This window comes from Macrobrachium rosenbergii, chromosome 10 (genome assembly GCF_040412425.1).
Source record: "Macrobrachium rosenbergii isolate ZJJX-2024 chromosome 10, ASM4041242v1, whole genome shotgun sequence".
In the NCBI taxonomy this organism is placed as follows: Eukaryota; Metazoa; Arthropoda; class Malacostraca; order Decapoda; family Palaemonidae; genus Macrobrachium; species Macrobrachium rosenbergii.
Window position 1 is genome coordinate 22,655,570 of NC_089750.1, and position 144,179 is coordinate 22,799,748.

Below are 144,179 nucleotides of genomic sequence, written 5' to 3' on the forward strand. Positions count from 1 at the left end.
AGAGTTATAGCCTACCAATGATGATATGTATCTTCATGGTATTTAATTCCTAAAATGGGTGGCATTTCGATATTATGTGAAAAATGACCGCAGTACCTCATTTGGAATTTTCATTAATTAGAGGGAAATTTGTTGGAAGCGGTATCACAGATGTTAATACAGCCAAGGTTTACAGATTACATCTATAGACCATTGTGATTACAACATAGAGGAAAAGTAGTCTGGCGTACCTAATTTACTGCACTATTTAGAAATATGAGACTTCTAAATCAGACGAGAAGATGCAGATCGACATAACTAGAGGAGGTTGTTGTTGCTATCAGTTTTATCTGGCCATATGCCAGCGATGGCCTTTAAGAGAACGTAATAGCCTACATTTGACAGATCACACTGGCTAATAAAGAAGCGAGGTTTGGTGGCAGTGGCCAGCTTACCTGACAACAAAAGGTATTAAAAAAAGTTCAAAATGTTACTAAAACTCAATTTATATCTCATAAACTGATATGCCAAAAGACTGCCACGACTGTCGTTATCTATAAGATGCATGGATTCATGGTCGTTAGCCATAGTTATTTGGGTCTCATTTTCGGCTCTCATTTATTAGTCAGATACATTTGTCTGTTTCCTAACCATGTTTGAATAGATGTTTCCCTGCTTCTTCTTAAAAGTCTGCAAGACACATTTTTTAGGTTTTGGGAAAACTGACTGAATACACAGGGTGTTATGCATTCAAAGATCCTTTGCTGCGTCTTGGCACCATCTATGTATATTTCTCCGTATTCCTACTTGTATTTATGCTTTTGGTGAATATTTTTATAGGATCATACGAAAAGCCACGATCACCATCTAGTGAATTTTTCACTAGTTCATTCCCAATATCCCTTAGGAATAATTCACAAGTACAAAACATGACCAAATCTTCTCCGCTTAAGATCATCTCTACTTACGATGACTTTACTTGTCTTGGTAGCCATGTTAGCGCAAGGGGGCCTTGCTCTTTTCATTTGCTGTATAACATGATGACAGTGAAAGTACTGCAAATCGGAGTCGGCATTTACAGACGGAGAAAGGCCGGACACCATTGTATGGCGGAGACTGACTAATTTGTTTCCATGACTGTTACTGTAGCTGAGCATGATGCCACTCTTACACGAAAGTTCTTTGGTTCAAAGTTAATCATAAAATTTTGATAAATAGACTTTAGCCAAAGGAACTTTATGCATAATCATTTCAAAATTTAACGGCATGCTCAACGCCCAAGCTAATGCGAGAAAAAGAGCAAATAATTAAAATGAATCGTTTCAAAATTTAGGATCAGATTTTGCTTTGCATTTGACTAAATAGATAGGCACCCAAGATTTGCTATTTTGTTCAAGATATTTTCGATTGATTTTAGCACCAAAATGTCCTTGGGTGTTATATGCTACAGTTATTTTATGGTTTATCTTTTTTTTTTCTAATTTCCTTGTTTACATACCCGACTACCGGTCCGGTATTCCCCTTGTTACTTCCTTATACACAGCTTTTCTAACTGTTTTCTGCTTCTGCTCACAAAATCAGTTTATCCCAAGTTTTGAGATCTCGGCCAGTTTCCTAGTCCATAAACACTACATCCCTCAGCAAAGTCATTGTAATAATATCTCCATTTCCTTGCAAGTATTCGCAATTCTACTGTAAAGAGAAGTATAGGCCCTGTGTAAGCATCAGGAGGAATACAGTACTCTATATTGCTACTACCAATCTCTTACTGCTTCATCCGTGCCAGTGCTACTCTTCCTTGACGGCCTCTCAGACTAACCTACAAAATTTTGTATGCCATCATCGTAAAAGAAGTATTCTCCCTCCTCCATCCCCTGCCCTTCCACCTCACTCCTCTCTTCACCCTTTGCTCATCCCAAACATCCCGGCCATTCAGAATCCATTACTCCCCGGGATTTTTTTTTTCTTTTATTTTATAAACCAGCTAATATAATAGACTTGAAGATGACGTGGACAACACAGCTATCCTACTTCCTTGAACTTATAAAAAATGTTGCCTATAACTCTAATCACAGTTTTGGAGAGACAGCCCTTTCAAATACTCAAGATTGAGGAACTGGGCAAATAAACGTCAAAGAGATTCAAGAAATCTGTATAGAAGGGTGCAAGTCAATTAAGCTGAAAATTACTAATAAAAAATTATGACCTCTCCTGGTTGTTGTTTTTAACAAATGCTGATAAGTTGGTCTTTGGCCCATCCGAACTCATTCCCTTAGGTTCCCCAGACCACCCTCTCGAAACAGTTGGCTCTTACTAGAACTCAAATTATATTGAATAAAATGCAGTTCTTTAAATTGGCAAGTTGAAAATAAGGATCCTCTAAAAATTTCCTTAAATGATCTACTCAGGGGCGTCGTTTCAGATTTTTGTTGGGGGGGGGGGAGGGGGCAAAGATGGTTTGGCGAGCGAAGCGAGCCTAACCAGCTGGGGGTTTTGATTTTGAGCTATTGTATGTGCTTTTTGAAGCCACATAAGCAAGGTATTTCAGCAAAATAGGCAGACAAACATTGTGTGTGATAGACAGATAGATAGATAGATAGGTAGATAGACAGATAGATATAACAATGTGGTGACACATTTGAATTTCGGTAGGAATAATGGAAAACCCACTGCTGTTACTTCTTGGGGCTTGGGGGTGTGAGGGGTGGGCAATCTGAGGCTGGGGGGCAGTTGCCTATCCCCCAAATGACGGCCCTGGATCTACTGTATATCCAAAACTTAACATATGCTGTTGATATGTTTTAACATCCACATAAAATGTGAGTGAGCAGGACTTATTGGAAGGGATGGAATTACTTCGACATGGTACTCTTTTTGTTTTGAAGAATGGCACAATGTAATTATGACTTTGATCTGGTTTATTATTATCAGACTCTTTACTCATAAAACTGCAATTTATTAAAGATTCTGGGTTTCAGAAACATCAGTTAGTCATCGACAAGAATTGTTTTCAAATTGGTCACATTACTGTAGTGTCAAATGTTTAGTTTGGTAAAGAAACTTGTTTTATTAGTAAATCCTACACAGAAGTGTAGTTTGGTAAAAAGATTTGTTTCATTAGTGAATCCTATATAAAAGTGTTGTTTGGTACAAAGAATTTTTTATTAGTAACTCCTATGCAGAATTGTTGTTTGGTAAGATTTATTTTATTAGTAAATCCTGTACAGAAATGTTATTTGGTAAAGAGATTTGTTTTATTAGCAAATCCTACACCTGCCAAAGATTAGGAACCTTTAGTATAAATTGCTTGGTGTGAATCCTTGTGCCTTGTATGTTCTAACATGTTTGTTAGTGAGGTCTGTACATAAATCATTATCCAAGAAGGATGGATGGATGAAATATAATATATAGGCCAAAGGCCAAGCACTGAGACCTATGAGGTCATTCCACGCTGAAAAGGAAACAAGAGTTAAGGTTTGAAAGGTGTAACAGGAGGAAAACCTCGCGGTTGCACTATGAGACAATTCTAAGAGATGGTGAATAGTCAGATTGAAGAAAGAGTATGAATGGAGGTATAGCACAAGGAATGAAAGGGGTTGCGGCTTGGGGCCAAAGGGATGCTGCAAAGAACCTTAAGCAATGCCTACATTGGTTCACTGATGGCACTACCTTCCAAGAGGGTATCAAAGAAGGGAACAGTTCCTGCAATGGTCAAAAAACTGTCTTCCAACGAGGGAAAAGACTTAAGGAGTCAATTATAGCTCTGGCTGGAAAAAGAATAGTTATCTTTCTTGAAGTATCCTTGATCAAACACTTCTGGAAGGAGAATTAGGCATTTTAATTTCTATTGTACTTTGAATACTAGAGAAAGAGGCAGGTCATTAAATTTAATTTATTGATTTGATTGGAGATTTAAAGGTTTGAAAGAATTTTCTAAGTCCTTCCATATGAATTGGATCATACTAATGTTGATTCTGATGCTGATCCATATATTTAGCATCCCAATCTATCCTGGATTAAACAGTTGCTTTATAATGCAACTTTATGAGCACTATAAATAGCAAACATGCAAATTATCAAATCTACTCAACATAGTAGGCCTCATTTTGCTTGAATAGGGTTTGATAAGTTGAAAATTGGGTAAAATTTTTGGTACTTGCTGGTTGATCACTGTAGCTGTTAGTTAACTATTAACAACATGATACCCATGAGGCAAGTCTAATTCTCCTCCAAGGTTTCTTGGTAGGGAGTAGCACCTTATTAGTATGGCGCTTATTAGTTTTTTTAGCCAGCCCACTGAATCAGCTTCCCTAACTCCTTGAAGGATGGACGCTAAGAATTATTTCCTATACATATATGCAAACTGTACTTGTAACTAAATACATAAGTAAGTCTTTAACATATTGCAGTTGCTTAAGCCTTTTTAAAATACAGGTGGTGGTTTGAAATGTCCCTCAGAGAATCTAGCCACACTGCGCTTCGATCTCACCTCACTTAGCTGTCCAATTTCTTTATCATCTAATTTCTCCCTTTAAGACTGTACTCTTTTGAGTTAGTAATGTTAGAGTACAAAAATGTTACAGTATTTTGCTTAAAATACTTAAGAATTACTAAATAATCAAAGACAATCCAGATCACTATCTCAATTTGGCCCACATACAATGAAAACTAAAATAAGGTAACCAGGCACATAAAGCCAGAATCAACTTCAAATTCAAATTGTTTAATGGAACGTTAGTCTATTGTAAACAATTTGAACACAAAACAGTCCAACAACCTTAAAAAGTATATTTGGCACTGCAAACTGAAGAGAATCTTGACTAGGGTCACCTTTGCATGTACATTAGTTGGTAATAAAAGCAAATCACTATCATGAAAAATAAAATTTAAGATGTACAAAGTGATTTTGTGTAGTTTTCACTTTATATACATTTTCAGGATACAGACAACATACCAAACCAGTAATGACAATTTACCCTACCTGTATAACACAAGAACGTGATGCAAATAAATGAAACTCAGTCAACTGTCCGACAAACACAAATGGCTCACCTGTCATCTAGTTTATAAAAAAATTTACCTAGGTTCAAAAAATTATCCCATAATTACTGTATACTAGATTCAGTAATATTAGGCTTTGTCAGTAAAATAACTTTTGTATCCTATTCTTCAATAACATCGTTCAGTAAAATAACTTTTGTATCCTATTCTTCAATAACATCGTAACACTCAAAATTATTGACTCCAGTGTAATCTCGAAGATATATATTTTTTTACAGTAAGTGATCTTTATAAAAGTGGGGTTGGTCTATCATGAACAATTGACCATTCTGTAGTTGTTGTTTTTTTCTCATTTTCATATCATGTAGTTAGGTGACATTGCATCCTGTTTTTTGGGTTGTCAGCAGTCAGGAAATGTGTAAATACATAAAAAAATATTTACAATTCCAATTTCATTTTTTCTGCTGGCAATTTCCTTCTGTTATGAATGTGAGCTGTATTTGTGACTTAAATCAGCAGAATGGTTGGTCAATTGTATCGTTGAAGAGTTGACCATTCAATCATTTCTTTTTATTTTTACTAGTTTTTATATCACGTAGTGTAAGGTGTTGTTGTTTCCTGTTTTTTGGGTTGTCAGCACTCTGAAAAGGTGTAAATACATGAAAAACTTAATGTATTCAGTTTTATTTTTCTTGCTGGTGATTTGCTCATATTATTTTCTATCATTAGTTAGTAATAAATTGGTTTAACCAGACCTCAGAGCTATGAATCTTGTGTGTCCCTTAAAAGCAGCCAGCACCTTCATCAGAAATATACACAGCCTAATCAAGGGCACCAACTGTGAGCATGGCATATGGCAATATCAAAGGCAACTTGCCCAAGACAGTAACTACATAACATATATATATGCAATATTTGCCTAACTTGTTTCACTCTTTCCCTCAAAATTAAACATTGGAATTCTTTCCCTGCTTCCACTTCCAATATTTTTTCTAAGCTCTTCACCTCTCAAAACCTGAAATTATCATAATAAATACTTTAAATAAGACCACAGGGATGGGGCTAACCCTTTGGTTTTATTAATTAATATATTGGATCCTATTTAACATGTCTTATAAGTCTAGCCTTTTGTTCTTACAAATATATTGGACCATATTAATAAACTGCAACACAAATACACTAAGAGGCTGAAGATTATGACAAAACCTTTTGGATCCAATTTGTTTGTTTAAAATTAGATATTCACATGAAATGTTTTAACTGTAATGTGGGTTTCTTATTAAACATGAGTCAAACAAGTGTCACCAATTCCAATGCAGTATTAAAATTTCTTCAATGTAGCTTTTTGTCACTGATCCATCAATGGGTCTATTAGTTATTTGGTTCATTATTCCACACAGCATATCATCTGTTCATGATGAGGGGACTTTAGAGATAAGATCATGTTAGCTGGGGCATTGGCTGCTTGATCAGCATCTTCATTTCCCTTAATACCTACATGAGCAGCAATCCAACATACGCCAGTGTTTCTGTTGGCTCTGTACGTTTTATTCAACAAAAAGATTCTCCTGGACAAAAGGATTTTTATTTGTCCTTGAGGGTTAGGATAAAACTCATTCAATATGTTACTTTTCTTTTTCCTTAAGTCTCAAGCATCTCAAGTTCACTAAAGTTTACTAGGGGAAGAGAGAATGTGTGCTGTACTACATCCACTTGATCAAGTGTGAAGCCCAAGGCTTTTGCATCACAAATTGAAATTCAAAGGCTGACTTCCCAAAACAAAGATATGTCTACTTAAGCATAGCTCTTACTCATCTGAGGTAACTGCAGGCTTATTACCACCTGCTTTAGCTTTCCTTTTCTTTAACTGCGCAAGGGGTACGAAAACAATATCCTTTATCCAGTCCTGTACCTTGGCACCTCATGTGGAATATGGTTCATGTCACCTTGGGTTGATTTCATAAATAAATGGCACTGCAAACAAAGGCTGCTATACACCAATGGGAGGAAACAAAGGTTCAAAAAGACCAGAAAAAAGCCATATACCATATTCATAAACCCAAACAGTAAATGCTTGTGTTTACAGGGGAGAGTACAAATAGTCAACGCTTGTGCTTACAGGAGAGAATACAATCCATCAGTTGTGCCATAAGGATCCTGGCAGTTAATGCCACAATGATTTAAAATTTAGGCAGCTGTTCATCAGGTTACTTATAGCCTTGCTCAAGGACAATTTATATGTATCATCAATACAAATACAATACCAGAGTTTGTCATTTGTCCACCTCTTGAACAAAATGGATCACTTACAAGACACAGCAACTGAATACATACTGCTCATTCCAATAGCTACCAACTGTTTTCAGTAGACCTTTATTTGTGGGTTACATGAATAAACAGTCTAAGAATTTACTATGAAGGTATGTATACAAAAGGTAATCCTTACCAACAACAGGGGAATATACAGGTTCTCCAGTGAACTGAAGTACTGGATACCAACTAAAGCCAAAGCCCCAAGCTAATTGCATGCATTTCACTAAGGGCAAGGTTTGCATGAAAGGGTATACGAAATCTGATGCAGTTTCAATTCTACTTCAACTAGATTATCTACCACTACCCAGTTTTGAGACAACTATCAGAGAAAGTGTCCTGGAAAGTATGTATGGTAAGTCTGAAAATATCTAACTGGCAAGGGAAATAATGTTGGATTTTAAAACGTGGATATAAATATTACAGAGACCTGGGATACACTACAATAAAAGCAATAATACGAACCAATTCAACTCATATTTCAACTATAGATACGCCAACTACAATACTCAGGTCACATCACCATGTTAATGTAAAGCCTGTACAGATTTAAACAAGAATCTGCACTAAAGGGAAATTAAACACTTAATGATTATCGACTTCATTAGATACAAAATAATCTTAATGTAAATAATGGAAATGTTCACTTTACCATAGTTTCAGCAACAAGAAGCTCATCAACCAAAACATGAGACACATGCCATTGGCAAAAGAAATTGTGCTTGAAGTTAAAAAAGTCCAAAAAGTGATAAACTTTGTTTGCTGCACTATGATTCCTTTAATTTTTCTTTTCAATTTCTCTCCAACCTACTGTATTCATCAAGTGTCATTTGGTTTAAACCCTTCTGTCATGCAGAAAACAAACAGTATAAAACCTAATTCTAAAAATAGAAAACTTGCTAAAGCAAAAGATTTTAAAGAGGTACTGAGTAAGCCAAGATTATCTGAAATTGAAACAATTATCATGAACTGCCAATAAATTTGGTTTATAAAACTGCAAAACAACCAGTTATAAAAAATCCTCATAAGCTCATTTACTTTATCAGTGAAAAATTACATCTACATTCAATTCACTCTCTTTGGGAAATTATAGTCTAATCTAAATGCCAATAAACACTGTACAGTACTAACAGTGAAGTGTAAAATAATACAAGTAGTTTCCTTTCATTATCCAATCATGACAACTGTGACATTCAGTCACTTCATTTTCTCATACAGTAACTTGTTCATGTAAACATCAAGTCAGGTGAAAATGCTATGCTACTTTCCAAATTTTGCTACTTTACCCTAGGCACTTCCACATCATTACAAGACCATTCGTAACACTTAAAAGAGAGTGCATCGATGATACACAAGAAAAAGAAAGCAGTTACACATATGGTAATTGTTTTGCTAACATATAAGGCATGAGAAATACAGCACTTGTTTACATTTAGCATTCAAAACAGCAATATCAAACTCCACAAGATAAAAAATTTGCTTTGGTTTGAAAATGAACAAAAGGATATCTTGTTATCAAGGCACAAGAAGCAATAGAAAAACACAAGACCTCAATAAATAAACAATTAAGACCCAAGTAGCAACCAACACTGCATACTGCAAGGACTAAACTTGACACAGTATGTAATGTCAAGAGGAATGCATTTGTGTAATCTACACAAAGATCATAATTGTCCCATTATTTTCAGGACAAAGCGTTACCAAACTCAGGTCAAAATAATTATCAAATGGTCTTAATTTTGTGAATTTCATGAGTAGAAAATAAATAAATACACCTGAAGATGTTTTTGTATTTACAACACATGATATGTGAGGACATATTTAGCATTGTATTTAACTAAGTACAATTTGTTTTTACATATGGTATAGTTAAAGCTTAGATTTACCAAAACACAGGGCCTTACAGAGAGTAAATCCCATAAATGAAGAAATATGGTGCACCTTTCGTATGATAAGAATATGATACAGCTGCCCCAATTTAAACGCCAGTCACCAGCGCTGATAGGGATGCTCATAAATAATAGCACAAATAGCATGTGACATAAAGCTGCACATCATTACCAGACCAAGCAATGAAATCTAATGTATTAGATTACCAAAAGAAAAAAAATTAATGAAAAACATTCTTGTTTTACTACATTTATTTTTTTTCACTTTTAGTGTCCTTAGTAAAAGAATTCATAAACTATAAGGCAGTGTTACATATTTACAACCACCATTTATCTTGAATGTAATTTCTTATACTGAATATATGCCTATAATATAGTTCACTTGAACCAATTTGCAAAATCACAAATTGTTTTTCTCAGCATTTTACCAAGTTCTCAAAAACTTATGAAAATAGCCATCATAAAATTTTCCTAGAATTTAGTTAACCATAATAAACAATATAAACAGATAATATTCTTATCATAACATTACTCTATAAGCTACTGTAGTACATAATAATTAGAAAGTTTTCCGATGCACTGCCCTAGCACCGTCTTCTTCATATTCTCGTTTGCTTATCCACATCCGTTTAAAGGTATCTAACGATGCAAGGATAGATCCTCCAATCCACGTGGAATACAAACGCTCTGCTGGAGCAGATATCTGTAAAAAGGAGTTACTTAAATATACTTGAAAAACCCATTAAGATCACTCCAGAAACATAACAAATTGAAAACAAACAACATGTATTTTTCCTAACATACTCCCTACACCTTCATATATAAGAGATTTCAATGTGCTTCGCGTGAGTCGGCTGAATGTAGACTCTTTCTACTGAAATCCACTAGCTTCTTGCTTGCCCTAGTCTGATCCACCATGCATGCTCAATTGCTTTCCAGCCGAGTTCGTTATGAGGCGTTCCTAGAGGCTGCTGCGTCTCGTAGTCTTCTCAACTTTGTGTGTTTTTACGGGGTTGGTTCTTTTCCCCTTGACTTACTACTGACTGATATTTTGTTGTTCTACGACAAAGTTTCGTTACTAGCTCATTAGCTATTCAGTCTCTCAGCGAGCCAAAGAGAAGATAACCAGAGAGTGGCTTATCACGTGATCAAGACTTGGCGGAGTGTTATTCAGTCATGCCCCACTTTCGAGTAAGATTCGATGGTGTGTTAATAAATGTTATTTTAAAACTTATACAAAACACTGTGGAGTGTAGTGTTGAGAAAATTTACCAACTTTGTTGGGAAAAGTGCAAATTACATTTTCTAAGTGCATTCCCATTCCTACCCTCACCATGGAAGAATGGGAAACAAGAATTATGTCGATGCATGAGTAAGTCACATCAGGTAGAATTCATGTCGCCTGTGTTAGTCAACTCCCATTCAGTTTGTATTTCTTGAAGTATCTTTTACATTGACCCCTGTTAATCTTTATGAATTTATGGCCAATGAATGACTAAGGAAATTCAGAATATAAATCCAAGAACTGGGGCACTTTCAGCTATAAACCAGCAGGATCATTTCCAGAAATAGTAACTTTTAAATTGGCCCTTTTCATAAAACAATACAATCACTACCTGACTAATGAAGCAGTTACTTTCCAGATGGCCATTTGCATCTTGAATTGCTTGTAAGTTGGTTTTTAATATGAAGCGCATAATTTTTATGTTTACATTCCCGAGTTAACTCAGGAGTCAAAGATTATATCAGATTCACTTCAATTTTAAATCATGCAGTATTAAGAAGAATTACAGGCAGCCCCCGGTTATCAGCAGGGATTCAGTTCTGACGGCGAGATGATAACTGAAAATCGCCGATAGCCGAAAATCGCTGATAACCGAAAATCACCAGCTTTTTCAGTGATTCGGCACTTATCAGTGCCTCTGTTAGGTATGTATCAGCACCAATACCCAATTATCGGCGCCAATAAGTATAAATCGGCAATTTTCAGCACCAAAAATTCGATTTTTATCGTTAGACGAGTGCCGTAAAACCGGGTCAGCAATAACTGGAAACTGCCTGTACTTTCGATGCTAGAAAGGTGCAAAGAAGAAAATAAAATTTACTGTAGATTAATCCAAAACTCAAAATTTAATATTTTTTCCATGCTTTGAAAGTTATGAACTAGGAATTTAACAGGAGCAGCACCTGATATTGGAAGTTCAAAAAGTAAAGAATGCATACCACCATTTATTGAAAAAAATACAGTATATACTAAATGTAGGAAATACTGTATAGAAAATGGGAATTCATCAAAGGAGTTAAATTGGGAAGATATTTTATGAGTATGAACGAGTATTCTCATGACTGTAAGAAGAATACATGGTAGTTAATCGAGAGAATACTTGGGATAATCAGGGAAAGGGTTAAGGAACAGGTTCTTCTTCTTCATCGTGTTCTGCTGTTCTTTGCAAAAATTCTTGCTAGCAAAATAGGTGTGCAGAGAAAAATCTTAATTTGTGACCCTGCCTGTTCATATCTCCAAACGTTCGTAACTTGAACGTTCATAAGTAAAGTAAGGATTTTAGGTGAATGAACGAATCACAAAACTTAGGCTAAAAGGCCAAGTACTGGGGCACTTTCAGCCACTGAGCACTTAATACAGTGAAAAGGAGGAGTTGGAACTGTTGGACATTTAAGACAAAGAGATCAAGAAAATAACTAAGATGAAAAACAGGGCTCTACAGGTAAGTCTGAGAGAAAGCCCCACATTATACTATAAAGGAAAAGTTCGGAGACTGGACAGAAACATGGAAGAATGGAAACAAGAATGAATGTAAAATGACATTTTTATAATAAAATAAAATTTTATATGTACTTACCATTGATTACTTTAAGAGTTTCTACTCGAACAGCAGCTTGAATTTTGAATTCCGCGGTATTGATTCTTTTGTTAGTGTAGGTGAAAAGACCCTGGCCACTTTCGGGGTAAGAGAGAGAAACAACACAGCCAATAGCTCAATATGGTCATGCTTAAATGTCCGTGAGCAGGGAGGAGGGCAGGCTCCATCCATAATTACTGGGTAAGTATATATAAAACTTCATCATAAAAATGTAATTTTTATATAAGTAACTTACCCAGTAATTGCTTAGCTAATTCCACATTGAAAGGCAGTGGGGAAATCATGGACAATACTAAAGTCCCCAAAACACTGAAAAAGTTAATGAACTTTAGTGAATAAAAATTAGGCTAGCATTGACACACTGCTTGTTGTTTCCTTATCTGGTGAGAGAGATGCCGCAGGTAGGTACTGCTTCTGGTTGGCACTCATCTCAACCTGTAGCGGCGTGGCGGTATAGCCAAGAAGCGCCTCTAATGAAGTGGGAAACTTATCAGCGAAGGAGTATTCCGAAGGCTGACGAAGTATAACACAAGCTTTGTGGCGGAGGTTGTTACCAAAGGCCAACAAAGCACATAGATATGCCTCTGCCCAGGGCACAGTACCACAATACAAAAAATACCAGACAACAAAGTCACCTACACCACATAATTAAAAACAAAGTTAGAAAACATGACCACTACCCAACAGTAAAAACTGGTGGGCACTCCAGGTACCTTGTAACCCCCAGGCTCCCCTAAGACCCAACAGCATGTTCAAGGCAAAAAGAGACAGAAATAAGGTAGGGAAACTTCCTACACTTCCTCACCCAATACTGCAATTCTCGTAAATTGTCTCGACGTCTGTATGTAGTGCATCGCTCGTGCACCTCCAGTATGTTGCTTGCAGAGTCGAAGAGAGGGGGAAGGTTGTGCTTAAAAGCTACCGCGGTAGCAATTGCCCTCACATCGTGTGCTCCAACTTTCAAGAGTGATAGTCATTCTCCGCTATTTGGGAGTGTGACTCTATAATGAGATGACTCAAGAAGAAAGAAATAGTGATCTTCAACAAGGGTCTAGAGAGATTTTCCACGGAGCACCACAGATTACTAGACTGCACTCTAATCTTCTCAGTTCGATGTAAATAGTACCTGGGGGCTCTCACCATGCATAGGTCTCTTTCCTCCTCTTCAGTACCTAGAATCTCTGATAAGCTTTTAATGGTAAAAGAACGAGGGCAAGGTTGTGACAGGTTTTCGTTCTTTGCTAAGAAACCTAAGGAGAGAGAGCAAACTGTGTCTCCCTGAGAAAAGCCAATCCTCTTGTAGATTGCGCAAAGTTCACTGATCCTCTTCACAGTGGCCAGAGCCACGACAAGAATAGTCTTCCTTGTCAGGTCCCTCAGAGAGGAAGAGCGCATACGCTCAAAGCGTGGACTTGCAAACCACTCAAGGACTACATAGAGATTTCATGAGGAGGTCTCCTCCTTCCTAGATTTGGAGATATTAAAAGACCTAATAAGGTCAGACAGATCTTGATTAGCAGAATTGTCAAGTTCTCTATGGCAGAAAACAGAGCTAAGCATTGCTCTATATCCCTTCATTGTAAAAGCAGACAGGCCCCTCGAGGATCTCAAATAAAGGGGGAAGTATGCTATTTGAGCAATAAATGCTTGAGAAGATGAAATGTTGTTTCTCCTGCACCAAAGTCTAAACACTGACCACTTTGCCTGGTAGACTGTTGGAAGAAGTACATCTACACTTAGCAATAGCCTCCACCGCCAATCTAGAAAATCCTTTCACTCGGATGTCAAAAACTTGTCAGGGCCAGAGTGGATAGACTTTGATAAAATTTCCTTAAGTGGGACTGTCTGAGATGACTTGGAATTGCAGGGAGGAGTCTTGGGAAGTCTACAAGGAGATCAAACAGGTCCAGGAACCACTCCTTCTGCAGCCAAAAAGGGGGCCACAAGGGTCATCCTTACATTGTGTCATGAGCAAAACTTCTTCAGCACTTCTCTTATCATCCCGAATGGCGGGAAGGCATAGAGATCCAGACTGGACCAATCTTGGATCATTGCATCCGTCGCCCATGCTAGGGGTTCGGAAAAGGGGGGCAGAACAGAGGGAGGAGGTGATTTCTCGATGTAGCAAATAAGTCTGTGGTAGGTTGTCCCCATAGGCTGGCACAAACATGACTATCCAGAGTCCATTCCGTAGGGAAGATCTGCTTTTGTGGCTCAGTTCGTCCGACAAAATATTGCATATGCCATGAATGAATGCATGAATGAACCAAGTGACCACTTGGGTCCAGTTCTGATCCACCCAGCACAGAAGGTCTCTAGCTATCTTGCAGAGAGAGAACAAGTGAGTTCCCCCGATGTTTTATATACACCAAGGCCGTGGTGTTGTCTGTGTGGACCATTACCGTCCTGATGCGGACCTCTGTTGCTAAGTGCTGTAGTCCCAGGTGGACTGCTTTCAATTGCTTAAAGTTGATGTGGAGCCCTTTCTCCTTTAGGGACCACCTTCCAGAGACTTCTAGGTTCCCGAGGAGAGCTCCCCAACCTAGATCCAATGCGCTGAGAAAGATGTCTAGGTCGGGACTCACAGGAAAACGAGATTTCCCTTCCATCAACTTTTCTTTGGACCTCCACCAACGCAGGTCCTCCTTGATCTCCGGAGTTATTGTCAAGAAGTGATGGTCTTGATGCACTTTCCAATCCCAACAAGCTCTTGGGTAAAACTGCAGCGTTCATGTGTAGCCTCCCCAAGCCGACAAACTACTCCAAGGAAGCCAGAGTACCCAAGATACTCATTCATTGAGTGGCAGAGCAAGAGCAAAGGGAGAGAACAGGTCGACTTTCCTTAGGCAGTCCTCCACTCTCTTGAGGGACATAGAAGCCCAAAAACTCAAGAGTGTCTATCTGAATCCCCAAATATAGAATCTGAGTGAGGGTCATCTGCAACTTCTCCTGGTTCAACAATAATCCTAATTCTTGTGTCATTAGAAGCGTCTTCTGCAGGGCCTCCAACCAAAGCTCCTTCATGGGAGAATGGAGGAGCCAGTCGTCCAGACAGACTGAGATATTTACTCCTGCTAGACGGAGCCATCCCACCAGGGACCAAGTACGCGAGTGAATACCTGTGGGGCAGTCAAGAGGCCGAAACAAAGTGCTCGAAACTGAAAAACTTGATCCTTGAATACAAATCTGAGGTACTTTCTTGAATCTATGTGAATGGGAATATGAAAGTAAGCATCTTGCATGTCAAGGGAGATCATCCAGTCTCCCTGACGGATGGATGCAAGAACAGAATGAGTTGTCTCCATGCTGAATTTTGTCTTCTCTACGAAGACATTCAACACACTCATGTCAAGCACCGGTCTCCAGCTCCCCAAAGACTTGGGCACTACGAATAGACAGTTGTATAATCCCTTTGACTCAATGTTCTTGACTAACTCTATGGCTCCCTTGATGAGAAGAGAGGAAACTGCCTTTGAGAGGGCCAAATGTCTCTCTAATCCTTCAGAGTAAGCCATCAATACAACGGGAGTATTGGTCAAGGGTGGCCTCTCCCTGAAGGAGATGGAAAATCCTTCCTTTAAAATTTTTATAACCCACTGATCTGCCCCTTTCCTGCCATCTCTCCCAAAAGAGAAGCCTGGCACCAATTAGGGCACGGAGGACTGGAATCTCACTTGCGAATAGTTGGCCTCAATGCATATTTTTTTACTGCTCTACATGCAAACCGAATGGCACCTCGAAACCTGGACTGGGACCTCTGCTTGCACCCACAAAAGGGCTGCAGCTGAAAGTGACGAGGACTTGGCAGAGAATGTGGGTCAATCTCTCTGGCGCTTTGTCGATTGGGTCAGAAGATCTTGAGTTGATTTTTTATGCACACTTGAAGCGATCTCACTTATCGTGGGTTGAGGGAACAAATGATGCTTGTCAAGAGGGGAAAACAGAAGAGCCGATTTCTGCGAAGCTGTTACTCCCTTAGATGTGAAGGAAACCCAAAGTTCCCACTTCTTAAGAATGCCCATTGCAAAAAAGGCAGCCAACTCCTAAGAATTATCTCTAACTGCCTTGTCAGCTCAGTAAAGAAAGTTAAGGAAGTCTGCAGAGCAGTCTCTCGGGAGAGAGGGATCATGAAATTTCTTGGCTAAAGCTCCTATGCCTCAGTCATGAAAGCAGAGTACTTCAAAGGCTTTAAAAAGACTCTTCACTAAATGATCCATTTCTTGCGCTGAAAAGAATACCTTGGCAGAAGAGAGAGCGGATCTACGTCCAGCGTTAATGAGCCCTGAGAAGTCCCCCTGCGAGGAGGCAGCCACTCCCAGGGAAGGAGCTTCTCCCATGATGGCTTTGTCTGCACACAGAACTCCAAACAAATCCGTCGCAAAGTGCTGATCCAAGTCCTTGTGGTCTTCAATCTTCTTAGCAAGGGCGTCTACTGTCCAGTCGAGGAAGCTAAAAACCTCGAAAACCTTCAAGAGGTTTTCAACTAGGTGGTCCAGCTCTGTCGAAGAGAACGTAATCTTCCCCGAAGTGAAGGCCAAGTGACGGGAAGAGTTGATGAGGCCAGAGAAGTCCCCTTGGGAGGAGGCAGCGACTCCCAAAGAGTGAGCTTCCCTGGTGGCATATGACAGGTAGCTCCTCTTAACCAGACGAGAGGGAGGATGGGTGAAAGTAGCTTTACCTTGCTCCCTCTTGATTGCCTTTTTAGACGACGAGGAAAGAGACATCTTGGGAAGTCTGGAGCTATCTTCTGGGAGGTTCCTGATCAGGAGGGCAGTAGCAGGCAAGACCAGAGCAGCTAGAGCAAAAAAAAAGATGGAAAACTTGCCAAAAGGTAGAGAAGGAGAGCTGCAAAGCCAAAGGAAGAGCATGGTCTCAGTTGAACTCCTCCTCTTCTTCAGAAGCGATGGGAGACAGGGATAAGTCATGAGCAGGCCTGGAGACGGGAGCTTTCTTGAGGAAGGTTAAGATTTCAGTCAACTGGCGTCTGATAGGTGCCAAAGAAGGCTCATCTTGCTCCATGGTGGGCACTTGGTGCTCAGGAGTAGACAGGTGATGAAGGGTTGGTGCCGGGTGCTGGGAAGCTGGCACTGGGCGCTCGGCAACTGGCGCTGGGCGCTCGGGAGCTGGCTCTGGGAGTTCAGGAAGGGACCGGTGTCTGAAGTGGTCCTTGGGTACTTGAGATCCAAAGGAGGGCACTCGGCAGAAGGGTGTTCCTGAGAGAATACTTCTGGTGAATCCCATGGGCGAGAAGGAAGTCGTGCCAGAGCAAAGACAGAGGGATCCACAGTGTAGCTGCAGGAAGGCTGTGGACTGTAAAGCACCTCCTTGTACCACTTAACAGGCAGTGGAAGAGAATGGCCGACGTTGTCTGCTTGCCTCTTCAATGGCTGGGACAAATCGAGAAAGTGCCTGGAATTGGAATCAGAGGACTTTCAGGGATGCCCCTATCACAGACACAGTATGCATTACCAGGTTTAACTTCTTACCAACCTTGGCTCAAGGTTAGCAACAGCATCAGGGTGGGAAGCATGGGAGCCAGGCAAGGCAGTAAGCGGATTGATGGTAGGAGGGCTGGGAATAGGAGAAAATGTGGGAACGGAGGAAGAAGGAATAGCAGGACTAAGATCTGACTTAGGTTTAGGGGAAGAATCTAGGATAACAGGCTTAGGGGAAGAATCTAGGCTAACAGGAGCCCTACGCTCAGCCCTAGAGGCTGCCTTTCTCTTCTTATTCCTTTCAAGCTTACTAAGGTGAGATTCAAGAACCTTCCACTTTCTCCCATCCCAATCCTTGCACTCATCATAAGTATTCCCCTTAGAACATACTTGCCCTCTACAATTACTAAACATAGTGTGCAAATCATAACATACCTTAGTCAATCTGTTTCTATGGCCTTTGCTACCATAGCAAACACTAGAAATACTCGAATCAGTCATATCTAATCCCAAAAAGCTGAAAAAAGCAAACAAAAGCTTGAAGGCTACACAAAATCGATAATACTACACCTAAATCCAGCGAGAAATAACCAAAAACTGGTGGAAAAACCTGCAGCAAACACAACGATGTTGAGCATGTGCGGCAGCAAAACAGAATGAAGCTACCGGCTACGTCGTTCCAACACTATCCGTTAAGTGGAAGGGGATTGTCACCTACACAACTATCAAGGTGCTACCACGATTTTTAAATAAAAGGCTGCCACGCAAGGTTAAAACTGTAACTATGTAATTACTTGGTAAGTTACTTATATGAAATTAACATTTTCTGGTCACACATTTTCAAAATTTCCATTTTCCTTAACAAACCCCATGTTTCTGCTGCACAGAGCACAGTAGCACACACCTAATGTACCCCTGCTAAGTCTTTTGCTCTCTCTACTATCTACTAACAAGTCATTTTCATTTAAGTGTAGTCTAGCTAATTCTCTCCATTTCATCCTTGCTGGAGGAAGTCTCTTTCTCCTACTGCTCTCTAAACTCCAAGGTAACAGGAATGCTCTATCTTTTCTAAGACCTGACTACCTACCACTCCAGAAGCTCCCCTCTTCCCAATTTGCTTTTCTAATGGATTTTGGGCATAAAACATCTTACTGCTTGTATATTTTGTAATCCTAGGCAACTCTTATGACATCATCTGTTACATTTCGTACACAGTTCACCCAACAACATTCCCATAACCACAAGGACACTTTCTAGCTTAAACTTTTTCCTTTGTTTCCCTCATGTTGCCATGCACTTTGTTTTGCTTACATTTTCAGTATTCTCCTTTCTATTCTACTCTCCACCTCTTGAACATTTCCACAACCTCTTACTCAAACTCTATTGTAAGGAACAGGTCATCTGCATAAAGCAGCTCTCAGGAGCCCCCTTTTCTGTACTCCTTTATATCTTCCTTCATTACTATGATAAATAACAAAACAATGGTGCTGACCCTTTATAGACACCAATATAAGTCTAAAAATCTTCAGATACACCTACCACTGTCTTGACTAGATCTAGTTTTATGGTAGAGTAACATCACTAGCTTTCTGAGTCTTCTGGATAATCTCTGCCTTCTTAATATGTGTCAAATACTTTTCAAGATACATAAATATGTGGTGTAATTTCTTCACATTTGCATGGTACTTTCCCTTTAGTAGCCCCATTTACAGGCTGCTTCTGGTACTGATCTCTCTAGCATGAAGCCAAACCGACAATTATCGATGTGAACAAATTTTCTTAGCAAGCTCAGTCTTTACCACTGTAATTTCCACTTTAGTGCTAATCAACTGCTCTTTCCAATCTAATTATCAAGAAATGATCCACTAACTTCCATCTTTGTTAACTTTAATAACAAGGGCCTCAAACCAAAAACAGTCCAGAACAGCACTAAAACTCAAACCAATTTCATGAACTTCATGACCAGAACCTATGGATTTCTTTACAACGCTGGAAGCTGAAAGATGATGCTAACAAAAAGCATTATCAGTCACTAGGGAACTAATAACTACAGTTGTTTGTAACTTTGTGATGTTTGAGGCATGCAACAGAATTACGTTCGTTGACAATATATCCCTTCTGACAATATGTATTATAATATTTTGACAATATTATAATACAGTATTCTAAGGTAATATTATGTATGGATGATGAGTAAGTAAATTAGCAAGTTTAAAATAAAACAGCCACAGAGATAATTGCTTACAGTATAACTCTACCAGTGCTGGCCAGTATTCAAGATTACTGTATTTTGATTTCTACTAATTTTCATTTGTTTTCTTTGGTCTCCTTCTTCTACACAGCTGTCCAACTTCTGTAACTATTTTGCTCCAATTTTCACCTCTCACATACAAAACCTTATGGCAGCCTGGAGTGTAGTGTCTAGGAATTACTCAGTACCCTAGTTAAACTACTTCAAAATAATAAAAAACACCTTGGTCTAAAACATCTACACAAGGCAATTTGTTAACCACAACTTAACCAAAACCTTGACTCTCAGAGGGTGGGCCACAACACACACCTACCCGAAAAATCCATGGGGTAAATGATTTCATGATGATATCAGTACCAACAAAGATGCTTGTGTTAACTACAAAATCCAACATTTATGTTTGTTAACCACAAAAATCTGAAACTTCATTTCATTTGGTAAACAATAGAAAAAATACCATGGACTAACATGTCATATTAACTCTCTGAAGACTGTTTCATTTTTGGTGAAATTTCTCAAATGCTGTTAATTATTTATAACTTTCAGATTAGCTGAAAGCAGGGACACACAGAGAGAGCTGAGACTTCTGGAATAACTCACTCATATTTAGCTATTCCCACACCCAGTGGCCAACAAAATCAGCAACTTCATGAGGGGAATGTGGCATGCAGCAAGTCTTTTAGGAGTACAACTGTAGTGTTTTATGGATTTCTTTATGACATATATTCACACAAACATTCAATTTTTTCAAACTGTCCCTAATGAATGCTTGTGAACATTCAAGTGACAAATATTTGGCTAGTGCATATGACTATGAGAGTTCATAACGTGTAATCTGACTGTGAATTTAGCAAAATTAAATATGAGAAATTTTAGGGAGAGATACTGTAGTGGTTGAACAATGGTGTTATATTACTTTCCAAATCATAGGCCTAACCATAAACCTTCGTTTCACTGCACTCTGCACTGGAAATAAATCCTTTTCTGATCCCAGTGGTTGCATACAACTTTGTGAAGACTGTAGGATAAAATCACTTTACATGCTAATGTGTAAGATAATGGAATAAAAATATATAACTTTTTTTTTCCTAGTCATTGTTGTTATTCTTGCCATTTCTTGTAATCACTAAGCCATAATCATGTTTTGAAAACTAAATAGCAATAAACTTAATTCTAATAAAAAATTGTGGCCTTGGGTAGTTTTTACTGTATATATGCTAGATACAGTATCTAAGGGACTAACGTACAGTACATCTGGTACCAAAGGTGTTAATGAAAAGAGTAGTTAGTACAGAGTCTCTTAAATTAATTATACACAACAAATTTTAACCTTACCCTTATCTTGATTTCTTTAGGGGATGATTTCTTCAGTTCAGACAACAAACGGTCACCAAAACCCTTGAATAACGTAGAGCCTCCAGAAATTACAATATTTTGAAATAGAAGTTTCCTAAGGTCCATATCTGATTTGTGAATTGCATATAGTAAAACTTCATGGATTCCATGACTTTCATCACCAATTAGATCAGGTCTGAAAAGAACTTCAGGCGCTCGGAATCTTGCTTGACCGATCTGGAAGTTGAACAAGAGCATAATTAGGTTATAAGAGAAACAGCATACATGATCTTGGAAGACTATCACATACTGTACACTAAGATTTACCAATATTTATTCTTGACAAAATATGGTCCTTACAATTACAGATGAATACACACAAACTTACAAGTTCACTGGTAAATATCTTTCTTTAAAATAAATATAGTGAACAGCAAATGCCACTGTTTTACAACTAATGCTTATTTCCATGTGGTATAGCTGTTTGAAAGCACTAAGTAATTCTAGGTATTGTATAAAACAACATGGTAAGGAAATCACTCTAAGGATGAACTCATCATAAAGGCCTACCTCCACTGATGATCCATCGGGTAGACTGTAAGATAATCTTTCAGTGTCAACACTTTCTTCTCGTTGTGGATTTGTTGCTAAGTAACATATGCGTTCTTTTATAGTCTTCACAACCTCAAATTCTGCAGTCGTATACAAACTAAGTCCTTCCTTTCTCAAAAGCAGCTTTAGATAACTGAAAAAGTAATCATTACATATAATAACTGTACTAAGAAGCTAAATATATTTACTTGAAAAGCAATTTAACATTATTTCTTTTTATATACAGTATCACCCATTTCGATTATAGAAATAGCAATTCCAAAACCACTGGTCTCTGAGATGACTGAGCATAAAAATTCAAAATTTCTTGACCCAAACAACTTCAGTTCTTTTTAATTCTATAATTAATAATCTGAATACCTAAAAATTACATTAAAAAACTGACCAATAATCTTATCATAAAGAAATGGGAAAAAATTAGCATATCAAATCTGATTACTGTACTCTCTTTACTAAAATGATAAAAAGCAATCAATTTAACAATACTGTACAGTCAACACCCCTTTTTCTGTGCACTTGCATCAGCACATTCACTTTGCATTCACAAATTCTTGGCAACAATTAAGAACAAATGTTAAGTTCCAAAAGAAAATCCTAAATAATAATGAATAATTCTTTAAAAATCCATAGCAACATCCATAAAAAGCTGCACAAGATATAATTTCCATAAGAATAATTAAATATTCTTAATCAGATGATCTGGCTCTGTCAACGAAAACAAACTTTGCTGATAAGAAGGCTGATCCACGAGATGAATCGATGAGTCTGGAGAAGTCCCCTCCTGTGGGAAAGCCAAGAGGAGGGGAGAACATAAGATGGCCTTGCCTTGTTCCCTCTTCTCCTAGAGCCAAACTCCAATTTCGTTCTCAAGGCTTTCCTTGAAGAGGAGGAAAGAACCATCTTGGGGAGCCTAGAAATATTGTCAGGCTGGTTCCTCACCATGAAAGTTGAGGCAGGAGAAGCTGGGGCAGCTAGAGAAAAGGTCAGAAAGCTCAAGAAAAAGTGCTTAAGGGGAGCTGAGTGCTGAATGAGCAGGTTCCTGAGCTAAAAATTCATCATCTGACGAGATCGGTGAGGGAGGGGAGACAAGTCTGAAGTAGCCTTAGCTACAGCAGGCACTTTTTGTAGAAGGCCCAAAATCTTGGTGAGTTGGAGCTGGATGGGCACCAGAGAAGAATCATGTACCGCAGAAGCAGAAGGACCCAAAGTAGATAGCTGAAGACGTGGTGCCAGGCGCACGGAAGTTGTCGGCGGGCGTTTGGCAGCTGGCGCCAAGTGCTCTGGAGGTGGCACTGGGGACCCAGAGGTTGGCAGTGGGCACTCAGGAGCTGCTAGGTGCTCAGAAGACACAGATGGGCGTTCATGAAACAATGGACACTTAGCAGAGGAAGATGGGCGCTTACAAGAGCTAGAAAAGCACATGGGCGCCAAATACTGGCACTCTGGAGAAAAGTGTTCAGGACTGTCCCAGGCGCTGCAGGAAGGCTGGGGGCAGCGGAAAGGTTCCTTGAACCACTTACAGGGCAGAGGAGAGGAGGGGTCAGCATCGACTACGTGCCTCTTCAAAGGCCGAGACTCGTCCTTAAAGTGCCATCAGCGCCTCATCTGGACTGGAACCCTCAGAACCAGAGGATAATTGATGCACATCCACATGGACGCCTTTCCAAAGGCTGTCCATCGAAGCCTGGAATCAATCAACAGGCTTGACTGAGGGGGCAACTGCACTGTCACTTTTGTCACTCACTTTGTCCATCATGACTTTAATGGACGCCCCTAATTGGGTTACAGTATTCCCTGTAAGACCAAGTTTCTGGTTAAATCTGGTTTCGAGACTGGCAACGGGATCGGGGTCAGAAGCATGGGAGCCAGGTAAAGGAGTTGGTGGCACAGTTGGAGGGCTGGTGATGGGAGACAAGACAGGTATAGAAGAAATAATAGGTATAACATTGGCTACACCAGCTGCCTTACTCTTCCTGTCTCTATGAAGTCTGTCCAAATGTGACTTTTAAAACCTTCCATTTTCTCTCATCCCAGTCCCTGCATTCATTACAAGTCAAATCAATCATGCATACTTGTCCCCTACAATTAGTACAAATGGTATGGGAATCATAAGAGGCCTTAGTCAGTCTTATCTTGCAGCCTTCGCTGCAATAATGAATACTAGATGAACTAGAGTCCGACATATTCAGTGAAAATACATCTCAAATCAGTGAAAACAGGACTCAAAAACAAACTACCACTAAATAGTTCGAAGGGTAACAAAAGCAAGCATACTTCACCAATCCTGGGGAAAATATCAACCAGTAATCAACATGAATTCAAAATAAGCTGCTTCACCCAACCGATGTTCAGTCAGAAGCCAGCAGAAATGAATTGAGCTCTTCAGCTGTGTTGTTCCTATTGTTCCCTGAAAGTGGGTGGGGCTAGTCACCTACATGAAAACGATAGAAGTGCTGCCCAGAACTTTAAAATTTAACCTGCCACACGAGTAGAATCTATAGCTATGTAATTACTTGGTAAGTTACTTATATGAAAACATGTTTTTTACATCTAACTTATAAATCAAAATTAAAAACTAAAGGCAATACGGTATAAATTTAGTAACAACCACTCTATTAACCTTAAACAATGGGACAATGAGATAAATCTCAATTCCCATAAACAATGAAAATCACCCTGAACAATGAACAAGTTTTAAATCTAATTGAAAAACTCTGACAGTTAATTTCTCTGACTCTGTACTGGACAACATTTAAATCAAATAAACAAGGTTTTTCTACTGACTAAACATAAGAAACAAAAATTCACTATCTTTGAGCTTACCGTGTGACATCTCTACCAGCAATATCTACCCTCATAATGGAATGTGGCATGGCAAAACCTTCATAAATGGGCACAGCATGCGTTACTCCATCTCCAGAATCTAGAACCACACCAGTAGTTCTACCAGTTGCATACCTGCAAGATAATACTTTCACGTAGTCATATGTTGCTTTAAAATGTAGAAAACATTTAGGCCTAAATTACACTCACAATAAAAAATATACAAAAATATCAATTTTTTATTAAGTATACAAACCAGAGCCCTTTATGTATGAGTACTCATTATGAGCTGAAACCAGTCACTGAAACTTGCTAACTAGGTAGTTAACCGAAGGTCAGCTGATGAGTCGGGGGAACCTCCTCCCCACTTGCCGTCATCAAGCCCTTTACCCTTCGGCATCAAGGACAATGCAGGATGACTGAGGTGGGAATAAGATATAAGGCTTTGGTTTTTTTACCTATTAAAACAAATTATTTGAAAATTTTTTTATTTTTTCCTAAGGGAATACAACCCATTGTGTTTTATGTAGGAGATTCCCTCCTTAGTTGAGAAAACAGTCTCTAATTTGACTGGCAAGTTGAATCTCCACCTGGAAATGCCACTCACCTGGTCACAATTGTTAATGCAGGGCAATGACTCCTGTAACTTCCCATACAATGTGGCATATGGATGTCAAACTTATAGGGCCCTGAGTCTGGGTGAGATGTATCAGAACTCTCACTCTAAGAAAGCTTCGGAGAGCCAAGTGCTGTGTTAAAGATAGGGTAGCACAGGCTGGCAGTCAGCTAGTATTTATGTCAATCACAATTTGATGGGTTCAGATAATAGCTTTACCTCTCTCCCAAGTTAAAAGCAATAGCAGAGGGAGTCACATCTTATAAGCCCATAAGAAAGGATGCCTGACTGTGAAGTCTACTTGCATTCCAGCTTGTCCAGCATGCACTTGGCTTGACTGCTGCCTTGCACAAGCAGGAAAAAAGAAAGGGAGAGAGAACTAATTACCCATGCAACTTTCAGCTTTATGCCATCCGAATACCATTCCTTCTAGCCACAATGTACAAGGGTGACAGCCTGACTGCTTGACTGTGTGGCAACCACCCCTGTCATGCATCCACTTTGCAAACTGACAAGAGGTGAAAGAGAAACCATAACCCCTTGTCTGTTGACATTAGCCACAACTGTTACACGTTGCTCATCCACACTAAAGAATGACCCATCACATGATCGCAGAATGATTGCAAGGCTGGCAGTGCTGCTCACATTTCCAAGAGAAGGATATGCAGATGATGCTCATCATCTGTCCATGTCCCCTGGAGGTTGAGTTCAAGGGATCCACCACAAGAAGGTTCCTGTTGACTAGCCACTAAGCAAGGTCCTCCCTTCTCTGCTAAAAGGCACGGGCAAGGAGGGTAAGTTGCTTGAGGCTCAGCAATGTCATTTCAATTGAACCAAATGCAGGCAGGTGGAGGGACCCATGTAGAAAAAGTTTCTCAGGAGACAAAAGGTGACTCAAGACTAACTGCCAAAGCTGAGCTGATTGTTCTTGTCAAGTTAGGAATTGAGCTGAAACCTCCCAGCTGTCTGATGCAAGATTCTGTCATCATGCACACTACTCTGCCTGAGGCTTGGGCAAGAGTTCCAACTTCCCCAGCTTATCAAAATCCCAAAGATCTTGAAAAAACGCAAGGAGACAGCCCCTGTTTGGGAGCAATTGCACCACCAAAAGATGCCAGAGCTACCTAACCATTAAAGTAATACAGAAAGTGCATTCCTTGCAAATGGGCCCAAGCCAATACCAGGGTGAACATTGGCATGAACACCTGGGGGATGTTGCCAATCCAAAGCATAAAGCTTTGAACTAGTAGACAATCTCACTGCAGACAAAGTTGTGGTACTTCCTGGAGGCCTGATGGCTGGGCATCAGGATGTATACATCCTTCAGAGCCACCAAAGGCATGAAATTGCAGACTGTCTGTAGTCTGGACACATACTACCAAGGGCCCACAGGCATTGAATTGAACTGAATATAGAATTTTGGCCAAAGGCCAAACACTGGGACATATGAGGTCATTCAGTGCTGAAATCAGAAATTGACAGAAAAGGTTTGAAAGGTGTAACAGGAAGAAAACCTCGCCACTGCACTGGAAATTGACAGAAATAGTTTGAAAGGTGTAACAAGAGGAAAACCTCGCAACTGCATTATGAATCAATTGTTAGAGAGGGTGGAAGGTAAGATGGAAGAAAGGAGGTACAGTGAAAGGAACGAAAGGGGTTGTTGACAAATCAAGGTTGACTCACAAGCACTTGAAATCACTGTCCACAATCCCATTCTTTGTGTATTTGGTTCATACCAATTTAGCAAAAGCTATAGGTGAGTGCTCACATTCACTATCTTGCACATGTACATCGGGAGTATTGGATGAATACCCTGAGTGTTTGTACAACCAAGTGCACATGGCACACAATGACAGTGGTACTGCACATGGCACACCATGACAGTGGTACTGCAGTGTGGCAACCTTCCATACACGAACCCCAGTGCACATCCATGATCTTGGAATCAAGTACATGTACATCTGGAGTTCTGGATCAACCAGGTGCTACCCAAAGGTTCACATGACCACATCCACACAGACCAACACAATGCAAAATACCCAGTGGTATTGTACAGAGGTGACCTATTGCATGTGAATCTGCTTGTGGTGCACAATCCAGGGATCGTTTACATGTAGAGTAAGAAAGCAGCACCAACTCTTCTCTGTGTACCTCAACAGAAGTACAAATGGGAAAGGTCCAGGATTGTCCCAGTGTTTTGGACATAATCAGGGAGACAGTTCAGGAGCAAGCTCAGGGAACCTGATGTCAACCCTACATACAGCAGACATCCCAACCCCCAAAGAAAATGAAGGCACTTACTCAACATCCAATGGAACTTCTTCTAAGAGGGCTTCCAAGACCTTCTTCCCAAGGCTGGAAGCGGCAGCAAAGAAGATGAGGAAGAGAAGCTTCATGAAAAGGAGGAGGAAGGACATATTGGCTTGTGTTTCTTCATCTTACTAGGTCCACAAGTCTTACTCCACTTTGCTGCAATAGAAGTGACAGAGCAGGGAGCAGCTCTGGCAAGATGATGATTACAGATAGCTAAACAGAAGTAAGTCCCTTGGTGGAAAAAGCAGCAATAGACAGGTTGCTCAGAATACAGAGCTGGAACATCAGTCAGTATTCCAGCAAAGCCACCGATGAAGCTCTGGTATGTGATGGCAAACCACAACAGTGCTGCTTTCTGAACTAGGTAGAGCTCAAGATGCACATCTGGCAGTTGGAAAAGTGCAGGGTGGCTGACTACCCTCACAAATATAACCACCTAACAAGCTAGAGGAGAATGAGCAAAATGACAGGGGAGAGAGAGAAAAAGAGGGCAGTCCAGAAGGGCAGACCAAAAAGATACAGCAGTATTAAAGGCAGCGTTATCCCCTCTGAAGGACCCAGCATGCATCTTTTGCCCCTTCTCTGCTACTGTCAAACCTCTCCACTGCAAAGGCGACCAGTCAGCATAATCCTTGCACCAATGCAGAACAACAAAATTGGTTACACAAGCATCAAAAACATGGAGCGGTCAATCACCTGCTAACATCCTTTGCATCTTACATTGTTCACTTTTCTCATCCAATTCCATGTTGAACAAAACAAAAACACCATACATACAACAAAAATGATGAAAGAAACTGCTAATTTTAATAGTTCATTACCTAATTTAATAGCCCAAACAAAAATATACCTTCAATTATCATACTAAAACAATTTAATATAATTTCAAACATAAATACACCCCAAACCATCATCCCAAAACACCCAAGTCATCTTATATTACCCTCCTGAAACTGTTACTCTTAAGTATATACACCCCTAAAATGCTTGTAAGAATGACTTACTAGTTTTAAAATATTAACATATTAATAATATTAATGTAAACGTAGTAAAATATCTACAAAATATTTAATACAAATTCAATAAATCTTTAATACAAATTAAATTAATGTCTTACAGAAGTGTGACAACATAGTATTGAAGTTGTTCCATTTTCCATTTTGCTATAAAGTATATTTATATAAACAAAAAGTACCCGTAAAGTAAGATAAAAGCCTTATTATTAACCTGTTAAGCATCACCGCCAGCATATCTCAGTCAGCAGCATCCCATATCTTAACGCCTTCAACGGAGTAACACATCCTACCTCTTTCAAGGATGGTGTGCTGCTGAATTTGGTCCGAAATGCTCTTCCCTCCAATACAAATTAGCGGTAAAAGGGAACTTGTTTTTGGTAAGGGAAAGAGAGTATGATAAGAGGACAACGACCTCATCCTCCTGCAATGCTTCTGGCATTCACTGATAAACAATTGATTTCTTTTTGTTTGATCCAATTTATCCCCCCTTAATGAGCAAAGGAAAAACCTTTTGCCTGAAGAGATATTCTTGTTGCAGAGAATGATGACAACTACGATGTAAGGAAATAATAGTACCTTTTCCATAGTCCGCACAAAAATTTCTCTCGCTCTCTCTCTCTCTCTCTCTCAGGGAAATCCTGTGGAGTTCCCTTCACTTTTCATTCACCCAAAGGTGTGAAATTTAGCGTTCAGGACAAGGGAAACCCTGTGGAGTTTTTTTTTTTTAGAATTTCTTTTTTTATGACAAAGTCAAGGAGCATATTGCAGTAGTAACAAACGGATTTTCCATCCAGTTTCTAGATGAATATATAGAAAGTTTGCCTACAATATCAAGTGCATTAAAATGGTATGCCACAAATGAAAATAAAATGAAACAGTTCATTAATCTACTGGCTCTATGTTTCAAGAAATGGCATTCGAAAGAGTAATTTTTTTCCTTTTTATGTTTCATGCTTATACAGTAATCTTTAGGATATAAAAATGCAAACTAAATTCTTTCATCTTTTCTTATTCTACACTATTTATTATCCTAATATCTTTATATAAAAACCAATATCAATTTTAAAAAGAACGCATGAAAAGCACAAAAATTAGCATAGACCAAATGACCGCTCTGTGAAATAGAAAATGTGATATGAGAACGGCGATATCTCTCATAAAGGACAGTAAACAGGTTAAATATATAAACTGCAGTTCAGTATAAAGTACAGTATTGTAAAGTGAAATTACAGAGTACTGTAAGCATAAACATGTATTACTCATGTGTAGGTGATGCGCTTTCTCCCTCACTAAAACTCCCAGCATTCCTTTTTGGACCTGATTTGAAAAAATAGTTCGGCACTCAATCTGGTGGCGAAAACCTTCAAATTGATATTTCCACTTCACAATGATATATCTGCAAGTATGATATACTATGGTCCGTTATCTCAGTGCGTTACTGTACCTTGTTACCAAGTTTCAATGCCCAATTCCTGCTCGCACTGTAAAACACTCCTACATAAAAAGCAATGGCTAACATTAATACTTTTAGTGTGCTACTTTTAATACATCATGCTATATAACTTCAGAGTAACTCCTAACACTCCAAACTTTAAAATTATTTACACCAAACAGAGCAATATGAATACTTACAAACTTAAAACAGCTTGCATGGAGACAAAAAGGGCAGGAACATTGAATGTTTCAAAAAATATTTCTGCAGCTTTCTCTCTATTTTTTCGAGGATTGAGAGGGGCTTCTGTTAACAACACTGGATGCTGTAAAGAATTAAATACAGAATATCATCAAATCAAGCTACTGTTACATATTTCAGAAACTAATTTCATGAGCTACTATTTTGCACTAAAAACCTTAACTGTAGCAAGAGAAATATAAAATGGATCACTTCAATTTAGTGAATGATATAGTACAAGCAAAACTTTACATTGCAGTATTTGGACATTACTGAATTGATAGTTCTCTACTTTTTTTATATTTTTGGGCCACAGGACTTGGATCTGTACACAATGACAGTTTTTGTGGAAACCAACTGACTCATGAATAATATGGAATGGTTTGACCAAATGTTGCCCACGCCTAAAGGAAACATTCCAATTCTCAAGAGTACCCCTTCACCCCCAACACAACACTTCTCCATCTTTACACTATTAGACCCTTCCTGCATTGAAACTTTGCTGCCCTGATAATCAATTTTTAATGATACCATTAGATATATATAATATACATTATACATACATTTATGTATTCACCAACCAATCATAAACTATAGCTACAATGGTGCAGACTGTCTTCCCCTTACCTTAGAGAGAGAGAGAGAGAGAGAGAGAGAGAGAGAGAGAGAGAGAGAGAGAGAGAGAGAGAGAGAGAGAGAGAGAGAATAACAAAAAACTGCATACTGCTATCTCTAATCCAACACCATTTTCCTGCAGCATTTAGTTTTTCTAAGCTTTATCGTTGCATCAGTGGTTCCTAAGCTAAGGGTCATACGAAAATAATGATATTGTGCTAGATGAATCATTTATAACGAACAGCTATATTGATCTCTCAAGGCAATTTCATGCAGCATAAAACCCCCTTAAACTTGCTGCCATTTACAGTTTTAGTTTCATTACTGAGATGGTGAGAACTGAGACTTTTATTTTATAAGGTTATATTTTATCATAAAAGCACCTTAATTGCTAGTCACTGTAGGGATGTTTGATTATAATTACCGTATATTATTACAAATGCAAACTCTGAAAGCAATCTGAGTTAAATATAAAATTCAAAAGACAGAACTCAAAAGACAGAATTGATTCTTAACTCATGAACATAAAAATGAAAAGACTGTCAAATAGACATCATAATTAAATACAATTTTATCATTAACAAGATCTTATGTCTTCCTATTAACAATGTCTAACACTACTGTACATATTCTAATCCTAAGTTTGAAATAAATATAGCAATTTTTAAAAGTAATTTGTATTTTTCCTAACATACAAACCTGAAGTTCTTTACATAGGATTTAGCTTGCGAACACGAGCTGGAACAGCCATTCAAACTTGCTGACAGAGTAGTCAACTACCAACAGGCAGGGGGAAGCCCACCCACTGTCAAGTCTGCACCCCACTTTGCCTTCTGGACCAGGCACCAGAGATAAGGGTGGTTGAGGTGGGCCACTAATGTCAAGAAATTCAGGTTTGCATGTTAGGAAAAATATAAACTTCTTTTAAAATTTGCTATTTGTTCTTATAAAAATACAAACCACTCTTTACAAAGGAGACTTACCCACTGGTGGGATGAATCAGGGTACTCTCTGAACTGACTGGTATGTTCACCCAACCTGGGGTCTTATCTTCCTGATCCGTTAGGAGCAGAGGAAGGGACCCTGCACCTCTACCATACTGCACATAAGGGATGTAGCAGATACTAGACTCCTGGACCATTAAGTAAAGGCTTTGTATGACATTACTCAATCAGGCTGTAAGAACCCATACTGAAGTGTTAGAGACAATGTAACAGGTGAATACGATCAATGGACTTGCCTTATTGTCTGTCCTCCTCTCCCCTTGCCATGAGGGAAGGGGAACTTGCATCCCCTCGCTGTCAATGAAAAGACTGGTGTTCACACTATTAACCTGCACTCATGTCCATCAAGCTTGCACATGGAATGGCACTCTGACTATCCATTTGCCAGAGCAGAAGGAAGAAAAAGAGAGCGGGAGGAGAACCAGTCACTCCTACCATCTCCTGCCAACCAGATACCTAGACAGAGTGCTACCTGCTCCAAAGCTTTGAGTGTGTCCAAGGCTATGCCAACCAGATACCTAGACAGAGTGCTACCTGCTCCAAAGCTTTGAGTGTGTCCAAGGCTAGAGGGCAACATTCTGAAGGTAAAACAACATGCAGGTAATAATATCTGATCACCTCTCCGCACATAATACCTGAAAGCTGACAGGTTCCTACCGAGTGCAAAGTACAGGGTGATGCCCCTACTATCCTGAGCTCTCGTCTAGGCTGCAATTCTCCTTCCACACTGAAGAGACCATGCCCACAGATCAACTTACAGAGCCAAGAGAAAGTGTATCTGAAAAACTCTTTCCTGAACTTTGTTAGTACTAACCAAAGAGTTGTCGACATACAAATCTGAGGTGTCGAGTTCCTTCAAGATAATACGGCAGCACTCAAACAGAACTCCATAGTATCTCACAAGAGTCACTACTGAAAAGCCCTTCAGTGAGAATAACAAGAAAGGTTCAAACTGACGTGAACAACAGTTCTGAATCTCATTACAAAATTTGGGGCAATTCCAAACAAATAGATCTCCATCCTCCTCAGTGCCATACATACTGGAGTCCAGATAATTCCCCTATGCCTAAGCCAATGTCAGGGCTAAACAAGACAATCTCTGAGTTCACACCTATGTCTGACAATCCTCAAAATGATTAGTACAGGCTACGAGTCAAACTCCTAAAGGAAAGTATCATTACAGGCTACGAGTCAAACTCTTAAAGGAAAGTATCATTACAGGCTGCGAGTCAAACTCCTAAAGGAAAGTATCATGACCCTCCGAGGTTTGAATCCCCGAGAGAGAAAGACTGTTACAGCTTCTCAGTTCCAAAGATCTCCCTCAAAAAGGCGAGATCTACTCCTAGAATCAAACCCTGCTTGAAGGCTGACCATGCCTTTCAGAAACTGGAGCAGATAGAAGCTTCACAGCAAGGATAAGTGAGCAAAACACCACTACCTAATGGCAAGAGTTCTAACCAAAGAGGTATCTCATCTCCAACACCAATAATTGGAAAAAATTCTAGTCTTCAGAAAGCTGCTCAAGGAACAGAAGTATCTGAGAAATCCAGTGGAGAGCGAAGAAAACATCTCTCGTCAGGGGTGAGACTGGAAAACATCTAGGTAAGAAGTGCCAGAACTCTCAAAGCCTGGAGATACCAGTCCATGAGCAGTTAGATCCAAAATTTAACTAGAGAGGAATATCTCTTAGAACCTCAAAAAAAAAAAGCTAACAGGTCTAGACATTACTCAGCATGGACACATGGAAGTCCCAGATTTTGCCAGGGTATAGAAGAAATCAACTTGCTCTTGATTACCTACTAGAAGGTGAAATGGAAATAAAGACAAAGTTTGAAATTGCCTTCCAGGGATGAAACCTTTCTCCACGCTTAAACCAAGGCAAGCATGGAGAAGAAAGAACCCCAGAGCTACCTGTTGTACTGAATGATAGCCAGGAGTAAGCCGAGAATCTGGAAATGTCAAAATACTTCTGCACCATACAGGTGACTGTCACCTGTCTCTGATTGTAGAACTGGTGTCAAAAGGTATCTGGACATCAGCCCTAAAGCAAGACTTACCACTCTGAGCAATGCCCAGGTGTTCAGCCTATTCCTCATTGGATGCAACCAATCACAAAAGAATCCCCGGGTAAAAAACCTACTGGCATTCCCATGTAGAGTTCCTGTTGTCCTGCCATAGTCTCAATCCCCTGAAGATACAACTTGAGACTCAAAAATCGCGAGAGGAGGTGAAACTGCTCTTGGAACCTGCCTCTACAAGGACAACAGGTTAACCCTTAAGGGACAGGCTAATTATATATCATGCAAACCCCCAAGACCGGGCAAATTTTAAGGTTGGCCAATTCAAGAAAAAACAAATCAATGGAAAGAGGAATATTTGCAAATGCACATGGTGTATGAAAAAAATTTCGAAAAAATTTTCCCTACCTTCCACGGGAAGTTGAAAGTGACTATTTACAACCCTGTGTGGGGTCTCTGACAAAACACTCATAAATTTTACCAAGTTATACATGTTTTTTCTAATAATTTATTTTATTTTATTTTATTTTGTAAAATTATAATTACAGCTCACACAATATCATAGCAGTTAAGAACTAAAATCAGTGACAAATTCTGAATATATTTATTGTAAAATATTTTCGTACATTTACTGAGATTGGGGGAGACAGTAACTTTTTTGGAGGTATACGTTTTTTCTAAAATTTCTTTGCACTTTTCTCCGCAAAATTACAATTATAAGTGACATCATTATAATAAAAGATAACAACTCAAACCAACAGCAATCCCTGGATATATTTATGAGAAAATAAAAACACGTCATGGGAGAGAGAGGAGCAAGACATCCCCCCATCAAGTCAAGAACAACACTGATCTCTCTGAGAAGCCCACTTTCTGAGCTTGAGCTGAGTCTAAAGTTGCCACCATTTATTTATGGGCCATTGAAGTGATGGAAACTCTTTTCCGCTCGATACAGCCTCATATGAGGATTCCCGACCATCACCCATAACCTGTTATAGATACTCATACGAGGATTCCCGTCCATTAAAGGTTAATCAAAGAACGGTGAAAACACCAAGCGAGTTGTCCCTGATACAATAGGAACTTGTGTGCAACCTTCCTGAGTTTGCCAAGGCAAGAATCCTACAAAAAGAATCTTGTTATTGCCATAAACCAGCAACCCAAGTGCTCATTATCTGGTCACGAAAGAGGACAAAATCTTAAAGTTCAGCATCAATAAACTCAAGAAAGTTATCCTATGGCCAAAACTGCAACAAGTTTGCTAGGACAAACCAATACTCAAATACATCCATTATACAGTACCACTCACGAAAGAGCGTAAGTTAACACCAGTGTATACCTTTCGTTAGGCCTTGGAGGAAGGCAACTGAAAGTCCCGTGAAAGACCTTCCTCCCAGAGAGTAAAGCTGAGGTATTTCCAGAAGACCAATATGTGCATATATGAACAATACCCACCCTTCTAGTCCATCGGAAAAGAGAGAGGTTGCTCTTCCGCACCTTCTAAAAACAATCTTCATCATCGCACTCCCCCTACTAAGGGAGAGGCCCCACTGAGAGCTGCAAATAAGGTGTGAAATGGACTAGAAAAGGGTACGAGGATGTCAGGGACTCTAAAGAGATGAGCAATCTCTTATAAACGGCAGCCACAGAGAAAAATGTCACCCTTGCATTCCCCCTTCTCTCCTTCCCCTTACCACCTTTTTGAAAATGGAAGAGTAATTAAAGTTGAGACAAAACTCCCAACTGGAGATGATGTGTGGGAGACTTTACTGGAAAAAATCAAAGTTGAATTTCCGCTGTCCAAAAGAAGAGATGGCCAACTGAACATCCAAGATGGCAAAATCAGGTGCTGTTTTAGCCAACTGCACCATTCTTGCCACAGCCTCTACTTTAACCTAAAGGAACTGAAGTAGACCACATAACCAGACCAATGCTCAGTGTCAAAATTTTGATCAGGGAGTGGGCCAAGTAAAAGAGAGAGAGAGAGAGAGAGAGAACATCCAAGATGGCAAAATCAGGTGCTGTTTTAGCCAACTGCACCATTCTTGCCACAGCCTCTACTTTAACCTAAAGGAACTGAAGTAGACCACATAACCAGACCAATGCTCAGTGTCAAAATTTTGATCAGGGACTCATGGCAACACTGTATCTCATCCCACCCCCTCCACACACAAAATGGGCTCACAGGAAGTTGTCTGGTGGGCCAAGTAAGAGAGAGAGAGAGAGAGAGAGAGAGAGAGAGAGAGAGAGAGAGAGAGAGAGAGAGAGAGAGAGAGAGACTGTCTAGTAATGGGGTAAAACAAAGCTAAGAGAGTGAGACTAATGAGACAAGTTTACTTGTGGTATCGGTTTGACACTGACCAAAATAATGAGTTCTTTTGATGAGTCTGAGTTGGCACTAAGTGAATTTCCAGTAGAGATACAGGTGAGATCATTTAGCTCAAACACCACACTGACCAAAATAATGAGTTCTTTTGATGAGTCTGAGTTGGTGGTAAGTGAATTTCCAGTACAGATAAAGGTAAAATCATATAGCTCAAACACTACTAGTAACTCATGACCAAAGCAACTAAGCTTGAGCTTAAGCTCTCTCAGTGGTAGAGAAAAAACTGCAGATAATGCCTAGGCACTTCCCAAAGGCCATCTGGCTTGCAACCGAGGTTGATGGCTCCTAGAAACAGTAGCCTCTGCACCTTGGTATCTGAATCCTGGTGTACAGGACCATCCCCCCTAGGGATCACTTCACACTTTAGTTCTAAGACCAATATGAGTACATACTTCCTCATGAAGAAGCTCAAGAAAAAGCATAAGAGCTTCCTATCCTAGCCTAACCAGCTCGTCTCTTGGAAACTTCCAAAAGAATAAGGGAAAAAAAGGGGAATAGCCCCTGACACCTTGCCCTGTCTAGTAGAGGCAAGGCCTCTGGCAGGTGAACAAGGTCGTGTACAGTTGTCAAACTAAGTTGACAACAAACCACAAGTCTTAGAGAGCATACTCACTCATGAAAACGTGGGCAAGGGCTATCCATGATCATGTTATTACCTTCCTAGAATACAGACTTCTACAGGAAAGAAAGGAAGGAAGGGGGGAAACATCCTGAAGTCTGAATGACAGGACCATTTAGACCCTGTCGCTTCCCTAGACCCCTGCATGCCAAGGATCCCATACTTGTAGTACAGGTATCTGGGCTGGCCTAGATAGCCCAGCTAGCTAGGCTGGCCCAGTACTCCTGGGTCCAATGAACCCTGGCTAGCAGTTGAGCCTGTGCATGGAGCATGGGTAGCAGCAGGGGGGGGGTCATGGACCAGTGGTCCAAGAGCCCTGACTGGACCAATCAGCTTGGGTAGCAGTTGCACCTGTACATGGAGCATAGGCAAAGTCAGGGGGTCCCAAAGCAGTGTTTCAAGGGCCTTGACTGAGCCAGTACTCCAGGAACCAGCTAGCCTGGGGATAATGGTTACACCCATGCTCCAAACCACAGGTGCATTGGTACCATTAGCGTGAACCAAATCAGTCCTCTTCCTCAGAAAAGGAATGAATGGTGGAAGCCTATCCAGACTTCTTTCAAGGACAGCGAGATGATGTGGCCTTCTTCCTTCACTCAAAAGTATCAAAAGAGAAGGATCAGGGGTGATGCAAAAACTCAACAATGCCCGTCACTACCAAGCAACCTGATCCAAAGATCGGACCCGTCGATAGTACCCGAGCCACACATGCCCCTCTCTAACAGGCTGAAGAGCCAGAGATAGAAGGGGCGAAGTGCTACCCCCCGGCCACCATGGCTGCCCGACCATGGACGGACTGGGAACACTGGTTCATTGCTCCCTGAAAACTCAGTTCAAAACCAAGAATTCAGGAACTGAACGAGTATCGCACGAACAGGTGGCACAAGCTCTTCTCTGGGCAATCCCAAAATATTTCTGGGGAAGAGTCCCAAAATATCTCTGGGGAAGAGTCAAAGTGTCTCCCCATCACCTCAGTTGCCTGACCCGGGAAAGATAAGGAGAACACCTCTGGACCATCAGAAAACCTAACCCGTCCCATAGGTAGGGTAATGAAAGCCAACATTCTGTGCAACAAGCCATGCAAACCCGTGTGATCCTGAAGGACTGCTGCGAGAAGGGTTGAAGTGACTACCTGTTACTACAGTCATCTGACCATAGCAAAGCAGGGAGAAGACTCCAAACTCATTCCCACCCATAAATCCAGTCAGCAGATTGGGAAAAGGAGGAGTGAACCTTATTGTCATGAAACTTCCAAGGGGCTATATCAACAGTACCTGAAAGGTAAATATATTATACTATATCAGAAGATAATAGTCGACCCCCACTTTTTCATGAGGATAAGTTCCAGAAGCCAGTGCAGAAATGCAAAATCACCTCTAAAAATGCTTATACAGTAACTGCCAAATATCCTGTACCCCTTAAACTAAAATGCTTACAATTGCCTACTTTAACAGTTCACTGCCTAATTTAATAGTTCAAACGAAAACATATGTTAAATTACCATACTACAACAATTTAATATTTCAAACAAAAATACACCCCAAACCATCATCCCAAAACACCCAAAGTCATCTTACATTACCCTCCTACAACTGTTACTCTTAAGTATTTGCAGTACACCCCTAAGATGCTTATAACTGCCTATTTTAACAGTTCATTGCCAAACCTGACAGTTCAAACAAAAATATAGCTCAAACTATCATCCCAAAACACCCAAATATTTCAAGGTCATCTTACAACATTACATACACACCTACAACTGTTACTCTTAAGTATCCCCTATAATTCAGGCACGCACGTTTTCTTTTGCCTAACGTAACTTTGCGCATTGTCTACTGTACTGCGCATAATGTACATACATTTTATTGATATTTTCCTGTGTTGTAAGATGATTTTTATTGATATTTTGCTGTGTTGTAAGATGATTTTGAAATTATATTTACTGTACAGTACGTATTTTAGGATAGTACTACTGTATAGAGCATATCTAAAATACATGAGTAGTTTAGAATGACAGTGAACGTTCCTCCAAACAGAATGCTGGGTTATGGCATGTTAGTATTTTCGTGATTATGTACAAATATTTATGATTAAAAAAATTATTTAGTAAGTTCTTACTTTGTCTTTATGCTGTACTCGACCTAATGGTTTTGTGGTTAGTCCTCACTGTCTCCCATAAATTTATTAAAAAATTCTTGTTCCATCATTCTCTCTCTCTCTCTCTCTCTCTCTCTCTCTCTCTCTCTCTCTCTCTCTCTCTCTCTCTCTCTCTCTCTCTCAGTATATATATCCTTTAAAGAATAAAAACAGCAAAATATCATAAAAAGGTTACTTCACTTACAGAATCCATTTATACTGTATTATTATACTACTGATCTAATCACCTTAAAAATATTTAAAATCCGAAATTCATAAGTAGGCAACTCAAAACCACCAGTAGCAAGTTCTCCAACAACAGAATCTCAGCTCTCTCTCTCTCTCTCTCTCTCTCTCTCTCTCTCTCTCTCTCTCTCTCTCTCTCTCTCTCTCTCTCTCTCTCGTAAATCAGCACTGTACTGTACATATCCTTTAATGAAATATCAATTACTGGAACATAAGCATACAAAAAACCACAAAAATAAACAAACCCAGGAAGTTCACTATGAGATCGAGTGGGCGAGTGCATATGTACGTACGTGTTGCCATATTTTTTGCTGTGATTTATTGTACTCTACTTCATTACAAGTTTAGTTGACTATGATTATCACACATAAACACCTTAGTTCTCTCTCTCTCTCTCTCTCTCTCCATATACATATCCTTTAATGAAAAAGCAGCAAAATATCAATAAAAATGAGATTTTTATAATAAAATTAAGTTTTACCATACTTAACAATTATGATAGCTGATCAGTTCCTAACGGTAGCGCTTTTAAATTGCGCGCGATTGTACTGCAATTGCTGGTAACTGGTGTCGCCATCTACCGCCATCCCGCTCGGTAGTCCGAAGGATCACATACTGGTGAGTCAATTTCTGTTCCTCCCGTTCATGGGTATACACCTGCGTTCGAGTGTTCTTCACATGCGCTGCGTATTTTCATCGTTTTTCACTGGATTTCGGCGAAGTACAATATTGCAATTGTTGTTTGACTAGAATCATGTCTGATTCAGGATCGTCAGTTAAGTTTTGCACCAGTGGATGCAATGCTAGGCTTAAAATTAAGAGTTGTTACGACCCCCACACCGAGTGTGTGTAGATTGTAGAGGGGGATCAGCTTGTTTTTTGCTTTGTCTGATTTATTGTACTGTACTTCATTACAAGTTTAGTTGACTATGATCATCACACATAAACACCTTAGTTCTCTCTCTCTCTCTCTCTCTCTCTCTCTCTCTCTCTCTCTCTCTCTCTCTCTCTCTCTCTCTCTCTCTCTCCATATACATATCCTTTAATGAAAAAGCAGCAAAATATCAATAAAAAGTTATTTCACTTACAGAATCCATTTACACTGTGCTTAAACGTCTATGTAAACTCCACAGTTCTCTCTCTCTCTCTCTCTGTGTATATATCCCTTCATGAAAAAACAGCAAAATATCAATAAAATGTTATTTCACTTACATAATCCATTTATACTATGCTTAGACTTTGATGTAAACACCTCAGTTTCTCTCTCTCTCTCTCTCTCTCTCTCTCTCTCTCTCTCTCTCTCTCTCTCTCTCTCTCTCTCTCTCTCTCTCTCTCTCTCTCTCTCTAAGCTTACATATCCTTTAATGAGAAAATACAGTAATCAGTGAACATACAGTGTTGCTTTATGAAAAAATGCGAATAAGTGTTAATTTTAGAGATAAGGTCCATAGAAAAATTCCACAACAAAGTGAAGCGTGAAAAAGTGAAGAGTGTAAAAGTGTCACTTGTCCAATGAAAACAGTATTAGTAGTGTCAAGGGAAAAACAAACTTAATTCTTTGCAAGAAGGCTTATTTGACGGATGGGTTTGAAAAATTGCAATACATAGCCAACAACCAAAAAAGGAAAAGGAATACTCAAAGTTTAATCAACAAAAGTTTGAACAACAAAAGTCAGACAGTCTCATGAAAGATGTCTGGACTCGAAAGTGACCGGAAGCAAAGTGGAGTGCAGACTGACAAGTGGGTGGGGCTTCCCCCCTTGCCTGTCCATAGTTGTCTACCTTATCAATAAGTTTCAATGGCAGTTCCAGCTCACATTTGCAGGCTAAATCCCTATGTAAAGAATGAAGGTTTGTATTTGTGTGGGAACAAATAAGATTTCCATAGCATTCACTAATTTTTACTGATTTTATCAACTCAACTATACTACTGAATCTAAATTCGTAATAGTAACTCAACTCTTTTCAAGAGAAGAAGTCTAGCTACAAGATAAGTAAATAATTTTACAGTTAAGTACAACAACTTTTGGTAAAAATATTCCCCAATTTTTTATTCATCTACTTTGTCATGTTACGTAATCACTTCAAACTATTAATACTAGATGCTGATAAAACCCAAAGATTGTTCTATTCCATAAATTTCAAAGCACAAAATGGTCTTAGACTCTCTCTTCACTTCTTTCATTATTTACCTCTTTCAATTAAATTTCAAATGCCTTTCTCTACTTTACCTCTTCAGCAAATGTTTGAAGTTGGTCTTTGCTATAAATATAATGCCATATGCGTTCCATGTCATTCCAGTCGGTTACTATACCATGTTCCATTGGGTATCTGAAAAAAAAACAAACCAAATAAATTCCAAAACATGGAAAGCAAAAATAAAGAGTCCTCACCTGGATCATGAAAATTTAGTGGTTCCTCGGCATACAAATGATTTGTTGTTCATATTTTCATTATACGAAGTAAAATTTTTTAAAATTTTTGTTTGTGTACTAGATAAAAATTCGATTTATGAGCTGTTTGGTGGAAAATGGCACGCAGGTGGTCAGGACTGAGGGAGGAGACACGGGATCCCCTCGAGGAAACTGAAATGGTTGCAGTAGGCAAAGGTTGATAACAAAATCAATTTTATTCACATACTGCAAGGATAATCAAAGGAGTAGTGTGTGTGTGTTTGTGTGAGAGAGAGAGAGAGAGTAATCAGTGTCCAGCAGATGTGAAAACAATTCCTTATGCATATATGATTGTCAACGTGTTTTTTACACATGGATCTTCAGTGCAAGGAGGAGATTAATTATGCCACAACACAACTTACTGTTGGCAAACAGCAGAATTTAAAATTATAATCCAATAAACATGAGGATTTTGCAAGCAAATAAGTAATAAGTAAAGAACACAAGCAAGAAAAGAAAAGAGATCAAATAACTTTTCGCAAGGAAGTCGTTTAAACAAACAACCCAAGGCATGCAGAAGCTGAACACGGTGCCAGTGTTTCATGATGTGGGGATGAGTTACTTTTACAGTGCTAAAAGCCTTTAAAATGCAAGTGTTACTCAACAGGTATTTTACCGTAACAAAAAGAAGTGCTTCGGGTGAATCGAGGCGAATCATGTATAAGTGAAAGAAACAGGTGAAATGTACTGAAAGATAAAAATCATCTGATCCCAGACCCAGCTGGGAAGTCAGTGGAAGCAGAGCCCCATCTCCCACCCAATAACCCACCACCATCCCATCCCTTCCTCTCTACTGTCTCACTCAGTGCAGTCCTGAACATTCGCCCAAGACTCTCTTTCGATGTTTTATTGTTACTGTATTGCATTTGATTGTTTTTATACTGTATGATTATGTTAAATTTGTGAAATTCCCTTTTATTTTTTTTATGTGAATTGTTACTGTTTTTACTGTCTCCTCTTCTCTCCTCAACAGTATAAACGCTCTTTCCCTCTATCTAAGTCAGTTGTGCGTCACCGTGGTGTCATGATTTTGTTCATCTTTCAAGTTAAATTTTACTGTGATATGCTTTATTCTTTTATTTATTTCGTTGAGTATGGTTATCACTAAACTATATGTTGTGCTTGAGCTTAAAATAACTGTATTAAAGTTGGTACAAAGGGTGGATATGGGGGAAATTCTTGAGAGTGAGTGATGAACTAACTGAATTCCCACCATTCCTTATGGGACTATTCAGATCAATATACAGTACAAACATTTCTATATACAAACTGGAATTTGGAATTAATTAAATTTGTATACCAAGAAGCCACTGTATATTAAATAATGGTTAGAAGAGTTAAAATACTGTACAGTGCTGAAGACAAATGTCCTGCTAATCCTAAAAGAAAGAAGACATAAAAATTGTGATAGCATCCTCATATCAACAGTGTCATACAAAAGCATATGAAATTGCTGTTGCATCCTTACCTAATTGACAAAAGACCACGATGTTCCTCAGCCTTTGGACCAACAAAAAGGTCGCCCTCCAATGCTCCAGCCATCACACGCACATGCTTTGGTCTGCCAATACTGTAAAGAAGGCAAAAGAAAAGAAATCAGTGAAACAATAAATGGAAAAGTTTAAAGGAAATTTAATACCTTAAAACAATCAAATGACATAAAACAAGAAAATAAATGCCCTCACTCCAAGATTAACTTGTATCCCTAAAAAACCTTGAATCAAGGACCAATCAAAAGCTTGAATACAGATTAATTTGCCAGGATCATAATGTCCACAGTCAATATCTTAATACACTGGTAATCTTATATTCTGCATACATGAACATGAACAACAAAAGTCTGAATTAAGAATTGTCTCTGATTTATTGACCATAAGGAACCTGGGTTGAAGATAACCACCAATAAATGCAGATTGTACCATAATACTGAAAACAAGCAGTTATTTTTAACGCAACTCTAAACAGCCTGCATTTACATTTTACTCACAGCAATGTAAAATAAAAACTTCAACACGTCAAGACAGGCAAATATACAGTACTGTAAGTGAAATTAAATGTTCTAAAAATATAATGACTTTTCTACATATAAATTTGCTGATGAATTATAAAACCAGAACAAAACTGCACTTCCATTTTATTTTCTGATGAATTATAAAATCAAAACTAAATTGCACTTCCATTTTAATACAAGACAATCCTGAGAAAAAATCCTTAGTAGAACAACCCAAAGTAGTATCCATAATTATTTTACAATTACAAGGAAAGATTACCAGATACGCATTTATAAATTAGATCAATACAATTTGTTGTAGTTAATTTTAAGTATTAAGAATGTTCCACATCTGATGCCTAAAACCAATAGCTCTGATGAAAGTGTTTAATGCTCAAGCAATCGGTAAAAGATTTACAATTAGCGATGGAAGTAAATAAAGTACTGTTTTGTACAATGTAATTTTCAAGTAAATAAAGTACTGTTTTGTACAATGTAATTTTCACATTATACACTATAACTGTTTTTGTAGTTAAAATTTCATACAAGAAATACAGGTTAAGGGAACTATACTACAGTAACAATGACCAAATTAACCACTTAATTACCAATTTACTTAACTTTAGAAAAGATAAACATGGATGTTCAATTAACTTCTAGCTTTAGGCCTCAGAAACCTGACTTCAGTATCCATGCATTTTAGTATTCTTTTTTACCCACATGTTAAAAGTTCTAGTAATAAACGTCCTTGAAAACTTACTCTCAATGTTTTTATTTAAGATAATTTTTTCTTATATTACTTACAGCGCAGGGTATGTAATTTCACAAGTTGAAGTAATGTTAGAATATATTTAAAAGCAATACAAATATGTAAAAATGTACATGTACAGTTTTTAAACCAAGAATTTACTTTGATTACAGAAGAAGTTTTAGAGAATTATTTTCAACATAACCACTGCAGTTTGAAAATACTCAACCAACAACTCTTACTCAAAGAAGTCTATTTCTAATGCTTTCACCAGTTTTGCATGAGGATGTGAATAATAAAGGAACAAATATAATGCATGGCTGTACACTCAAATTTAATCAGATACATAAGGCGTGTCTCAGTTTAGCTACACTTGTCCCTGACACACACATTGTGGATGTAGGTAACTACTAACAAATATTATGTATTCAATTCAATGCTAAGAAATAAGTTAATAAAGAGTAGTTTCAAGCTATGCAGTTCAAAAGACAACTACTACATAAAACAATCACTTAAATTTAAATTACTTATAACTTGCTCATACTTACTAGTTTGGAAAGTGACATTTTGGAGTCTGGTCACCAGCAAATCCTGCTTTTATAACTCCCGAGCCCTGCAAGAAATTCAATAATGTCATAAAATACGATGTGAGAACAATCCCTTTGCTAAAAAGTCCTTCTACCTAAAGCAATGTGGCTCCAAACTGCTTAATCAAGGATGAAATCACGGAGCAAACACCTCAGATACAGATGCTTCAGAAAGACAAAATCTTCATCAATACAACACCAAAAGCCAACTGTAAGAAGGTGTCAAATCACTGTTATATGTACATACACTGTGCTTACTTAGTAATACTTTACTATACCATCAGTGTATTATTATTTCTCATTCTTAAAGGCCTCCTTACTTAGCATGTACTGTGCAAACTCATTTCAGGGTATTTTTTTCTGCAATAACTAATTCCCTCTACAAGGGGGTTGTTTCAGAGAAAACTATAACAAATACTGAATAACAATTTCTATTTTTCCTAGGTATATACACCAGGGCCTTCAAGATAGGAGTACCTTTCAGTACTAGCTGGAAACGAGACAAAAACTTGGCAACAAGATATTTAACCAGGTGGTTAACAGGCAGAGGTGGGGAGTGAGTGAAGGAATATCCCTCACTCACTGACCACTTCCTTCACTTTTCCTAGGGCCATAGGGAATCAGAGGGGAGGTCGAGGTGGGACTAAATAAAAATGGCTCTGGTTTGTATACCCAAGAAAAATACAAATTGTTATTCAAAATCTGCTATTTGTTCTTATGGGAATATATACCACTGCCTTCTCGTATATAGGAGAAGAGAGGCCAATATATTCATCAAAAGAGGTGTAAGCCCATCTTACTTCAAAAAGCCAGAAAGATAGGGTGTTCTTAGACACATCCTCCTTGTACTTACCTGTACCAATGAAAAGGTGCCTTCACCAGCCTCTGGGAATGGGTTCTTTTAAACTAGTACTTAACAGCACAAACCAGGCAAAGCAGTATCTCATCCAGATCTGTCTGCAATGTCTCAGAGGGAGGGGATTGTGACTCTCTCAAAACCATTGTCTGGAACAGACAGGTCTCAAGTTTTGTTTACAAACTCAGGAACATAAGAAAACAAGAACGATCTCACCCTTCCAAATGCCAGACAAGATATGACAGGTCATGTAATTTCCCCACCCTCTCTGCAGATACTAGAGCAAAGAGGAAGACAGTCTTGAGCATAAAGTCTTGGTTCAAAGACTGATACATAGGCTCAAAAGTCACCAAGTGAGACTCCTAAAGACCAGGGACACATCCCACTCAGGGTGCCAAAGTTCTCAAGGAGGACAAAACTCTTCAAAACCCTTAATTAACATTGACAACTCCACTAAAGAGGAATGGTCTAGACCCTTTAGTTTGAACACCTGTGATAAAGCAGACCAATAGCCTTTTACTGCAGCTACTGGGGAGCCTGTCTCGGCACAGGTAGATGACGAAGTCTGCGATCTGCTAAACAGACACTCCAAGCAAAGAGGTAAACCTTCTACAACACCAATCGCAGAAGATGGCCCACTTTCCCTGATACAAGCTCCCAGAAGAAAGCCTAAGGTACCCAGACATCTCCCTCCCAACCCTGCTAGAAAAGCCTCTCTCCTGGATAACCTCCAAGCATAGGTTGCACCACAGAGAGTACTGATCAGTGGTATTGGCAACATGTGGCTGGCACTGAGCAGTGGGTCACAGAGGCAACTCTCTTGGAACGTCAACCACAAGAGATAGGAGATTGGGGTACCACTTGGAATGTGGCCAACCAGGAGCCACCAGAGTCATCCAAAGACTGGGGGTGACAAACTCGGTTTACCACCATGCAGAAAAGTTTGAAAGGTAGAAACACATATACATCAGGGTTGTCCATGGGGTGTTGGAAAGCATTTTCTATCACTGCCCAGGGGTCCAGAACCAGAAAACAAGACTGACAGTTTTCTGTTCAACCTGGTTCCATATATTTTTGTATTAATTTTTTCTCCACCTTTATTAATAAAAAAAAACCAACATCAAGACACAAAAGCAAAAGGGTTGGTTTCAACAACACAGCCTAGCAGAGAATGTAATCTGATGATGTACACATTAGACAGGCGACCAAAGAAAAAGTGCTTTACGAAGGCAAGGGAGCAAGGGTATTCCTCAACTCATCCCATTAACCACAAGTTAATTATCTTGTTACAAAGTTTCATTGACCAATTCCAGCCCACACTAAGGAAGACTCCTACAAAATAAAAAGGCTATGATATTTTCACATATTTTAATCCATCCCGCCTATTCCGCCCGTCATAAATAAAATTTTATGAAAAATGCCTTTCGCAGTAGCGGTGAAGTGCCAATTTAATGGCGGGAGAGACGTTAGACCTCAAGTTTTGACTGTATGTAGGGGCAGATTCCCTTTCCCCCCCCATCACCTGACCTGGGGTAAAGGACAATGACACACCTTAGCTTTCTCCCCCTCACCCCCCTCAATCACGTGATCAGTCGATGCATTTCCTTCGTTAGGGGAGAAAAGAGACTAGGAAGTTCGTTAAGCATAAAAGGCGAAAGCCCTTCCAAGGGGAGGCTACTACTTTCAGCCTTTGGGACTTAGTTATAATGCCTCTTTCCCTGTGACCCTTTACTGGCTGTAAGACTTGCTTTCAAATGTGACCTGCTTGCACACGAACAAACGCACTCGAAGATGTTGTTCGAACCAAGAAGCGCGAGGCGAGACGCTAGATGCACTCAGAACCCCGGCACAAGAGGACGTAAAAAACCTTCTCCTCTCTTTCCTTTGTGTGGTAGTGGACAAGCGCTAATGACCCAGTTTGTCTTGCAAAGGGGTCATGCAACAGCATCAGGTATGTCTGAGTGGCAGTCTACTGCCAGTGCAATTCTTTCTCTCATCGTAAATTTCTCCCCAATTCCTAATTTTCAACTTTTCCATTCTCCTTCAAGTTCCCCCTTGTTTTGAGATTGATGAGACAGCTCATGCTCTCTTTCCCCAGTGCCAACACAAGTTTCAGTGACCAGTAGTAGACTTATTCTTCCACAGTGTTAAATAAGGGCTACTTAAATTAAGCACCCAAGTGATTAAATTCTCCCTAGTGCATAGGTTTCATGTGATAACTTTCCAGTGCATGTGATTACTAAGCCTGGCTCTTTTATTCCAGGAATCCTGCTTTGCACCTCAGTCAACCAAGCCTTGTAAATTAAGTCCCCTGGAATACTGCCATATAGAAAATCCAAGAAAGTCTAGTTAGCGGCCCGTTGCAAGAAAGCCCCCTCAGCAGGTTAATTCACGCCTTATTACGATATCCAGTTAACAACATGCTATTGACATCCTTGTGAATTTGATTCTTGCATCATTCTTACTTTTGTTGTTTGCTGGTTCTTCAATTCCCAGCGTCATTTCATTGTTTCATGTGTAAATAAATTCATTGTAACGTAAATTACTCCCTCATTTCCCATGGCGACCTTCCAATATTTTATCTAATTGGGTAAAATAAGGTAAGTGAAAAACCTCCTCCCTGCATTTTGTTTACAGACTGGTGTTCTCCTTTGCCCCAACTGGCAGTATCTAAATTAAAGTAAACCCCTTCCTTCCTCCAAGGACCCCCAGTCTGTAAGAATATGCATTTCCATACGACTAAATGCAGCAATTTTTTTTATCAACCAGAAAACTTTAGACCATTCCTATTAAGGTTCCGCAACAACAAGTAGTGAATCAGTTTCTTCTATAAGATTTCTCTCACAAATGATCAGTTACCTCTTTCTTCATAATTACAATATTTACCATTTACAACACTTTCTACCACGATGGGTCGAGGAAAAGTTAAGCTCCCAGACATAAAACACAGCCCTTAATGGTCATTTTAAGACAGCACTGTATATTCTTGTAACTACCATTTTTGGTTAAAATGTAGAGTTTGCAGGCTTTTCATCTCAATTCACTACAGTTCACTACAATTTGCATGTCCAAGTGACAGTTTTTCCAAACAGTCTTGTATTACTGTAATTTGCTGGCATATAAGACACAATAGCACATTAGATGCACTCCTAAACAGGCAGTCCCGGTTATCGGCGGGTTTGGCTATCGGTGATCCAGTTTTTAGGTGCTTGTCATGTGAAGAAAATAAGCGATTTTCTGCGCTATGTGCCGATTTCTGCTTATCAGCACCGATAATCGAGTATTGGCACTGATACCTAACGGAGGTGCCGCTAACCGAAAATTGTAGAAAAAGCGCCAGTAATTGCCAATTTTCGGTTATCAGCTGTCCTTTCTCATATTCTTTAGGTAGAGGGCTAATGTGGCTTTTCTTACCAATATTTACTTCAGGGTGTGATGTCCCAGCCCACACAAGTTATGGTAGAAGAGAATCTTTAGCCTTGGCAGGCAACTCTTTTCAGAGAAGGGCACTCCGAAATTAAACCAGTGTGTAGAAGGCTCTTCAGCCTTGGTAGGCAACTTCTCTAAAAGATTACTCTGATTTCAAACCTTGTTCTCCAACCTTGGACTGTGTCAGAGCCATTGTACCGTGGCATTCCATGGTCTTGGGTTTGAGTTCCCTTGCCTGAAGGTACAATCAGGCATTTATCCTCATTTTCCTTCACTTTTCTGCTTTTTCGAAAAGTGTGTAGGACAGGCCAATGAGAAAGCAAAAGCTGCTTGGTGGATTATCGGGAAAGTGCCTTCATCTTTGCCTAATTTATTCCTACTGAGCATTTTATTTCTAAATTCATCCTGACTGTCCTCCCCAGGTTGTGTGGCAAACCTGGAGGATTTCATTTGCCTTACTAGGTGTGCCGCCCACCTTGTCGACCAGTTGCTTCCAGCACTTTTTCCAATGACATACGGACATATTTACAGTATACTTTTAACAGAATTTTTGTCAAAACTGTAAATACTGTTGTTGTTGATGGCACTATTATAATTGTTCTGTTGATTTTTACAATGCTACTGTTGTTATGAGTCTTTTTATTAACTCTGATACTGATCTCATGCTGTTAATTTTAATTCTTCGGGAGACACTGAGCTGAAGCCTGGGCCTGCTGCTCATTACAGTAAGAAAAATTGTAGAGTACTTTACTCAAATATTTAGGGCTTAAGGTCAAATTTTCTTGATCTCCAAAGTTGTACCCAAACTATGCTTTCATGTTTTTATCTGAGACTTTTAAGTACAGGCAGTCCCCAGTTATCGCCGGGGGGTTCCAATCCAGTGGCATGACGATAAGCGAGAATTGCTGATAACCAAAAATCTGAGATTTTCGGTTATCAGCGCCTCTGTCAGGTATGTATCAGTGCCGATAAGCAGAAACCAGCACGTATCAGTGCTGAACATTGCCAATTTTCGTCGCTAGACAAGTGCCGAAAAACCGGATCGCCAATAACCTAGCCCACTGATAACTGAGGACTGCCTGTAGTAACAAGTCAAAGGCTGAGTTTTTAGTCCCAGGTTTGATGATCCTGACTTTATCATCGTAGCATCCCACATACACAAGGTATGGCTGTATACACTAAGTTCGGATAACCTATTTATCATCAGAAATTTTGGAGTGTAGTTGCCATGACATTCTTGGTTTTAAAATTTTCAGTAAGTTCTACAATGTATACATGTTTGCTGTTTACCAGAATCCAAATATCAATGATTCTATATACTGTACTGTGTGAATGTCTCTTGGTGAGGATTAGTATGGCTCAGTCACAGGATTCATAAGCTTCATTCGTTATTTGTGGAGACAGTAATGCAAAGCACAGTGAGTGGCTAAATTCAAATTTCACAGATCAACATGGCTGGTCTGCTCTTGGGTTTTGTGAATCCCCCAATTTTGTCCAGTTAATTGAAGAACCCACCCACATTTCTGGTAATAGATTAGACCTCATATTCACAGATGTTCCAGCTATTAATGAGTCCAAGGTCTGTGAGTATACAGGCACAGGCACTTCTGATCACTGCACCACTGAGATGGACGTATCTGTCAATCAGTATATTCCTAATGCCACCATTGGAAAAACGGTCCAGCTAAAATCCAGAGCCAATTGGGATCGCATTTTTGAAGCTTGTGAGGCACTTAATATTTCAGATGCTATATTAGATCCTGATCTCAAGAAGACGTTAAATGAAATGCTGATGGCTATTTTAATATGATACACCCCTAGAAAGGTTATCAAATTTAGGACAAATGACCGGCCATGGTTTGGTGATACATGTAGACAAACCTACCACGACAGGCCAAATTTACCGCGTGGAGACAAAATCGTTCACATGAAAGTTACACCATTTTTGTTGAGTCTCGCCATGCTGCAAATACAACTTACCATAGAGCTGAGAGAACTTACAATAATTCCTTGAAGGGGAAACTTGAAGGAATTACTCAACTTCATCTGTGGTGGGCAAAACTGGCATCATCTATCTTTGGGTCAGGCTCGTCTTCCATTCCACCACTAACAGATGATGGTAAATTGGTTACTGGCCCTAGGGAAAAGGCTGCACTGCTTCATCAAGCTTTGGAAGCTAAGCAATCAGCTAAGGATGTCCCTCTCCCTGGTACTTGTCACCCTCAACCTATTCTTACAAAATCTGCATTTCACTCTAGGGATGTTAAGAAAATTCTGGATAATCTCAACAGCTGGGCAGGAGAAGACCCTGACGGTTTCTTCCCTTTGCTTTTTAAAAAAAGTTTCTAGTGTGTTGTCTCCCAAGATAAGTAGATTCTATAGATTTTTATGCAAACGTAGTATCTTTGCGGATGAATGCAAACTTTGTAATAAAGTGCCTGCTCCAAAGAGTGGCATATCTGCAGACTGCATTAACTACAGGCCAATTTCTATTCTACCTGTACTCTCCAAAGTTCCTGAAAAACTTATTTTTAAGCCAGTATATAAGTATGTAGAATCTAAAGGATTGTTAGCTGATAGTGTATGCATACAGGAAGCAGTTAGGTACCTACAATGCTCTTTTAGGCTTGACTTATCATTTTCAAGGGAACCTTGATAGAGGTTTTGAGTGCAGAGTAATTCAAATAGACTTTAGTGTTGATTTTGACTTAGTAAATCACAAGGCACTTAATCACAAACTTCAGAATCTTGACACTGTTATTTTTAGCGTATACAAGTGATATGGTTGTTGGCCTGTAAAACAAGATTGTTCAGAATGCCGATGATGCAACACTTATGGATGTAGTAAAGTCTCCACTTATGAGAAATGAAGCTGCCCTCATCCTCAATCAGGACATGGACCAGATCAGGGAATGGTGTAGTTGGTGGGGTATGAGGCTGAACTCCAGTACAACAAAAACACTATTGTTTAGCAGATCACGTGCAGATTTCCCACCACACCCTCCCCTTCAGGTGAATGGAACTTTGCTGAATGAGACTGAAGCTTTAACTATTCTAGGTGTAACTTTTGACTCACATCTAACTTTTGAGAAATACCTAATAAAGTTTCAGCAAATGCTGCACAAAAGTTAGGTATTATTTGTAAGGCCTCATATATTTAGAACAGTGATAAAATCAATGCAACCTGTTTTAGGTCATTTGTGCTTCCTTTGCTAGAATACTGTTCTCTGGTGTGGATGTCTGCTTCTACCAGAGATTTGTCTCTTTTAGATAAGAGTGGTTCATGGTGGTGGGTTTCTGTTTCCTAATAGTAGCAGTTATTACTTGGACCATTGACGGGTGGTCTCTTGTTTGTCGCTTTTCCATAAGTTGTATTTCAACAGGGATTTTTCACATTCACAATTGCTCCTTGCTCCCCTTTACCTGCTGAGAACAACCAGACTCACTGAACAGCGCACCAATGTGCAGTAAATGTGCCTCGCTGTTGAATTTCTCAGTTCCAGAGATCCTTTATAACACATCGTTGGACTGTGGGACAGCCTCCCTGAGGATGTCATGCAACTAGAACTTCAGAAGTTCAAGCAAAGATGCAATGCATTACTACCCAAATACTATTTTCCATTTCATTTTAATACATTTTTATCTATTTACTAATTTATATATTTATTTTTTCTTTTTTAATAAGTGGGATATCTTCTTTATGTATTTCCCTTTACCTCTTCTTACTTCCTAAAGAACACCATATTCTTTGGAATCTTGAATTTCAAGTCAATGGCCCTTGTGGGCTTGTTCCATATAAGTTTCACCTTCTGAATAATAATAATAATAATAATAATAATAATAATAATAATAATAATAATAATAATAATAATAATAATAATAATAATAATAATATTGTTGTAATGCCTTCATTTCTTTTGTTGTTTACATCTCTACTCCATGTGCTTCGATAATTGCAGGACATAGGCCAATCTGAATTACCTGTTTCATCTCGTTTCATATTTGCATGTTTGTTGAGGAGAATACCCTGCTACCACCAATACAGTCTCTGTTTTGTAAAGGCCTTAGTACTTGTGATTACACTGTCATTATCTACTGTCTTACAGGGTGCTCTTAATGACGGTTCATAGACACTGACAGTTCGTTGAGATTTTAGTTCAGCCTTTGACCATGTGGATCACGAAGAATTTATATACAAGGTAAGATTACTGGAAATTGGTGGGACTTTTATTAATATTTTAAATGGATTTTTGGTAGATCTAAGCTAGCTGTCCGCGGTGAGCTAGGCTATGGCAGTTGACGTTTTTCTATAGAACTTTACCTGCTGAACAAGAATTTAAAGTAATATTTTGTCGCTCGGTTGTAATTAAGCTGTAAATTATCTTAGAACTGGTGTGGTAAAACCCTTTCAAGAACAGCTAACAGTAAGGGGAACCCATTGGTTGGTGGGGTAAATAACTTGGGAAAAGGTTTGGGTACCTTATTGTTGTATTTCCTGTTATATATGTCATTTGGAACACGAAAAACAAGCGTAAAAAGAAGGGCGAATAAATGGATAGTGGGAGCCGTTCCAAAGGCACTTTTCATTCACTACTAGTACTACTGATTCTAAGCCTTAACACGCATGCCCTAGCTTTCGGTTCACCAATCAGCAGCTGCCAGTTTTCTGCGCTTAGTGAGAGCTGCGAGACTCTGGCAATTGATGTTTTCCTGAGTTATTTTACTTACTGAACAAGAATTTAAAGTAATTACCTCTTGCCAGAAAGCTTTAAAAATGCAGATAAGGCGCGCAGCTCTGTTCTGCCACGGCAACCTATAGAGGCCACCCAAGTTGAAAGCGGAAATGGTAATGTTTTGTTTCCCGTTTACGAAAGCTTCGAATAGTGTGCACTGGAGCTAGACTATGACAACTGATGTTTTTCTATGTTATTTTACTTGCTTTACAAGAGTTTAAGGTAATATTTTGCTGGTTGGCTGCTGCTAAACTGTAATTTACCCTTGAGCTGTGTGCGACCCACTGGTACAGACGTGCAGTTTTCAAGGGTCAATAACATTTTAGTTACAGCCGACCGACAAAATATTATTTTAAATTCTTGTTCAGCAGATAAAATAACATAGGAAAACGTCACTTACCATAAGCTTGCTCACCGCGGACAGCCAGCCCAGAATTACCAAATTTTTAATAGACAAAACTCAGAGTCTTTGCTGATAATAAGTTTGGTAGCTTTAGTACTGTAATGTCAGTTTAGGTGTTCATCAAGGTAGTGTCCCTGGACCTTTCCCATTTATTATTTATACTTGCGACATGTGGCAAGGTCTGCGGAACAAACTAAACTGATTGAAGACGCTGACTATGCTACTCTTCTAGCTGTTGTTCCTTCTCCGTACCTTAGGTCTGTGGTTGCAGAATCCTTGAATAGAGATCTGGCATGTATTAATGAGCTGAGTTGGCTTTGGGGGCTTCATCCTTCTACAACTCAAAGTGGGATAGTCAGTTGATCCAGAAATCACACTTGTGCCTTTGCATCCTGATTTACATTTCAGTAGTATAATTTTAAATGTCCATGACTTTTAAGTTTTTGGGTGTAACTTTTGATAAGAAAATGACTTTGAGAAGCATATATGTAATATTACTTCCTCTATTTCTCAATAGGTGGTATCTTGCAGAAATGTTTCAGAATGTTTCAGGATGAAGCTATTACTGTATAGCTAAGAGTTCTAAATCTTTTCTTCCTTGTTTGAAGTACTGTTCTCCAGTGTGGGCTCCCTTCTCAAACTCTTGGATACAATTAAATCATCAGTCAAGTTTACTATGCCAACTTTTAACGCTGACTTGTACAGACATAAAGCGAGGTCATTGTTTGTCACATAAAATGCACTACAATGAAAAAATCCTCTGAACTCTTCTTTATCTAACAAAACTGTTATTGGTCACTACACTAGGCAGGCTGCTCATGCACACACTGCATCATTTTCTGGTATCAAGTTTAATACTACTAGTTTATCTTTGTTACAACTAGGATGTAGCGCCATTGCTAACATCTTTTGTTTCTCATTTGACTGTTACTAAATTATTTTACTAAAACTAAAACAAAACAAAAAAAAATGTTCACAATCAATTAACCTTTGAACCATTACCTGCGATAAACAACTTCTTGAGTGGTAGCCTCTTCATATGTTTAAATCTAACAGATGAAAAAATGTATTCTTTTCCATTTTGGATCTGATGACATGTATTCTGATTATTAAAAGTTTTTGGCCCTTTTATTAACCCCATATATTTCATTCATCTGTATTATTTTCATTCACTATTCTTATATTTATAATATTCCTTTCATGCAGTATACCATTTATTAACGTTAATCCCACATCTCTCTCATCATAAACATGGATATGCTCACATGACAAGATCAAATATGAATATCCCTGTTACTGATTATGTAACTCACATAAAAATGGGTATCATAAATAAATGGCAAATATATATGGGATGAAGAACCTGAAAGTAATAAACTGAAAGAAATAAAACCTAATGTTAAAAATGGAGTTCATCATATCAAAGAGAGAGACACGCACAAGTAATTTTAACACGCCTCAGAATAGGCCACACTCGTCTGACACATGGGCACTTAATGAGCAGCCCACATGGCCCGGCCTCGAGTGCTCAGAATGCAGAGTAATAATAATGGTCAGACATGTGTTATGTGAATGTCCAAAGTATGACCGACAACGAATGTCTACTTTTGGAAATAGGTCAGTGAAAGAAATTTTGTCAGAATCTTTCACATTTTCAATCATTCCAATTTTGATGTTCTTGAAGAACTGTAATTTAATTAACAAAATATAAAAATAAGTAAATAATAAAAATATGAAAATCCTTTTAACATTTGAATTTTACAAAAAAGAAGAATTTTTAAAATTTTGTTTAATTTATATTCTGAATTTTAATATACCGTTTTAGTATGTATGTAAAGAAGTCTGAGTAAATGTATTTATTGTATGAGAGCATGGGCCTATGTGCAGTTTTTAATTTCATTTTAATTCATTCATCTTAGTATTGATGATCTATTGGGTCCTAGCGCTTGACTTCAGGCTAGACCTAGTATTTTAATCAAATCCTTCGAGCCAGCCCTATGAGAGCTGAAAGTCAGCTCAGTGGTCTGGCTAAACTACTTTAATAATAATAATAATCCAGAGGCATGTGACCATTCAAGAGCAGGGTCAAGTTTATTTGTTGATTTCTCACCAGTTTCTCTTAAACTGTTTGTTTTAATTGTTATACTAATTACCTTTTATATGCTTGTAATATAAACTCCCCCTTTTCTTATAAAATACTTTGATTATTGCCAATAACTATATTCACAACTATATACTAACTGTATTTTAAATTTTTGCTTATATACTCATCCACTCAACTACTCATCAAAATATGCTTCCTACAATTGCATACGACAGTAATTTTTTTAAGAAAAAATGCAACTTATACAAAGGCAAATCCAATACTGTACTTATTTCTGACACACTTACTTACTATGAACAGGGAAGGGTCTTAACTTTTAAATGGCATATTTCTAACAAACTTACAGTGAGATTTACCTAATTCTCATCATAATCAATCAGAAACAATTTTATGGTCTCCTGTATCTGGTCAAAGTTGAATTTACATAAAAGCAGTAAATACATATTCTGACCACTGCAATAAAGTAATGCTATTTCTTAAAACATCTGAAGAAAAATAGAAAAAAAATCACCAGTTCTTTACCGTTAATGAAATGTTAGTCAAACATGGCATGAAACAAATCATCGTTTGTTGACTCACACTTCAGACAGAATTTGGCTTTGGGTAATGGAAAATATCTTCATAAGCTTCAAAGCAAATAACGGATGGCAACACAAACAGGCAGAAGCTTCTAGAACTCTCAACAACAATATGGCTACATAGCCTATGTAAACAAAGTTGCAACTTCTACATCTAACCACTGTAATTAGAAAACTTGCTACAATTATGATAAATCAAAAAATTTCTTAGAATTAGTCAAAATAACTTTATATTCAAAATATTTACACTCTGATTATAGCATAATACTTGTTTTAATTGAAACTACAACAATATCCAAAAACATATGCTAGGGCTATCAGCTGCATGTAAGAATCTCGAGAATTTCCCTATTATGTAGGCTAGCAAGTTTTTAAAATCATCTAGATTAATACTTAACACAATAGTCCTACATATTTTTTTCTAATTACAAAAGACACTTACTGATGACTGCACATTGGACACACTATACGACGAAAAATCACAGTAAATGTAGCAACATATCCAAGGCAAATAAGCAAATGACAATTTCTAATCATCCCAATATTTTTATAGCCTAACTAGCCTAATCAGAGGTATCACTTTTGCGACAATTATTTGATAGAAGAAGTTTTTACATGCGTTTCACGCAGTTGTCGTCCAACCTAACGTTTTCCCGTTCTTGTTAAACCTAAATACTCGGATAAATGACAGGTGTAGGAGTAGCTGTACCTGCCGTAGCGTAAGAGTATAAGACAAGCTAAGATTCCCTTTACCCTTAACTTGCAGGTTAACCAAGTTCTTACAGTTACCAACGATTACAGATGATTTTCTCATAAATGATAACCCTTACGATTCCTGTAATTTCGATATACATTAAGTTATTTAATCAAAATTACCGGTTCGATTCAGCCCACCGTTTGGACTGTCGTGTACCTTACCTCTGCTTCTCGACTGAAAGACGAAATTTAATCCACAACTGTACCTTGGCAGAGAAAGCATCACAAATTTAAATGAACAAACTAACTAGATCGCTTGCCCCTAATTGCAATTCAAGCCATCATGAACAAAAATATGGGCGTAATAAGGCTTTGCATCAATACACAAGGATGACTCATCATACAAACAGATCATTTGACAGGCCGGGCCCACCGCCTTTTATTTGCATCACTTCTGCCATTCATTTCACCACCACCCAATTAACCTTCCATCTTCATTCACCAAAAGCAACTTGTAAATACACTTACGTTGTCAATAACAACAGGCTGGTTCACTAAAACCTCATAGGGCTCCATTCTTTCCAATTTCACGAAATAATTGGGCGGAGAGCCCTACCTTCTGATGTTTTTCTAGCTTCACTGCGCTGCCACCAGAGGGCCATTTTCTGACATTCGCTTAGGGATAACATCTTTGAAATATACTCCTGTCACTCAATTCTTCAACGTAAGTTCATTGCTTTATACAAAAGAATGTCTATTTAAATCTTTACAAGTAATTTCCTTTTCATGTTACGTAGTATCCAGAACTAATGGCAAGCAGGTAACAAAATAATCTAGTCTCCTGAGCAGTAGTTATGATAATCTTGTTCCGTAAAAAATTTCTACACGAGTTTTGGTGTTCTTATGAATAAGAGGAAACGATCAGTAAACGACTAGAATTACTTATCATGTGATTTCAGCAGTGTTACGAACCAGTTATACTAAAACGATTACATCCCAACTTGATCCAGAAACCAGTGGACAGGCCAAAAGAATTGTGATAGAAAATTCAAACATAAAAGAAAATATATTATATAAAAATAGGGTGCATCAGTAATTGAAGAATAATCCAAACTCCACATAAATGTATATTAAGAGCTGTAATAACCTGCTTCTGGACTAATAAATTGAAGTACGAGAATAAATATTTTTTTTCGTGCAAACACGTTGCCAATTGGTTGGCGGAAGAAGCTTGCTAATGCTGGTGTAACATTTATTCCAAAGTAATAAACACACAGTTCCTTTTATTCCGGTTTTAAGTTTTAATAAGCATATAGAAACACAAAAGCTAGGTATGCTTAATTCTGTAACTGACTTGCGCATCGGCATTTTGGTGTATCAAGTGACATTTAAACAGTAACAGTGATATCCGACGTGATGCAGTTGTCGCTGGCCCAATCCTGACTCGATTCCTGGTTGTGCTATTGACAGATATGAAAGAGAAATTTTTGTTTCATAATTTTCGGGTATCGAAAACTTTAGTTTTAAGTAGGTCGGCTATAGCGCACGTATTTATAGTCAAATTTCATTGGTTAATATTAAAGTTATTTTAAATTGGTATTACTTTATTTTTTTCAGCATTTTGTTTGCGCCTCTCTTCCTCTTCTTTTTTGTCTTTTGGAACAATGGTTGTAATTTTCCACTGGGTCCTTTTTATGAAATATTCGGTTTCCATTCCTGATAAAATTTCGTTGCTGGGTTGTATCAATTTTCTTCAAAGAGACTTAGCATTTTCCGCATGAACAATGTTGACTCTATTACTTATTAGCCCCTATCTCGAAATGGGATCGATATTATGTGATGAACAGTTATTTAAGAATAGCTGAGGACTCTGAGCAAAAGAGCGTCAAATTAGCCGCCTTGGTGATTGTCAAAGCCACAGAAATGGTAGTCTCCTTTACCAGATGCTTAAGGGTTGCTCAAGGAGCAACTCCGAATGACTTGACCTAATGAAACTTGAATAGTTGGTTACGCAAAGGACACTAATTGGTGAAATAATAATAATATATGAGGCTTTGCGCACCTCTCTGAAGCATTTACTAATTACCTGCCAATGAAATGTCATCTAGCAGCTTTGTCTATAATTTTAAGTGATCATCTTCAGCCAGTTGTTTAAAATCATTTTTCACATTACCTTAAAATTCTAAGAAACTAAAATGCATTATTGATTGCATATTAGTTTACTCATATTAAGTCGTAGCAATCATTACTTCACCTAGCATGGTGAAGGTATTCCTTTCAAAGGAATTAGGACAATGTTGTTTTTGTGATTCATAAACCACTGTAAATATTTCGAGTATCTTATTGAAATTTAAGATCAAGAAAGAAAATTTTCATATTCCTGACTCGCATGCATGATCATTTATAGTCTTCCATCACACACACACACACACACACACACACACACACACACACATATACATATATATATATGTATATATATATATATATATATATATATATATATATATATATATATATATATATATATATATATATATATATATATTCCTACCACTCGTGTTAAACTTCGATGAAACAGGATAGTTTAGACTCCAGATATATTCATTTACACAGTACAATTTATCAAGTACTAGCTTTCAAAGGTACCGATGCACTGAGGAGATAACAGCTACACATACATACCCCAGTGTAGCATCGGGACCTGATGAAGACTGTGTCTTCAAAAGCTAGTACTTGATAAATTGTACTGTGTAAATGAAAGAATCTGGAATCTAAACCATCCCGTCTCAATGAAGCCTAACACGAGTAGTGTGTGTGTGTGTGTGTGTGTGTGTATGTATACTTACCTATACAATTGATGAAGCTAAAAACTACTGACAGCTCACAGTGCAGAAGACCCTGCTGGCACAAAGCCAGCTTCATCTACCGGCAGCCACATCGCATAAACTAAAAATGCTAAGATCTGAAGTACCCAGGAGAAGAACAATGGGTCTGTTCTGCTCTTTGCTTTTAATGCTCTGTAATAAAAAACTGTTACGCAAGATTAATGTAATCATATTAATGCAGATAATTTGGTAACGGGAAGTATTCTTTTCACACAAAAGGACACCCACAGACACAAAGATATTTTCCACATGGCAGTCATAGGAACCAGTGGGATCGCATAGCTATTAATCAAAAGAGAAAAATAAGACAGGAATGTTAGAGACTGGGGAGCTAATATCGGTGGTAATCACCAACTTATTGCCACATTAAAGCTACAATGAAATCACCCAACAAAAAGTTGACAGAATATTTAAGTTTAAGGCAATAAAGCTTTTTGAATTTGAATATTGGGAGGGTTTTCCAGTTCAATGTCGAAATAGATTTGTAATTCTTGAAACCATATCCGAAAACAAACAGAAATTGGACGAGGTTCGGTTTAACTTAAGTAATTATCAATCTACCGGAAAAGAAGTGCTGGGATATGGGGCAACAAGACGGAAACCTTTGATATCAGATGACACCTGAAGATACAGTAAAGTACAGACATAAGCAAAAGGTATAATTAGACAAAATTCAGGGAGAAAATGAAAACCGCAAAGTGGAACTTGCTATGAACTCGTCTAGATAGTGAAATTAAATTAATTTTAAGAGGTAAGGGAGAATATTTGGAGAAACAAGCTGATGTTAATAAAGCCGTGTATTAGGCGAGGGGTGCGTGTTAGGGTCGCCCATATTAAATGCCATTGGACGGCTGGCTCAGTAACATCAGAGAAAAGAAACTGTTGGGCTCGTGAATGAGAAAAATGGGATGGATAAACAAATAGATATACCAGAAGCTAAAGGAGGCCTGAATGTCGTTATGAATGAATTCACAGCTTTTAAAGTCGAATAAATGATAGAGAAACTCAGGTAGATGGAAAACACCAGACTATGATGAAATCACCATGTAGATCATTTTAGTCGCAAATGAAAAGACACCTCGTACTCTAAATGGACTGTTTTGCAAAATATCGAATAAGGAGGCAAAACCTGATGACTGTAAATTGGAAGTCACAGTCAAGTTACCGAAGAAAAGAACCTGGTCGAATGTTCAGTGTGGTAACTACACTTACTGTAAGTCAGTGTTAAGAAAAAAATCAGAGTATTTACTCTCAACAGGCTAGAGAATGAAAGTGATAATAAGATTAGAGATGAGCAAGCTGGTTTTGAAAAGGCAGGAGGTGCAGAGATCGAATATTTATAAGGTTAAGGGATACTGTGCAGTAGTGAATATGGAATTTAAAATCCCATTCTGATATTTTTTGTTGATTGCGAGAAGGCTTCACAACAGCCACAGACTAATATCAAGGAAGATCTTGCCTCACTATGGCATTCCCTGGAATATGTGAAGCTATCTGCAATTATTCATGAACGAAGTATATGCCAAACTAATGTTGATTAGGTCTTGTCAAGTGAATTTGCAATAAAGAGTGGGAAACTAGGGAAGAATTTATTCCCCTTTTGCTTCCTCGTGGATTTTACAATGAAAAAATGGCCGGAGTATCGATAAAAACTTGGCAGAATTGGAATTTGCAGGTGATGCTGTTTCATCTGCAAAACACCACAAGATTTACAAAGCTTGCAGGCTATAGTGTATTATTACTCTTAAAAGCTGAGACCAGAGATAGATCTAAGTAAAAAGGAGAATAAGATATGCGCAAAAGGACGATATGACATTAGATAGAGAAAAGATTAATGAGGCTAATTTTCACGACAATGAAGCTATAGCTTCTGAGAGATTGCCTACTTGAATATAAAGCTTTTAAAAAAATATTAGGAATCAGATCGTAGGTTAGAGTTAGATGTGATTCTAAAAGGAAAATTGCTGAAATTCCATATAGATAAGATATTAATGAAAACGAGATGGAATGGTAGGCCTACAACCCCTGGGAAATAGTACCTGATAGCGTCGGCTTGGCTCCTGTGGGCACCAGGATAGTTGTCAGACCTAGGACTACTTGGATGAGAAGTATGAGACGAGAGGCCGGAGATCTGTGAAAATAAAGCACCAGAAAGGCGCGTGTAGCATAATTATTCACTGCGTGACTGCGTCATACGGTGTTGGAGGCGAGGATGATGCTCTTCAGTTAAAAAGTTAACTCTAGACCGAAATGAGGAGTCTTGCATGCTCATGCGATGAGGCCATTCAACCATTTTTTTTTTATTGAATATGATGAAATCTAAACGTTACGTGAAATTGAATAAAGCACCATACCAAGAATATAGGCTACAATAGATTTGCATGCCATGACCTTGCTAAGAAGGCTTATATTAGTCAACTGGATGTATAAAATAGGTGCTCTATTAACGAAAGTGTTTAGAGGACATATCTCTCGATTAATCATTACAACCACGACACACCTTAGAGAGAGAGAGAGAGAGAGAGAGAGAGAGAGAGAGAGAGAGAGAGAGAGAGAGAGAGAGAGAGAGAGAGAGAGAGAGAGAGTTAAATAATACACGCAATTGTAATCAGAACATATGAAATGTAGCGATTAGGTGATCGAAATCTTGACGATAATAAAAGTACAAAAATTAAAATTCTCGTTAATTCACAAAACTACTAAAATGTAAAAGAAAGAAACAATAGCGATATAGATCACAAGTGGATATGAGGCAGAATCACAAGAGCACACAAAAAGTGTAAATACAGGGTTGTGAAGGGGATGATTGTTATTTTAATGGGAATATTTCATTATGAGTAACAATATGATTATATCAAAATATCACATTATCATATTGAAATGATGGCTTGACCAATGTTAATATTTTATTCAGTAGGGTTGAAAAAAATAAGCGTAATAAATAGGAGAAAGCGTTCGCTACAAACATTGAAAAGATGTGTTACCCATGCGTAGTTCGACTCCTAAACAACGAAATGTAAACATTGAAGAAGAAGAACACGATCCCCCTCGCATTCGGAGTAAATGTGACATCAGCCACTTCAAATAGTAAAAATGCCCGAAGCAAGTAAAATATTTACACCGTACAGAGCTGTTGGGCTAGTGAGCAACGAACTGCCATTAGTGGTAAGATATATTAAGCGTAGAAAAGAAAATCTCATTGTTACGGTCGTAGGTAACACTTTCCATACCTATGGCGCCACGAAACTCACCCTCCTAAGCGTGGGCAATCCTCATGCCCACCCTATTGTCGCTATAAGCGCAGATACTTACCACATTTATACATCCAGTAATAAAGATATATATGCTTGGCGTCGAGGAACTGAACTGAAACACAAGTATGTTGGCCATAAAAAAGATGTTCATCTTATGTTACCCTTCGGACCACATCTTATTGCGATCGACAAATCAAATAAGATGTGTATATGGGACATTAAGGTCGAAGCGCTTCATATGGAGATGGAGTTCCAGAAGAGTTCCTTTGAAATCTCGGCAATCGCTCATCCAGCAACATACCTCAATAAAGTATTACTGGGTAGTAAACAGGGCAAATTACAGTTGTGGAATCTTAACACTTGTAAAATGATTTATTCGTTTGAAGGATGGGGTTCTGAGGTGGTTCTTATGGAGCAAGCCCCAGCCCTGGATGTCATGGCAGTTGGTTTGGAAAATGGTAGAATTATTTTGCATAATCTCAAGTTTGATGAAACTGTTGTTGAATTCAAACAGGATTGGGGAAAAGTAACTGGAATTGGTTTTCGAACTGATGGTTTCCCGGTGATGGCTACAGGTAGTGAATTAGGACACATAGCTTTATGGGATCTTAAAGAAAGACGGTTGCTGTCACAAGTTCGTGATGCTCATGCAGCATCTGTTACAGGTTTGAAGTGTTTGCCTAACGAACCTTTGATGGTTACATCGTCTCCAGATAATACTCTTAAAATGTGGATTTTTGATCTTCCTGATGGGGGTGCAAGATTACTGAACAGGAAAGAAGGGCATGCAGAACCTCCATTGCATGTAAGATTTCATGGCAACCGTGGAGATACCATCATAACAGCTGGTGAAGATTCAACCATGCGAATGTTTTCTACAGTTACTGAGAGACTGGATAAGAGCCTCGGACAAGCATCGCATAACCGTAAACCTGGTAAGAAAAATAAAGGTGCTTCAGATGTGAAAAGAATGCCAGCAATTTTGAGTTTCACTTCAGAGACTGCAAGGGAAAGTTCATGGGATAATGTTGCTGCAATTCATAGAGGAAAACCATTTGTTACAACATGGTCTAGTCGCTTTCAAAGGATGGGAGAACATAAACTTGTACATGATCGCTTTACAAAAGGGGATTTTAATACTGCTGTTGTAACATGTTTAGATTTAACCGTTTGTGGTAATTTTGTTATAGTTGGTTATGACTCAGGCCACATGGATAAATATAACATGCAGTCAGGAATTCATCGTGGATCATTTGGGATTCCAACAGCACATAAAGGAAGTGTGCGGGCTGTTGTTGCTGAAGGATTAAATCACTTTGTTATATCTGGTGGACAAGATGGTGAATTACGATGGTGGAGACTTAAAACCTGTAGAGGTCTGAAAAAGTTAGAAATGGGAGAGGCTGTATCAAAAATGGCATTGCATCGGGACTCGGGTCTTTTGGGTGTAATTCTTGAAGATTCCAGTATATATATCGTCGATGTAGACACCAAGAATATTGTTCGACATTTTTACGGCCATCACACTCAGGTAACTGATATTGCATTTAGCCCAGATTCACGATGGCTTATAAGTGCTTCTCTTGACAAGACTGTTAGAACTTGGGATATACCCTCTGGCTCATGTGTAGATTGTTTTACTGTACCTGTTCCACCATTATCAATAGCAATGTCTCCCATTGGAGATTTTCTTGCAACTCTACATACTGACCATCTTGGAGTGTACTTATGGTCCAATCAGGGATGCTTCCAACACATCTCACTTCGTCCAATTGAAGAAAATTTTAAGCCATCATTGATTGCTTTGCCTTCTACTGCTGCTGATGTTGCCCAGATGCCCTATAAAGAAGGGGAGGAAGTAGAGGAAATTGGAATTGAGGAATTAGAGTTAGATGATGATGAATATAAGTCTCCAGAACAGATTTCAGAAGAGCTTGTTACTCTAGCAAAGATACCGACATCAAGATGGCTAAATTTACTCAGTATAGATGTCATTAAGAAGAGAAATAAACCAATAGAGCCTCCTAAAATACCAAAGTCTGCTCCATTCTTCTTACCAACAGTTCCTGGTTTGGAATTTAAGTTTGCTGTTCCAGAGGAAGCAAAATGTGAAGAGGCTTCAAAGGTTAAACCTGCTTTTTCTTTTGAAATTTTGACTGCTTTTGGAAAACATTTGAAAAGTGAACATTTTGAAGATGCCTTGAAAATGTTAATGGAAATGGGCCCCTCGGGCATTGATGTAGAAATTCGTGGACTAGATCCAGATACTGGTGGTTCAGTTGATTTGTTAGTCAAGTTTTTGGATATGCTTGAATATGCATTAAAAAAACAGTGCTACTTTGAAGCAGTGCAAGGGTACTTATCACTTTTTTTGAAAAGACATGCTGAATTTGTAATTAAAGAAGCAGATGTTAATGATAAATGTGAAAAGCTGTCCATTGTTCAGGGGAATTCATGGCATGAATTGTGTGATACTTTTAATCAGACTTTGTGTCTAGTGTCTTATTTGAAAAATGCAGCCCTCATAAATTACTGATGCACTATTTTGCTTTTCTTGTACAGTGACCTATTTTAAATGCTTTAGATTCAATATTTTATGGTATTATACAGTGCTTTTGTATAACTTTAAAATTATTAAAATAAGTCTTTTGTAAATTTTGTTTTATTTCATTGCCTCTGACTATGACTTGTAATATTTTCCACTGAGAAATACTTCAGTTAAAAAATTCTTTCAGTAGATCTGGCAGTGTTGCCTGTTTTATGCTTGAAACTTGAGTACAGTACACCAGTGTAAAGACATTTTCAGCCTTTCAAAATTGTTGCAGTGTTACCATGCTTGTTTACTAAATAACATTGGTGAGCTACGGGAGTCCCTTGGTTACCAGCTGTTGGTTTTTACCAAGTCATTACATTGAGCAGATTTGTCCTCTGCTTTTAGAATCATTTCTTATTAGTACATAAAAGTGTAACCCATTGCTTTACAGATGCTTGTGTATTTGGCAAGTGTACCCTAATTAAGTCAGACCAGTTTTAAATTTTAATTAACCTTACAGTGTTTTCAATTAGTTTACAATGGCCCTTCCTAAACATGATACCATTATGTTTACTTGTTGCATTCTCACTATTTAGTTGCCTTGAAATACAGATCATTGTTTGTTCCCACAAGAATACAAACCATCAACGTTTATTTGAGTATTTCTCAATACAAACTGGAAAAAGTCACTGAAGCTTGGTACTAAGGTGATTAACTGGTGATAGGCAGGTGAGGAACTCCCCCTACTCACCTGTTGTAAGCCGCCACTTTTTTCTTTGACTGGTTATGACAAGATGTGCAGAAGGTCTCTTTCTAACTCCCTTGTTGAAGCTTTCCGTTAACTGTATATTTGTTGGTTAATTTGGGACTTTGGATACTGCCCTAAATGAAATATGCTTGTGAGCAACAGTGCGTAAAATGTGAATGGGTGTATGGTTGCTTTATGTCCTTGACTGTGGATTTCTACCAGTTTTCATTTGTAGGGGTAGCACCTACAGTCCTGATTCCCTGTGAAGAGTGTGCCGACTGATCTCTGCAGTGGACAAGGTTTTCCAAGAATCATAGGAAAGCCAAAAGACATTCACTAGTATTTTCTGAGGGGAAAATACTCTGCTGTTGACACCACTGCACCTTTTCAATTCCTGTTATAGATTCCACTCTCTCCCTGTCGTCCCTCCTGCTTTTTCTCCTCAGGCTTTGTCCAGGGAGGGTACACAGATTGCAATAGTAGGCCAGCACATGCTCTCTGACAATGAAAACCAGTTGTGCACATGCTGAGTTCTCCCCAGGTGAGACTTTGGAATGTGTTCTTGGTCTGTCATCTTCTACCCCCTGCCTCACTGTTTGCTCCATTTATGCTGGTGTGTTCCTCTCTTTTGGAAAAGGCTTCAACCTGCAATTTAGTGGAGATTTTAAGACTAGAGGGTCCATCTCCATTAGAGCCTCTGCAGCCTGTTTAGGAGGCATTTTCAAGATCATTTAGCTTATTTATGAGTACAATATAATTACCTTGGGGAAGGGAATGCTATCATTGTCAAACCTGATGTCATCAGTGGAGCAAACTTTAGGGTTTGTTCAAGAGGCAAGGCTGTCGTTTTGACTGTTGTGGTGTCTGCTTGCTTGCCGTGTTTTGGATCAGGTAAATAGTCTGATCCAAGGATCACAAGGTTCCCTGAATTCCAGCAGATTAATCAAGTTGTGCCTTCTGCCTCTGACATGACAGTGGAAGTTTTATGCACTAGAATATGCCAAGACCATTTCACTTCAGGTTGACTCATCAGTCTGCAGACTGACAAACAACCTCCCTCTCAAGAGACTCCAACAAGAAGGCACTGTGGCTTGACCTGTGGTTTAACACACTCGCTGACTTCGCCTGTGAACAAACTTTGGCCTGCAGTCAAGATAGATTTCAGCCAAGAGTAGCCTCTTTACAAAACTAGGACTTCTCATTGTTCTTGTCTGTAGCTTTTCTAATAGCTGGGACACTGATCCAAGGCTTTGAACAGCACTACAGCCAAGCCTCTAGGGGTGGCCATACCTTCACTGTCAGGAAGGCTCAGGCCTCCACGAAACCATGACAGTCCTTCTCACAAAAGGTCCAGTAGTCTTCCCAGCTCTTTGTCCCCATCCCCTCACTGTCATGATCCAGCTTGAAGAGGAGGCTAGGAGAAGAGAGGGAGATGCTGAATCTCAAGTTTCCATGAGTAGGGGTGATGCCTGCTGTGCCACTGGGTAATGTGGCAATAACAGAGGTGAAGCCCTGGATAGTCTGTGTCTTTTGGGATGGTTACAGGCTGCCTTTGAAGGACTGCTGCCCTCCCCTTTGTCAGACACTAATCCTGCTTCTGGCCTTCTCTCCAAGATCACACAAAGCTGAGTGGAAATGAGGACATTACTGGAAAAGAATGTGTTGGTTAGAAGTCATTGACAACCTGTCTCCAGGCTTCTGCAGTTGGCTGTTCCTTGTGAAGAAGTCATCTGGAGGCTGGAGACCAGTTATTGATATCAATCTGTTTAAGAGTTTGTTCTTTGTTCTTGAGATTCATTTCAAGATGGTAGCGATGCATCCCTTGTTGGATTCCATGAAAGAAAAACTTCATGCATTTGAAGGATGCATATTTTTAGAAACCCAGCTGTCAGTCCGTCAGAAAGTTTCCTGCTCTCCTGTAAAGGAACTTTGTTCCTACAGGAATGAATACAAACCTCCACCTTCTATGTGGGAGTAAGTTTTGGCGCAAGCTGGTAACTGGTAGAAACTTGGTCACAATGTGGTTAACCAGGTGGAAATGGAGGGATAAGTGGGGGAGTATTCCTCACTCACTGACTGCTGCACTCACTTTTCTTCTGGCCATGGCAGAGAACAGACATGCTGTGCTCTTCTGTACCAGCTGCTGGCTGAGATCTTGGATTTTCAAATGAGCATTTGCTCACTGCAATTCTCTTCTTTATGTTTTTGTTGCCATGCTATTGTGTTTTATTTTTCAAGAATAAAAACTTGAACATTTTCTTTACCAGGACTTAGTCATCTTTGTTGGCAATTTATGTCTCTTATACTGACTTAACCTCTCTAGCTGTTTTTATGCAAGGGAATTTCCAGCATAGACTTTTCTTGGTAGAAAAATTTTGTCTGGGATTTGCTAGGGACATGGTAACTTTTGAAGAAGGGTTTTCATCAGCAGCTGTGTCATTCTCTTATATAATAATTTTTTGTGTATGTCTTGGACCTGTTGACAGAAGCAGAAGCCATTTTGGAGAAAGGTGCGATTAGAAGTCTTAAAGCACTGATTCCCAGTCTAATGCAGAGTTCCTTATCAGGGAACATGTTCAGGGATTAGAGACCAACATTCAACTTCTCTCCCCTATTGAGTTTGTGGTACAAACCCTTTTTAATAACTATTTGATAAGCATGGCTTAAGTTGCCATCAAAGAGAGACGACTTCTTACTTTAGAGAAACCTGAAGGACAAGTACTTTCAAGTACCCATTCTTCATAACTTGGAAGTATCTCTGCTTTGCCTGTGCAGAACTGTCTACCGGTTTGTGATGCTGTTTTAGACTGGCAACAGCCTTTTCCCTGGGATTTTTCCTACTTTCCAACTTTAGTTCACCTTGGGCTTTTTTTTATGTTGTTCACTTATTGCTAAACCCTTAAGGTATGGAGTTGTAGTGCTTTCAAGGGTGCAACTCCTTTCAGATCTTGATTGACTTCTCGAATTTTTATCACTGACGAAGGTTTGTGATCAGTTATGTGAAGTCTAACCTTGTTACCATGGAACTAGTAAAGTATATTAGTTTAATGACATTTGGTAGCAAGGAGTGCCTATTAGATGGACTTTCCTGTTAGAAAGCTTAGTGAGGTAATGGCATGGTTCCTCTGCCATCAGGAACAGCCTTCTCGGCTTTGGTAGGTGGTCTTAGTTCTTCTTTTTCCACGAGGTATCTTGTATAGCTCGTGCAAACCTCTCGTTCATTTCTATGTCACTTATGGCAATGGAGCGCCAATTCAGACTCCTTGCCATTTTGCTTTTTCTGAAGCAAGCATTAAGGAGATTTTTACTTTTCTTTGGTGACAGAAACCTTCTACAGGGGTTTCCTTACTCTCCACCTTTGGTGTTGCTCTGGAGGGGGGATGCACATAGTTAGGAAAAGTTTAGTCTCAAGTGTGTGCCCTTTGCACACACCTTTAGCAGTGCAGGTGCTCAAGTGGCCAGTTTGCATACCACTGGGTTGTGTGCAAGATGCATTCCATGCAGTTTGACTCAGCTGTCAGAGTGTGGTTGCAGGGTTTTTTTGTCCCTGTTCTCTTGAATAGCAGAGAGGTATTGAGTATTTAGGTTGCCATGCTCGATGGGTAGAGACCAGGATTACAGAAAGCTTTGGTTTTCTGTTTTCATTTTTGTTCTCTGAGCAATGATGGGAGTAAGCTGCATTACTTATAGGACACTGGTTGTGTTTGTTTTCCTTCTCCCAAACTCTAAGGTGTAATAAACAGAATGTTTCTCATTCCTCCCTCTTCACTTGACTCTGATGGTTCCTTGTTGGCCTCATGCTGTTTCCCTGGTTGAAGCTTTATTAAAGAAACCAGCCATATTTCTTAGTCAGCCGCTTCTTTGCCAATTCTGTTGTATAGTACACTTTCTGCAAACTTGCACAGGAATTCTCCAGTGATTCCTACAGTGATGAGTCTTTCTTGCAGGGCAGCAAGGGGATTACACTACCTTACAAGGTTTGCCCAGCGAACATGCATCAAAAGGAGGAGCATTTTCTATGATCAGTATCACAGAGGAGGGTACCTCTCTGCTCTGATTATATACTCAGCAGATTGTAGACTTTCCCTTTTTAACTTAGTCGAGTCAGGGCCCTTCCAGTGTCTGACATAAAGGCTGTGGTTTGCCTTTACAGTTTTTTCACTGATTGGGTTAGACTCCTCCCCTTTGGCACAGTTTCTTATCTCATGGGAACACTTGTTCTGAGTGATTATGTTCTTGGTGGTTTAAACACCTGTTCCGGTGTTGGACAATCTTTTTTACTTGAACTGTTCTTTCTTGCCCGTAATGTATAATTGGGGAAGCCTTATAGCCAGCCGTATTGCATTTGGCTTTCAGTAGGGCAGGGATTGCTGTCTATTTTGTGTTCCTCAGTGAAAACTGTTTCTCAAGACTCATCTCTATTTGACAAGAGACTGAGAGTTTCCTTGATTCTTCCCTCCAAATCTAGGTGACGAACCAGATGAGATACTGCTTTGCCCCTGTGCTTTTCAATACTATTTGGAGTTATCCATTCCCAAAGCTTGGAGTGTTTTCTAATTTCATTAGTACTGATTAGCATGGGAAAGAGTAGGTTAGGAGCCCTAATTTTTGGCTTTGTATGGGCCCAATGGACTGTCACCCGTCTGAAGAGGAGTTTTATCCCATCCTGTGGGAGTGCTCTCAAAGTCAAGGGTTTAAGTTTGTCTCACTGTTCAGTTGAACTTTGTAGTTTTCCAGGTAGTGAGGCTGGATGTCTGACATATCAGACTCCCTGTTCCTTATTCTACCTGAGAGATGCTCAAAAGTTCTAAATACTCTATTTTCAGGACCTTTGGTGGCTGCCCAAGGAGTTGTGTAGTTACCCGAGATCCGTTTTGGACTAGGCAGTACCTTGGTCTATCTACCTAAGCTTGATGTAAGTTTGGAGATGGAAGTGGAATGACTGAGTTCCATTCCATCCTCATTCCCTCTTTTGTGAGCAGCATCTGGGCCAAAGTACACGCTAAAGTCAGGCAGGGTACAGGAATTTCTTTTCAGGCATCATCCCTTGGTCTATGAATGGGTAACGTCTCCTTTGTTCTTTCTTTTATAACAAGAGAGAGAGGGGACTAGGTAGAGTTTTGTCCAGCACCCAGTTCTGGGCTTTACCAGGACTAAACTGCCTCCTGACATGAAATCCCTTACAGGAGACATTGTGCTTGTCTGAATGTTTCCATACTTGAGTATAGTAATCCTTCCTCACTTTAGGCAAGGCACTCAGGCCCAGGACCTTACTACTCTGGCCAACCATTTTGCCAGACAGGTAGTAGGTTCAGGAGTCATGTCCTTCCCTGCTTGCAAGGCAATCAGGATCATGGCAATTCTGTGGTGGTTCTCAACTTCAATCAGTTGTAGGGATCTACCTTACACCTAGGGAGTATGTCTTATACATAAAAGGCGATGATGTGCTTTCCCATAGGACAAATAATAGTGTAAATTTCTCCTTTTATATTCAGCTGCACCACAACTGCTCGCCTTGTTAACCACCTGCTTAACCACTTTTTTACCAAGTTTCCAGCTCTTGATGAAAGATACTCCTATATTAAAGGCTCTGGAATACAAACCAGAAAAATACAAATTTTTGAAATGAACCTTACCTCTCCATTACATAGCTTTTACTTCCGCGCCAGTGGGAGTTCGACAGACTGAAACAAAAAATGAGAACACTCGGTTTTCTATGAATACCCCTCTATCCATCTACTTCCCCCACCCCCACCAGGGAACTAATAAGTCTACTTCTGTCGCTGGTTTCGGTAGGAGTTTGGCAGATGCACTTGGTTTTTCTGTTAGTTCATTCTTTTATTTTTTTAATATTTGTTTGGTAAGATTCTGTAATGTAAGAGTTGCCGTAACAGGCATTATTCTAGTTTTATTACCCTCAGGATATGTTTTACTGAGGGAAAAGTTATAATTGGAAAACTATATGAAGCGTAATTGAACGAAATACGGTAATCGATCGTTAATTGATTGTTAGGTTGTAGAAACAACTATAGAGGATAATACTAGTAAGACTTTTTAAGCTAAAGGGATGCATTTCTTGCTTGCTTTCCCACTTAGTAACTGGTTAAGTCCTCTGGTACTTCTCTTCGATCTCTTACTTCAAATGAGCTTTCCATTGATTCAGGCATTAGAGTAATTTCATATTGTTATTATTTTTAGTTTTGTTATTTTCTGCGCCACCCGTATTCACAGGGGGTGCATACCAGACTTCCCCGAGAATAGTTAACACCCCCCCCCTCTAAAAATGCTTATAACTGCCTATCTTGAAAGATCAAATACCAAATGTATACTTAAAGTATCATCCTACATCAAATATACCTTAAATTATTATCCTATTACTATTATTAATATAATTTCAAAGTCATCTTAAACATTTTACCCTTAAAAATATGTGTAAGAGGTGCAAAAAAATGAGCAGGTAAAAGAGAACTGCTACTTTATTCAAGATCCAGGCAGTTTATATAGCGGCAGACTGGCGCCATGCCGCGACAGACAATGAGATTGAGAGTGACCTGAGGTCGATAATAATTAACAATAATATACAGCGAGCAAGTACACTTTACAACATAAAAACAGATAGAATTCAAATATGGATATAATCTTGATGCCTGTGAACGAAGAAATACAAGATACACAATTGACAACAGGTGAACAAATATATACATAGTTTAAATGATTGAATTCGTGTGACCTGGCATGTCAGGCGTGACCAATTGTAGAGGCGAAGAAAATGAGACGCCACCATAGAAAACTTGCGTAGCGGAGACTTAGCAAATGACGCGTTCAGTGGAGACTTTGCAGATGGCTCTGTAGGTGTCTTTAAAATACTCCCCCCCCCCAAGACGTGGGACGCGCCTGATCAGTCTGCGTATCTGCTGGGGCGCTGAAGGGTGCCATGGCTGCATGAGGACAATGGGGGAGCACCCTGTGCGTGAGGGTGCCAGACTGCGGGTGAGGGCGGGCTTTTTCACGGGCGTCTGCATGCCCGCTGCTTTCGGGGGCCTGGTTGCGGCGGAGGATGACCGAGCAGGGGTTGCGCTGCGGTGACGTCTGTGTCCTCCTCCAGGAGGGCGGGCTTGATCTGGTCTACTGACACCCAATCGTTCCTCCCGGAAAGTGCCAGCAGGAATGCCTTGTTGTTCCTCTCCAGCACGCGGAAGGGGCCCCGAGGGTTTGGTCAGTGGCGGGTGGACGGCGTCATCCCTGACGAAGACGTGAGTGGTGGATGCCAGTCCCGGCGGTGTAAAAGTGGCCGACCTGTCGGTATATGTCCGCTTGCAGGGGGCGAACTTGCTGACCACGTCGCGGAGCCTCTGCAGCGATGGGTTGTGGCGATCTTCTGTCACAAGTTCGCCCGGGACCACGAGGGACTCGCCGTAGGTTTTCTCAGCTGTAGACGGGGCACCGTCGGCCTTGGGGGTGGTCCTCAAGCCGAGGAGGACCCACGGCAGCTGACATTTCCAGTCCTCGGCGGTGCAGCGGGCCATGAGAGACACCTTCAGGGACCTGTGAAACCGCTCGACCAAGCCATTGGCCGCTGGGTTGTAAGCCATGGTGGTGTGATGCGTTGTCCCCAGCAGCCAAGCCAGGGCGGACCACAACTCGGACAGGAAGGTGGGCCCCTGTCGGTTGTGATGTGGTCCGGGACGCCGAAGCGGCTGACCCAACTGGAGAGCAGGGCCTCGGCACAAGCGCTGGCAGTGGCTTCTTGCATTGGTGTGGCTTCAGGCCACCTCGTTGAGCGATCTCCCACCATCAGGAGATATCTGGACCCGCCTGATGGGGGAAGGGGCCCGACGACGCCGATATGAATGTGGCCGGCGCGCTCTGGCTGCGGGAACTCGCCAACCCCAGACTGTGTGTGACGTCCCACCTTGCTGGTTTGGCACTGCAGGCACTGTTTCGCCCAGGTCCTGGCGTCTTTCTGCACACCGTGCCAGACGAACTTCCCTGACAGCAGCTTGGCTGTTGATCTGCCAGAGGGATGTGAGAGGCCGTGAATGATGTTGAATACCTGGCGGCGGTGGGAAGCTGGAACTAAGGGGCGGGGCTGGCCAGTACTGACGTCGCAGAGGAGACTTGGACCTCCAGGGGTGAGGGGCATGTCCCTCCACTTCAGGGACGTGGTGGCGGTGCGGTAGGCTGGGGTTTCTGGATCCGCGACCTGTTCCCTGGCGAGGTCTTCATAATTTACCCCGAGCTGCACCACGTTCAGCTCGACTCTGGAGAGGGCGTCCGCCACAGGATTTTTCTTGCCGGAGCAGGTGAATTCGGCGATGGCCAAGAGATGTCGCTGCTGCCTGGAAGACCATGCGTCCCCTTGCTTAGTGAAGGCTGGTGGTCCGTGAAGATTGTGAAGGGTGTCCCCTCCAGGAGGAACTTGAAGTGCCGGACTGCTCGGTACACTGCGCAGAGTTCCCTGTCGAAGGTGCTGTAGTGGGCCTCTGCGGGGTTGAACTTCTTGCTGAAGAAGGCGATGGGTTGGGGAACGCCGTTGATGACCTGCTCCAGGACAAGCACCACAGGCGATGTTGCTGGCGTCCGTCATCAGTTGGAGGGGGGCGCTGGGATCCTGGTGTGCCAAGGTGGTTGCCTTGGTGAGGGCGGCCTTCGTCAGGGAGAAGGCCTGCTGCTGGCTGGGTCCCCACAACAGGGACTTTGGTTGGCCTTTCAGCACTTCTGTCAGGGGGGCCGTGGTGTGCGCGATCCCGGGGATGAACTGCCTGTAGTAGTTCACCATCCTGAGGAACTCCTGGACGGCCTTGACGGAGGTGGGGGTGGGGAACCTGGTGACGGCTGTGACCTTGGATGTGAGCGGGCGGACACTTGCCGGGGATATCTCGTGGCCCAGGAAGTCAGCTTTCTGGACGCCGAAGGTGCACTTGTCGAAACGCACGATGAGGCCGTTCTCCTGCAGGCGCTGCAGGACTGCCCAGATGTGTTTCTGGTGCTCAGTGTGGGACCTGGAAAATATGAGGATATCATCTACGTAGCAGACGCAGAACTTCAGGTCCCCCAGGATGCTGTCCATGAGCTGCTGGAAGGTCGCCCAGGCATTCCTCAGGCCAAAGGTGGAGAAGGGGAACGCGTAGGACCCGAAAGGCGTGATGATGGCGGTCTTTGGTATATCCTCTGGTGTGACCGGTACCTGAAAATAGGATTTTAAAAGATCTAATTTAGTGAATATTTTGGCCCCGTGAAAGGAGGCTGTGAGATCCTGCATGTTCGGCAGGGGGTAGTGGTCGGGCTCCGTTGCTGTTAAGACGCCTGTAGTCGCCGCAGGGTCTCCAGGAGCCATCCGATTTCTGCACCATTTGGAGGGGGGAGGCCCACGGACTGGAGGCCTTCTTGCAGATTCCCATCCGCTCTATTTCAGTGAATGCAGTTTTGGCCTCCTGAAGGAGCTGTGGGGAAGCCTTCGGAACTTTGCATGTGTAAGGGGCCCGTTCATTTTTATATGATGGTATATGCCATGTTTGGCTGGGGCCCCGGGGACTTGGCGGAGCTCGGGCCTGAATACGTCCAGGAACTCCATCAGCAGCTGTGCATGCTGGTGGGGGGCGGCGGAGCAGATGGTGGGTGCCTTGGGTCCCGTTGCCAACGGGAAGGACCTGCAGGAGTCTGTGTCGAGGAGGCGCTTCCGCCTGACGTCGACTGCTAGCCCGAAGTGGGCAAGGAAGTTAGCACCCAGGAGCGGGGTCCCTATGTCGCGTCGATGAAGTCCCAGGAATAACTCCGGCCAAGGATGGAGATCGACAGGGGCCTGGTGCCATAGGAGAGGATGGGGGATCCGTTGGCGGCCGTCAGGGAGGCAGCCGGATCCGGTTCACACTTGAGGTCCTCCTTGGATGCCGGGAAGATCAATCTAACGGCCCCCGTGTCGACCAGCATCATCCTGCCGGAGACGGTGTCGCGGATGTAGAAGCCTAATGATTCTGGGCTCCTGGGTTTTTTGGCTGCCATGGCAGTCTTTCCTGCTGGCTGCCGCCTCCCCCGTTTTTTGAACGGGTGAATGAACAGGGCGGCAGGCAGTTCCGGGCATCTTTGCCAAACCACTTGTGGTAGTGGCACAGGCCCGTGGAACTCCACTTGTTGTGGGGCAGTGGGTGCCTTCTGGTGACGACATTGACTTCCTGCTCCGCGCCTTCTTCCTGCTGGATGGAGTTCACTGGTAGTGTGGGCGCTGTTAACCGCTTAGTTGCCTTCACGCAGTCCGTCAGGTGTTGCGCCGTTTGGATGAAGATGTCGAGGGGCATGGTGTAGGGTTGAGGAATCTGGGTGCTGGACCTCTGGGAGGAGCTGGTGAAGGAAGATCTCCCGCGACAGGCTTACTTCCTGCTGCTTTTTGTTGCCGTCGAAGTCTGGGAGTGAGAGCAGGTCTTTGATCATGCCCCATGACTCCAATGCGCTTAAATCCTGCTGCGGGTTGACGGCAAGGTCGATGGCGCAGGCGGCCCGCTCGGCGATTGGTAGGGAGCACGTCTCGAGGAGGGCCTTCTTCAGGATGTGGTATGTGAGGGGGCGTGCGGCGGACACCCGCTGGACGAGTTTCCTATAGATCTCCTCCGGCAGGGCATTAAGGACTGTGACAGCCTGCAGCACTTCGTCGGTAAGGTCCGCTATCCTGAACTGGCTCTCGACCCTATACAGCCACGTCGTTGGGTTCCCCTGCGTGAACGGCGGCAACTTTATGGACAGGGCGGTTCGCGACTGTGCTGCCGGGCCGGGGAGTGTGCGGGGCACGGGCATGGGTGTGGAGGAGCGTGAGAGCCTCGGTGCGGGCGGGTGAGATGGGAGGAAGGTAGACATCCAAATCCGCGAGGTTCGCGGTTAATTGCACAAGGGAGGGATGTCCGCATCCATGCTCGCTCTTTGCCCTCTTAACTGGAGTGGGGTAGGGTCTGCGTCAAAACGCACTCGAAGTGCGCGTGTGCGTCCGGCACGACGCTGGTGATTTTGCCGACGAGAGTCAGCACGCCCAAACGCTGGTTACAACGCTGTCGTTAGTCCGCTAAGGGCGTGAGTAAGTTCCTGGAGCCAAGACTGAGTCGCCGTATGGGTCCGCTAATGGTTCCAGGACTATTCCGGGGCTCACCACTGTAAGAGGTGCAAAAAAACGAGCAGGTAAAAGAGAACTGCTACTTTATTCAAGATCCAGGCAGTTTATATAGCGGCAGACAGGCACCTGGCCGCGACAGACAATGAGATCGAGAGTGACCTGAGGTCGATAATAATTAACAATAATATACAGCGAGCGAGTACACTTTACAACATAAAAACAGACAGAGTTCAAATATGGATATAATCTTCATGCCTGTGAACGAAGAAATACAAGATACACAATTGACAACAGGTGAACAAATATATACATAGTTTAAATGATTGAATTCATGTGACCTGGCACGTCAGGCGTGACTAATTGTACAGGCGAAGAAAATGGGACGCCACCATAGAAAACTTGCTCAGCGGAGACTTAGCAAATGACGCATTCAGTGGAGACTTCGCAGACGGCTCTGTAGGTGCCTTTACATATGTACATACTTCTAACCCTTCCAGCCGATAACAGAGAGAAAGAGAGAGAGATGAACTGAGTTGCTTGCATGGTGAAACAATTAAAAAGGCAATAATACAGTATATATTATGTGTATCTTTCTATCAACCACTGCCTTTCTCTTTCTTTTATCTTTCTATCTATCTATCTATCTATCCATCTGTCACCTTTGCTTTGGTGTGAGAGAGAGAGAGAGACCTCAGTGGGCAACATATATTTGACCAAGTATGGGCAACACTTTCTACCCTTCCTGGTCAATATGTCAAGATATTTGACAGGTAACACCCTCCCCCTTTGCTCTGAGAAGACTGGGAAAAAGATGAGGGGAAAAAATTTATAACTAATACCTTACTAGGCAGTCCAGTTATCGGTGGGCTCAGTTATCAGCAATCCAGTTTTTCAGCGCTTGTCTAGCGACAAAAATCAGCGATATTCAGTGCCAATATGCACTGATTTCCACTTATCGGCACTGATAATTGCGTGTTGGTGCTGATACATACCTAACAGAGGCACCAGTAACTGAAAATCGGCAATTTTTGAAGCATCCTCTCCAGCTTTCCCCTCTGGCCTCAGTATTCCACACCGTCACCTCTCTGGGCGGGTGAGGTGGATTTTTTTTTGGCCCAATGAAGTACATGGAACTTAGTCGGTCACGTTCCAGCAGTTCCATATCAACGCTTTGGAGGGCGGTGACAGTCTTCCTGTCCTTGGGAAACTTCTTCCCCAAGAGGTTTCCTTTTAGGCTGGTTCTGAACAAAACAGCAATAGTGCGCCGTAAACAAGTGGTTTTGGACTCGAGTTGCTTCATTCAGGTTATGGTTCATTCTTCTCCATAACCAACAGACACAGGTGCCTCTGTCTACCACCCTTCTCGTAGGGGTCCAAAAGGTCACTACCTTTTCCCTATCCAGGGCCTCCCCTGGTGTCGGAATAGTCCTTAGACGGAGCGTCATTCAGGTAGTCTTGTGACCTTTTCCTGGACCTGGAAGTAGGTCTGTTTGCAACCCAATTCAGCCACAAACTATCAAGCTGTCACGTCTGGTATAAACTCAGCCTGCGCCAGCCCCTCAAGCTCTGATGTCCTGGCTTTGTGGTCTTTGTGAATCTTAGTTTAGGAGGAAACTGATATTGGTCCTGTTATTACTGTTTTCCTGAAATCAGTTAAGGGATCCTACTCTACTGCAGTATGGTTCTGCAGTTAAGTAACTAGCACTCTTCACATAGTTTTTGGCTACAGTAATGATGCGGCTGCATTGGCCTTGAGGAAAGTGTTTTGTTGGAACCAGACTCACAGGCTCTTAACTTTCATCCCTAAGGTCTGTGTTCGTCTAAGAACAGTATTCCGTCCACATTCGGTTTCCTGGTCTTTGAGTAATGTATCGGAGTTAGCTTCGGTAACCAACAATCATCTTGTTCTTACCTTTCCTTGTTGAGGAAGCCCCAAACATTTTTAATCAGCTTAGCTTCTAGTGTTAGTTTTCCTGGACTGTCTGCCCTGTCTGGCGGAACCAATCATTTTGGTTTCCCCTCATCAGGGGTAGTGTTGCGAATTCCTCACCCTAACTTTCTATCTACATTGAAGGTCCTCATTTTCGGTGGTCACCTTGGAAAGTACTCCCCTTTTACAAGGTCTGTTTCTGTGCCCAGTTTTCTCCTTACAGGCTTTTTTAGACAGGACCTCGCAATTTTGTCAGATCCTCTCTTTTAAAAAAGGGGGGGTTACTGTCATTGGGTCTGCTATTAGGCAGGAAGTATTTTCTTAATACAAGCCTATTCAGGTTCTATTCTAAGCTCATGATCTTAGACGGTGACCACTTACATTATTTTCATTACATGAATTTAGAGGACCTTACTAATGTTCAGGGTAGAATTCTCCTAGTTTTCAACATCTCTATTTAATTCTTTAATAGCATAAGAATGATGTTTATTTCTCTGTTATTATTTCACGGCTGACACGGGACCCGATCCAGAAAAAGGATTTTGACAAAGGAAAATCTATTTCTGGAGAGGGGCCCGTGACTTGGTGACCCACCCCTGTTTTTCATTCTCTCCCTCCCATGGTAAACTTCATTCTAGTGGGGTGGGTGCTAACATGGAATGCGGCTAGTGTTGCCTTGTATACAGTCCTTGAGTAGTGCATGGGCTTGTATCGGCACCTCTCTTGTTGGGACTTTTGACATTGGGAATCTCTATAGGATAAGATTCCGTGTTTTTGTAGTTCACCCTTTTCCATACACGACTCCATCTAGTGGAGCTCGCTCTGGGGGTAGTAACTCCAGCATTTCATTTAGCTTTCTCTGGTATCTAGCAACGGAATTACCTAGAAATAAGTGCTGAATGGACTTTTTCACCGGGTGACACGGGCCCCTCTCCAGAAATAGATTTTTCCTTTGTCAAAATCCTTTATTTATCATACAAACAAATAAATAACGAGCGAGAGAGAGAGAATTATTATTTTTATTAATGTTATTTAATCTTATTAAACTTAATATTAATATTTGAAAATGACTACTGTACAGTAAATCATTATTTTATCATAAAATATATATGTAGTTACAGTACAGTACTGTATTTAGTCACGAAAATAATACTGTATATGAAAATACAGAATATTGCTCTACGAAAAAATCTGTGAATGGGTGAGTTTTCCAGCAAATAATTTATAGATAGGCTCCACAGAAAATTCCGCGAATTACAAGCTGGCGAATCCAGGGGGTTGACTGAGTATTTCAGTTCTAGTGCCAGAATTCGTTCTCTGATAGGATTGCTTGAATAAGAATAAGAGGACTCTCCCGATGTTTTTTCCCCTCTTTAATTTTACCATATCCGATCAGCTCGGTAGCAGTGATGCTTCATCTCTTTCTGGTAGTATTTAAGTGAGTTTTAGCTGCCTTGTCGAGGAAAGTTATCTTTTCAATTCCCTGTAGCTAAGGAACGTTCACATTTTAAGGCTAGTATAAGTATCAGTTAGGTGTCTTTGGCAAGTATCAGTTAGGTGTCTTTGGCTTTCTTGTGTATTGTGTATTTTTTCAACCAGGGCTATAATTTCTTTTTTGAAGAGGTTAATTGCTTTCTGTAAGGAGAGGTTAACATATGATTTGTGGAAACAGAAGTTTCATTTGATTTGTGGCTTGTGTATGTTCAAGGCTTTAATGCAGTTTATGTAAAGGGAGCCTCTCTTAAGATATTTCTTCTTGCTGCCATATATTGGAGAAAGAGAACTATACTTTGTAATCTAAGGGCCTGTAAGAGGTGTCAAAGAAACGAGCAGGTAAAAGTTACTGCTACTTTATTACAGATCCAGGCAGTTTATATAGCGGCCGACTGGTGCCAGTCCGCGAAAGACAATGGAATTGACTGTGACCTGAGGTCGAAACAATAAACAATAATATACAGTGAACGAGTACAATTTACAATACAAAACATACAGAACTTCAATATGGATACAGTCTTGATGCCTGTGAATGAAGAAACATATGATACACAATGTGTGACATTTGTATAAATACGTATAAAGTAAAAATGGTTAAAAATGCGTGACCTGGAACGTTTTAGGCGTGACTAATTGAGTGTGTAGAAAATGGGAAGTCACCAAAGAAAACATGCTCAGCGGAGACTTAATTAATGGCGCCGCCGAAACACTACGCTGGCGCCGATGTGGTGACTTTACAAATACTCCCCCCCCAAGACGTGGGACGCGTCTGACTAATCATTATATCTGCTGGGACGCTGAAGGGTGCCGCGGCTCCTTGAAGATAACGGAGGGGTCTCCCGCCTGTGAGGCTGCTGGCTGGGCGGTCCCTTCCTGGGGCGGCCGCGCGCCCGGCATCTGCGGGGGTGAGGGCGTGCTGGAGTGCGGTTGGGCGGAAGGGGTGCCGCGGCGCTGTCGGTGCTCTCCGACAGGAAGGCGGGCTTTAAGCGGTCTATTGAAACCCAGTCGTCCTTCCCAGGGAGTGCCAGCCGGAACGCCTTGCTGTTCCGCTCCAGCACGTGGAAGGGTCCCCTGTAGGGCTTGGTTAGTGGTGGACGGACGGCGTCGACTCTGACGAAGGCGTGGGTGGCGGATGACAGCTGTGGCGGCATGAAGGTGGTTGATTTGTCGATGTATGAGCGCCTGCAAGGGGCGAACTTGCCGGCCACGTGACAGAGCCTCTGCAGTGATGGGGCGTGGCGTTCATCTGTCACGAGCTCTCCCGGTACCACGAGGGGTTCCCCGTAGGTCTGTTCGGCTGCAGATGGGGTGCCGTCGGCTCTGGGGGCGGTTCTCAACCCGAGGAGGACCCACGGCAGTTGATGTTTCCAGTCCTCGGCGGTGCAGCGGGCCATGAGGGATGACTTCAGGGACCTGTGGAAACGTTCGACCAGGCCGTTGGCCGCTGGGTTGTACGCCGTGGTGGTGTGATGCGTGGTTCCCAGCAGTTGAGCCAGGGCAGACCACAACTCGGAGAGGAAGATGGGGCCCCTGTCGGTTGTGATGTGATCCGGGACGCCGAAGCGGCTAACCCAACTGGAGAGCAGGGCCTCGGCGCACGCGCTGGCGGTGGCTTCTTGCATGGGTGTGGCTTTGGGCCACCTCGTCGACCGTTCTACCACCATCAGGAGGTATCTGGATCCGCCTGATGGGGGAAGGGGCCCGACGACGTCGATATGGATGTGGCCGAAGCGGCGCTCTGGCTGCAGGAACTCGCCTATCCCCGACTGCGTGTGACGACCCACCTTGCTGGTCTGGCACTGCAGGCATTGTTTTGCCCAGGACGTGGCGTCCTTTTGCACCCCGTGCCAGACGAACTTTTTTGAGAGCAGTTTGGCCGTGGTCCTGCCGGAGGGGTGTGAGAGTCCGTGAATTATGTCGAATATCTGGCGGCGGCGTGAGGCTGGAACCAAAGGGCGGGGCTGACCTGTGCTGATGTCGCAGAGCAGGCTTGGGCCTTCAGGGGCGAGGGTCACGTCCCGCCACTTGAGGGACGTGATAGCGGTGCGGTATGCTGGGGTTTCTGGGTCAGCGGCCTGTTCTCTGGCGAGGTCCTGGTAATCTACACCAAGCTGCACTGCGTTCAACTCGACTCTGGAGAGGGCGTCTGCCACAGGATTTTTCTTGCCGGGGAGGTACCTGACGGAACAGGTAAATTCGGCTATGGCTGAGAGGTGGCGCTGCTGTCTGGAAGACCATGCATCCCCCTGCTTCGTGAAGGCATGAACCAGTGGCTGATGGTCTGTGAAGATTGTGAAGGGCATCCCCTCCAGGAGGAACTTGAAGTGCCGAACTGCGCGGTACATCGCGCAGAGTTCCCTGTCGAAGGTGCTGTAGTGGGTCTCTGCGGGATTGAACTTCTTGCTGAAGAAGGCGATGGGCTGGGGGGCGCCGTTGATGATTTGCTCCAGGACAGCACCGCAGGCGACGTTACTGGCATCTGTCGTCAGCTGGAGGGGGGCCTTGGGATCCTGGTGTGACAAGGCGGTTGCCATGGCGAGGGCGGCCTTCATCAGGAAAAGGCCTGCTGCTGGCTGGGTCCCCAAGACAGGGACTTGGTTGGCCTTTTAGGACTTCCGTCAGGGGGCCGTGGTGTGCGCGATCCCGGGATGAACCGCCTGTAGAAGTTTACCATCCCGAGGAACTCCTGGACAGCCTTGACGGAGGAGGGGGGTCGGGAACCTGGCTACGGCTGCCACTTTCGATGTAAGAGGGCGGACGCCTGTCGGAGACACCTCGTGACCCAGGAACTCTGCTTTCTGGACGCCGAAGGTGCACTTTGAAAAGTGGACGATGAGGCCGTTCTCTTGAGGCGCTGCAGGACTGCCCTGATGTGTCTTTGGTGTTCGCTGTGAGACCTGAAAATATGAGGATGTTGTCGACGTAGCAGACGGAGAACTTTAGGTCCCCAGGATGCTGTCCATGAGCTGCTGGAAGGTTGCCCGGCGTTCCTCAGCCCAAAAGTGGAGAAGGCGAACACATAAGACCCGAAGGCGTGATGATGGCTGTCTTTGGTATGTCCTCTGGTGCAACAGGTACCTGGAAATAAGATTTGAGAAGGTCCAATTTAGTGAATATTTTGGCCCCGTGAAAGGGGGCCGTGAGGTCCTGCATGTTGGGTAGAGGGTAGTGGTCGGGCTCCATTGCAATGTTGAGCCGCCTGTAGTCACCGCAAGGTCTCCAGGAGCCGTCCGGTTTCTGCACCATGTGGTGGGGGAGGCCCATGGACTGGAGGCTTTCCTGCAGATTCCCATCCGCTCCATCTCCGCGAATGGCTCCTGAAGGCGCTGAGGGGAAGCCTGCGGAACTTCGCATGTGTCGGGGGCCCTTTAGTTGTTATATGGTGGTATATGCCGTGCTTGGCTGGGGTCCCGGGGACTTGGCGGCTCGGACTTGAATACCTCAGGGAACTCCGACAGTAGGTGTGCATATTGGTGGGCTGATGGTGGGTCTGGGTCCCGCTGTTAACGGGAGAGACCGGCAGGAGTCAGTATCGAGGAGGTGCTTACGCCTCACATCGACTAGCAGGCCGAAGTGCGCCAGAAAATCGGCCCCCAGGAGTGGGGTTCTACGTCCCGCGACGATGAAGTCCCAGGAGTAACTCTGGCCAAGGATGGAGATCGACAGGGCCTGGTGCCGAGGAGAGGATGGGGGTTCCGTTGGCGGCCGTCAGGAAGGCGGCGGGTCTGGTGTCTGGTTGCGGTCCTCTCTGGATGCCGGGAAGATCGATTTAAAGGCCCCTGTGTCGACCAGCATCATCCTGCGGAGACGGTGTCGCGGACGTAAAAACCTACTGTTTTTGAGCCCTGGGTTCTTCGGTTGCCATGGCGGTTTGTCCTGCTGGCCGCCACCCCCGTTTTTTGAACGGGCGAACAAGCAGGGCGGCAGGCAGTTCAACAGGCGTCCTTTCCGAACCAATTGTGGTAGCGGCAGAAGCCTGGGGACCTCCACCTGCTGTGGTTCGGTGGACGTCTGTTGGCGATGGCGTTGACGGGCTGCTCTACGTCCTCTTCTGGCTGGACGGAGCTGACCGACTGTGTGGCCGGTTTTAGCCACTGTGAAGCCTTGACGGAGTCTGTAAGATGTTGCGCCTCTGATGAGGTCCTCGATAGGCATGGTGTAGGGGTGAGCAATTTGGTTGCGTACCTCCGGGAGGAGTTGGCGAAGGTAGATTTCCCGTGCGAAGCTTATCTCCTGTCGCTTCTTTGTGCCATCCAAGTCTGGTAGTGACAGGAGATCCACGACCATGCTCCAAGCGTCTCTTGAGTTGAGGTCGTGGCGTGGGTTTATGGCGAGGTCGATAGCACGGGCGGCCCGCTCGGCGATGAGCAGGGAGCAAGCTTTGAGGAGGAACTTTTTTGTGGCGCTGTATGTGAGGGTGTGTGTTTCGGGTACCCGCGAGATGAGTTTTCTGTACACGTCCTCCGGAAGGGCGTTGAGCACTGTGTCGGCCTGTAAGATTTCGTCCGTCAGGTCCGCCACTCTGAAGTGGCTCTCCACCCTGCGTAGCCACATCGATGGGTTCCCCTGCATAAAAGGCGGCAGCTTTACGGTGAGGGCGGCCCGCGATTGTGTTGCCCGGCCATCGTGTGTTCGGGGCACTGGTGTGGGTGTGGAGGTGCGGGAGGGCCTTGATGCGGGGCGGGCGCGGGTGTGATGGGAGGTAGGTAAACCTCCGAGTCCGCGAGGTCCACGTTTAACTGCATGAAGGAGGGGATACCCGTGTCCATGCTCGCTCCTTTGATCTCTTACTGGAGTGGGGTACTCGCGTCAGTACGCACTTTCGTGCGCCGTATGGTTCTGCTAGTGACGCTGGTGGGGTACGCCGACGAGAGTCAGCACGCTCAAACGCTGGTTACAGCGCCGTGTTTAGGCCGCTAAGAGCGTTTTGGAGGAATCCTGGAGCCAAGACTAAGTCGCCGTGTCGGTCCGTTAATGGCTCCGGGATACTCCGGGGGTCACCACTGTAAGAGGTGTCAAAGAAACGAGCAGGTAAAAGTTACTGCTACTTTATTACAGATCCAGGCAGTTTATATAGCGGCCGACTGGCGCCGGTCCGCGAAAGACAATGGAATTGACTGTGACCTGAGGTTGAAACAATAAACAATAATATACAGTGAACGAGTACAATTCACAATACAAAACATACAGAACTTCAATATGGATATAGTCTTGATGCCTGTGAATGAAGAAACATATGATACAAAATGTGTGACATTTGTATAAATACGTATAAAGTAAAAATGGTTAAAAATGCGTGACCTGGCACGTTTTAGGCGTGAATAATTGAGTGTGTAGAAAATGGGAAGTCACCAAAGAAAACATGCTCAGCGGAGACTTAATTAATGGCGCCGCCGAAACACTATGCTGCCGCCGATGTGGTGACTTTACAGGCCTCTTTCCAAATATGAGGGCAGTATTGGGGAAGTACTAGTCCATGCGCAGGTTTTTTTTTTTTTATTTTGGAGTTAAAGATATTCTCACTGTTCTGGGTTTTCTTGCGGATAAGTTTTGCCTTTATTTGCGGTGTTTTATCACCACTGATCACTTCTAAGAGGTTATCAGTCCTTATAAGAGCTCTTTTTAGCGAAGCAGAGGTCTTTACATGGAGGTCATATGATTTTGGGAAGTTTTTGACCTAGCAAGATTCAAGCTTGGTTCTTTCCTGTTACCTGAACATCGGTTGAAAGGTGGTCTCTTATCAGATTCGATGTTAGTTTAAGCTTTCAAGGTCTGAGGCACAATCATGGGAGATCTAGAATTTCGGGAGTTTAATCAGTATTGGTGGAGGTCTGTTACACTAATAACTCTGAATTTCATAGAAGTAATTTACCAGGTAATTACATAGCTACAGTATAGGTTTTCAACCACGGCAGCCTAAAAAAAAATTCAACATTTGCGGCAGCGCTTCTATTGTTTTGTATAGATGACAGGCCCTGCCCACCTTCAGGTTCCGACAGGAACAATTTAGCAGGGAGCTTCAGTTTGTTTTCTGCTGGCTTCCAAACAACATCGGTGGCTTTCTGCAGTCTGCTTCATAATTTTTCGGATGTTATTTCGTCTTTTGGTGAAGTATTAAAATTTTGTTGTGGCCTTCAAGCCTAAGATATATTGTTAGCTTTGGTTAACTATATGCCTAACTTTTTTTGTCAGAATGTCTGATTCTAGTTCTTCAAGCATTCGTTTCTGCAGCGTAGGCTGTAAGACTAGGTTAACGAAGTCTTCTTATGACTCTCACACTAAGTGTGTTAAATGTAGGGGGCAGGAATGCAATAAGGATAGGACTTGCATATAATTTCAGGACTGGGATGATAAAAAGTGGAAGGTATTGAAGTCTCACTCGGACAAACTTGAAAGGGACAGGAAGAGGAAGGCGGTCTTCAAAGGCAAGAATAAATCTAGTGTAGAGTGTACCCCTTTACCTAGTATCGTAGATGATAGCGCTATTCCATCTCCTCTGAGTGCTGCTATGTCTCTTCACCTTAGCCCTCATACTTCTTTACCACATACTCCTGTGCCAGCTTCCCATGCTTCCAGTCTTGATGCCATTGCCAGCCTCGAATCAAGGTTCAACCAGAAAATTAATTTAGTGATTAGTACTGTGGCGGAATTGGGGGCTTCCCTTAAGGTCCTGTTGGACAAAGAGTTTACCTATGTGCAAAGTGATAGTGTTGTGCATGTTGAGGTGGCTGCTCATCCCACCCATGCTCCTAGACGAAGGTCCCTGTCCCGCTCCCCCGCACCAGGGAGAAGACATACCAGAGGTCCAAGAGAGGTGGGGTTTGCCCATAGGTAGTCGCCCCCTCTGTCGAGCCTGTTGCTGCGACAGAGCGCCATTGGAAAACTGTCTTGGTGAGTGTGCATCAACTTTCTTCGGAATCAGAAGGTTACAGTCCTGACAAGAGGCGCCCGTGGCGCCACCCAGCTTCGTCGCATCCGCTTAAGAGGCACACCGCCGATGTGGACTGCTCTCCTCTTTCAGTCAAGAGGTACATGGAGGCCATTCGTAGCCCTCAGCCCTCCTGCAGCTTCACTGATCAGCTTCCTGCCTTCTCTTTGGCTCGACCACTGTCTGCTTGGGATAGCCCAGAGTCCTTCTCGTATCTCGAGCTCCCATTTTTGATTCCCAAATGCCCGAAAGATCTGCTCAGGCACCCATCACCCGCTTCAAATTTCTCTCCTGCCTCTTAGCACTGCCTACTCCTGAGCGCTTGGTGCCTGCCTCCTCACGTCAGGCTCTCACTCCTGAGTGTGTAGCACCAGCTTCCGAGCACCCGGTGCCAACTTTCGCGCACTTGGTGCCTCCTTCTTCTCCTCCACAAGCGCATCCGTTTGGCCCAAGAAGACCCTTCGTTAGCTCCAATCAAGCGCCAGTGAGCAGAGATTATGGGTTTTTTAAAGAAAACCCCAGCGGCTTCCAAGACCAAGGATACGTCTTTGTCCCATCTCATCAGATGAGGAGGACTGTGAACAGGATTCCACCCCTCCTTTCACATATTCTGCTTTACTGAAGTTTTTTTTTTTCTGCCAACTTTCCTGATTTCTTCATGCCTGCTGCTCCAGTATCACTGGCTTCGACCTTCCTCGTGAGGAAACAGCCCACCAACAGTGCTAGGCTCCCCAAGTTAGTACTTTACTCCTCCTCGAGGAAAGCTCTTTGAAAAGTGGATGATTGGCTCACTTTGAAGAGGGAGCAGGGTAAAGCCACATTTGCTTTTCCTCCAAGTAGACTTCTTAGGATGAAATATCATTGCTGCACTACTGGAGAAACTCCTTCTTTGGGAGTCTCTGCCTCCTCCCAAGGGGATTCTCTGGTCTAGTCAATTCGTCTCGACGAGCTGCATTTGTGTCAGCAAAGATTATGTTTTCGTTTCCCGAGTTGGACCATCTCATCAAGAACATCTTTAAGGTGTTCAAAGTCCTTAGCTTCCTTGACTGGACTGTTGGGTCCCTAGCAAAGAGGATCGAGGACTGCCCTGACCTAGCAGAAGACTTTGCTTTGGACTGGCTTGGAGTGTTGTTGTGCGCTGATAAGGCAGTAAAGGATGGTTCTTTAGAACTCGCCTTTCTCTTTGCCATGGGAATTTTAAAGAAAGGAGAGTTGCAATGCTCCTTCACCACAAAAGGGGTCACCATAACCCAGAAGTCAGCTCTCCTTTTCTTGCCACTGGACAAGTCACACCTCTTCCCCCAAGACACTATCAAAGAGGTCTTATCTGACTTGCAGAAAAAGTTAATGCACGATCTTCTAGCCCAGTCCACCAAGCAACCAAGAGAATCCTCCGCCTTCATTGCTAAGTCAGTTTCTCCTCTGCAACCCCAGCCCTTTTGTGGAGGGAAGCAAAAGCCCCAGCCAAGACTTTGCACCAATTTAGTCCTCCGTCAAGGTCCGTTAAGAAATCCACCTTCAAGCCTGCCCCCAAGAAATGAAAGTTTAGTCCTTTGTGGCCCAGTAGGAGCCAGGCTCCGCCGTTTTTGGGAGGAATGGATCCGCAGAGGAGTGGAGCCTTGGGTAGTCAAGGTCCTAAAGGAGGGCTACTCCATCCCTTTCAAGGAGGAGCCTCCTTTAGCCAGATCCCCACTTGTCTTGAGTTCATACTCTGAGGGCCCCAAGAAATTTTTGGCCCTTTCTCAGGAGGTCAAGTTGTTCCTTCTCAAGCTGTGGAAGAAGTCAAGGAACACAACTCAGAAGGGTTCTACAACCGTCTCTTCGTAGTCCCCAAGTCATTAGGGGGCTGGAGACCTGTCCTAGATGTCAGCACCCTGAATCTTTTCGTTCAGAAGATGAAATTTCATATGGAGCCAAACCATTCCGTCATGTCGTCCATCCAGCAGGGGGATTGGATGATTAATCTGGACATGCAGGACACTTACTTCCATGTCCCCATCCATCCAGACTCCAGGAAGTTCCTGTGGTTCATCTTCCAGGGCAGAGTTCCCCAGTTTCGGGCCTTGTGCTTTGGTCTGTCTACAGCCCCTCAAGTGTTCACACGGATTCTTGCTCCTCTCAGCAAATGGCTCCATCTCCTTGCCGTAAACATATACAGGCATTCCCTGGTTATTGGAAGGGGTTCTGTTCTGACGGCGTGACGATAAGTGAAAATTGCCGATAACCAGTACCATGTATACATACATGTATACATACATGGTAGCCTACCCTACACTATAAAGTATACTCTATACATACACAGTATAGTAATTATTAATATCAGCTAATTCTAATTCTGGAGGTTCATGCAGAGTGACATGATAATTCAGTACAAAGAGAAATTGAATAACAAACAAGAATTAACTTAGTCTACACTATGGTATATCCTATACACATCGTATTATACAAACATCAACATAATGATCCATCTTTTCCATGGATCTTTTAAAATGTTATGCCTTAATTCACTGTATCCAATAATGCTGTATATATTCTTATATTACTTTTGTATTATAAATTGCGATCATAGCAATCAACGTTTTGGTTTGGAAATCGATTACGCGGTAAGTTTATTTTACTTTATTTATCTCAGTTCAGAGTGCTTTTCTTGCTTAAAGTTAGCGTAAATGAATGTCTAGATACTTTATTTATATGGGGCAAGGTTATTTTTCATTATACGAAGTGTTATTAAGTTGAAATATAACTTGAATATGTCTCGTTGTGAAATTAACTTAGCTATTTTTTTTCATTAATAGATGACGTTGGCCATTTGGGGCATTTGTTTTGTGTAAAAAAAATCAAGATTCTGTTTGCTATTTTCACATGATTTCATCATAATATGAGCTTTACGTATTTATCGTTTATCTGCGTAAAAATAGCAGTAGTGTGTTCTTTCATGCCCAGTAGTTTTGATTAAAATATTTTTTCTCCAATTTTAATTACGGTCGAGTTTCATCCATGTTTACCGATGCACGATAATTTATATTAGCAGCTTGAACATTGTTTTCTCAGCTTTAGCTACAACTTGCAGCTTAAATTTAGTAGTATATTTCCTTGCCGATCTTTTATCCATACCAAATAAGGGTATAATGTAAAAATATATCAGTCCTATTCTACTTACCTTCATATGTACTGTAACTACGGTAATTGTGTATTACCATACGATGGTTGAAATACAAGCAAAACGGCTGTTGTTATCCGATTCGGTGATAAGCAAAACAACGTTTTTTGGTCAGTTGTTTATGGCTGTACGCATTTACACAAGAGTATAACGGTACTAACAATACTTTTATCATTCTCTTTTACTTTTTTAACCAGAAGATGGGTTAAAAAGATGAAGGAAAAGAAGTTGGTCTATTGTAATTTGGTCTCTCTCGCTGCCTGATTGTATGCCGCTGCCTGCACCCGTGCAAAATTTAAAAATATTTTATAAATATTGTCGTAATAGTATTAATTGCTTACCCCATTGCAAAACCAAATTATCATAAGGCGTATTATCGTAACTCGAGCACTACCTGAGTATTTTAATTTTATCACAAAAAGTGCATTTAGTCATGAAAATGAGATGACACGGCAGTAATTAGTGAATATTTCTCAGTGAAAAATACTGTGAATGGGCGAATTTTCAGCGAATAATGTGTGTATATATGTTCTATAGAGAAATCCATGAATAGGTGTCTGTGAATCGTGAGACCACGAATACAGGGGGTTTACTGTAGAGCATAAGTAGCAATGTTATCAGACAACCTACCCTCTTCCCTTCTTTAGGCATATATATCCCTCCTTTAGGCACATACAGTATATATTGGTACAAATATGTAGCTATATATACATAATGTGTAGGTTTATATTTAAACATTATATATATATACATATATATATATACAGTAAACCCCCCCGTATTCACGTTCTCATGGTTCGCAGACTCACGCATTCACGGGTTTCTCTGTGGAACATATCTTGCCATTTTTCGCGGAAAATTCGCCAATTCGCGGTATTTTTCACTGAGAAATATTCACTAATTACTGTATTTTCATATAATTTTCATGAATAAATGCACTTTTTGTGATAAAAATATTAAAATACTCAGGTGTAAGCATTTTTACAGGGTTTTTCTTGGTTTAAGCTATCAAAATGGGCAGTTCTAAGTGTTTTTAGAGGGTTTTAAGTATTTATGATTTTAGCTATTCACGATGTGGGGTGTGGTATGATCCCCGCGAATACTGGTGGTTCACTGTGTATATATATATATATATATATATATATATATATATATATATATATATATATATATATATATATATAACTTATGACATCATTAAATATTTTTATCCAACTAGATGTTGATGTCCATTATTGTTTTTTCCTTTTTACTCAGAATAGGAAAAACCATTTGGAGAGAAGCAGAGAAAACTGTGGCATTTCCTTGGGTTGTTCTGGATAGGATCAATGTATTAAGAGACTGGCTAACAAGAATAGTATTATGCCTACAGAATGGCTTTGAATTTTCAACTATTTCAGTTTCTTTAAGAACTAATAAATCTGAATGTAGACATATTAGTTACTTGGAACAGAAGGTTACCAATATTTAATTTCCACTTACAGGCCTTCTGACTGATGTAGTGGGTGTTTTCAGCAATATCAGTTGGTTATGAAAACTTACATCTCTCATTTTATGATTGGAGGAGAGATTCTTATTAAGTTTAAAGAATCCAAGGAATATAGGATGTTCCTAGGGGTACCTTGGTGTCTTAGGAGGAATGACCTTGGGTTTTATTGCCTCTTTAGTATTTTTCTCTAGAACTCATACTTTAGAAAGTTCTAAAACTTTCACATGCTAAAGTTTTCCAAGTTTTTCCATGATTCAGATGTTCATGCTGACACCATAACCATATTGTGCTGGGGTGAGGTTTGTCTGTTGTGGACTAAGGATCTATCCTAAAATTGGCAAGAGGTTCAACTACTAATGTTTTTAGGGGCAGTGGTTAGTTTCTCTCTTCTGGAGTTGAAATGGAGGTATTTCCTGACCATGCGCCTCTATAGGATAAGCTCTTAGTTTCCTAGTTACTCTAAATGCTGGTGGTTCCAGCTATTAGAGTTTTAGGTCTTGTCTTACTATGTTATAGGTAATGCTGTACTAGACATTGTTTACAACCTAGACCACAGGTGTAATTAGGGGGCCTGGTATACTGTATCTCTTGTTGGGAATCTTGATGGATTTAGTTTTGTCTCCAAAGCTGTCTGAGTCGTTAGTAAAGCCTCTTAAACAATTAAACCCTCCCTCTTGGTAGATCTAGGACCTGTGATATGGTAAGAGAATTATAAGTGTTGCACAATACTGACTTTTGCATTGAAGATACTAGTCTTGTGGTCCTGGAGTAGGTTGAGAACAAAATATCTATTATGAAGTTTTTCCCTCTCAGGGTTGTTAAATGTAGACTGGACCTTATTTATAGATAATGAGTTTGACACTCTTATGCCATATAGGGCAATTAGTGTGTGCTCAAATAGAGTAAGCTTCTTAGAGACATTAATAATTTTTTGTTTAAGGAGGAGCGAACACTTCTATCTCTAAGTGCTCCGCCACCCTTTTCTGTTAGTTGGTCAAATTAGCATACATAATGTCACCCTGAGTTATTACCTTCGCTGGAGGTAATTATTTATCATGAGAAAACTTTAGTGGATGTACTTAGTCATTGAGATAAGTAATAGTAATGGAAGGTACTCAACATCCAAAGGTTGGCTGTAGACAGTGGGCTGTGGGCATCCCCTATTATGGACCTGTTAGAGACTAAAGGAAGCTGTCTTTTTTCCAATTTTTGGTTTACCAGTCCAAGGTTCTCTAGCTTGGGGAGGGACACCAAGCTGTTCCCTTGGAGGGTCTTGACTTTAATGCCTTTCCTACTGTTGCTAGGTTTCAGGAAGTCATCAGTGTATTAGGGCAATTTTGTAAGTTGTCTCTTAGAGTTGATTACCCCAGGTGACCAGTGAAGCCTGGGTTTCCAGTTTCTTTCAGTGGTGGACACAAACAACCAAAAGATAAAAAGTTTGCATCACATCGCACAAGCTACAGATGACTGCCTGGTATTGTCCTTGGTTCTGGTGAGCCCAAGGCGGGATCTCGCAATAATGCCATAATCAGTGATGGGAGAAAACTACTAATCGATTCTTTCAACACCAGTGGTCAAAGTGTAAGTCATGGTCCCACGTTAGGGTTTTTTTCCAGCACTGATACCTCTATAAACATGGTTAGGTTTCTGTTGTTTCTCAAACATGAGGAAACTTCTTGTAGCAGCTTCTCAGGCTGAAGGGCCATGTTGGCTTTGGCTACAGGCTTTTCTTAGGTTAAAGAAATGTAGATGTTTTTCAATGTGTTAAATTGGAGTTTCCCAGATCTCTGCTATGTACTTTACCTTGGAATCTGTATGTGGTTCCTCAGTTCATTATTTTGTTGACCTTTGAACCGTTTAGAACTAACTCCTTGTCAAGAAGTTTCTATGGAAACTTCACAGTAGCCTTAGACCAGCTAAAGAGTTAGAGAACCACAATCTCAGTTAGATAAGATAGGACTTCTTAAAGACAAGGCAATTTTTTTTGCCTTATTTTGAGCTAAGTACAGTTGTGGGCTAGGCCCTTACAACAGTATCTTTACCTAGCCTGGAGTCACTAGGACTTGAGGAACTTGACCCCTTGGGGTTTCAGTACTGTCTGTAAGGATTGTTGGAATTAAGCTAACAGAATTAAACCTGATGTAAAGGTTCTGTCTTGAGTGATATGGTAACCAGAGTTTCCTAAGAGTAGAATGCAATTTCCTTTTCACTGGGTCTTTGGTTAAGGACTTTCATGCTAATTTCTATCCTTAATGGAATGTAAGCCACTGGACATGTGAGCAATGGCTACAACTTTTAAATTTGAGAACTTATCCTTGGATAAGATATTGAAGTCACTCAGTGGCATGATAATCTTGTACTTGCTTTGACGTATCTTCATGGGGCGGAGATTAAATACATGTACAACTATTGCAAAGCATTAACTCCTCTGGTTTGTGCAGGGGATATTATATCCTGAATCGATAGGTAGTCTTTTTTGGTCTATGTACTGTCTTTTAAACATGGTTGTGGTTTTTGGAAATTTGGAGGTACTCAGTGTTGAGTATTAGAAGTATACCTTTTTTGTACATATTTTCATGATGTTGCCTTGTAATGCATATATCCTCCTATAATTTTGACATATTTACTTTTTTTCATGTGTTATGTGTGATGATGATGATTGTTGAAGTGTCATATTTAGTTTGGCATCAGATCTCAAAAGAACTAATGATTAAGTAACTTAATAGCATAATTTTGAATTGATAATACAATTTTAATAGTAACGTAGTTTAGAACAATATCTTTCTTGATAAAAGCGTAGTATATGAACACGTGTGTCCAGCAAAGACTTGTTTCATTTCAATTGTCATCAGTTGAGATAAGAGAGAATGCTTTGTTTTGGGTTGTGATGACAGGTTTGGATAACAAATGCCGATTCGTCCCATACGAGCTCAAGACGAGTGATTTCATGTTGTTACATGCGTTGTTCGAGTCACGTACGCCACTTTGAGAGAAAAAAATACGTGTCTTGATCAGTTACGCCATGTTTTGTAAGATTGCGTTCAATACGTTTTGCTGGGATGATGTCATTTTCCTTCTAGAAATTTCTCCATGGTATCTCGCACCCAAAATGCTTTAATGACGTCACCTCCCTGCTTCTTGAACTTTTTTGTATCTCGCACCCAAAATGCTTTAATGACATCATGTAATTGTTTTACATGTTACTAGAATTCTAAAATCTATTTCAATCTGATTTCTGAGACCATTTAATTTGGTTTTAATTGGTTCTCTCTCTCTCTCTCTCTCTCTCTCTCTCTCTCTCGTTCTTAGAAAGAGATTACTTTTAATGTAGTGTTTTGTGGTCATGTATTAGCATTTTGAGATCTGAATTTAGTAAAGTTATTTAGTTTGTAACGGCGCCTGGTAAAAAAGTGTGTTTTGTGGTAACGCAGCTGCAGCAAGAGATTTTACAGAGGTTTTCACAAGTTTGTGTAAGGTAACGTGAATTTTACTTATTAATACCATGGTATGATAAGTTAGGAAATTTTGACCGAGTGAAATCATTATTGATAAATCTTATGTGTATTTTTTGTGTGTATTTCTGTTTGCAATCTCTTCATATTTTCACATTTTTTTATGTTTGTGATGTAACATTTATTTACGTAGCATTTTAAATATTTCTTGGTAATTTAACATTGCATACTTGATTTAATATTTCATTTGTTAAGATTTTCTTTTTAAATCTTGAGTAATTCTTGATAGTTTAAATTTTGCTTGATTAATTTAAATTCCTGATAAAGTTTTTGTGAATTAGTTTTGTTTCATAATTTAATTCAAGAGTTAATTGAGTGTTGTGTTATTTTCAAGTAATAATAAATTTTTCAGATTGTGAATTCTAGTTATAAACTTTGAATTTAAAAATAAATTTTTGTATTTAACATTTTTAGAAAAACAGTGTTTCATTTGTTGATCACAAGTTAATAGGACTGATTGTGTGTGCATAAGGCAAAGTGATAAACATGTTTTGTTCTTTTAGTTTTGCTAAAGTGAATTAAGACCAGGGAAACAGTTAGAGTTGTTTGATGGAGTGATGCCCTTTTACTCTAGAATATTTCTAGTTTAAATTTTTGATACCTCACACATATTCTGATAAACTTAATTTGATTTTTTCAAGTGATTGATAAATAAGTTTTTTCTTAAGGGATCACTGTTACCTTTAGAGTACTCAGTCGTAATAATTAATGTTATGAGAGTTCAGGTATCTGGCTGAAGTGAGGTATATTTTTGAATTTTGAGATTAGTTGTGTAATAACCAGGTACTTGATATGCATCGTGACAATATGTACTTGTTTGGTATCCATCACTGGCTCTGCAGGGTTTTGGCACAGTAACCCTACCCCTCCTTTTGCTGAAGGGGGCTTCCTCCAAAGGGACCTCAGCTATCTTCATGATGAGGATCTCGTACCTGAGTGACAATCCTCCAGAGGCGACATTAATAGCCTATGGATTGAATTCACTGGGTAAAACAAACGCTTGTTTTGTACAAATATTTTGTTACTAAGTAGCCTTTAAGGGTTTGCTGATTTTCACTTTGTCCACTTCCTGTTTCAGATGTGGGAATCAGCTATATAATGGAGAGGTAAGGCTCATTTAAAAAATATAAATACCAGTACTTAATTTAAGATTTATTTTTAAATACTTACCTCTCCATTATATAAATTGCCCTCCCTACCTCTCCACATTCAAAGTGGACAGAAGTAGGCTGCCAGCTACAGGTGTTTCTACCTATTAGTCCCCTGGTGGGGTGGGGGAAGTAGATGGATAGAAGGATATTCATAGAAAAGTGAGTGTTCTCGTTTTTTGTTTAAATCTGTCAAACTCCCGCTGGCGCGGAAGTAAGAGCTATGTAATGGAGAAGTAAGTATTTGAAAAATAAATCTTAAATTAAGTATGTATATTATTTCAATTTTGTTATGTTTACAAGTTCAAAGTCCTGTGCTTCAGGTTGGGAACGAGCCCCTTAGGTGTTCACATGAATGTTTACCGTGGTGTTAGCTCAGGGCTCACTTGCACATGGTATTGCCCTCTGTGCAATCTCAATGACTGGCTGTTCTGGTGTCCTTTGAGGTGGAGTTGCTCCAGAACATAAAATAAGCGACCACCTTGCAGCCATCGCAGTTTTGGCAGGTCATCCGTTTTAACCTGTCATCCTTGATGAAACCCATGCTCAAGGGCATCTCACAGTACTGTTTGCTTCAGTGGCAGCTGAAACAGCATTGTTTAACCTCCAGCAACCCTCCCTCTCATCTTATGCCCTTAAGCTGGGAAGTGAAGGGTGATCTTGTCGAGGGGAAGTCCTTGCACTGAGATTTCAGTCAAGACTGTCTTCCCAGTAAAACCCAGGACCTGTCAGTTCCTGACAAGAGATACGAGAATTTTTCTGTTGCCTCTCGACTTTGCTGATGGTGGTGCGTACAAGATGCTCTTATGCCCAGTGAGATCTGTTAGGTACTACTTAAGAAAGACCCAACCTCTTGGGCCCAAGTGTCAATGCCTCTGTTAGTACCAGCAGTCACAGGATGTGTAGGACAACTTTTTTTACTCATCCTGCAAAGTGGACTGTCATAGAGCTCTGGGGAGAGCTCACAAAGTCAGTGGTGTAAGACTGCCCATTACTTTCCAGAGTAACTTTTTGGAAGCACAGGTAATGACAGATGTCTGGAGACATCATATCACCTTTACTTCATTCTATCTTAGGAATATCACCCACAAGCCCCTGGATACCTTCCTCTTGGGACCTGTAGTGGCTGCTCAGCAGGTGGTGTAGTCACCCAAGCTCATCTTACAAAGAAAAGCATCCTGCTTAAGGTACTTGGAGGGCGTAAAGTTGGGCTGTATGGTAGAGTGAATGGTTCCTTTCTTTCGTCTTTCTTTTCCTCCCCTTGTGAGATAGCAACTCGGGCCAAGCACATGCTAGAATGACTGCAGGTAAGTTGCACAATTGTGCATCCAATCATAGAACTTTGGCTTATTAGATGTGACGCTCTCCACTTTAATTTTTAACATGGGTTGGGTGGCAGTAGAGCTATAATCTGAATCCATCATTTTATATATTTAACTTACCAAGTAATTACATTACTCACAGCCTCACTCGCCGGCAGCTTAAAATTTTTAAATTTGTGTGTAGTGCTAGTTTGCTAGTGTAGGTGACTTGACCCTGCCCACTTTCAGGGTAAAAGAACAACTCAGCAGAGAGCTCAATTTGTTTCTGCTGGCTCTCAACCGAAGCTCAGTCATGAGCAGCCAGCTTGGTTTTGAAATTTTGACACTTTCCCCTTTGGATGAATCTTCCATTTGGTGAAGTATTGATTAGTTTGGTAGCCTTCGGCATTTGTATTTATGATAGGGTTCCATTGCAAGACCTTTTGTCGCAGGTTAAGACTTTTTTCCTTAGATTGGAGACTTTTTCAATTATTGAGACTTTTATTATTGTTGACTTGTTAGCCTTGATATGTCAGACTCAAGTTTTAGAAGTCCTTAGCTTCTTAGATTGGTCAGTGGGGGCATTAATTCAGAAGATTAAACACTTCTCATTACCAGAAGATGTCGCCTTGGTTTGGCTTGATGTCCTTTCATGTACCGATAAGGGCATTAGGGATGGCTCTCTCTCTCTTCGTCATGGGAATACTCAAAAAGAGGTGATCTTTGGTGCTCTTTCACCACAAGGGGCGTCTTTGCTTAGAAGAAATCAGCTTTGCTCTTCCCTCCTCTTAATTGCCAGCACCTTTTCTCTCAATCCACTGTCAATGACATTGCTTCAGAAGAAGAATACTCAGGACCTTTTAGGTCGATCGACTAGGTGCCCCAGACAGCTTTCAACTGCTAGCACCAAATCTGTTTCTCCCCTTCAGCCGCTGCCCTTTCGTGGTGGCAGACAGAGGGCTCAATCCAGACTGAGGATGAATCTCCAGTTCTTGTCTCGCTCATTTAAAAAGTCCTTCTCTAAATCTTTCTCTTGAAGTGAGGACCCTGTCCTCCATGCGCTGGTAGGAGCCAGGCTCCTCCATTTCTGGGAGAGATGGAGCACAAGGGGAGCGGAGCAGTGGACTGTGAAAGTATTGAACGAGGGCTACTCCATCCCATTCAGGGAGAAGCCTCCCTCAGTCAACACTTCTATCGCATTGACCACCTACTCCGTAGGCTTGGAGAGGTTTCGGCTCTCTTGGAGGAAGTCTCATCCTTCCTCAAGAAGAGAGCCATCGAAGTGGTCGAAGATGTCAGGTCAGATGGTTTCTACAATTGTCTCTTTGTAGCCCCCAAGTCATCAGGAGGCATCTTGGATGCCAGTGCCTTGAATTTCTTTGTCAAAAAAACTAAATTCAAGATGGAAACAAGTTACTCTGTCATGTCATCCATTCACCAAGGCAACTGGATGACAACCATCAACATGCAGGATGCCTACTTCCACATCCCTGTACACCCAGACTCCAGGTGGTACCTCAGGTTTATGTCGAGTCCTTGCTCCGCTCACCAAATGGTTTCATCTTATGGGAGTCAACATCTCTCTCCTAGACGATTGGCTTCTTTGATCACCTTCGAAGGAGAGGTTCATGGAGGACCTTCAGAACACCCTTCACTTAGGACAGGATTTAGGCCTACTGATCAACGCCCAGAAGCCCCAACTGATTCCAACGCAGAGTATTCTATATTTGGGGATGACGATAGACTCTCGGAGTTTTCAGGTTTTTCTGTCCCCCAAAAGAATAGAGTCATGGTTGAAGAAAGTGAATGATTTCCCCTCCCGCCATACCTGCTTGGCCACCAATGGATGAGCCTTCTCGGCACTCTAGCCTCCATGGAACAGTTTGTCTCCCTGGGAAGACTCCATATGAGAGTTCTTCAGTTCTATCTAAGGGCCAGCTGGAACAAGAGAGCTCATCCAGATATGTTTGTCTTCCCTATCTCTCAGGAAATTGAGGAAGATCTATGGTGGAGGTCAGAAAGCAGACTGTTGGGGGGTAAGCCGCCCCCCTCAGTTGAGCCCGACCTAGACTTCTATGCAGACGTGTCAGATCTGGGTTGGGGGCTCTTTTAGGCAACAAGGAAGTGTCAGAAATGTGGTCTGGGGAATAGAAACTCTGGCATCAATGTCACGGAACTGACAGCAACTCATTTAAGTCTGCAGCACTTTGCGTCAGAAGTCTACAACAAGACAGTAACTGTGCATTCGGACAATATCACCGCCCTGTCATATATAGAAGAAGCAAGCAGGGACACACTTGTTCTCCCTCTACAAGGCAGCAAGGTCCCTTCTTCTATGGGCGGACTGCAGTCAGACAGGTTAGCAACCCAGTTCATCCAGGGCAAGCTCAACGTCCTTGCAGAAGAGTTGAGCCATCGCAATCAGGTGCTCCCCACAGAGTGGACTCTTCATCCACAGGTGTGCGCGGATCTGTGGTAACTGTGTGGGAGACCACTCAGGATTGAAGCCTGTGTCTGATTCAATATTAAACACAATAATAATTGGTTATACTTATACGTTTAAGCATTATGCAATGCTAGTGCATTAGCTCTGAAGTGAAAGCATCTACGGATGGCGTTACATAAGACTTGCATATGTAACAATTTCCTAAGCTGATATTCTGCTTTCCTGGGGAACCACATTAGTTTCTTTCTTTCTTTAAATCTTTAGCTGAAAACCCTCATGAACAAAGCCAACAGACTGTAAACCAAGAGGGCTCTAAAGGCAAATCAGCCTGCAAAGAGAGACAAGTTATAGGAGAAGGGGTAATAAATAACATGGGGGAATAGAAAATAAAACTGATACACCTGAATTCAGGAGACATCAGCAGAAAGTAGGAATGAATTTGTTCCTCACTTAAAGATTTGGAGATTATAAATTACTGTACACAACTGCACTAGGTAAGCTATCCCACATTTTAGTTGTAGTAAAAATAAAATTTCTAAGCAAAACTGAGCAGTATTATACCTGATACTAGAAAACAACACACTGCAGCAGCAGCCTACCTAGTGTCAGGTAAAGCAGAGTGCAGAGGATATTTGTTGTTTTAGCGCATTAGGCAACAAACTCAATTTATGTCTTTGCCAAAAGTCATTGTTAAAAGTTGGTAAAATAAACTTGACTGATGACTTTATTACAAGCGCCTTGTTTCTTTAGTTTTATGTGACTTGAATGTATGTTAGCTGTGCTTTTTTCTTGTATCTCATGTCCTCATTTTTTCATCTTAGGAAGAAGTCAGTATCTGTTGTGACTTACTTTGTTCCTTTGGACATACAAACATAGCCTTTTATATAGGAGTATTTTTCAGCATGAGGTAGAAATGGATTGTAATTGAACTTGGTAACAAGGTTGTTATGGGGTTATAGTGTCTCCAAGCACTTTTTCTTCGGTCATCATCTAGTGTAGGCCTCTCATTGCACTTTCTGCTAAATTGTCTGTTGAGTTTTGGTGAGTATTTGTGTCTTTTGAATGACTGCTGACTGCTTTGTTTGGTTTGTTCGTCCACATTAAAGCATGGAAAAAAACAACACCAAAGTTATTGGGGGGACAAGTATTTATGCAGTGGTTCATTTCCCCTCTAAGTGCTGATGCCACACAGATGTACCTTTTGCAGGGGTAAGCTGTGCACCCATTTACCCCTTAAAAGGAGTGCTCAGGTTGGTCTTCCTCTCAGTGGAAAAAGTATGGAAGAAAGAGAAAGAGGGATAGGATGCATTTGTCAGCCTCTTCCTAGGGGAATACCTCCCTGACGACATTGCAGAATCCTGCCAGTTCCTTTCTTCCAGCTTGTGGGGGTTGCTGTTTACTAATGGTTCCTCCTACTCCTCTTGCTAGGATACAACTTGGTTGCTCAGGCTGACGCCCTCCTGCAGTGGAATCCTGACCCAAACATCCTGTTTACCCACTGTTAACCTTGCTGATTTGTCTGATATGCCAGGTGCAGACATCTGTTCAGTAATTGTGTTCCTTATATAACAATCCCTGGAATCCCTTATTTTGCAGTGTTTCTGGACCATGACTAAGGAGGTCTCTCCTGTTCCTGATGCTACTGCTCCAGTGTCTGCTAAGGAGAGGGATCCTGTTGTGTTCATACATCCTGTTGCAGATCCATTAATTCTTATGCTGCAGCACTGATGACAACTCTGTCCCTCAAACAGTCTTCTGGCATTAGAGACAAGCATGGCATGAGATGGGAAAGGGAAAAAAATTCAAGCTGTTCTTCCTCTGCCTCATTAACTCTTCCTTATCTTCAACTTCTTACTCCTCCCACAGAAGGAAGAAGAAGGGGAAGTTCAAGAAGGCCTCTTAGGAAGTTCTGCAGGTCTTCAAATGAATGTTCTTCCCAGTCTCTGGTGGATGGCAGTAGCTCTTGAACACTTACAGATGACTGAATATCTTCTGGCTGGGCTGGCATGGACCTCACTGAGTGTGCTCAATATCCCACCCTAGCTCACTTGGACACAAGAGCTGCTCTGGGCTCTTTCTCTCGAGTTTCTTTGGAAACACCCTTAGCTAAACCAGCATGGCCTGCTTGCTTTGGACATGCTCAGTCTCCGGATTCTTTGTTTAGGCAGTGGGGTTACCTCTTCCTCTTTGTTTCTTTGGAAACACACTGGGTGGAGTCTGTGCCATTGCAAGCTTGGTAGTTGGTTAGGCTCATTCCCTTGTACTTACCAGGAAGTACTCCCAGTTGAGCTAGCACTGCCTGCTTGTTTGGCATGTGCTCAGTCTCCATATCATGTACATGCCAACTAATCTCCTCTCTGCACACATCAGGATGAGGATGATTTGTTTGTTCACAACCATGCCACTTCCCACTTAGCTTGTTGCTCACCCCTGGCTCGGGGTACGTGTACCTGTCCACTATTCTGGCTGCTACTGCATATAGAGAATTATACAGGTTGGGTTAGCCTTGACAGGGAATGTTTTTTGAGACAGCCTTCCACAGTGCATGGTGTTTCTCCAGGTACCCAGAGGGCTGATCAAACACCACTCTCCCAGGTACAGACATTTGCAGCTCTCTCTCTCTCTCTCTCTCTCTGTCCCTTTCTCTCTCTCTTTGGAGAGGACCCAGCTTGCTCAGCTGAGGATCTGATAGGACTGAGTGGCCCCTCTCCTCCTGAACCTCAGCAATCTACTCAATTGACATTACCATCAGGTCTGCTCCTGAAGTGAGACCATTGGTCAGGTTGCTGTAGTCCTAGCTTGCTCATGGTTTTTTGGCTAGGTGAACATTCTGAACAGGTCAGACATTTTCCTATTTTCCAGCAGATCAAGCAAGCTCCCTAGCCTGCCACTAATGCGTTAGAGGTGGTTTTACACTCCAAAGAACAAAGAGACTGCTCCCTTAGTGTTAGAGTCATCAGTCTGTGGGCTGATAAATGATTTCCCACTGGAAACACTCCCAAAAAACAAGAAGGTATGTCCTCCTTGGCCTCTAAGTTAGGAGCCATGGAGTCCAATGCAATGACTATTTCCAGGTTAAATTATGGCTCGATCTGTGGTTGAAGATATTGGCAGACTTAGTTGTTACAGGTGTCTCATCTCAGGAAGAGAAGGCAAAACCCAGGAGGTTGCTGGTTTTGGGAGGAAATGTGCTGCTGACTTTCTTTGAGCCAGCTTCTTGTCACACCCTTTTCAACAAGCTTTCTCTCTCACCCTGAACAGCAGTGCTAGAATCTCCATTATTTTTTACTACAAGTAACATGGAGGCAGTGACTGGTGGGAAGGGAGAAAGGGCACTCCTCCCTCATCAGTTGCCACAAGACAACCATTCTCTGGGGTTTTACTTATCCTTCAGACAAAATCTTTTATGAGTGCACTATAGAAGTTGTAGACAACCATTCTCTGGGGTTTTACAGTGACATCTTTATAGTGGAGAAGTAATGGAAACATCACGGTCTGTGTCAGATTCCATCAGAGAGAGCAACTTATGCTTTCAATAGACATGAAGTGCACATACTTTAAAGTACCTTTCCATCAGACCTCTTGAGATACCTCTGCTTTGTTTGCAATGGGACTGCCTACCAATTCAAAGATCTTTGGCTAAGCCTGACTTGGGCTTACTGTATTACCTGGACAATTGGTTGGGTCTGGTTCCCTCCAGAACAAAAGATCGCCTTCTCTCATTCTGCAGCAAGCTGGGGAGTGTGGTAAACTGGGAGATATTGAATCTCATTTCAAAGCATCAGGCAGAGTACCTGGGCATATTCATAGACTCAGCAGCAGTGAGATTTTGCTGTCAGATTCTCACATGAGCAAGCTCAGGTAGCTTGAAGTGCAGTTCCTGTCCCAGCAGGAACAACTACCATGGTTTTGACAGGTTGTCGTTGGCCACGTATCATCTTCAGAAAAGCTCGTTCCACATGGGCATATGTTTCTGCATGTGCTCACTTCAATGGCAGCTGAAGCAACACTGGTCAGCCCCAAAAGATCCTACCTCTTGACTCATGCCCATGATTGGGCAGATCATAGATGGTCTGGCTTGGTGGCTGGATGACAGGAACCTTTTAGCAAGAGTTCCACTGAACTCTCCACTTCCTGAAATGTACTTGTGAGAGATCCCCCATGGCTCACTGTCTTTTGTTAGCCATACATTCAAATGTACCATCAGACTGTTCACACTCTAGCTTCATCCTTAGGGGTTATCAGTACATCCTGCAAAGGAGAAGCTTTTCTTGGAGGACTGTGCAGAAGATATATGGGTACAGTATGTCCGTTGTTCCTTGCTGAATGTGTATCAAGGAAAGTGGGCTATCTTCTTTAATTGGTGCTGTAAAAGGGGTCACTCATTTAGAGCATCTGTCAAGTGAATTGCAGACTTCCTGTTTTACCTTTGCTGAGACAGGTGCCTGTTTTTTACCTATACCAATGATCTGACACAATATATATGAGATGGTCTTCTTGTTATTTATGCTGATGATACCCAGATTTTGTTGAATGGGTACTTGGAAAACTTTGATAATTTGATAAAAAGAGCCAAAAATATATTGACTACTGCTACACATTATTTTAATAGTAACAGTCTGATACTTAGCAAAAGCAAAACACAAGTAATTTCCTTCGGATCAAGACTGTATATCTTTCTCATCCCAGAGAATACAAACAAAGTTCAGTAGTGTGACACTTGTTCCATCACACACAGCTAAAAACCTTGGAGTTTTCATTAATTGTAGCATGACTTTTAATGCGCATATTGACTAACTATGCAAAGAGGTAACTGGTATCCTCTTATATCTTAACAGAATGAGTGATAGATTTGAGCCAGACTACCAAGTCATGGTGGTACAGTCGTTGGTACCGAGTATCCTAAACTACTGCTTGCAGGTCTGGGGTTCGACCAATAAAATGCAATTGGAAATGGTCAAGAAACTACAGAATTTCACCGCAAAGGTCACGTTGGAGGTGCCCGAAAGCATGACCATGTTACTCCAATATTTGAAAAATCGAATTGGCTATGAATGGAGCAGAAATACTTTTATGATATGTGCCTCTTAATTTACAAAATCAGAAATAAACTTCTGCCAGAATGGCTTTTTTCCCTACCAATGGTAGGCCAGAATTGTGCTGAGGACATTAACACAAGGCATCAGGATCACTTATCAGTTCTGAGAACTTTCATGGGAGTGAGGTGTCTAGATGTAATTGGTCCCATATTTTGGAATCATCTACCTGCAATTATAAAAAGGTGTGAAACCATATCTTCATCTAAGTCTCACCTGATTGCACACTACTCCAAACATGAGTAACTCTTCATCTTTTAACCTTTTGTTCTCGTCATTGTCATGGGTTTTCAGAGAATTTTAGAAATTTCCTCTTCCATAATGAGCGAAAGTTGTGAAATTTTATCTTTGGTCATAAACTCTGTTTACATGTTCTTTTTATTAGAATTAGGTAATTTATTATTTTACTGACTTGAAAGTTTAATCCTGATGAGTATAAACTTGATTCTTTTTAAGGATCACATTCCTTTTATGGCTATATCATTACAGTATAAACTGTTGATTTTACTACTTCTGTTGCATAGTGTTGAAAATTTTATTGTCTTTGTGTTTTTACCAATATAAGAGATATTGTATTGAAATATACCACCTGTATACTAGATATAGTACTGTGCTTTGATAATGAATATTGCTAATTATGTAGAAACTTTAAAAAAATGTGAATAGACTTATGTTTCCCAGGAATGAGTAATGAAATGTATGTACAGTAAACCCCCTGTATTCGCGGTCTTACAATTCGCAGACTCACCTATTCATGGATTTCTCTATGGAACATTATTCGCTGAAAATTCACCCATTCACGGTATTTTTCACTGAGAAATATTCACTAATTACTGCTGTTTCATCTCATTTTCATGACTAAATGCACTTTTTGTGATAAAACTATTAAAATACTCAGGTACCCTAGTAGTGCTCGAGTTACGATAATTCGCCTCACGATAATTCGATTTTTCAATGGGGTAAGCAATTAACACAATTAATATTGATATAACATTATTTAAAAAATATTTTTAAATTTCACGTGGGCGCAGGCAGCAGCATACAATCAGGCAGCGAGAGAGACCAAGTTACAATAGACCAACTTCTTTTCCTCCATCTCTTTATCCCATCTTCTAGTTAAAAAGTAAAAGAAAATGATAAAAGTATTGTCAGTAGCGTTATACTCTTGTGTAAATGCATACAGCCATAAACAGCCGAATGAGAAACTGTTGCTTTGCTATCACTGAATCGGATAACAACAGCCGTTTTGCTTGTATTTCAGCCATCGTACGGTAGTACACAATTACTGTAGTTATAGTACAAATGACGTTAAGTGGAATAGGACTGATATAATTTTACATTATACCCTCATGTGGTATGGATAAAAGATCGGCAAGGAAATATACTGCTAAATTTAAGCTGCAAGTGGTAGCTAAAGCTGAGAAAACAATGTTCAAGCTGCTAATGACTATAAATTATTGTGCATTAGCAACATGGATGAAACTCGACTGTAATTGAAATTGGAGAGAAAGTATTTTAATCAAAACTACTGGGCATGAAAGAACACATTACCGCTATTTTTACATCAATAAACGATAAATATGTAAAGCTCGTATTACGATGAAATCAAGTGAAAATAGTGAATGGAATGTTGATTTTTTTACACAAAACAAACGCCCCCAAACGGCCAAAGTCATCTATTAACGGAAAAAATAGCTAAATTAATGTCACAATGAGATGTATTTATGTTATATTTTGACTTAAAAACACTTTTGTATAATGTATCTAGAAATTCATTTACGCTAACTGGAAGCAAGAAAAGCGCTCTGAACTGATTTAATTACGGCGAAATAAACTTACCGCGTAACCGATTTCCAAACCAAAACATTGATCACTACAATTGCAATTTAAAATGCAAAAGCAATATAAGAATACAGTAAAACCCCCATATTTGCGGGGGATGCGTACCGCACCCCCCGCGAATAGTTAAAATCCGCGAATACTTAAAACCCCCTCTAAAAACACTTAGAACTATGTATTTTAATAGTTTAAACACAAGAAAAACCCTCTAAAAATGCTTATAGCCAAGTATATTAATAGTTTTATCACAAAAAGTGCATTTAGTCATGAAAACGATATGAAAATACAGTAATTAATGAATATTTCTCAGTGAAAAATACCGCGAATGGGCGAATTTCCCGCAAATAATGGGTAGATACGTCCCACAGAGATATAAGCGAATACATGAGTCCGCGAATCGTGAGAACGCGAATACGGGGTGTTTACTGTATATACAATATTACTGGATACAGTGAATTAAGGCATAACATTTTAAAAGATCCATGGAAAAGATGCATATGCGTTATGTTGATGTTTGTATAATACAATATATGAATACTGTATAGAGTACAGTATACTGTAGGCTATTCTACCGTATATGTATACAATATAGCATAGTGTTGACTAAGCTAATTCTTGTTTGTTATTCAATTTTTCTTTGTACTGAATCATCATAAGTCACTCTGCATGAACCTCCAGAATTAGCCGATGTTAATAATTACTGTGTATGTATAGAGTATACTTTATAGTGTAGGGTAGGCTACCATATATGTATACATGGTATTGAATACCTTAGTGCAGGCTAGGTTGTATTCGAGATACGTTTTTTCCAACAAACGATGGTTTTTTTTTGGAACCTAACCCCATCGTAAGTAGTATAATACCTGTATAAGCATTTCTAGTTTTTTTCGTGTTTGAACTATCAAAATAGGCTGTTCTAAGTGTTTTTAGAAGGGTTCTAAGTATTCGGGGGTTTTAGCTATTCGCAGGGGGGTTATGGTACGCACCCCCGCACGGGGTTTTACTGTAATAACAATTTTTAATGGAATATGTAAAGAATTTTGACTTTGACAGTCTGTGGTAAAAGGCTATCACTCAGCTTTGAACCAGGCATTTCAACTGAAGGGTCTGGATCTCTTTTTCAAGCTTTGGCCTCAGTGAAACATACCAGGAAGTTATATGGTTTTCCCATGTAGTCTGTCACTCGGAGGGATGGGGTTCCCTCCAGTACAGGGGTATCATCAGGTGGTACAGTCCTTCCAGCTACATGGACGGAGGTTATCCAGCAGATTCTGCGAGAGAAAGGCTTTATTCACTTAACTATGCTGGAAATGTCAGGGTACTTCCAAGATCTTGGTTGAACGTGTACCAAGGAAGTCGGCCATCTTTTGTGACTAGCGTCATAGAAGGGGTCTCTCTTCAGTCTGAAATCCTTTTCATGAGATTGCAGACTTCTTGTCTGCCTTTGTCAAGACAAGTTTCTCAGTGTCAGCTGTAAATGGCTATCCATTCATCCTTAAGCTAGATTTTCAGACTGAATGGTATGGGTCTCTACATTAGCAGAGTTAACCATGCTCATGAGGAGCTTTGAGCAGTCTTGTTCTCACTGGGGACTTTGTTCTCCTAAATGGGATGTGACTCTTGTTCTCCATAGCCTAACTCAGGCACTGTTGGAGCTCTTGGTGATGGCTTTAGACTTGGAGCTCAGGCTCAAGATAGTCTTCTTGCTAGCCTTACCCACAATGGAGCATATCTTGGAGTCTCACATCTTATCCTATCTAGTCAGATACTTGGAGTGGTGGGGATCTCTCTCATTCTCATTCATTTACCGAGTCATGAGGAAAACTTAGAACCTGTTGGCCTTGGACAAAAGATACAAAAGTTTGTGGATCCCCTCCCTCCTAGACTTTGTTGGTGGTGACCAGGGTGAGATGCTTCAATGCCTGTGAGAGTCATAGAGCACTATTTTAAGAGAACCTAAACTCTTAAGCCACAGTGTTGTGACTTTTAGTTAGTAATGGCAAGCATAAAAAGGTGTCAAGGAACACCAAAGGTTGACAGCTACAGGAAAGGGTTCATGAAGTTAAGCCTGTGGAAGTGTCCCAGGCATTTCGGAAAGAACTTTATAGTTTCACAGGTCAGGGATATGCAGATATCAGACTACCTTTATCTCATTCTTCTTGGGGGATGTCAGCCACAAGTTCCTTGTCACCTTCTCCTGGGACCTGACGTGGATATTCAACAGATTGCGTTGTTACCCAAGCTCCTTTAAGACAGAAAAGTATCTCACCCGAGTACTCTGCAAGCTTAAGTTTTGTGGGTGAATGGTAAGAGTGACTGTACCTCTCCCTTTCTTATTTCTCCCTCTTAGGCTATTGGGATGCTAATCTCTCTGCTCTCCCTTTAAACAAGGGGGTTGCAGTCGAGCTATACAATAATACTTCACCCTACATCATTAATTTGTTTTAAGACTTTGTTTTAAGACTTGCGACTTAAGTTGAACAAGCCCTTTAAAAAAGACTTGAGACACCCTAGAAATCCCATATAAAATCCCTAAAACAATAAGTCGTTCAATATTTTTTACTGTATTTTTAACAAATTTATACATTTTGATTATGAAGAATATAAAGAAAAGCCAAAAATAAATTTAAATGTAACTGGTGGGTAACAGTGATGTGCTTAATGGGGCAGAGGAGGAAAGTGGAAGTAGAGAATAAGTGATGATGTTGATGGATGAACCTCTTCTTTTGGATTTGCAAGCAGCTGCAAGAACAGGTTAAGAGTGCCTAAAACTCCATTGTTAAATTTTTCATTCCAGATCATCCTGAAAGGAACCACTAAGTCATGACAGGCCTCCATAATCTTGGCAGTGTTTGGCATTGGGATCCATCTCTTTGAAAAAGTGCAAGGAGGTTTTTGAATGTTCTTCAGCGCTTGAGGATTCTCCAAATGGAAGAGCAGCAGTGGCTTTAACTTGGTCACCTGCATAAGTGCCTCTCAACATAAGGGTCAAGTAATCTTTTGCAGCCTTGAAGCCTGGCACAGCCTTCTTCTCCAAGGATAAGAATGAAGAGTCTTGCATTTTCTTCTAGTAAAGACCATGTACTTACTGAATATCTGCTCTGAAAGAAATTGCTGCTCTTCAACTATCTTTGTAAACGTGGCCAGGAACTTGAATAGTGTGTACTGCAAATTCATTGGAAAACAGACTTATGCCCTTGACCTTGACGATGTGAAGACGTCACTATTTGAACTGAATAAATCTTTCCGAACTTTCCTTGAATTCTGGGTCACTGGGAAACTTCTTTTTGAGGTCTTTAAACAAAGACAAAGCTCTCTCCTGAATCAAAACATGGCTTGTGGGGACATGCTGATAAGTCTGCCCTTAAATCTAAAGGGAAAGATGATGTTCCATTTCTCTGTAGATCTTGCCTCTTATTCTTGTTGATGACAGTGTTCCTAATCCCTGGAGCTTCATCTTTGACTTCGGCTGAAATCTGTGCCCTATTGTGAACAATTGTCGCTACCGTTGTCCAACTGAAGCCAAAAGCACAAGCTATGATGGCAACCTTTTCACAATTTTCATGCAGTTATATCGCAGCCACCTTATTTTCTAACTGTGTTGATTGACACTGGCAGTAAGAACTTTTTTGGAGCTATGGGGACAAATACTAAAGTCAGAAACTTAACAAACAAGACACCACAAGTAACACATGCACGCACACAATAACGATTCTTCAAGAGCTAGGTTCAAGACATTTCTTGGTAAAGTTCAGAGCCCTATCATTCTGCCATCCCTATGTCAGACCAGACAGGAGGTTCAGGAATCACTTTTGATTGTGACTGGGAACATGGCATTTCTGGTTGGGTTCCAACTTGCCAGGGAGTTGAAAGAGACGACCTTCCTCTTAAGAGGTAAACCTCTTACATAAAAGGTGATGGTTTGTATTTCTGAAGGAACAGCTTAAGCATTTTTGAAGTACCGGTAATATTTATTTTTCTTAGGTAAACAATCCAGAGCCTTTTATCCTATTTCTCACCTGAAGCCACCCCAATTCATCCCTGATGCTAAAGGGAAAAGGCGTGGTGACAATAGGTGAGTGAAGGTATTCCCCACCCATCCCATAACCACCAGTTAACTACTTTATGACCAAGTTTTATTGACTGATTCCAGATCATGCCGAGGGGTACCCCTATATGAGAGGTCCTGGTTTATTTACTGTACCTTGAAAATTACAAATTACCTTACAATTCTGCTGATTGTATCACGGTTGCACATGTTTCAGACAGGGTAAGAAGTAGTGTTGTTTAGCAAGTAAATAACGGAAATTGCCAAATTAATACCTAAACTTCTGACTCCTCCAATATGTACAAGAGAGTTCATGAATATCATAAAACGCCAGTAAGACCCTGGTCCACTCAATCTCTTAAGCTTTCTGTAGGAAGAAAATGCCTTTCCCTTGACAGAATTTTTTTTTTTATTACTTGGGAATTGAGTATCCATTTATAAGTGGTTCTTCTGAGGGTATAGCAGTAAAAAAAAAATAGCAATAGTAAATTTTAATTATGGAAATTAACTGGGCTTGGCTATCAGGATTACAATGATTATGTTGACTGGACTAGTTGTCCTTTTCATACTACTCGAAAGGAGCGGGATGGGTGCTACTTTGGGTTGCATTAGCTCCAAGGTGTTAGTACTAAACATGGTGGAAGCTCAATGAGATGCGGCGTTTAGTACTAGCCCCTCGGGAATCAAAGTATTATATACAACCATTTTTGTATTGTGTGGTCGACAAATTATATTAATAAATTATGTCTTTTATCCCTGAGGGGCTAGTAGTAAACACGGCGTCCCACCAAGCATTGGCCATGTTTAGTACTAGCGCCTCGGAGGTGATGCGTAGATAACAAGTCAAAGTAGCACCGGGGGATGTTGGTTACTATAGCAGAAACTAAGTGCCAGATGGAATGTTGTGGCTTCAACAGATATTACGGAGATTTGAGGTCTGGTACTGCAGGTGATCATGCTAGGTCACAGGTCAGAGAAGTGAGTGTTTGCGTAGAACAGGGACAGTGGACATCAGCTCAATTTAGCTCCTGAAGTCATGCGCCAAGTGATAGAATACAGCATGCCTAGTATCGTCTTGAACTCAGGACAGACAAGAACCTCGGATGACAAATCGCTATCAAAGCACAGAAGAATAGACAATATGGAAGACTGGCTATGACAGGGTTTTCAAATATGCTGAATACCAGTCCAAACAAGGAGACATGGAGGGATGACAAGGGATCCAAGTTTGCCAGTTGCCTGTCCAGAAACAAAATGACAGGCAACACCATGAAGGCCTGGCTTAACGATGATTGGATTTCTTGACAGCAAGACAAAGGAGCCTTATAATCTATCAAACACAACACCTGTAACCACAGGGATACTACTGTAGAGTCTAGGGTAAAGATGGCATAATTAGCACACTAGTGCAACCCCATTTCTTTGACTGCCATACTCTTCAACTCTGCTGGTCGTATCCTTTTTATCAGGTTTTCTTCACTAGGCTCCACTAAAAATAGCTCGAGTTTCTGGGCTGCTTACAAAAAACTACGGCAGACATTTTGGTTATGTAATACAGCGCACACCATAGTTAAAATAACTTTAAACAAACATTGTACTAGGTTAAGTACAGCCATTTTGGTTACGTAATACAACACGACCATGGTGGAAATTACTTTAAATAAAAAATGAAATGGGGTAAGTAAGGGTGCTTAGTGAAGATACACCATTTTGCTCGAAATCATTGGTGACACAAAAGAAGGGATGTGCATTTACTAACACATTCAAGAGGGGTAGAAGAAAATATCTTATTTTCGTAATAATTCTACTTAGGGTTATTTTTCTTGGTTAACAAATGATATGCATCTTTACGAATGATACAAAATATGAAATATGAACTTTAAATTTGATATGCATCCTACTGAGATTCAAGCACAAGATGCCTAGAGATAGTTAATGTTATTTACAAGGATGCAAACGAAACAAAGAATGAGTAACGGCACTAATAAAAATTCATACTGGGCAAGGAACAAAGAATGAATAAATTATTAATTAAAATAAATATAAAAGTATTTAAGGAAACAAGTGGTATGACGCCATAATTGCAAAGAAATGACAGAACAAAAAATTGTCAAGCTATACTCTGTAGTGATTGGCCAAAGAATGAATTATAAAACTTATTTTACAAAATACGATTTAAATAAAAAAATGTTCGGGGGTTAATTGATCTTACGCATAAAGTTAATTTTCATGCTACAATACACAATTTTAAAGTTAATTTAAAGCTGAATTACTGTAAAGTATTGCAGTATGTTAAATAAAAAGCCAAATGATAATGAAGGGTGGAATGACATGCTAAAATGAAGTTTTAAATGATACGTTATCCTCTCCATTAATATAGGCCTATGGTTATATTTTTGCTAGCTATTGCTCATTCCAACAAGGAAAAAAAATATTAGGTATTGACATTTCATTGATCATTCAACTCTCATGCTAGGACACTCATTTTAGTGATGGTTTAAAGCTGAATAGTGTTTTTGTACCACACTATGTTAACGAATCAATATAAAAAAAATGGAAGGTCAAAACGAAGACTTGAAGATAGACAAAATAAAGTAAAAATTATATACCAAAAATGAAGGCCCTGGTCATTGTTTTGCACCTCGGAAAACTCCGATAAATTCCTTTACAATAATACACAGTCTGATGCTTTGGGGAAACAGAACTTGAACTGGTGATAGTGATATGCACAGTATAGCTGATATAATACAGGTGTCATACAGCTGCAAAATTAAACATTTGCGAACCCGAACCATTCTCAAATATAGAAAGTGGACAGTTATGTCCCAACCTAAAAGAACACGACAGTAATGCGGAATATCACTCTTTCATTATCTATAACAATAAAATCCGAGAGGATCTGATCTTGTTTGTCCTCCCCCAGGTGTTAGTAGGGGAGCATGACACAGCCACCCACACCCTGCAAACCGGTGTGGTAGGTAGGAGAACAGGATGGTAGGGGAACATCAACGCTCCTCCTGCCAACCTGTTTGTCAGCCCCTGGTGGGGACGGGTTAGGCAGGGGATCGGGAGAGTAGGGGAGACATCAGCTCTGGGTTCCAGAGCCTGTAGCGCACACCAACATGCTCATATGTAATAATAGCAATGTGATGGTGGAAAGAAATTTTTTTATTTGTTATCCACTCAAAATTTCTAGGACACCTGCTGTATAAAACTCACTGTTAACAGTTATGGGACTCAGAATATACGTTGCAGTTCTGTCCTGACACATAAATCCATTTCTGGTCGATCTCGTCCTCCACCCTTCTTAAAACAGTTCAAGAAATCACCATCCCTTCAGAATATGTCATTTCCGATCTTCTCAGCGCTAATAAACTCGTGGGAAAGAAGGTGCGGAACACCAGCAACAAGGAAGAGATGGGGGTGGGGGAGTTATTACTCAAGAAGCAATTATTGATATATACCTATTTGCAATGTGATTTACATGCCAACAGTGAATGACAAAAATTTTGATTTTTTTCAATATATCATGCGTCATTTTGGACAGGAACCATGGTTAGCCTACTCAGATTTTTAGGTAATTAATTCAAAAGTTGTCAAACCAGATGGAGGAGGATATTGACTAAGCCTTTACGTTGTAGTCACGTAGGGTCTCCGCTCAAGGTTTGATCCACAAAGTCTATTAGCTTAACGGCGCGCGTCTTGCGAAGTTCTACTTAGTAGCTTCTTAAGGAACGCAAAGCGAAGCGATGCTGAGATTACAGGAAAGTGACGATTACAGTTGTAGCATAGGCAGTGTTTATCAGCATGGCGCAGCTGGTTTATGGCGGTAGCACGCGAACCATCTAAGGTTAGTAGGGTACTTGACGAAACCAAGCCATTTAAACTTTCAACTACCGTGGGCTTTCCACAGTGCATCATAATGACTCGTAATGGGTCTCCAATTGCCGGGAAATGGGAGACGGGGTAATACCTTGCCATCGTAGATCATGCGTTTAACGTCAGCTACGCCAATCTGAACGTTAAATAAGAAAATAGTTGTCGAAAGTATAAAAAGGCAAAGGAAATGTCAAAACAAGCTGTGGCAAATGATAAGCCTTTTTCTGAGTGACGTTGGATGCGCAAGGAAGTGAGCATGGCGAGGCGACTGGAAGTAGGAACGTTCAGTGGCTCACGTGTTGAGCAGTTGTGTTGTGCAGTTAGCTTTGTGTAGTGGCAAGAAGAGGGTGGTTACGTAGCTTCGCAGTCAAGGTGTTTGCTGTGGTGTTTTCTGTGAAGAATGTTAGATTCGGATCATGGATATTGGATTTGTTTGGGCACAAACAGAAAAAAATGATTCTGTTGAAAACAGTTTATTCTTCAAAAGACATATAATGCATCTAGAAATATAGGCCTAGTGGAAAAACGATTTGTTGCAGTTAGGCTATGTGATGTTGGCATTTGTCTGTAAATAGCCAGAATGTAATAGGAAGTAAAATCTGACGAAGGCATTGTCGATTGTTGTTATACTGCTTCAGAAATACAAGTTGTAAAGTTAACTAGAAAGTTTTTTACGTTATTGGATCATTACTAGCCGTGAAAATGGTTTGACGCCTGGACATGTTAGTTTAGATTTTTTTTTTGTGATTTATTCTGTCTAAGCCTACAAGTCACCGGAACTATTGATGTTTTGCGTGTGAGAATTGATTTTTCATAGTATCAGGGACTTGGGTGATTTACAGATCAAAGTCAGTAATGTTCTAAGTTTTCATATTGAATATGTGGCCGTACTAGCCTATTCCACTTATATAACGAATCGGAACTCAACGCACGTTACGATTAATTTCCATTGTGCCTTTGTTGACCAAAGCCGTTTATTATTTACCTGATGGTTGGATAGTGAGACGGGCATGAGGATATCAACCGTATCGAAAGACATGCTGAGAACCGGAGGGCTAGCACATTCTAGAGCCACCTTGCCACCCTTTGTCAGGAGAAAAGTCACACACACACACACACACACACACACACACACACACACACACACACACACACACACACACACACACACACACACACATATATATATATATATATATATATATATATATATATATATATATATATAATATATATATAATATATATATATATATATATATATATATATAATATATATATATATATATATATATATATATATATATATATATATATATATATATATATATATATATATATATATATATATATATATATATATATATATATACTTAAACTTATAGCTTGTGAAATGAAGGTCGGTCTAATGCATTACAAAGTTTGGCCAAGAGGTTTAGACTAATCTTCAGAATTTCATCTATGCTTTGTTAAGTCGCCTCCCGTACCCACGAAGAAATATATCTTTGTCAAACAACTCATTCACACGCGCGCATGCACGCACGCGCACACGTACACAGACGCCCATGCACCTGCTGACCGGACGTGAACCCCAGGCCTCAGTTTCGGACATTCCGCTATCATTACGAACTAAGATCGCAGTTCGTAATTTCCAGGATCCACTTACTCATTGCCCGAGGGCCACTAAGACATCGCGACCGCACATTAGTCGTAGGAAGTTTGATGGTAGGAAAGGAAATGAATTTTGCCTCTGTATAGTAACAGTATATGCTTTGCTTCTACTTTTCTTCATTGATATTGTTCGTGGTCTTCACATAGACTACCTGAATACAAAAAAAAAAGAAGATTAAAATTTAGCTGTCTTTTGAAGTAAGCGATCTATACATTGGCTTCTTGGTAAAAAGTATCTATTCACATATTCACATAGGCCTAGTCGTGTTGCTTGCGTGGAGGTGCATTTATATATGTATATTATATATATATATATATATATATATATATATATATATATATATATATATATATATTATTGTGGTTAGAATGGGTTGCATGATGCATAATGTGACAATATAGGCTAAGCTGGAAACAGATGGAAATCCTGCATGTGTTAATGGGTGTGTTAAATATTGTGTATACTTTTTTTTTATCGACGGAATTTGGCTTTATACCAAGGGTTTTGCTATATATATATATATATATATATATATATATATATATATATATATATATATATATATATATATATATATATATATATATATATATATATATATATATATATAAGCATATGTTACAGTCAACATGCGTAATCAGTCATTACATGTAATGACTGAAATTTCAGTCATCACGCGTAATGCACTTAGGGACATTTGATCACCCCAGAGCTAGTACTAAACACGGCAAAACAGTGAGTCACCTACACTGTTTCGCCGGGTTTAGTACTAGTCCCTGGGGTGTCAAATGTATTTCGCCGTGTTTAGTACTAGCTCCTGGGGATCAAATGTCCTAAGTGCATTACGCGTGATGACTGAAATTTCAGTCATTACTCGTATTGACTGAAATTTCAGTCATTACGCGTAATGACTGATTACGCTGGTGACTGTAACATATATATATATATATATATATATATATATATATATATATATATATATATATATATATATATATATATATATACATATAGTTAGAATGGGGTACATGATGCATATTATTGTGACAATATAAGCTGAAAACACATGGAAATCCTGCGTGTGTAAATGGGTGTGTTAAATATTGTATATGTACTCCTTTTTATCCACGGAGTTTGGGTTTATACCAAGGATTTTGCTAATGTTAGATATGGTGCTTAAATGCTAAATACTGTATAAAACTTTACCTCCTTTATCCTTAAGGGGCAGCCAGACCCAAGTATACAGTAACAGCTACTACTGCTATTGTATATGCTCCGAGGTATTACACATTTTCTGAAGAATTATTAGTTGTTAGTAAAGTGTGGAATTGGTTAAGAACATCAAGTGGTGGGTTAACAATACAGCTGTGTATTAACTTGTCAGACAGGTCATGTAATTGTAGAAAAAAATTTTTGAACTTTACTCATTTTATACAGCTCGGTTACATAGAAAACGCTCTTCTAATGAGAGGTGTTGCAGAGATCACTTGTTAATGACTTTTCCCGCCAAAATCAGACTCGAGGTCAGTTGGAAAGATAACACGTTGTGGTAAAGATAACGGTGTCTTTGCTTTAAATTAGACGTTTTATTTAAGTAAAAGAGTTTATTAACAAAGTGACACTCAGCCGTAGGACCAAATAAAGGGTTAAAGGCCTCATGAAATAAATATGAAATTTATGGATCATGCCACAGTATTAGTGATAGGCCTAACGATTCTAGAATTGGTGATGTCCACAAGGACGTTTCCCGGTAAGGAGAAATTTAAATATGTACGAACGTATGTAGTAAAATATAGTCTATGTATATATATATATATAATATATATATATATATATATATATATATATATATATATATATATATATATATATATATATATATATATATATATATATACGAGTATATATATCACGTCTTCATGGGCCAGTGGTTGTCGGCCAACCCTCACTAGAAAGATACCCGGGATCAATACCAAAAGAAGGGAGTGATAGCTTTGAGTATATTTCTTGAGAAATCTATTGTACCTCGGTTCATCTAAGCAGTTAATAGCCGGTTGGCTTTCGTGGGTTGCATCAGGGCTTTGGAGCTGCCTAGAATTAGCACCCTCGCCCCAAAAGTTGCATTTGCCGGGATAACCCTTCTGTTGCATGTTTAAGAAGCCTAATGACTCAGTATGCACTTCCGTTGCTTTTAACGGTTTGATATTAGATAGTTACCGGAAAAAAAATGGTGTATTAACTTTTCAGTAGCCCTAACAAAGGTATGCTTTAGTAGGTGTTCTTGTCACTACAAAGCCGTAAGATCCAAGTGCAAGAAATTGAAGTGGCTGTGATATCCGGTCCCTGGAAACGAACCCGTGTCACCATAATCACAAGGCGGTCACGTTGCCGACCTGATCACGAGAAGGATAACAACCGCCTTGTGATTATGGTGACACGGGTTCGTTTCCCGCGACTGGACATCACAGCCACTTCAGTTTCTTGCAGTTGGATCTTACGGCTCTGTAGTGACAAGCATATCCAAAAAAAGCCCGAAGAATTCGAGAAGTTAAGAGGGTATTGTGGCTATTACAATTACATATGTAACTGGTAAAAGTGACCAGTAGATTCTACATTATATATATATATATATATATATATATATATATATATATATATATATATATATATATATATATATATATATATATATACATCACACATGTATATATATATGTGTATATATATATATACATACATACATACATACATACATCACACATTTCCACAAGTGAAAAAATGAGACGAGGTAATGTGTGATAAACGAATCACGTGTTAAAATGATTACACACGCACACAAACACACACACACACACACACACACACACACACACACATATATATATATATATATATATATATATATATATATATATATATATATATATATATATATATATTAATATACTGTGTATATACACAAAGCTTGATTTTTTAAAAATACCTAATGTAGTTAACTTGAACTGCGTTATATTAACAGCAAAGAAGCCTTTTAAGATAACTGGAAAATAATGAAATCAAGATAATGGAATCAATTTTATATCAAACTTCGCACCAGAGGCGCGCGCTCACGCACACGCACAAACTTTGACGGGGACGCATACTGATGGTTTTTAAAAACGCGTGGAATCAGCTGTGTTTTTAATTTGGTTGTATGCCTGTAGTGCTGGACAGGATTCATATTAGCCGGTGATCCTTGCCTCGAACGCTTGAGATTTCACTAGACTGATTTAGAAGTACAATAAGCTTGTTACACTCTGTATTAATGAAGTGATCATTGGAAAGAATTATCGACTTTAAGAGATGTACATCAACTGCATCGTGGATGCAAATGCAAGGAATAAAAGAAAGAAAATCAAGTACAGACACTATCGTGGAGTTCCCCAGGGACATGGATTTCCTTAACGCCTGAGAACCGGGTTGTTTTTGAATGTCCTTACGTCTTGGAATGAGTCATCTCCATGGTAACGTTGTTCACTATGTTCAGTAGGGTTACGGGGCTTTCCCTTAAATTTATTGTTTACAGATATGTTTTATGTAAAGGAAATATTCCTCAAACCAAATCAGAGGTGTATTATTGAAGTCAAAAGTCACATTTTCAGGATCATACACTGCCTTGTTAGCATGTTATGCTAACATTTGGTTTCTCCTCCCGGTTCCTCGGACAGCTTCCTCTCATATTGGCTGTTTCCTGTCTCCCATAATTAGTGGCATAATTACCGGATTCTTCCTCCGCCTAATAGAATAACATTGGTGGTTACTGTAAGACTGGGTTTTGCAGTTGTTTTTAAATAACCAATTTTCTTGGAAACTTTAAGTCATAGCAATTTATTAATAACCCATTAGTTCTGCAAGTAACTAGGTATGCGGTGTCAACGTAAAAAGCTTATTCGTTTATTCTCTATGATGTAAATGATTAAATTTGCGGTAGCAATTCGTGATATGCGTGCGCTGATAAGTGCCCGTTAGCTCAAAACATGCCAAATGGATAGATTCTCTCTCTCTCTCTCTCTCTCTCTCTCTCTCTCTCTCTCTCTCTCTCTCTCTCTCTCTCTCTCTCTCTCTCTCAGTTTTACTCGCAACATTTCTTTACTTTGTAATATGAAGCCACAAATACCCCATTGATGTCAAATTCACTTTGCCTTGTGAATACACATCCAAAGGGAACCATACATAAATGCATCTTCCCTGACCAGAATCGAACATACAACATTTTGGGCTGATCACGAATGACCGGGACATCATCCAGCTAAATGCTAAGGCAGCTGAATGGATAATATCACTGTTCCCCTTGACCAAACCAAAATGTTATATGTTCGAATCATGGTCAGGTAGATTCACATTACACACACACACACACACACACACACACACACACACACACACACACACACACACACACACACACACACATATATATATATATATATATATATATATATATATATATATATATATATATATATATATATATATATATATATATATATTATGGATGATCATTAGACAAGGTGCTGCTTGCAATAATAAATTATATTTTAAACTCTAGGGATTCTTGTTTCGAGGACCTCTCATATTATTTATGGAATAAATTTTTTGTGTTGAAACCCTTACTTATTATACTCACTACATGTACTGAGTTGGATTATTAGATCACTGTGTGATTGCAGAAACTAGGAAGGTGTGGACGAGGATAGGATAGAGAAAAGGTTGTATTACTGGAAGGATTAGGAGAAAGGAGAGAAAGAATTAAATATATCTTGAATGTTGGTGTCAAAGAGGCACTGAAAAATATACAGAAAGTACTAGTATGTGTGTGTTAGATGTGGCTGAATGGCACAGTGTGTGTTGGTGTAAGAAGCAGCCAATGTTGAAGTTTTTTTTCACAAAGTGTTTGGCCATGATCCAGCAATACAAATAGCCTGCTAATAATGCAGAGTCTGTTGTGTTTTTGCTGGAGCCTCTCCTCTATTTCTCTGCATACGGAAACGGCTTGTCATGGCTCTTCCCCTACACCTATTGAACATATTTTTATGTCAGTTGCAGCAAGTGTAAAAGTGAAATGAAGGAAAATTAAGTGAAAATGTTCGTCTACGGATGATTAGCCAATATTGTTGAAAGGAAATTAGAAGCCATATTTGAAACTGTAAAGAATTAGTGTGCAAAATAAAACTGGGTCTCAGAACTGTGTGAGAATACTGCCTGACGTTTTCGGTATATCGTTTTAATGATTCAGCCATTTATAGAAGAGACACCTTCAGAGACAGGATTTTGCAAAATCCTGAAGGATGAGTACTTCAAGGTAATAATAGCTTAACATACCTAATTTACATTCAGAATTTCGAAATCAATTCTAACTTCACTTATCTGCCACAATTCATCAAATTCAGGGATATGTTTAGGACCATCATCGGACTAATACTTTGAGTATTTTTCACTACCTTTCAAAAAAATATGTGTATCATATATACTCCCTTAGGGGTTAGTGCCGTCAATGCACCTCATACGGTGCACTGTAGGGATTACTTAAGGTTCTTTGCAGCGAGCATTCAGCCCCTAGGTGCAATCCCTTTCGTTCCTTTTACTGTACCTCTTTCATATTCTCTCATCCATCTTACTTTCCACCCTCTCCTAACAACTGATGCATAGTGCAACTGTGAGGTTTTCCTTCTGTTACCCCTTTCAAACCTTTTACTGTCAACTCCCGTCTCAACCCTAAATGGCCTCATAGGTCCCAGTGCTTGGCCTTTGGCCTAAATTCTGTATTAAATTCAGTTATATATACATACATACACATATTCCCCGTAGGAGGGTAGTGCCGTCGGTGCACCTCATGGGGTACACTGTAGGCATTACTTACGGTTCTTAGCAGCGTCCCTTCGGTCCCAAGCTGCAACCCTTTTCACTTCTGTTACTGTACCTCTGTTCATATTCACTTTCGTCCATCTTACTTTCCAACATCTCCTACCAATTGTTTCATAGTGCAACTGGGAAGTTTTCTTCATTTTGCACTTTTAAAACCTTTTACTGTCAGTCTCCGTTTCAGTGCTGAATGATCTCAAAGGTCCCAGCGCTTGGCCTTTGGCCTAAATTTTATATTCCATTCCATCGTACATACACATATACATACAAATGTACATGCAGATATACACACATATATATATGTGCATAACCTTGTTTCAGTGGCTCTGAATATGTTTAGGGTCATACCTTTGTCTTCACTTTATATCTGCCATTGACAGGGATTCCCTGACAAAGAAGTTAGCTATTCTAACGCACAGTCTGCACTTATCAAGTTTTCTATGACACTCGGTCACTGACTTACGTTGTGATGGGCAAGGACTGGCTTTTTATGGTCATGAAATTTTCCCGCCAAAACGAACCTAAAAGAAAAAAGACTGAGTATGCAGTAAGGCGGATTTTGTAACTGGCATTATGACAGATAATGTGGATTGGGCATAAGGAACATCACTTAGATAATTCTCATGTCTCTTCTACAAGAAGATATTCCTCTTATTCGGTCCTTCTGAGCCATTCCCTCGTTGAGAGTTTGCTCAGAAACTATTAATCACACCACCATACCACAGCTCAATTGCAGTTGCACCTCAATCTCTGTTAGACCTTTGTTGAACCTTTTATTTATTCCTACAACTTTGATGTTTTTATTTCCTCCTCCTACCCTCAAAAGACGCTGAACTCTGCATAATGACCCGTCTCGGAAAATTTATACACTCATCTACTGTTTTCCATTCTTTTATTTATTCTTGTATTATTATGTATGTATATATATGTATATATATATATATATATATATATATATATATATATATATATATATATATATATATATATATATATATATTGTGTGTGTCTTTTTCCTTTCTTTAGATGGGGTGGCACCAGAAAGTTTTAGCCCTTTGGTTTTCAGCAGGTCTTTTAGGATGATATTGCTAGCCCCATGCCCTTTCTCTGACTCCTAGCAGTTGCTGGTGCGCATTCACAGCTTGGTCAGCTGGTGTGTGTGTGTGTGTGTATTTGTTAGCAGGGATCGAACCAGGGATTTTGCGAATGCACATTTTAATGCTGAACTATTTCACCCTCGTATACACACACAACATGTATAGAGTTGGAGGTTGGGGGGAGGACGGGGTAGTTTTGTTTGCTTGAAAATGCCCTAAAGGCGTTAGATCTTACGCTCCGTTGTTTCAATATCCTTTTGATCATATATTGTATGTTTATATTTAATATCACGTCGCTATTCCCGTGATAGAAGTTGTAGACACACACAATATATATATATATATATATATATATATATATATATATATATATATATATATATATATATATATCTCCTTCCTATTAATTTATACACTGTCCATAGTATAGTTTGTCCCGGTTTGTTACTTCATGTTACTCTGTTGACAGGTAACTCAAACAAGTTGAAGGAAATGTCAGTATAGTATCCAAATTAAACACGGACGCAGGAGTCCATTAAAGAAATCCAAACCAAACCAAAATAAAAAAAATAATAGTAATCGGAAAATTGTTAGGTGATCTTATCGTGTTTTCTAGTTTAGCCTGCATTTGAATCGGGGTGGAATGTTATTTCAAGGAGTAACTTTTTGCTGACAATTGTCATTGTAGAATGATGTTATCTTTTTTTAATGTTACTAAGGAAAATATTTAACTCTGGCACTTCATATTTTAAGATAAAACGAGCATCGCTTTTAGAAAAAAATATGATGGGAATTCATACATATATAGGAATATGTATATATATACACATATATTATATATATATATATATATATATATATATATATATATATATATATATATATATATATATATATATATATATATATATATATATATATATATATATATATATATATATATATATATATATATATACTAGCTTTCTCCTTGTGCCATGCGTAACCCTTCCTCTTCGTAATACTGCACTTTCTCCTTGCACCCAGTAATCTGTATCGGGACCTCGAAACCTCGGGTAATCACAGATTATGTACAACCCCCCCCAAAAAAAAAGGCGGTGTTATTTTGGGTTGCAAGAGTAACGGATTTGTTGATGTTTGCTTACAAGAGCATTAACTGTATGTAAGCGACAACAGAGGTGAGAACAGGAAAAACGAGCTGTATGGTAAACGAAACACATAAGTAATTTGTTAAAACGTAGGTAATATAACTGATGTACATTTAAAAATCACTGATTTGTACATCATAGCTGTACAATCAGTTGTATTATTATTATTATTATTATTATTATTATTATTATTATTATTATTATTATTATTGTAAATTTTCGTTTCAGTGCTCCGTGGTTAAGTAGTAATATGCAGGAAATTCGTGGGAAAATCCTGAATCGAAATTCTTATGTTACCAATGTAATGTAGGTTTACATAACATTCTTTACAGAGAATTAGGGAGGAAATGAAAGAAATTTGATGTATTAAGATCTCATAAATTTACGATTCATGCTGGCTTCTTTGGTGACATGTTATTTGTAACCCAAGTGATAAATTCTTACCGGTTACCGGTACCTTTCATTGGTAAAGAGATGAGTCGGTTTTACCTTACCACCGTGTATTCTTTCCCTTTATTTACAGTGCTTCCTCCCATGATCTTGGTATCGCCTCTCATCATAATGTTTATTTGAAGCGGTCTACCTTTCATAGATTTTCATTTTACAGTGGAATTTTTTAAAAGAAAGTGGAAATAGTGGTAGTGATAAAAAATGGTCGTAATCAGGGGTTTGGTTTGTTAAGATTTTCTGTTAATGTATGTACTTTTATTTAAATTAAGTAAAAATTACAGTTGTAAAGATTGATATACCTTGCAGTTAGTCCTTGTAATAATTTTTTCTATGGATAATAATTCCGTCTATCCCTTTTTTCGTGTTTGCAGATATTAAATATACATCAGTTTACCAGAGGAAGCCTTGCTCTTCGCGACATTATATACAGAAAACGACCTCATGTAGATATTAGGGGTAACGATTGCAAAGGAAAGGTGGTACACTAGTAATTTTGTCCGCGAGATGATTGATAACGCAGGTTATTCATTTTAGTACACTACCGTCAAAATCAGGGACAAGGGTTTCGATGTGGCCGTCAGTGTTTCTTGGCACGCTTACCTTGTTATCACAACTGCAAAGCTATTCAAGGAATTTCAGTCAAACTGTACTAAAGTAGACCATAATGAATGGATGTACACGAAGGAAGACTGCCCATCAGCGTGCACTTTATTTTATTATTTTTTTTTATCAGGCAAGGACTTTGCCAGGAGGTAGAATTATAAGGTATTTCAGTCTCTCCAATATGGTAGAAACCCTCTGCTTACTGCTTCCTTCAAGAACCTAGTATTCTCGCTCTCGCCTCCATTACCTTTGTAAGAGCCCCGACGCTGGAAGAGGCAGCGTCGGGGCTCTTTCACCTTTTACTGTTAATTTGACAAGTAGAATTTTTATTGTAATATTACTTCAGAAAGTAAAATGCTGCATTGATGATATATTACTTCAGAAAGTAAAATGCTGCAGTGATGATATTAAAGTAAAACTGCCTTATGTATTGTCGGTGACTAGTGTTAGAATCTGTCCGTCAGAGCTGATGCATTTGAAATGTTAATTATTATCATTATTATCCTTCCCTTTTTCCACTGATTTTAATGAAACTTGGTAAGGAGGTGCAAGGAAGGTATTGAGTGACATACTGGCAGGGTGTTGTCTAGTTTATTGGTGGTTCCTTAATGAATGAATGTACAGTTGTTGTTGTTGTTGTTTCAGATTTAGCTGGCCTTGTGCCAGCACGGGCTCTTGCTCCTAGAGCAACCCGTAACTCTATGTTGATGAGTCTGTGAGATGGGTAGGTTAGATGAAAACTTTATTATGATGCATGAAAGTGTTACTAGCTGGTACGAGCCGCAATGTAGTTTCTACACACAGACAAGGCAAAACAGAGATTATGTTTCGAACATCTGTGCTTGTCGACAGACAAACAGATGGCGATTGTGAGAGACATAATAAACGTACAATGATAAAACATATATCAATGGAAAGGCCATGAAATTCTGCATATGGACATTTGCATGAGATTCGAGACAGATTAATGAATACAGTGCAGTAGCATAATATATTTGAAATGGCGAGACGTTTGGCGTCTTCACAAACAGAAACGTACATACAGTTCGATACAGAAGATTCGGTGGGACATTATGAGTACATGAACGGGATGCTTGCATGGCAATGCAAGTAGTGGTGATTGTACATGAATCGAGACAACAATGGTTAGAGAAAAATAGACAGGAATATTGTATGGTAGAAGTTGCGTTCCTTCGAGCGATCGCCGCTGACGCACGAGAGAGAGAGAGAGAGAGAGAGAGAGAGAGAGAGAGAGAGAGAGAGAGAGAGAGAGAGAGAGAGAGAGAGAGCGGGATGCTTGTTTTCCTGTTTTGTCCGATGGCTGACTCACACACACGTGTGCCCGAAGGACCGCCATGCGGTCCCTTACAGAGGCACCATGGTAGTTGATAATTATTTCCACCCATATTTCTTGCAGTCAGTTTTCAAGATCTCTGGTAAATTTAAGTTCCCAAATTTCAAAATTTTCTCTCTTTAAATCTCACAAACTTATTTTAGTCAGTTTCATAGTGTGGAACTGCAACATTTGGAGAGTTGGATATTTTACCTCTAAGTTTACTAGGACAATTAGTGTACTTCTGCCTGTTAACTCTAAATCTTTATTATTCTTATAGTCCCCTCTATTAAGGCTTTAATAAACAAAATGTTTAGCATAAACTATGACTTCAAAAACTTTTTAATTGATTTGTACATTATTATGGGCACATTTAAGTTTCATTGCATTCTGTAATGTCTGTGTCGAATGGTAGAACAAATGCAGTTACAATGCGGCTCTTCAATCTTTGACACCGTGAAGTACATATTTTGTGTAAATTATTGTTCTGCAATTCCCACCTTCCTTGCAATTTGTTGTTATTATTATTATTATTATTATTATTATTATTATTATTATTATTATTATTATTAACTAAACAAAAACTTCTTTCAGTTTTCTTCTGAAGATGGAAAGAGAAACCCACAAGATTCTTGTGTATATATTGTTTACTGATAAATATTTACATATTACTTTGATCTCGAGCACTTTCAGGTCCTAACTGTGACCCTTTTTCAAGAGATGAGGTAGTCAGGCTGGTTCAAGGCCCAGCAATCTTCTTGAACCAGCCTGACTACCTCATCTCTTGAAAAAGGGTCACAGTTAGGACCTGAAAGTGCTCGAGATCAAAGTAATATGTAAATATTTATCAGTAAACAAGTTATACACAAGAATCTTGTGGGTTTCTCTTTCCATTATTATTATTATTATTATTGAGCAGGCCTAAAGAACACGAAATTGCAAATCAAGCAGAGAACAAAATGCCTTGCTGTGATACGGAAAAAACAGGCAAAGGAAAGGTATAAGTAGACATTGATATTACTATAGTAAACAATAAAATAAAATAAATACGCAATTAAGTCAGTTAATACACGGACAATGCTTTCAGTACAATTTGCCTGAGGGCACCCGGATGGTAGGAAACTTAAACTCGGGATTGCATACTGAAGCTATAGCACAGCCGAAGGCAAAGAATGTTTGTCATATGGTCACCCCCACAGGGTATGGTACTTGAAGTAGCCCAGCTACCTCAGTAGTGTCACAGGTTTTTGCTTTTGCCTGGGCTGAATTGCAGTCATTCAACTCATAGTACTTCCAACAGCTGGTTGTCTATTCATCAACATCTGGAATTCTGCTGTCGTGATTCTCTGGGTCTTTAGTTTTTTTCCCTTATGTCACATATACTGTTTATTGCTTCCCTTGTTTCCATGGTTTTTTCCACTGAGAAATTCATGAGTGAAAATCCATTGCATGTCGCGCGCATTTTGTTTGAATTTTTCGTCTGTTCAGAACTTTCACTTAAGGGTCAGTTGATTTGAGAATTGAAGCATTATTTTTTGGGTTCTTAATTTGTCTGTATAGTTACTTCTGATTTTTAGAATATATTCCCGTTTGATTACTTATGGCCAATATATTTTCCTCAGTGTCGCTCAGCTTTTCTTCTAACGTGCTGATTTTGGTCTTCTTTGGGAGACTTTACTGTCATCAGATTTTTCTGTGGACGCTGATTGGCGACTATTCCTCCTTTCAGTAACACTGATGTATAACCGTTGGTCACCAAATTCATAATGGACTCATTATTCTGCATATGATTCCACAAACTTATTCATGTTCGATATTCCATAGGAGGTCGGCACATCATTTAAATTCTCTACTCACTGTTATTATTATCAGATTGTTCTTGGGTTGTGTTTTCCATCAGGGTTTCGTCTTAATTATTTCAGTTTTAATTACTGACCGTTGGGTATTACGAATGAAATATTGGTTATTAATTCATTTAGAATCAATATGTTTTTCTAAGATAAAATCGAGCAGGTATAATAACTTTAGAGTTTTGTGATTTTCAGGTTCAATAACCGATTACAGAGTTGATTCCCAAATGTGAAAACTGTACTTCTGTTCCCTTTACCCTCTTTATCGTAATGTACAAAGTCAACCATCCAATACATTTTATTCTTGAAAACATTGGGCTGCTTAATTTGATGTGTGAAATTAGTTCTCTTGCCTTTACGACTATTTTAGATGTATCATTAGTTCTTGTCATAATACTAAACCATTATATGTAGTTTATGCAATCGTCATCATACGTTATGGCTTACCCAAGACTGAATTCAGTAAATCAAATGCCGACGATGCACACGTTATGTGCCGGATTTATTTTAGGCTGTTATTTTGCCTTTTCTTTGGCGTTCTCACCGGTGATGTTTGTAAATTTTGTTATTATTGTATTTAATTACCGTTATTACCTTTATCCTTAATCTTTTTCAGTGGATGTAAAAATACGGTCGTTCCTAGCTATAGTTAAATTTTTACCCACTTGATTTGTTTTATTGAGACATTCTGTTATATTTTCCACTGACTCTTTTTTTGCCACAGAAATTATTTTTATAATAAAGTTGGTTTGCAGTTAAAATCCCTTGCAGAGATTGTGAGGTTTAAACTCTAAAGACTTGATTTTTAGATGAAGTTTTTATTTAGTTGGCGGGTTTCGAGTCTCATTCCTGAAAATTAATATTGTTTTTATCAGTATTGAATTATTTTTGCATTTAAATACTAATAAGGCTTTACTCCAAAACTTACTCAAAATGATCTAAACATTTTAATCCTGTAAGCCCAGGCTCTATATAAAAGAGTATATACTCATATGTAATCATAACTTAATGCCAAGAAATATTTCATAAGTGTATACCATCATAAACACATGCATGTCTGTCAGTTGCATGTTATCACACATATATCGGAATGAATAGATATCTGTAAATGTGTTAGTGACTGAGAAGTTATCTTGAAGCCGTTTTGAATTTTTGCTTTTTCTCCCTTCAGGTTCAAGGCATATGAAGTGACTAAGATCAGTGTATGAAAAGAGTCGATTGGTGAAAATGTTTTTAAAGCAATTCTGTTCAACATTCCTGAAAACCATCACACGAAAAACGAATAGATGAAAGTGGAGGATTATGGCTAATCATTGTGGCTTAAGTTGTGCTGGTTACAGGGCATCTCGAAAGCCACACGAAGGCTCTTCGTGATCGACATTCAGTCACGTTGCGGGAACTTTGTGTAAACTCAGTGCAATTCACTGTCATAATGCCTGTGTTGGCATTTTCAACAGTTTTACATTGGTAGTTTTAATCCAAGAAATTGGTTGTCGAACAACGCAAGATAGAGACGAATGAGATTAAAAACGATGTAATGGCTTGTAACTCATTTTGGATATAGTGATAAAGAACATGCGCTTCGTCATTAAGCCTCAAGTTGAGAGCCAAGGAAAGCTTCAAAATGAAGATTCAAGAAAATCCCCTCTACTTGTTGTTCTACGGAGAAAGTGATCTGATTGTAAGTATTCTAAATTCTGTTATAAAAAAATGCTCTTGTTTCTTGATATACTGTACGTCGATATAGTTGTCAAATCCTCCTTTTGATCAGCCATTTTTGCTAACCATTAGGAATTTTTATCTATTGGTAATTATATATATATATATATATATATATATATATATATATATATATATATATATATATATATATATAAGATGGTGACTCCAGAGAAAAACATGACAAGTCATTGCCAAGTTCGTTATTAACAGTGGTGGTGCTGCAAGTATAGACCCCTGTGCTGAAAACTTCTGCAGCATCAGTCACTTAACGGGCATACAGAAGGCTAAACAGCAGTTTTGTTATCCTCCCTACACACTCAGGGTTAATTTCTTTGTCATGTATGCCCTTGTGGGCTTCCTGAATTTCCAAGGTCCTGCCATTCTCCAGTTATGCTGTGACACATATAGGTGGTCTTTTGTCAGTTTCCTCTTTCCTATAAGATTGCTGGAATTTAAATGCTAATCTCCAACCTATTCTTCATGCTCTCCAAGTAACCAAATTTCCATAAAAGACAATTTTTTCGGCTCTGACAACTTTTTACCATACCGCACCTTTAAGTTTTTTCAATACCAGACATACTACACAAGACGTTTCGTCTCAGCAGCTTCTGTTTTGGATTTTCAATTACATTTATTCCCAATTCACTTATTAACACTTATGCCCGTATGGACAATGCTGCCCTAGGAAGTGCTAATGGCTTGGCATTCTCATGTGCCTTATTCCAAGGCAGAGGAATGTCTAGTGGAGGTTTGCGTATCCTTTGTCAGAGGAAGTGGCCCACCAAAATGGCAGTTGAGCTTGTCTCCCTTAAGGCCAACGAAAACCACATAAAATGAATGGGTTAATTTACTGAAGACGGGAGCTGCAGTGACAGTAAGTGGTGCGGTCTGGAAACTGTTGCCACTGGTTCTGGGTACGGATATGATAAACCTCAGGGCAGACCAGCAACTAGTAAAGAGAAGTTAACCCCTTAGCTGCAGTAAATGCCCTAAAGTGGTGAAATGTATATATACCGTGAATCGAAAAGAGAAGGGATAAAAAGAAAACTTTTCAGTGGTAATGGGGAGTCTGAATCTCTACCTGGCTGGGTTTGGAAAATATGAAAGGACTGTTGTGTTAGATGAGTCAAGTTCTGAGGTTGGTGGTAAACAGAAATGTTATCACTGGTATTATGGAATAGTGTGTGATGTAAATGTATTTACAAGAAGAATATTCGTAAGTATTGTATGTACTATGGAAAGGAAATGCTTGGGAAAACAATTTGGTAGATTGTGTTTGTACAAAGTAAATGCAAAAGTAATTTGATGGATCTACTGGTGAGAGGAGGGGTTGCTGAAGGAACAACTGATCGTCATTTAGCTGAAGCAAATGTTAAGATAAAACTAAGTTGATGAGGAAGAAATAAAAATGCGGATGTATATGTGATTTACTCCAGTGAGTGTCGTGAGAAGGACGTGAAGAGATTGTATGGGGAAGAAATTGGTGAAATATGCTCTAGGGTTAAGGACACGGAGGTGAAAGGAGTAGATGGGAACTTTGTAAAATTCCATAAGGACAGCAGGGAGTGTTTGTGTGTGTATGATTGTAGGAAGGGAGATTAAAATGTGAGGAAATAAAAGGTTTTGTGAGGGGAAAATGGATATTATTTTGTAGGAAGGGAGATTAAAATATGAGGAAATAAATGGTTTTGTGAGGGGAAAATGGATATTGTTTAAAAATTAATCCCATGACAGGAGAGAAAATGAGGTGCAGGTGTACTGGAGGATGAATAAGGTAGTCAAGATGAGAATGATAGAGATAAGAAAGGCAAGTAATAAAACTAGAGGGGAGAAGGTTAGCACAACTTTTAAGAGAAATACGAAGTTGTTTTACAGGGGAGGTAGTGTAGAGAGGAAGGTTCAAGATCAAATAGAGATGATGTCTGAAGTGAATGCAGTGCTGGGTTAATGGACTGAGAATTTTGAAGATTTGTTGACTTGTAGATTTAAGAGACGTAAAGATGAATGATGCAAGTGGAAAAGGTTAGCATAAGATTGAGAATGCTTTTAGATGTGACTGATGATGTTAGGAGTGCGATTAATAGGATGAAGAATGAAAGGACACTAGAAGTTGATGGGATCACAGGTAAGATGCTATGATACAGTAATGCTGGTGTGAATGAGTGTCTGACAAGTTTGTAAGGTATGTTTGGATGAGAGAATGGTTTCGAAGAAATGGAAGAGAGTAATGATGATTCCATTATATAAAGGCAAAGATTGATGGGGTTGACTGTCAGAATTAAAGATGATTAATGTTACTCGGCATGTTAGGATTGTAATTGAGAAAAAATGCAGATGACAGTTGGACTGATAGGGAAAGAACAGTGTTGGTGTAGACAACGAAAAGTGTGTGAGGATCAAATGTTCATTATTAAACAATTATATGACAAGTTGGGAAGAAGAGGAAAAAGTTTTCATAAATGACCCAGAAAAGCTTCTAATATGATCAGGAGAGAGGTAGTGTTAAATATTAGGGATATAATTACAGAGGATGAGTTATTAGGAGCCGTTAAAGATTTTTGTGATAATAACAAAGCATCTGTTAAAATGTTTAGGATGGAGAGGGTTTGTTTAAAAGCGGTTCTGATACAGTGATGTGTATGACTCCGAGGATGAATATTATTGTTATGGATGGAATGATGCAAGAAGTCAGCGAAAGGATAGTAGATGTAGCTTGGCGCAAAGATTGGGGATAATAAAATGACTCGTGAGTGGAGGGTGGATTTGTTATCTTTTGCCGATGGTGCAATACTGATTGGGAATAGTAAAGAGAAACTAAAGAAACCAATGACAGTTTGAAAGCGTTTTCAAGAGGAAGAAGTTGAGAGGAAATGTGAACAACGTTAAGACTGTGAAGGTGAATGGAAAAATGAAGATGGAGAAAATGCAAGTTAACTTGGATGTTGGAAAGTGGCTGATTGATACATGTTTTTGGGAATAGATAGATTAGATGATGATGGTATGACGAGAAAAGAGATGAGTTACAGATTATGTGAAGTAAGGAAGGTGTTAAGATGCATACAAAAGATTGGGAAGAGACTCAGAGTGATATGGTGCGAAGGGATTATTAAACCTTTGCAACATCGAAGTGTGGATGTTCAGTTCAGAAAAAAAAGTTTGAAGCTGTCGAGACGAACTGTTTTCTTGGAATATGTGTGGAGTAAGAAGAATTGAAATAGTGACCAATTTTAGAAGTCGTAAAAGTCTAGGTTCAGTTAGTGGATGGAACAGAATGTTTGGAGATGGTTTTGGTCACGTGGAAAGACGATAGTTTGGTGAAAAGTGTATAGTTTGGTAAAGTTTGAAGGAGGAAGGCGAGGAATACCTGGAAACCATTGGATATTTGCAATGGAAGAAAGGAAGAGGCTTATTATCCAGGAACTATGCCAGTGTGCGAAGGTGCAGTGTGCAGCAGTTGGACACGCTGCTAATAAGCCTTCATGGTAGGCATAGGAAGCTGATGATGATGTGCAAGGTTCCCACAGAAGTGGTCCATCAATGATTCAGCACTTTAAGAATGAAATACGGCATTTTCCATTGTGTAGTTTTTATCTGGAGTCACCCTATTAGTGGAAACAGTTCAGTGCTAAGGAAAAGAAAGAATAAATTCTAATTGCGATTTTCTTTATGCAGTTTCGTCGACCAGTCACAGAGAGCCGGCAAGTTTCAAGGTAAGTGTTTTTCGTAGAGAAATAGGTAGCGTGGGAGTAATAATTATTTTGCTTATTCATCCAGACATGTTATTCTCAAAACCGATTAACTAATGACGGTAAGAAAGAATCAAGGGCGCTGATATGGATATTGTCAATTATCATTAGAGGCATATTAAGGTAACCTTTCAGAATTCAGGTATTGTTAATATGGAAGTTTTTCTTTGTATGTAGCCTTTATGTGTTGCGAATATATTCATATACTTTGCGACCTCGTTTATATTCGCAAAATAACAAGATTTTATCTTAAGCATGCTAAGCCAGTACTGTAAACTACTGTACTTCTTTTTATTATTCAAAAGCATATAATTATCACTTCACATTTAATGGTAAGTGAGGGTGATCACAAGTTAGTATGCGTAGATAACGATTTTGAAGGAGCGTAATAAAAGATTAAGATGGCAAAATTCAATTCATGCTACTGAAAGCTTGCACGTTTTTTTGAAGTTGATAAGTTAGCATTGGGCTTTAAAAAACATCAGATATTTTTGCAAATGAGTAATTTTTGTAAATGAGTCTGGGATCATTGCCAGATGACTAGAAAAAGTATTTTGCAGAGCAACTTTAGGTTCCTTTTCCTTTTAATAAGAACGACAGCATTTAGACTACCCTTTTGGTAAAAAACATCCCAGAATAACTTTTTATCGAAGTGTCTGTCACAAATTGAGGGAGATGAAATTTCAGGTAATTTGAGACGTAATGTAAGACTGCCCATCAATTATTATTATCAAAACATATTCGTCCAAGCTGTGTCTTACAAAGCATCTTTATTTCAAATGTCCTGGTTTTTGTTCATGCAAGACATATCTTTCCTTTAGGAGGTTTTTATTAATTTTTACAATCATCTTGAAGTTACCAGCGTTTGTGTATTTGACAGAGTGAGTCATTTTATTCTGTACGAAGTCAGTTTAACACATTTAAAAATGTTTATGGTCCTCTTCCAAAAGAAAAGGATTGATAGGCTAAGGCTCATACCTTTGTCACAGCTTGAGGATATTTGGAATTCGTTCCCTGCAACCTTACCTGTAAAGTTTGTCGTACTGTCTGTCCACTCGTAAATCACCTCCTGCTGAATTCCAGCCTACCGTATTTAGGCCACGTCTCGATATTGCTAAATGGAGGGGCCGTACGGTATCATGTTACCGGCTTCTGATAGTCTGTTGTCCTTAAAATACGAATCATGGTTGAAACTGTTTTGGTTATTTACTGTAAATTTGTTGTTCTCCATGTTTCTATTAATATTCCTCGATCATTATATATTTACGAAATCTGTTGTTTTCTGTAGAGATATGTTTTTCTATTCACTGAAACGTTGTCACTTTCAGAAATTACATGATAGACTTAGTGCGTAGTTTGCTCTTAGATATCTTTGATAAAATAAAATAAATGCGAGTCTTGATAGTTAGATTACACGTGTTTTTCCCAAATGTCTTTGCTCTGTTTTCAGTGATAAATTGTGTTTATTGTATACAGGGCTGAAAGTTGTATTTGCCGACACTGATGACCTTCTCCTATCTCTAAAGAATATCGCCATGTAAATGGTCGATAGTTATTCGTTGTTAGTATACATACGTTTTCTTCAGAGCTGTGCAATAGAACGGAAACTTATGCCTTTGAGTAGTATATTATCAAAAATCTTATCTGCAGATTACATTTCGTTCATTCCATGTGATTTTTTACCAGAAACATTCTTTCCACTCTTCGGTATTTTCGAGCGAAGAGAGAACAGGTTTTAGATTTGTATAATTACATCAGGTTGCTGAGTTTCCTTTATTACACCTTTTTATCATGTCCAGTTGTGTGGTTCTTGACCGAATGAACAACCATGCAACCATGAATCAAATGCTAGATCTTCTCAGGGTAACGGCAATTTTATCAGATATTGTATAAATGTAAGTAGGTTTGAGATGCAAATTACCGGGGAGAAGCAGATGCTGGTGTGTGTTTATGGCGAAAGGTCTCATTTTAATGTATCAGTTGGATATTATGAGCAAGTTTCAGACGGTCGTGGGAATTTCATCCAGTATTATTATTATTACATGTTTTCTGTCTGTCTGTCTGTCTGGGTCAAAACTTGTAACAGTTTTCGACTTGTTCCCTTCGTTCGATGGACTTGAAATTTTGCATGGTTACTCAATCCCTGTGACAGTGCAATCCTTGTGACATGATCAGTAGGTCAGCAGTGACCTCTAGTGACCCTACAGTGACCTCTTCCAGTATCTCAGGATTGTATGAAACTCTTCGGATTTTTCATACCTTCTTTGGCTCGGTAGAATAAGTTAATAACTCTACGGGCTTTTTCAAACCTTCTTTAACTCGATAGGATATAACGTTAAATTTTTTTTAGCTAATCATGAATCGGTTACAATTTCTGTCAAAACTAAAAAGTGTATGATAAAAAAGTATAAAAATTTAAAACACGCTTTTATTACCAAAATGGAAGGAAATGCTACAAAAAAAAATATATATATTTCTTTTCTTGTAGCATTTCCTTCCATGTTTTGCGCCCACGCTTTTATTTTAGTAGACATGATTAGTTGTAAGAAAATCCTGGTGTGTCCCAAAAAATTATTTTGTTTTTTTGGTGCATTTTAATAAAAGCGTGTTTAAAATTTTTTTTTTTTTCATGTTTTTTTACTGTAATGTATTCAAAATGTGGAAGTGGACAAAACATGGGAGAAGAATTATCTATGCGAGTAAGCGAAGGAATAAGTTCAGAGTAAAGGAATGCCGGCCCATTACTATAGTGTAACTAACTTTACACTAAAATTTTACTCTAAAGGGAGATCCACCTAGGTATCGACGGAAGTATTTGTTAACCTTGCTGTATAACAATATCGATTAAACTATTTAAGTTGAAATCTACAGAATTCAAATTTAAGTATTTTGAACAAAATGTAAGCAATTCATATGATCATTTTTGCTTTGCCGGAGTATGATACTTGATTAAAGTTTATGATGGCGTGAGAGGGAAGACTGCAGAATCGTACGTGGCTCCTTTCGAACGTTTGGTTTCCCATCGTGTTCGCATTTTTCTACTAGTTCTTTTAACTCGTGGAAGTTTTTCAAGGTCAACGTCTCGAGAACAAAAAAAGAATAAAAATAAAATCAGTAATATACCTTTCCGATCACAGTGTGGCTATATATTTTCGTTGGAATTTATTGTCAAGTTAAAATAGACACTGAGATGTTGATAAGAGTTTCTCGTCGGTTTTATTAGCATTACTATTTACCCAAACTGTAAAAAATGACCAATGTAAGAGAGGCTTGAGACGACAAGTCCCGACCCAAGGACGGGTGGGGGGTGTTGCCGGGTTCGCATCGCCCTGTAGCTCGGACCAAAGCACCCCCATTGTGCATACTCATATAGGAACCAGTGGTGAGAGATGCTAGCCGTGGGTTGGACGACGGCAACTCTAAACGTAGAGTTTTATCGGAGAATGAAAAAGTTATTTAATTTTTTTTTTTTTTGTAGAGATTATCGCTATTTAGCAGCTCACGTTTCATGGGATGACTCTCTCTCTCTCTCTCTCTCTCTCTCTCTCTCTCTCTCTCTCTCTCTCACACACACATTTTACAATAGTTGAGTGCTTAGTCCTACAGGAACGGAGGAAGAGTTTAAAGTACGAATATTGGATACACCATAGGTTTCACTTTTGCGTAACTGGTTTGTGTTAAGATAATGAAGACAAAAAGAGCAATGGATATGAGAATTGTATCTTACGTTTTAACAATACAGACGAAATGGTCAACCTCTGTGGTCTATTCTGGTAGCCTCGGGTCTTCTGTTCCCATAAAAAATCTAAATATGGCCAGACTGGTTGAAGGTTCTTGTTACTAGTATCCTATCTCGACTAGAGTCCAGTCTAACCTTGAATTTTAAGGGTAAAAGTGATCATCTCTCTCGTCTGAGTGAGTAATTGTTTATAGCGAGAGGCGAAGACCCTGTGTGGTTAAATGGTCTGAAGCCATTTGATATTTGATCTGCAATGTGCAGGAACTCGTCTTCCTTTGGAATTCATGTGTTACGAATAGATAAAGAATTGAACTCAAAATTAGAATTTAGATTAAAAAAGTAGATATGTTTGAGCGTGATTGTTAAACATTTCACTTAAACATAAGACTACTGGGGAATTCGAAAATTGAAAATTAGTTGAAAAACAATTGACAAAATAAGAAAAAAATAAAGTAAAAGTGCTGAAAATTCTAGTAGAGGAAGTTGGCGCTACCCTGTTATAGGATCCGTGCTGAGGGCTATATAGATGTTGTCTACCTGTCGGTTCGGTCAGTAACCCTTTTCTTTTGAGACAATCTTCTCATTTTTCAAGTAATACGTCATGGGCTTGGTTGCAATCATTTTTGCAATATAATATGTGTATTTTGTTTTCTCAGGCTCTGAAATGTTTAGGAACATTGATATAAAATTCACATGCTTTTAAACATCTGTGGTTTAATGGTTTATTATAAATTTGCTACGTGGATATACGCAACAACTTCATCTCAGTTGGTATTAAAGGGCTGGAATGATTAGTGGGATATGGGATCCTGGAATTATGTGGTAGGAGTGTTTGTGTATGTGTGTGTGTCTGAGTTTCTGGAGACTGTGGGAGGTTGGTAGTGGGGCCGGCAGCTCAGGCTCACACAGTCCCGGTCCACCCTCACGCATAGACACACGGCCCACCTTCACTCTCCTCCTGCTGCGACTGTTACTGTATTTGATAGAATCTGTTGAATGGCAGGTACGTCCGGCCTTCTGTTCATAGACACAGGACAGCGAAACATCAGTGATGAAAGGCCGCAGCACAAAACAACCTGCCATTGTTTCCATTTATTATTGTAAACAAAACAGCAGGTTAGGCTGGAAAACCTTTTTCTTCCCGGCGTTGCAAAAGTGATGACACCCACCATTGCTTGTGAGCTTGTGCAAACTTCGTGACCCATATGCATCTTGCACAGTAATGCGTTTAGACATTGCTGTGTCACAGAGTCTGCATAAAATTATTTGTGATAGTTACGATAATGCCCAGTACCCAAACCATTCTAAGAGGTCGGGGGTTTTATATATCACAAGATGACACTATATTTTTTATAACGAGAGGAGGCAGTAGAGTCAAAGGAGGACACCTGTCTTTAAAGAGTGGTTATCTAAGGAGCCATTTAGTGCCTTGGTCCCTTTAATCATTTGGCTGTGGTGACAATAGAGCTACCTGTATTTTTCGTGACGTTGGTTCGGAATGAGTCGCCCACCCAAGACTTGAAACCTGACTCTTCTCCGTCCGCATACCCAGGTTACCTCAGCATCCATCCCGACTTGCTGTGTGTATGTGTTCGTTTGTATGTGCTTGTGCTTCACCGTGACCCCCAGTCCGATCATCTAATAACCCTCCCTCCTCCCCACGTCGACTTTGTTGTCCCCCATCCTCTTTCCTCAAGCAGCCTTTGGTTGTTGGGGCATCTCGTGCAAGCTTCCTCCTTCCAAGAGCTTGCCAGTCATCAACAGCCATTTTGGCTGAGGTATTAATGTTTCCCCCTTCTTTGATGACATATTGAAAGAGCAGTACCGAAAAAATCGATAGCTCTTGAACCATTGATCCTTAAGGAAAACTACACACAAAAAACCCGGATGGTAAAAAGTGTATAATCAGAGCAGAGTGAGGAAATTATGAAGTGTTGTTCCTGTTTCGGGGAAACAACTGCGGTCAGGAAATGGGAGCCTCGTATTCAGGATGTGCTTTCTCCATTAAGATAAGGGTTCCTACCTGTTTTCCTTAAAGTGTTCCAGGGACACACATATAGCCCTTTTTCAATTGCAAGCTTTTTAAGTTGTCAAAGAAAATATGCCCTTGCAGCGCAGCTAATCATTTCTCTTGCTTTTGTAGGTGCTTTGCGTTCTATACTGATTTCATTCACCCGTAACCAAAACAGTGTTGTGGCAATAATTACTGGCAGCAGTAAGTGTTAGAATATTGTTCATAGAATTTAACAACACCGGTGCATTAGTGCCCTCTTGATCTTTATAAGAAATCAGTGTCCATTTGTGATATTTGTGAAATTAATTCGAGAAAATTATCGATACATTCATTTAGCACACCTGGATAAAGGATCAGATAAATTGCAGGATATGAGTGATTTCATGATGATATAGGTAAGTTCCATTTTTATCGTAAGCAGTATTCTTACTCCTGTTGTGTTATATTCAGTTTTATACTATGCATAAATTGTCTGAAAATTCTTAAATTATACATCTGGTGCACTGTGTCTCTTCAGGTATATCAGTAGTAGTTATGTTTCTAGGTAATAAATATTAAAGTTTCGACATTATCTGTTACTTTGCAAGAATATCTCATTTTGAATAGGAATTACTTAAAATCATCAGCATGCTATTGTGTAGATATATTGCCCTTTATCCGTGGTTTCTTCCAGATTTAAGGAAAATGTAAGCAAAAGAAATAATTTTTTAGCTTACGTAGAATTTTTGTGTGTGAAGCTTCTCCTCTAGTTTTTTCAATCATTGTTTTGCTTTACTTTTCCAATTTTCAAATTTATGATCATCTCCATCTTAAAGAAGTTTGATCCCATTCAGAAATACATAGACCACATTTTATCCTTAATATTATTAAATTGATTGATACCGCAAGACGCCGGGTGATAATCATCCCAAGCCTACGAAGGCGGAGGAGGGGAAATGCATTATTTGTTTAAGTAATAGCTAGCAATTGTAGCAGTCTTGGTTGGAGCTGCTCATTGAATTTCTCACGATGTTTTGAAGATGACCAAAGGTTACGCTTTAGGGCTTTGTTTTTAAATATAATCTTATATACAATTTTGAAATTGTGGTTTTTGGATGTAGTCTCTCTTGGTACAGTTAATTTCTTCAGCGTATAATTTAACATCGACGTCGATGAGCATAGTTGTAATGTCAGTTTATAGCCTGTTAAATGTATCAGTCGTTAACGTTTAACAGCTGTCGCCTTTCAGTCATATATTATTGTTATAAATGTGGTGCTATTTATATGTTCAACTGTAAGATCAGCGTTTAGTATCCATTTGATGCTTCTCTTTTTCGTGGCTTTGTGCTTGATCACTGTTACTCATTGATATTGGATACTTGTTAGTCAACATATTAGCATGACACTGTTGCTGATGTTTGCTGTATGTTTCGATGTATATATATATATATATATATATATATATATATATATATATATATATATATATATATATATATATATATATATATATATATGTATATATATATATATGATATATATATATATATATATATATATATATATATATATATATATATATATATATATATATATATATATATGTGTGTGTGTGTATTATGCACACATATATCTATACATTGTGTCTGCGATGTTTTATTTATATACATGTTTTTGCGCGCTTTTGTAAGACGTTTGTAATATCGGCTAGAGTGGGCAGAAGATCCTTCAACGACCTCGTGACCCTTAACCCTTGACAGTGGGCCACACCACCCAGGCAACGACCTGCCCCGACCTGCCCTTGCCGACCTTTAACAGCCAGCCAGGTGCTGTAGGCCACCCTTCGGCATAGGAGCTGGGTTTCAAGCCACTGATTCTGGGAAACCTTCAGCGGAGTTGAAGATGAAGATTGAGCTAAGCTTATGTACTCTTGAACTAAGTTTTTCAGGAATCGAAGATGAAACAGGAATAATACTTGGTCAGTGATAGTTTTCACGTGAAGTATTATTGTTCTTTCTTCTGTGCACACGAATTCAGTATTTTCTGTTCATGATTGTAGAATATGAATCTCTCTCTCTCTCTCTCTCTCTCTCTCTCTCTCTCTCTCTCTCTCTCTCTCTCTCTCTCTCTCTCTCTCTAGACTGTTAGCCACTCCATGTAATTTTTTTTGTTTTCCAAGTATAATGGTGCTGTTCATGGGATAATTTTTTTTCGCTTGAACTCGAAGCTTAGTTCAGTATTCAGTGTTGCGGGTAAACATTGCTTATGTTTTAGATAACGAAGTTACAAAGGCCCAACTTTCAGTTCGGTAAATTAATTGATTTTTTGTGAATTTGTAAATACTTTAAATTACAAGGACCTGAATAGCATAATTGCACTTTAGTTTTTCCATAAGTGCGT

At 39.9% G+C, this 144,179-nt stretch overlaps 2 protein-coding genes and 1 long non-coding RNA gene across 3 annotated transcripts; 2 read left to right on the top strand and 1 right to left on the bottom strand.

Moving 5' to 3' along the window:
* Positions 1-7,879: 7,879 nt before the first annotated feature.
* On the bottom strand, positions 7,880-58,662 carry Arp1 (Actin-related protein 1). Its single transcript, XM_067110014.1, has 9 exons — positions 58,264-58,662; positions 44,898-44,962; positions 43,080-43,181; positions 41,390-41,489; positions 30,095-30,219; positions 24,518-24,652; positions 21,653-21,827; positions 21,083-21,319; positions 7,880-9,882 (listed from the first exon to the last, which is right to left on the bottom strand). Exons 1-9 carry the CDS (start codon positions 58,309-58,311, stop codon positions 9,739-9,741), a joined length of 1,131 nt encoding a protein of 376 aa, XP_066966115.1. The 5' UTR covers positions 58,312-58,662; the 3' UTR covers positions 7,880-9,738.
* Positions 58,663-63,618: 4,956 nt separating this feature from the next.
* LOC136842558 (WD repeat-containing protein 36) lies at positions 63,619-66,532 on the top strand. The gene has a single exon (XM_067110015.1). The coding sequence runs from the start codon at positions 63,717-63,719 to the stop codon at positions 66,411-66,413; it is 2,697 nt and encodes an 898-aa protein (XP_066966116.1). The 5' UTR covers positions 63,619-63,716; the 3' UTR covers positions 66,414-66,532.
* Positions 66,533-116,759: 50,227 nt separating this feature from the next.
* LOC136842559 (uncharacterized) lies at positions 116,760-137,876 on the top strand. Its single transcript, XR_010854266.1, has 3 exons — positions 116,760-116,898; positions 131,751-132,260; positions 135,974-137,876. It is a non-coding gene; the product is annotated as an uncharacterized lncRNA (long non-coding RNA).
* The last annotated feature ends 6,303 nt before the right edge of the window (positions 137,877-144,179 follow it).

Bases quoted from the DNA above. Each gene is read 5' to 3' on its own strand.
- Arp1 (XM_067110014.1), bottom strand. From the start codon at position 58,311: ATGGAGCCCTATGAGGTTTTAGTGAACCAGCCTGTTGTTATTGACAAC. The intron at 41,490-43,079 runs GTAAGGATGCAA...TTTTTTTTTCAG, and splicing joins CGTGGTCTTTTGTCAATTAG to ATACCCAATGGAACATGGTA. The intron at 21,320-21,652 runs GTAGGCCTTTAT...TTCAACTTCCAG, and splicing joins CCGATGGATCATCAGTGGAG to ATCGGTCAAGCAAGATTCCG.
- LOC136842558 (XM_067110015.1), top strand. From the start codon at position 63,717: ATGCCCGAAGCAAGTAAAATATTTACACCGTACAGAGCTGTTGGGCTA.